Source organism: Vigna umbellata, chromosome 4 (genome assembly GCF_029865625.1).
Source record: "Vigna umbellata cultivar VRB3 chromosome 4, Vumbellata_1.0, whole genome shotgun sequence".
NCBI lineage: Eukaryota > Viridiplantae > Streptophyta > Magnoliopsida > Fabales > Fabaceae > Vigna > Vigna umbellata.
Window position 1 is genome coordinate 30,145,000 of NC_142168.1, and position 144,179 is coordinate 30,289,178.

At 30.8% G+C, this 144,179-nt stretch overlaps 11 protein-coding genes, 1 long non-coding RNA gene and 1 pseudogene across 16 annotated transcripts; 4 read left to right on the forward strand and 9 right to left on the reverse strand.

Annotated features, from left to right (window-relative positions):
• Positions 1-4,584: 4,584 nt before the first annotated feature.
• Positions 4,585-9,907, forward strand: LOC124831699 (uncharacterized). The gene is made up of 4 exons (XM_047306118.2): positions 4,585-4,798; positions 4,877-5,785; positions 9,078-9,146; positions 9,236-9,907. The coding sequence occupies exons 1-4, from the start codon at positions 4,670-4,672 to the stop codon at positions 9,632-9,634; spliced, it is 1,506 nt and encodes a 501-aa protein (XP_047162074.1). The 5' UTR covers positions 4,585-4,669; the 3' UTR covers positions 9,635-9,907.
• An 18,918-nt stretch (positions 9,908-28,825) lies between these two features.
• On the forward strand, positions 28,826-39,024 carry LOC124820311 (putative serine/threonine-protein kinase SIS8). Of its 2 annotated transcripts, none has more exons than XM_088112298.1 (13): positions 28,826-29,928; positions 31,442-31,882; positions 32,259-32,362; positions 32,577-33,811; positions 33,905-33,945; positions 34,262-34,330; positions 35,748-35,848; positions 36,112-36,190; positions 36,287-36,385; positions 36,473-36,541; positions 37,184-37,233; positions 37,924-38,100; positions 38,472-39,024. In XM_088112298.1, exons 1-13 carry the CDS (start codon positions 29,434-29,436, stop codon positions 38,623-38,625), a joined length of 3,114 nt encoding a protein of 1,037 aa, XP_087968424.1. In that variant the 5' UTR covers positions 28,826-29,433; the 3' UTR covers positions 38,626-39,024. The 2 variants fall into 2 exon arrangements, with proteins under 2 accessions (XP_087968424.1, XP_087968425.1); XM_088112299.1 differs by having other exon boundaries at positions 29,787-29,928; positions 31,423-31,882.
• A 522-nt stretch (positions 39,025-39,546) lies between these two features.
• Positions 39,547-43,204, reverse strand: LOC148199819 (ras-related protein RABA6b-like). The gene is made up of 2 exons (XM_088111292.1): positions 42,836-43,204; positions 39,547-40,028 (listed from the first exon to the last, which is right to left on the reverse strand). The coding sequence occupies exons 1-2, from the start codon at positions 43,060-43,062 to the stop codon at positions 39,596-39,598; spliced, it is 660 nt and encodes a 219-aa protein (XP_087967418.1). The 5' UTR covers positions 43,063-43,204; the 3' UTR covers positions 39,547-39,595.
• Positions 43,205-57,361: 14,157 nt separating this feature from the next.
• On the reverse strand, positions 57,362-60,960 carry LOC124831446 (uncharacterized). 2 transcript variants are annotated; one of them, XM_088114433.1, is made up of 2 exons: positions 60,314-60,960; positions 57,362-57,906 (listed from the first exon to the last, which is right to left on the reverse strand). In XM_088114433.1, exon 1 carries the CDS (start codon positions 60,898-60,900, stop codon positions 60,364-60,366), a length of 537 nt encoding a protein of 178 aa, XP_087970559.1. In that variant the 5' UTR covers positions 60,901-60,960; the 3' UTR covers positions 57,362-57,906; positions 60,314-60,363. The 2 variants fall into 2 exon arrangements, with proteins under 2 accessions (XP_087970559.1, XP_047161392.1); XM_047305436.2 differs by lacking the exon at positions 57,362-57,906 and adding an exon at positions 59,848-60,104.
• An 8,239-nt stretch (positions 60,961-69,199) lies between these two features.
• LOC148199820 (thaumatin-like protein) lies at positions 69,200-70,253 on the reverse strand. The gene is made up of 2 exons (XM_088113837.1): positions 70,119-70,253; positions 69,200-70,000 (listed from the first exon to the last, which is right to left on the reverse strand). Exons 1-2 carry the CDS (start codon positions 70,174-70,176, stop codon positions 69,294-69,296), a joined length of 765 nt encoding a protein of 254 aa, XP_087969963.1. The 5' UTR covers positions 70,177-70,253; the 3' UTR covers positions 69,200-69,293.
• A 2,323-nt stretch (positions 70,254-72,576) lies between these two features.
• On the reverse strand, positions 72,577-73,658 carry LOC124831449 (thaumatin-like protein). The gene is made up of 2 exons (XM_088111343.1): positions 73,538-73,658; positions 72,577-73,258 (listed from the first exon to the last, which is right to left on the reverse strand). The coding sequence occupies exons 1-2, from the start codon at positions 73,593-73,595 to the stop codon at positions 72,603-72,605; spliced, it is 714 nt and encodes a 237-aa protein (XP_087967469.1). The 5' UTR covers positions 73,596-73,658; the 3' UTR covers positions 72,577-72,602.
• A 6,575-nt stretch (positions 73,659-80,233) lies between these two features.
• Positions 80,234-81,276, reverse strand: LOC148199821 (thaumatin-like protein). Its single transcript, XM_088111391.1, has 2 exons — positions 81,160-81,276; positions 80,234-80,961 (listed from the first exon to the last, which is right to left on the reverse strand). The coding sequence occupies exons 1-2, from the start codon at positions 81,215-81,217 to the stop codon at positions 80,306-80,308; spliced, it is 714 nt and encodes a 237-aa protein (XP_087967517.1). The 5' UTR covers positions 81,218-81,276; the 3' UTR covers positions 80,234-80,305.
• A 9,900-nt stretch (positions 81,277-91,176) lies between these two features.
• LOC124831444 (WUSCHEL-related homeobox 1-like) lies at positions 91,177-93,637 on the reverse strand. Its single transcript, XM_088114086.1, has 4 exons — positions 93,370-93,637; positions 92,989-93,285; positions 92,747-92,823; positions 91,177-91,859 (listed from the first exon to the last, which is right to left on the reverse strand). Exons 1-4 carry the CDS (start codon positions 93,557-93,559, stop codon positions 91,338-91,340), a joined length of 1,086 nt encoding a protein of 361 aa, XP_087970212.1. The 5' UTR covers positions 93,560-93,637; the 3' UTR covers positions 91,177-91,337.
• Positions 93,638-116,919: 23,282 nt separating this feature from the next.
• LOC148199822 (uncharacterized) lies at positions 116,920-118,555 on the forward strand. The gene is made up of 2 exons (XR_015785795.1): positions 116,920-117,517; positions 117,617-118,555. It is a non-coding gene; the product is annotated as an uncharacterized LOC148199822 (long non-coding RNA).
• Positions 118,556-121,527: 2,972 nt separating this feature from the next.
• On the reverse strand, positions 121,528-121,941 carry LOC148199823 (small ribosomal subunit protein RACK1y-like). The gene has a single exon (XM_088112786.1). The coding sequence runs from the start codon at positions 121,939-121,941 to the stop codon at positions 121,528-121,530; it is 414 nt and encodes a 137-aa protein (XP_087968912.1).
• Positions 121,942-124,188: 2,247 nt separating this feature from the next.
• On the reverse strand, positions 124,189-132,254 carry LOC148199824 (uncharacterized). Of its 2 annotated transcripts, none has more exons than XM_088113230.1 (9): positions 131,772-132,254; positions 130,718-131,205; positions 128,372-128,574; positions 128,084-128,251; positions 127,255-127,569; positions 126,347-126,496; positions 126,105-126,254; positions 125,820-126,020; positions 124,189-125,331 (listed from the first exon to the last, which is right to left on the reverse strand). In XM_088113230.1, exons 1-9 carry the CDS (start codon positions 132,220-132,222, stop codon positions 124,482-124,484), a joined length of 2,976 nt encoding a protein of 991 aa, XP_087969356.1. In that variant the 5' UTR covers positions 132,223-132,254; the 3' UTR covers positions 124,189-124,481. The 2 variants fall into 2 exon arrangements, with proteins under 2 accessions (XP_087969356.1, XP_087969355.1); XM_088113229.1 differs by having other exon boundaries at positions 130,718-131,217.
• Positions 132,255-132,953: 699 nt separating this feature from the next.
• Positions 132,954-137,756, forward strand: LOC148199825 (exonuclease 1-like; annotated as a pseudogene). The gene is made up of 12 exons (XR_015785810.1): positions 132,954-133,367; positions 133,460-133,496; positions 133,586-133,760; positions 133,888-133,966; positions 134,474-134,518; positions 134,617-134,766; positions 134,898-135,012; positions 135,380-135,480; positions 136,266-136,363; positions 136,453-136,545; positions 136,673-136,890; positions 137,015-137,756. The product of XR_015785810.1 is annotated as an exonuclease 1-like (transcript).
• A 369-nt stretch (positions 137,757-138,125) lies between these two features.
• On the reverse strand, positions 138,126-142,000 carry LOC148199826 (beta-glucosidase 44-like). Its single transcript, XM_047307371.2, has 11 exons — positions 141,704-142,000; positions 141,180-141,238; positions 140,562-140,637; positions 140,390-140,461; positions 140,208-140,295; positions 139,782-140,034; positions 139,415-139,530; positions 139,066-139,283; positions 138,946-138,977; positions 138,748-138,850; positions 138,126-138,549 (listed from the first exon to the last, which is right to left on the reverse strand). Exons 1-11 carry the CDS (start codon positions 141,963-141,965, stop codon positions 138,272-138,274), a joined length of 1,557 nt encoding a protein of 518 aa, XP_047163327.2. The 5' UTR covers positions 141,966-142,000; the 3' UTR covers positions 138,126-138,271.
• Between the last annotated feature and the right edge of the window lie 2,179 nt (positions 142,001-144,179).

The window sequence follows — 144,179 nt, forward strand, 5'->3', positions numbered from 1 at the left end:
TGTTCTCTATGCTAAGATTGCACACTTTGATCTTCATGTTGACATGTATAAAATATAGAAAGATGATAACTTTTATAAAATGATAACTATTATAGAATCAAATTCAATTATGTAATTTTCTATTTATAGTTCAAACTTTTTAATACTAAAATAATCAAGTCTCGTTTATTAGAACTAATTCCACTCTAAAATATTTTCTATATCATTATAATAATCACATGTTAATATTTAGATGACATATGTTTACTATTTTTTAAGTTTGTGCTACAAAATATTTTAATAAATGATCAAAACAAATTTTCTTAATGTGAGCTTTTGTTAACAATCAATAATTTTTAATTAAAACAGTATAATGTAGAATAAAAAATTATATTTTTATCATGTGATTATAGTTCAATCTTATCTGATTCGAAAGGAACTTCATTATGAAGCAACTCAAACTTACATCTATTTAGATCATATTTCCATATTATAATTAAATCTCACTAGTTTAACATGTTGATTATTATTTATTATTATATTGTTATTACTAGATTGTTATTATACTCCCCATGTAAGTATTATTCTAATGGGAATATAGACCCACAACCCATGTTGATCCTATAAATATAACAGTAACTCTTAGGGGATATTCACTTCATACTTGATACTTGATAATTACTCTCACATAATAGACTTTAACTCTCTTACTGACTTGGGCATCAGAGAGTTTTTTGCAGGTGGATCTTCTCCTCTCATCAACGAGGAGACCCTATTCAAATATAAGAAACAATCAAAGCACCGTTAGGATCTTGTTATTTGTCTCTGAAGTCTACGCTTAAGATCCGAGTAAGAACATTGTGTAAAGATAGTCCATGATTACTAATAATCACTTTTGTTGGCATGAACATTTATGACCTAAGTTTTGTAATGGCTTTGAAGAATGCTATATTGATACTCATCTTTAATATTTTATTATGATATAATATTATATTGAATATTTGTGGAACAATAGAATGCATACAAATATTTTTCCCTACTTTTATATCACTCGCCTCAACATCTTAACAACAAAGATTAAATGGAGGACAAAAGAGTTTTGATGATGAAAATTGAAGATTAGAGAAATTATTATTTAATTAAAATTTTTGTTGAATAGCTATTTGTTATTGTATTTTATATTAGTTTTTGCATTTTAAACTTACATTTATTAAGAATACAACAAGACAAAAATAACTCGTATTAAAGCTTTTTTCTGAAAACGCACTGGAATAATCGATTATCGCTTGAGATAATCGATTATAATAGAGAAGTTTAAAGATGAAAATCGATTATCACTTGGGATAAACAATTGTCCAAGAAAAACAACCTTTTGAATAGCTCGCAGATAATATATTATCACTTGGGATGATCTATTATCTTAGGAAAAAACACTTTTATAAGCTTCACATATAATTGATCATCACTTGGAATAATTGATTATTCTTAGCAGTTGCAAGCAGACTCTTGAACTTCTGACTTATTTTCGAAATGCACCTATAAATAACCCATATTTGTGATCTTCTAAAGTCACAAAATCTTATAACCTTATTGAGAATTAAGTGCCTTGTTTGAATTCTTTGTGTTTTAAGTAAGTTTGAGAAACTTGGTGCTATATAGAAGGAAGTGTTAGTCTTAATGTGTCTAAGTATGGTAACACATCTGTTGAGCAAAGTTTCTAGCTTGTCTATCCTTGTGTTTGTCAAAGGTATTGTAAATCTTCTGTTAGTTAAGAGAGGTATATTTCTAAACTTCCATTCTACTTCACTTTATGAGTTGTTGGTTTACTTTTAGTTACAAGTTAATCCATCTTTTAAAGAGATTAACAACTGAACGTAAGATATAAACTCTTTTATTTACTTGCTATTACTTGTGTTGATTTTTTCCATTTTTATAAAGTTATTTTTTTTAAAAAAGGGAAGTTCATTTAAAAAAGAAGAAGCTTATTTTATCCAAAAACCAATTCATCCTCTTCTTGATTGTTGTTTATCTTCAAACATTTCGCTGCGTGTTTTCAATAAACAAATTTTGGGTCCTTATTTGCATTAATTAATGGGGCTTATGTGGCGACACCTTATGATACATTGATGAAATTTGCCAAACTTATTTTCATGCAAAAATTCAAAGGATGACACATATGTTTAAAACCCATGCAATTGATGTAACATGTTAAACTTTTATTGGTGGAAATTCTTTAAGATCCAACCAAAGTTAAATTATCACGTGACCTCAATGACCCAATGTCTTCCAGTCATGGCTATTGCAATTCATAAGAAGTAAATACATTGAAATATATAATTACAGGGTTCTCAGGCTACATCAAAATATGACTAAAGAGGATATCAAACTCGTTTGTAAGAAGAAACTAGAGTTTTCAATGCCACCGGGACAAGCATTCCCAATTGTCAAAGGCCATTAGGAAATATGCCACAAGTTCATTCAAGCATACATTTGCACCCTACTAGGTCCTCATAAATGACCTATACAGAGGTTGTAATTTTAAAATACACAAGTAAGTGGATCTAGAGTTATATCTCGTATAGTTCCATATCATGAAGAATGCATAAACTCAATTCTTGTAAGTAACGTACCCAAAGATATCCATAGAAATGACATAGTAAATATTTGTCATTGATTCTTGATCAACTATATTCAATTGAAATTTTATGTTTTGATAATTGTATTAATATTTAGTATGTTTTAATATTTATTTGTTGTGAATTATCAAATTTTATGATGTTTCATTTAGTAGTTTCTATACTATTAAATGAGACGTTACAAAAAATATCACTTGAATTTGAGTGTCTAGAAACTAATTTTAAGTAACTTTTCTAATTTTATAATATTGTTCAAAATTACAAATGTATTAAAAATATGTTTTACTAAAAATATACTATCAAGAAATTGTTAACATTTAACAATAATACTTAAAGTTGATATTTTGACTCTTTAAAAATTGAGTTTTTAAACATGAATGAATCTATTTGTTAACCTATATAGTTCAAGTGTTCAAGTTAAATTATAACCTTTTTTATTCTTTAAATTATGAATAAGGTTAAATTGACTCATTTTTGTTTTTTTCGGACCAAATATATTTTGTACTAGTCATTGTCTTTCTTATTACTCAATTCTCGTCCTCCGAAGCTCTATATACATCCAAAAAGGAATGATTTTTACAAAAAAAAATTTGAATGCTCAAGTCAAAATTTGATCAGAGTTTTTTAATCAAATTTTAATTAACGCAAAAATAACTCTTAAATTATCATTAATGTTATATTTATAGAGTTTTATCTCGTTCAGTGTGAGTTTAATTGGATGAGCTACAACTTGTAATTCCATCATTCCTAAAGCTTGTTTAAACATGCTTTATCTTTTGATCAAGTCCATCTATGGATCCTTAAATAGGAGACATCAGTTCTTAATTTTCAGATTGTGATATATAATTCATAGTACCCAATATTCTATTATTTAAAGCTATATATCTTACTTGGAAGAACCAATAGGACTATAGCCCTATAAAATAAAATTCATAACGTGTTTAGTTTATTGATTTTAATAATATATTTTATCTCAGGAACCATAATAAATGTATAATTAATAATTGAATTCATAACTTGTCTGTTTGTATTTAAAAACTTTACATTTTAGTTTTTATATATTTTTTGCATTGATGATTATGGAAAAGTATTAAAGTTGAGAGTTTGAGAATAAACTAAAAAAAAAGATAGTTAATTGTGTATTATTTCATTTGTGGTCCATAAATGCGTATAGGAACAGTAGTGACTAGACATCGTTTAATAAAACTCCAAAGCAAGGAAGCTGCAACTTACATGAATACACTCCCTCTTCTTTTTCAAAAGCGCGGGAAAATTTTATTTTCTTTAAAATTTGAATCATATTTCATTTTTATAAACCAAAACTTCCAATTTTCAATTTGTGAATGTTTTGTGCCTCACATTTTCTAATTAAATCCATTTATACAAATTAAATTTATTCATATTTAAATATTATCGTTAATGAGATGAAGAGAATCAAAATAACACGTAAAAAAAGAAATATATTAAAAAGGCACATAATTAATATATTTATTAAAAAGAAAACAGAGAAAAGATGTATTTATTAAATTTCTTTCATTTTCACACATATTTAATAATTAATTGTGTGTTAAAAAATATACATTGAAAAAGGAAAAAATGTATAAAAGAAAGTGTGAAAAATGTATAACATTAATTAGATTCCTTAAACTGAAAATTGGAAGTAATAAAAATTAAAGAAAAAAATTAAATTTAGTTTTAATGTTGAGGTATTTGGGGAAGAGTGCAGAATAGGGAAAAGCGAAGGGGCGAAATGCAAACCCCAAACGGCAAAGTGAGAAGAGAGTTATAGAGTGGACGTAAGCAAAAGGAAAGTGGGGAAATGAAGGGCGTGGATGAATCCATGAAAAACCTACGGTTAAATCATGACCGTCATGATGAACTCATCACCATTGATTGTTCCAATTTCCACCACACAGAGAGGACATTTTACAAAACTACCTAACACAGTTTCTCTCTCTAACTCAATTATATTAACACACTCTTTCTCTTCTTCAAGTGAAACCAATCCAATTCCCAATTTTCGAATCTACCCTTTCTCTCTCTCTCTCTCCACCATGGAGCCATCCTCGATCCCCCCACCGCAAGCTCCGCCAGCCACCGCCGTCCCGTTCCCGGCCGACACCAACGACCACCTCCCGGCGCCCATTGCAGAGCCGCCGTCAAATCACCCGCCCTACGCCGAGGTAAGCGAAGCAGTTTTTATATGGAAAAAAGAATTCGGTTCTTTCTGTGTTTTCAAACCTAATTGAATTCTTGTGAAGATGATATACACCGCAATCGAGGCGCTGAAGGAGAAAGACGGTTCGAGCAAGAAGGCGATAGGGAAGTACATGGAGCAAGTTTACAAGGACCAGCTTCCTCCGAATCACTCCACCTTGTTGACTCAGCACTTGACTCGGATGAAGACCAGTGGAATGCTCGTCATGGTGAAGAAGTCCTACGCGCTTCCTAGATCTGCTGCTGCAGCTGCCACTGCTGCTGCGGAGGAACCTGTGCCTGTGCCCTCTCCTTCAACCCTTCCCAGGCCCAGAGGTCGGCCCCGAAAGGCCCAAACCCCTGTCCACAACCTTCCCCAGCCTCTGGCTCAGGACCAGGACGCTGTAATCCCATCGGTTCAGCAGAATGCTGAACCAGTCTGGGCGGCGCTTGGGCTTGCTGACGAGCCTGTGCAAGCTGAGACCCCAAAGAAGCGTCCTGGCCGACCGAAGAAATTGGCCACTGGAGCCCCTGGAACGGGGCGGAGAGGCCGTCCTGTTGGCTCTGGCAAAGGCCCGGGTCGACCTCCTAAGCCCAAATCCATTGCTTCAGACACTTCTCTTTCTGCCTCTGCAGGGTCGAAGAGACGCCCGGGCCGCCCGCCTAAGAATCAGACCCAAGCAACTCAAATTCCATTTGCTCCATCTACACCTACTGCTGGTGCGGATGCCGGTGCCGGTGCCGAGGCTGGGGCTGTTTTGCCGGTCTCAGAGCCTGTGGAAGAACAGGCTCCTGCAGGTGATGGAATTATACTCGGGCCTAGAGTCCGTGGTCGACCGAAGAAGTTTGCTGATGAGATGATTTCCTCCGGCCGAGGCAGGGGAAGGGGTCGTGGACGAGGGCGTGGGCGTGGGCGTGGTGGTGGTTTGCAGTTCGCCAGACCTGGAGTTAGGTCCGTTGGCCGCCCGAGGAAGGTGATAAAGTTTCTTGCAATGTTGTTTTAATTTTGTTAAGACATGGTTTTTGAAATGTTTAATGGTTATGTTTTGGTGTGTGTTTTTCTGTTTGAGGGTGCATGTGGAAACTTCAAAATTTAAAATGTGGATGCTTTATTAATTCTGTACTAGATTGATTGCGTAAATAGTCTTTATTGCGTTTATTGATTATTATCCTCTGTGGCTTTATTATTTTGTTTTTGGGGGATATTACTTCTGAATTGAATTGTGATGCTTTGCATATATGTGTTAAAAATATATATTGGTTTTTATAAAATTATAAATTTCTTTTCTTCTGAATTATTGATTTAGTTTTTATTAGATCTTCTCTGTCTTTTGTTGTATTGGTTTTTTGCATTACTGTAGAGCGTGTCTTTAAAATTTCGTGGCTTCATTTGACGATAATTTATCCCCTACAGAAAATGGTTTTATTTTGTATCTGGGGATTCTATTTTGTTTGAGGTGATGATAATGGTTGAAAATATTATCTGGTGATTTCTGTGGAGAACGGTTGGTTTTTATGTTTAAACTGCGAGTTTAATTTATGGAACTATTTTGACTTGTGGAATTTTTTACGAGTGAATTATGCACTTTGTAAATTGGACTTTTGTCTGTAGTATTATTGCGTACTGAATATGCGTGAGTTTCTGTTTAAATTGTGGGTTAGTTTATAAGGATTTTTCTGATATGCAGAATTTATCAAAATTGTCCGAGAAAATATTTAAATCTGTTAGTGATTTAAAATTGTTTTTCCCTCAAGTATTTATGTGATTATTTTTTCTTGTTTGGAGGGTAAAATGTCTGGTTTATGAACTTGTTCGAAGTAAATTTTTATATTCTCTTGGCGTGGATTAATGAAAATCTTTTGTCTTTGGATACTTTGAAATCTGTACTAATTTGATAGTGAAAATAGTATTTATGTTGTCCTCTTTGACTTCAATAAATGCTGCTTCCCCTCGATGTAGTTGAGGGGTTTTATCTGGAATCTTAACTTGATGTTTTCAAAATAGTATAGTTTATAAATTATGTAAAAATACGTTGGGCTGTGTAAATTACAAATGTTTATTTTAGCTATTTTTAAAATCCCGTATTAGATCTTTTTTGCTTAATGCATTACTATGGACCATATGTTATAAAGCATTATAAGAGAGTAAGCAAAACTCTGGCATGACTTTGTTCCAGAGTTTTGTTTGCAAAGAGGTTTTATCTTAATTTTGAGGTATCTTTTGTGGGAATTTATGTTGAAATAAAGTGAGTTTTTTTTTGAACTGCAAGTTTAGACTGCGGAACTACTGTGATGTGATGTGTGGTATTAAACACGTGTAAATTATGCACTTCCATAACGGGAGTTTTTGTTGTCATCCACGTTGAAAACCTGAGTTTTTGTTTTATCTGCGAGTGTACTTTGAAGGAATTTTATTGAAAACCTGAGTTTGTGTTTTATCTGCGAGTGTACTTTGAAGGAATGTTCGTATATTTTAACGTGAGTGTCTGCCAAAAAAGTTAATAGAGGATATTTTAATTTTATTTTGTGACAAGGTTTATTTATTTAAATATCTTTTAATGTTTTTAAAATGTTTTTGCTCGTATGGGATAATTTCTGTGTTGTTTTTCTTATTGTGTGAGTGGATACCTTAAAATCTCTAGGATGATTAAGAAACTTGTATTTGTCAATAAATCCTTTTTCTTTTCCATTTTATTTTGGGCCTGGAAGATATTTAACAGGGATTGAATTATAATGCTTTGTTAAAAGGTTTTGGGTTAAAAACTTTTGTGATAATATTTATTTTAGGATATTTAAGCTACCACTCTTTAGTGACTTTTTTTAATCTGTTATTGGTGCCTCTTAATGATTATATGCTATTAAAAACAGTAGATGTGTGTTATACAAGTATTTTTTTTTATTAAAGGAAATTTTTTTTATCTTTTTAGATTTGGTTTTAGGTGATGATAAGTTATTAGACATGATTTATGATGTTTATTTTTTTTTGTAAATCTTATTGGCAGTGAAATTTTGGTGTTCTTTTCGTGAGTGCGAGATGCTTATACTTTAAATTTGAACTAGATTGATTGCAAAGATATTATATATCCTGTAATCCTGTTTACTAATTATTTTCATTTTTTTTTTAATAGTTGGGGGATTTTTACGTGGAAACCAATCATAATGCTTTGTAAAATATACTGGATTTATAAAGCATTATAAATATTTTGGACCATTGTAAACATTTTACTTTCCTTTTTTTTAACTCTTTTACACCCTCTGCTGCAATATTGCTGCTGCATCCCTGTGGACCATATGTGATTATAATATTGCGGCTTTATATGCGTTTGTTTTTTCTGAAGAAAATGGGTTTATTTCATTATTGGGTGGTTTGAGGTGTTTGTAAGTTAATAACTGAATATGTTTTAGTAATTTTCTGTTGAAAATGCGAGTTTTATCTTTAAACTGCAAGATTTTAATCTGTAGACCTGTTTCTATGTGTGGAATTTGACTTGACTTACACTTTAGAAATAGTATTATTTGTTGAAATTCCTGCTGAATAACAGAATGGTTATTTTTGAAGGACGGATAGACTATTATTACATGTCACAGTTTGACTTGATGATCTGAAAAAGGATGTTTGTGGATTATATGGAACTCTATATGCAAGTTCGATATTATTATTTTTTTATTCTTGTAATAATATTTTCAAGCAATCACGTAATGAGAGTAGGATTAATTTGACATGTAGAATTATTGGGTGAATTACGCATCCTGAAATATGAATTAAAAGAACTTTATGGATAATAAAAAGCCATCTACAAATTTATATCTGATTTTAATATATTTACGATTGCTTTTGTTCTCAACTGTGCATATACTTATTGAGTTCGCAACTGTGTTTAAATTTTAAATGTTTGAATTTCTTCATTATTTTTGGATGCCCTTCCTTATCTGGTTTGCTTCCTATGTTTTATAGAAAAAAGGAACATTATGTATCATAGAGAAATATGTTCGTGTTCTCTGCAGTTTTTGTTCGATTTATAGTTTTTTATGTTCCCTATACACGAATTATGCTACTACTTTTTGTTAACATGTTTGAATTTCTTTCGTATGAGTAGATTTTCTACTTTTTTTAGCTTACATTTATTCTGTCTCTTTATGAGTAACAATCATTTTAAAATTTGTCTTGTACATAAAACTGTTGTGTACAAGAACAAAAAAGTACATTTCATACCTTATTTTCCTTCCACATTTATTTACTCTACTTTTTACATTTTGGTGGGACAGGGGTCAACTTTTGCTGGATCTCCACCAAATGCTGCTCATGAAGAACTCAAAAGGAAGCTGGAACACTTTGTGAGTTGACGTAGTCTTTGTTGCATTGTCAATTATTCATTATATTTTTTGAATTTGTTATATCTGATCGTATATTCATTAATTTGCAGCAATCGAAAGTGAAGGAATCCCTGGCAGTGATTAAGCCTCATTTTAACCATCAAAGTCCTGCCACTGCAATTGCAGCTATTCAAGATTTGGAAGAGCTGGGAACTATGGACCTCAATGCACCACTAAGGGATGAAACAATTCCTCTGCAACAGGAGGAGCAGCCACCACAGGCGCCGCAGCCAGTACAGGCGGCTCCACCACAGCAGCAGCCACCTCTGCCACACCTGGCACCAGCACCACTGCAACCTCAGACACAGCTATTTCAGCAGCCATTTCCCTCATTTCAGCTGCAGCAGCCGCCATTCCATCTTCAGCAGCCACCGCTGCCGTTCCAGCAGCCACCGCAGCAGCACCAGCTATTCCAGGCACCCCCATCGCACCAACAGTTTCATCCATAGGAGTAAAAATGAGGGTAACAATTTGATTATGAAAGTAGGAAGTATATTTTATTGTCTTGAATTTGGTTATGAACAATCTGAACAAGTGTTTTAACAAGACACATGAGGGCAACAGATTTGTAAAGCGAGTAGGCAGTAGCAGAACTGAATTTTCTTCAGTGAACCGATTCGTCATTTAGTTTGTTGTTGTGCACTGGTCTAGATTGACACCTCAAGTAATGTTTAGATTATTAGTGTACTCATCATTTTGTAATTCAACTATTTTTTCTTTTACTCTCTCCGTTTCTAACTTATTCATTATCCTCTTTTTCATATACTTCTATCTCAGATATAAATATATTTCATTTTTAAACTACTTCAACTAATAAATAAATAATCTTTCTATCTACAATAATTATTTTTCAGGCTATTTATATTAATGTTTTATATCTATTAAAATGCTTTATAATCTATGGTTAGATACCAATTTTAAACATCAATGGTTTTAGAACGTATTTGTCAGAAGTTGCATTCTTAGAGTTTCTAGCCGCAGCAGGTAAAAAATGCATTTTTATTTTTAATTTTAAAAACCTAATATTTTTTTATCAATTACTTGAAATGTTTTGATTTCCTGAGTATCTATTTGACAACGTAATATTTTTAACTTTCGAACTGTTACGCAGAGCTTGTATTGTGTCTTCTTAGAGTATTTTTTTTTTAAATCTAATACATCAAATTCTTATAATATGGTTGGTATTATTTATTTGGTATCAAAAGTAAGATTTTTTTATTCTTTATTTCAACCCAAGTATTTTTGGAACAGTTTATATAAGCATTAAAGTTTTTTTAGTGAAGTACTCTTGTAAGTTACTTATCTAAAAGTATGTAAAATATGTTATATTGTAAATAAATGTAAATATCTGCGTTATTTTCATTATTATCATGTTAGTACCTTATTTGACGCATACTAGTATGTTTGGACAAAAACAGTAGATCATGTAGAAAATGCTGTCACTGAAGTTTATCACTCAAAATCTACGTAGCTAAAGCTGAAGATCGAATGCTAGTAACATAATTTTCCAACTCTCATTACTGAAAATCAAATTTATAAAGGAGTTTTTTTTTACACTAAATGTATTACTTTGATAAACTACTTTTAGAAATATTTTGGTCATTAGAAACAATTAATTTTTATATTTATAAAGAAAAAAAAATTAAAAGGTAAAATAGTAGTCATAAAATATGTGTAAAATTTTGTTGAATGTGAAAATAAGAATACCCTTTATAAAATTATCACTGAAATTTTGTATACTTTTTTATATAGATGAAAGAGTGAGACAGTTGCAAAGATGAAAATTCTATTTGGTCCTCTGTTTTTTTCCAAAACACACTGAAAAGACTACACTACAAAACCTCAATTTCTTTACCAACTTCTTTATTTTCTTTTCGCACCTCCCATTATAGTACAATGATGGAAGCAAACTTTTAAGCTAATATTCCAAACACATTACTGAAAATATATTTCGAATTGAGATGTATAATTTAAAAATGATTTTTAATAGTTTTAGATTAAGTCTAAATCTTATTTTGAATATAGATGAAAAAATTAAACATTTTTTTAAAACTATGTTAAAATAGGTCATAGAATACAAATATTGCACTAATGTCCTAAGATGATTACAACTAACAAATGTTATATTTTATATTTAAAAGAACTAAATATTGTGAAACCAAATTTAAAACTACTCATTAGGTTAAAATAGTTTTTCACACCAATTAATTTACTTGATATTAAATAGTGTTACGCGTTTAAATGGATTCTCATGACAACTTAGTTGTGTTATGGCGAAGATTGTGCTAATAGTAGAAAGAAAATAAATTTAGATTATATTTAGAATTTAGGATTTAGATTACATTTCAGGTGATAAAAAACTATTAAAATAATATTTAATATATTGTTTAATAAAATTTAATTCAACATGTAATTTATATGCACAAAATAATGTAAAAGAATATATTTATGTGCATACATAGCAAGCAACATTTTAATAGTGATATATAAAATCACAAATTTAGACGTGTGGATTACTCTCTTGATTCATATTATGTGGGTGATATGGCCCATGAGAAATGCCTATAGGTTTGGTTGCTAAATATTTTTTATCATCAACTAAAGCAAGAATTGTTGGATATATGGTAGATAATAGGTCTAAATGGGTGATGAATGTAAGATTGTGATTATAGTATTATGTTTGTAATTACATAGTATTGTATGTTATGAAGGATTAGATGTCTATGTTCCGAATGATTTATGAGTATTAAGGAATGAAGATTCTATTATATAGATATTTTTATGATAATTGTTGAATTGTTAATCTAAGAGTGAAGGATGAATATTATGTGTGAAATAACGTTAATTGTTCTATTAATTTTGTAAGTTATAAAGATGGTATAATATGTTGGATATTGGTTGAAATTGTTGAATATTTTATTCTTGAAATTATGAACAATATTTACTGTCTTATCCTTGCATTTTTGTGGATGCAGTTTTCACCTACAATAATCGTATAATTTTTATATGTGAGCAGATGATCAAATAGAAGTTCTTATAAAAAATCTTGAGGAGTAGTGGTGAGTAAAAATAATTTTGCATCGTATTGTAAACATATATTATATTGTGAAAATTGAAAATGTGTATTGAGTATTAAGACTAACTTATGTATTATATTATGAAAATTGAAAATGTGTATTGAGTATTAAGACTAACTTTGTTATACTAAATTAGGAATCTCATGTTAAAACAATCATATGTATTATAAATAAAATGTATATTAAAATTTATCAAAGTAATTAATAGTATATTATTTACTAAGTTGGATTGTTACAATGAATAATTATGTTCTTATTATTCTCATGTAATATTAACATTTTTAAAGTATTAATGATATAATAAATATAATATTGATTGGGTTGCTAGTGACAATCTTGATTTAACCTCTTAGGAAAGCATTTTCATATGAATCATCAATAAATAATATATGAAAAAGTAATCTTTTAGTTATAATATTTTTTCTTTCGGATAATGATACTTTGACAACATTTTTTTGACAATATTTTAACATCATCTAGTGTCATTCTATAATTGGTCCAAAATTACTCCTCAATCAATAATAATAATCATAAACACCAAGATGGACCAATCACAGAATGACACGTAGATGATGTTAAAATGTTGTCAAAATATCATTATTCTTTTCTTTAAGACCAAGATCATGGGAAATATATTATGAACATCTAATCATCCATTTGTTATAAATTAATTGGTGGTTGTTAAAAGTTTGAAGAAATTTATTATGGTTTCTTGGATTTTGTGATGAATGAAATTATTATTTAACTACATGTAATATTTAAAATTTTTCTATAGCTCATGTATACTAGTTGGAAATAAGTGTGTTAACAAACTATAAAATATATTGATTGATTTTTTTTATAGGTCATATTGATTGATTTAAATTTTTTAATAGTTAGATCCTAAATTGATTACTAATATTAATATCTAAATTGTTATCTAATTAATAAATAGTCTATACTAGAAACCAGGCAATCATCTATCAATAAGGGAGCTAACGGTCCAAGGTCCGAGTATCACGAAATTACCACTAACATTAATTAGTTTAGAATAACACAATTAGGTCGTTGTTAATCCAAAGTGCATTACGAAATTATGTTTGATACACATTAATTATTCGACCCAATTTTCACTGACTTTAGCATTATAATAGCTTTTGCAGGTAATCTCACTCAGAAAACTTGAACTTTTAAAACATACATTAAACAATTAACCTTAACCTCATAACCGAAAATACAATAGATAATATTTTAAATACCAATCATTTTAAGTTTATAAATTAATATCTAAATTAGTAATTAAATATATTTTATCACTAAAATTAGTTGTTATTTAATAAATTTTTTTAGTAAAATAATCTCATTATCTTAGTGAATTATTATTTTTTAAGTACAAACATTGGTATAATTTGTTTGAGAAATAAAATTAATACTTTATTGAAAATATGTCACTAGATTCAAATTACATATAGGTTCAAGTTCAAGTGTTGAAATGGGGGCAATTTCAACACCCCTTGTGGTTGTTATGCTATTTTGCTTCCTAGTTTCTGTTTCACAAGCAGAATTACTTGAAGTACAAAGACCCAACACACTGAATGTTAGAATCAAGGACTTGCTGCAGATTTATGCTAATTTAATTTATATATTTTGTGTGATTTTTCTTTATAATTTATGCTAAAACTCATCTTTTGTTTTTTTTTTCAATATTTTCGTCATCCCATCTAATCACATCCTAAAAGTGACAAATCACGATGTCCTCATTCATTTGTTTTCTTATAGTTAGTACGAAGACCAAAAGGATAAAGAAGCTAATAAAAAATACATAAATTCTATATTCTTTAAACTTCTTAATCATCGAAAACATATGCACTTGTTTAAGATTTGTAAGTATACATTTGGCTTTATCCAGATGATACAATCACTCAAATTTATAATTTTTTTAAACTTTCGTTGTCTCATACTCAATTTGATCAAATCAATATTTTAAACTGTTATGATTATTAAATATTTGAAACTGTGCTCTATACAAATAATGCTTTTAAATCTTTAAGGTAAAAATAATTTCAGTTAAGTCCAAGTCATGAGTAAGATAACTCTTCTTATAAATCTTTAGATCCTTTGAAGCATAAGTTATTACTTTCCTTTCTTGCGTTACTACACATCTCAACCTTTAATATCAAACGTCACAATAAACCTTAAAAGGGTTATTTGTATAATGAATTACCAAAACTGGTATATTTGTCAATCTTTTCTTGGATTCTTGAAAACTCTACTCAAATATGTCTATTTATGCAAATGATTGGTATTTACGGGTTAATTGTGTCAAAGATGCTAATATCTTGGAAAATTTTTCAATGAAATTTCTTTAGAAACCAACTAAGTCTATAAAACTTCTTATTTCATATACATTCTTATAACGTTCCCATTGAAGCATTGTCTCTATCTTTCAAATTAACTGATATTCTTGTATGCTTTAAGAATTGCACCTCTTTCATACAAAACTCACATTTGGATAGTGTGACATAATTATTTCTTCCTTAAAATGTTCAGGACTGTCCTAAAATATTTTGTATGTTTATACCAAGTCTTGGAATAAATAAGGATGTCATAAATTAATATCATAACATATTTAAAAAATATATGGAAATTTTATTGATGTACTCCATAAAAAATATAAGTATATTTGTCGCTCCAAACAACATCACATTATCACATTATACTCATAGTATTCGTAGTGTGACCTAAAATTTGTCTTGTGTATATTTTCATACTCACAAAAATTTAATAATAACCAAACCTTAAATCTATCTTAGAGACACCACTGTCTCATGTAATTAATTCATCAAATTATTTATTCTTAATAAATATATTTATTCTTAATATAAACTTATTTTTATTCAGTTGAGTATAATCCACCCATAACCTGTCATCCTTCTTTATTACTGGCAAGTGTTTCGATAACATTTGAATGATGAACTTCTTCTCCGACGACTTTTCTAGTTGCTTTTCCAATAAGCATACTGTGGCAGCAATGAAGTGTGTAAATAAAGCATAGCAATTTTGTATTGAAAATGACGAAATTGGTTCCATTATTTATCACTCATCAGTTGGTTCATATCAATGCCTCTGCCGACAAAAAAAAAAAATCATAGCTACGAAGACACGTTTTCTTTAATTATTTTTTCATGTTAACATGCTACTTTACCTTTATGTACGTGTTGACCTATACATGAGGAAAAAACTAGTAGATTTTTTTTTGTAAATGCTTGATGGAAATAGAGGAAAAAGAAAAAGAAGAAATAAGGAAAATTTATATAATAAAATATTTATTTATATTTCCTCATATTTAAAGATTTTTATTTATTTATTAATCTATTGAATGAGAAGATGTACAGAAAAATTATTGGATATATAAAGAAAGGAAGAATATCGGTGAGTGAGAGTATTAAAACAGCGAGGCCCAATCTCTATAAAAGAAAGAAGCCCAAAATAAGGAGGCCCACGACGCAATCAAGGGCACATGGGCAAAGGCTCCATGGCAGCGACGAAGGATGACGTCTGGAAAAGAGAAGCGGACACACCGAACGGGACGATGGGTTCATCAAAAGGTAAGAAAAGCTATTAATCTGAAATAGTTTGTATTATTTCATATTGATTTCAACATTACGTTTGAAAGAAGAGGAATCCCAAATATATATAGGTTCCTGTAAGGTGAGAAGAGGGAAACGGGATTCATAAATCCCTAACCAAAAATAGTTACAAAGCCTAAACCTAATAACCAGAAAACTGAAATAACTATCACTTTAATGAATTATTTAGGTTTGTAAATGTAAGGAGAAAAAGAAAGACAACTAGAAAATTTGTACCTGCCCTACTAACATAAAAGTATACACATTTATTATTTATATTCTTCTTTTATTTATTTATTTATTACCATATATTTATATATAAATAAAGAGAATTCTCTTTTTTTTATAATTTTTTTTTCAATTTTACCGTTTTATTTAAGATTCATTTTTAAAAATTTAACCATTATTTTAAATTTAAATATTTTTAAATTAAATAAATAAAAATTATCTACAAAATAAATAAAATTATTTATTATTAAATTGTAAAATTTATTTATATTTATTTTTATAAAATAATAATACACGTGGGCATAACACATGTTTTTACTATACAATATAAGAACTTTTTACGTTATTTATTTTTTATTTTGAGTCTAATTCTTTGTTATATTTTTAAAATACATTAATTTTAATATATTAATATTTAATATACTAAATTTTTACTAAAAACTTAGTAAAAAATTCTAGATTTATAATTCTGATTCATCACTTTTTTTTAATATCATTTTTGATGTAAGAGCTTGAAAATGTAAGGCTACTGGTCCTGCAGCCTGGCTCAAGAAGCTAAGGGCTCTAGGACCTCAGAAGATGCAATTCTCCTTTCTCTCTCTAAACTCATCTCCATTTTCTCCTTCTTGCTCTGCCTTCTCTCTATCCTTGCACTCATTTGAACCGTTAAAATTTCAAATAGGTGGTGTTCTTTCGCTCACGGAGTTGAGAGCTTCCCTTCTATCCGATTAGATTTCTATTTGGACGGGTAAGTCAGTTTCTCCATTTTTTCTTGAACTTAGGTCATGCACCTTTACGTGCCCTTTTGATTCTTTGTCTATTCTAGCTCTAAGAGCTGTTTTTATCATCATTTAGGTGGTTGTAGGACACGGTTTGAATTTTCTCTGTGAAGGCACGGTTAGGGCACTCTAGTTGACTATACTGCTCAATTTCAAGGTAAGGGAAACTAATTATTTTTGTATGAATTTATTTTATAAAATTATATGCATATGAATGTTGAACTGGTGTGCTCTTGTGAAACTGTTTTATGACTTTTATTGTATTGGGTGTTATAACTGAAAGTGTGAAATTGTGCATGTTGTGATGTGATGAATTTAATCTGTTTTGAATGAGTTTGTTGGCTGAAATTGATCTTGTTGGAAGGTCGGGAGTAAGGGTTCTGTAATAGCATGTGTATGAGTATTAAATAGATGTACAGGCACTCTTTGAGATTTAGAGCATAAGAGAACATGGTAGATAATTTAAATAAATTAATTGTTAATTATTGAGAGCCTTTCTTTGTTGGTAGGATAGAGGAACCTTAAAAACCTGACACTTCCCTGATCATAGAGCAGCCCTGGCCTGGTCCAGTCAGTTGTGACTAGTCATATGTGTTGGCGTCGAAGGTGAGTTTGATGCGTTCAGACATCTGGGTCCTCTCCGGTGACCAATTGGGGTAAAGAAAGATCTCTACTAGGATGAAAATAAAATAAAACAAGTTGATTGTAGATGCATAAAGTTATCATGTGTTAATTTCTAGTCAATTATAATTTTAGAAAATCAGTCACTGTGTGTTTGAAATTCAAAGTAAGGATCCATATATAAATATATACATATATATATATATATATATATGTATATGTACACACACACACACACACACACACACACACACACACACATATATATATATATATATATATATATATATATATATATATATATATATATATATATATATAATAAAGTAAGGATAGTTGTTTCTTATATTAAAACGTGAGTATTAATCAATAATTATATTACTTGTAGGTATGTATAAATTGATGCATTTTATGAGCTGTTATGGGTTAGTTGGAGTTGTTTGGTTCTTGGTATTGATTAACTTAGATTCAATTGTGGAGATGTTATTTTTATAATTTGTGAGTGGTGAGTAATGTATATTGTTGAGATTGTGTATATGTTGATTGTGGCAGAAAGTATATAATTACAAAGTGATGAAAATACGATCCAAGTTGTAAATCAAGTTCCATCTGTGTAGGATCTCTTGGTGAGATCCTTAGTGTAGAATGATTGCATGATAGCTCAGTCTTGGGGGTTTTCCTGACGCTCTAATGACCTTTCATTCTCAAGTAGAGAGGATTGATCCATGTGGTGAGGAGTAGCAGGAGGTCCTAGTCTTGGAGGCTTCCAGTATGCTCCAGGACGCGGAACGGATTAACCTCGTGAGTGTGGTAGGGTGGAACCCATTGGCAACGGCTTTGCAAAGCAATAGAGGCCACCACGAGTGCATAACCTGCCATAGCTCGGCAATCATTCTGGTCCGGACGAGTCAGTCTATAAAACAATGAGTCTTGTGAAGTCAATGTATCATGTTTGAGTGGCTTTTACATGTCGTGTGTGATTGAATAACATGATTTTTATATCTAGCTCACCCTTGCTTGTTTGTATTGCTTGTGTATGTTTCTTGCGATGATCATCCACTTGGATGAGAGCAGATGACGAGGAGGTTCCTTTGGAGACAGCTTTGAAAGTTGAGGACCATGCTGCTGTCTAGTCTCCTAGGATGCTATTAGTTGATTTTACATTCTAGAATATTGTTTTGCATTTTAGCTTATATTTTATATCTTTTTGGAGTTTAGGTTTATATTCTGAAGTTACTTAGAGGATGAATCTAATCCTATTTAGTTTCAACTGCTTTCCTATATTATGCATGTGGACGTCTTTATTATATATGCTGTCTATATAATTGGGATGTCACATTTGAAAAATATAGATTTATAATAATATTATCATTTAAATCATAATTAATTATTAATTAAGTTATAATTATATATTTTAATATGTAAAAGTAATCTTTTCAATTTATTTCATTAAAATATAAGAACCTGTTTTTTAAAATAGACGAGAGGGCTTAAAATAAGTGAATAATAAATATTTTAATTATTCTCTCTCTTTAAAGTAATTGATTTGAAAAATAAAAAAACAGATAAGAGAAGCTAAATTAACAAGCTATTTAAATGGATTGAATTAGGGAGAAATCTTATTAACAGTTACATCCAACTATAGGTAAGATACCATATGCACATATAAAGATTTGGAATTGAGCATTGAGAACATGTTTTTGATGTTTGGAACTATAATATTCATTGAGAACATGTTTTTTTAGTAAAAGATATTGAATGTTGATTTATCTATTGATGAACGGATCTAATATAGAATATCTGTGTGGTGTTGTAGTCTAATAAATTGTTTTCATTGGTTCCTATGGTTATTACATATTTATGAAATATAATATTGATATTAAATTTTGTTGGTGTTAAAAAGTTTGAATATATTGGATTAAAGTGGTGACATATATTATTAAAATATATATAAATTATTGAACAAATAATATTATGATTCATATAACTATTAGAAATTTGAATAAGAATTTTTAGTTTGCATTAAGTTTTTTTAAAAATTTCACATCGAATATGTCTATTAGTAACAAGGTTACTTTAGAATAAATAAATAGATATAAATTTTATTTTTTAAATTGATTTTGTGAAATTGATTATATTTAAAATTTACTTCTTAACCATATGTATGTACTTTTATGTAAATGAATGTATTAAAAATTTAATATTAAGTAATGATAATTATATTGATACAAACTTTATTTTATAAAATAGTTTATATTAATTGACTTAAACTTTAAGTCTATTTCTTAATATTTTTATATATAATAAAATGTATCATTTTGTAAAACTCATTATCTATATTAGAATTAAAATTATACTCATTAAATATAAAATGAAGTTGAACTTTAGTAGTTAATAAAATTATCTATATTAGAATTAAAATGTATTTTTATATATTTACCCAAAAGATAAAAGAAATAAAATATTAAAGACATATTGATTAGGATGAGTGAATACTCCTTCAACCTATTTTTGACATATTAAAGACAGGGAGAAAATAAAATATCTTAATTTTTTATTTTAATTATTTATTTTCTTGTTTTAATATAATAGCTTTTTACTTCTAATTATTTTAAGATACTATATTTTGTTGTTTTCATCTTTATAAAATATTAAAATATTTTCAATATGACTTATTTGTGACGTTATTTTTCCTTTTTATTAATGAGAAATAAAAGTGTGATCTCAATGAAAATTATGTTTGCATTTAGTTCTACAATACTTCAACATGTAGGGCTAAAATAAGATAAATATATAATTTATAAAATATTTTTGACTAACTTGTTCATATACCTTATTTTAACTTCATTAGGCTTTAACTAAGTAAGAAATTAAACGTTGAAGGAGAATAAATAAATAAATTGAGCAACATTTACAAGTATATTTAGTATATAAAACAAATTTCTTCCTAACTTTTGTATTAAGATTAGTCTCATATTTGATGAAATATTTAACATATATTCCACTTAACCTATCAATGAACCATTGAACTTAATATGATTATTTTTCTCTTTTTTACGTTTAATGCGAAAAGAATAATTAAATTGAATTTTCTTTTTATATATATATATATATATATATATATATATATATATATATATATATATATATATATATATATATATATGCTCTTTTTAATGGAAATCAACAAAATAACTAGTGGTTCACACTTAAAGTCAACTATTAGGAAAAAAATAGTAATATTTAAAAAAGTTCTAAGGAGATTCTTATAATATCTAATTCTCAATTAATAGAGTCAACCTCTTCAATTACTTATAATAAAAATTAACTTCTTTGTGTGACTTAGCGCTAAAGATAAATAAATAAATTTATTTTAATCATTTGTCAAAGTAGTTTAACACTCTGAATAAAAAATAAAAATAAAAACAATTAATGAAATCCCTTAGGTTTGCTAAATGAGGAAATTGAGATGTTTTATTGTACTTAAATTTGCATTTCATCTAAGAAAGCAACTTTATTGCTTTGAAAAAAAAAAGAACAAAATAAATAAATAAATAAATAAAGTTGTGATAGAAGTTGAAGAAAGTATAATATTGGGAAGAAGTTGATGTCACCGTTGAAAAAGTCATTGATATTTATAAAATATGAAAGCACGTGATTGATTGAATTTTGACTCAATTGTGGTTTTTTTTGGTAATAGGATTTGAAAGCTATAAAATTATGGATTACTAATTATGCTAAAAAGGAAAAATTAGAAGAAGGGAAGAAAATAATATTTCCACTTTTGAGAAAAGAAAACGATCAAAATAGCCTTATTTTTGCACTTTTTTGAAAAAAAAATTATTTCATTATACAGACATACATAAACTCTATTTTTAATTACTTTAACTATACAAGATATTTTTTTATGTTTTAAACTAATCAATTTATATGTCTCATTTTTCAATTAGTTTTTGTCTTTTCTTTATTATCTTATTTCATCTTATAAACATAATATTTCGTATCATATGATAAAAATAAAAAAAATAGGATAGTTTTGTAGAACAATCTCTTTAATATTTTTGTTAAAAGTTATTCTTAGATCCGAAGAAAAAGTTATGTACTTAGGTGGAGTTAAAAATAAATAATTCTTTTAAACAAAACAAAATTATTTTTATATTTACAATTTTCCGCATATTATAGTTGGGATAAAAATAACATGTGCAAATTGATATGATAAATTCTAGAATAAGAATTTTCACTAAAATTGAAACACGAAGGCAAATTTATGCTATATTACCTATTTAATTTATTTTTATTAATATATATATATATATATATATATATATATATATATATATATATATATATATATATATATATATATATCACTTTTGAATTATTTTCTGTCTTTTCCTTTATTTTATTTCACTCTATAAACCTAATATTTTGTAGCATATGATAAAAATAAGAAAATAGAATACTTTCTTAAAACAACCTCATATTATTCTTAAATCATAATATGAAGAAAAAGATATATATCATGATAGAGTTAAAAAAAAAGTTAAATAAAAGCAAAATTCTTTTGAAATTTACAATTGTCCACCCATGTATATCATGGTTGGCATGAAAATAACATGTCCAAATTAATATGATAAATTTTGGAATAAGAATTTCCACTAAAAGTGAAATATAAGACAAATTTTTGTTATATTACCTATTTAATTTATTTTTATTAAATAATATATATATATATATATATATATATATATATATATATATATATATATATATATATATGTCTCACTTTTTTTCAATTATGTTTTTTCTTTTTCTTTGTCTTATTTCACTCTATAAACATAATATTTCGTACTATGCTATAAAAACAAGAAAATAGGATACTTTTATAGAACAATCTCTTTGATATTTTTTTAAGTTATTTCTTAAGTCATAATACAAAGAAAAAATTATATATTTTGGTGGAGTTAAAGAAAAAGTAAATTTCTTAAAAAAAGCAAAATTCTTTTTAAATTTACAATTGTCAAACACATGCATATAATGGTTGGCATGAAAGTAACATTTGGAAATTGATATGATAAATTTTATAATAAGAATTTCCACTAAAGTTGAAACACCAAGGTCAATTTCTTCTATGTTACCTGTTTAATATATTTTTATTAAATAATATATATATATATATATATATATATATATATATATATATATTACTTTATTAATATTATTACATATAATATTATGACATGCTGTATTTAATAGTGTATATAAGCTAAACATTAGCAGCATTTAATATATTTATTAAATATAATAGGATGAAGGAATTTAAATTTTGATTCGTGTGAAGTACCTCTCCATTTTTATCTCTAAATTTTTTAAAATAATGATTTTAATTCTTCTAATATAAGTTAATTTTAATTTTATTGTGTGCACTGATTTTTTATTAACATACTCTGAAATTTGAAATAAATGTTAGAGATTTATAGATTATCTTTAGGTGTTATCAATGTTCTTAAAAAAAGGATATACAGTTGTTTCTTCTGTGATGTACTTTCTACTTTATTATTTACAGGATTTGATATACTTGTTAATATCACAATAACAATTTAAATAAAGTTTTATTAATTAATCTTATATCTAAATTTTTCATTACGCTAATTATCATTTATCTGATGTAATATTTTTACAAATATAATGTTACATTATGCTATTTAAGATATTACTTGAAATAGTTTCGAGAATATATGATACGACATCGTAACATATTATATTGTTGGAGATAATCTCAATTATATATAACTTTTAAACTTGAATTCACGAAATTAAGATCACATAATTTAGATTGACTTTTACTTTATTTTTTAATATATTTTATTTATAGTTTCGGATTTGTATTTTTAAATTACATTTTAATATCTGCAGTCTCACGGTAGTGACTAGTAACTAGTAACAGTCCTGGCGTATGTATCTGTTCTGTCATAGTTGTTTCGCGCAGATAATAGAGAGGGAAAAGATGATACTATTATTTAAATCCAATATTAATTAAATATGATTTTTTATTAAATTTAACAATTAACTATTCATATTTATATACAACTTTTTTATGGTAGCCTTCATATAAAAATTCTATTGTTGCACAAAAATAGCTAATACTAAGCTTATTTTATAAAGAAATAATACCAAAATATAAATTAACATTTTTTTCCTTAAAAAATTCTATATAACTTATTCTAAAACAGAAATATTTAAAGGTATACTAATGTATGTTTAATAATTTTCTTGTAGTTTATATACTTAACTATTAATTTTATACAATTAATTTATATATATATATATATATATATATATATATATATATATAAATATACGAATTTATAATTTTATATGCAATATTGTTTATTTTTAATTTAACATCGTATATAATTAACTTTCATATTATTACCACTTATTATATATATATATATATATATATATATATATATATACACACACACATACGAGCTTTAAAATATAAACTTATATACACATTAATAAAGCATTTGATAAATTAATTCAACGAATTACAACATTTGACATATTTTAATTTTTAGTCTTAAACTCAATAAATAAATAATAACTATTCTTAATGAAAAAACATATAACATCTAAATTTTTTTATTTACAATGATCTGTAAATATATTCATTTCTAACAAATATTTTTGACATTCAAATAAAAAGATGTGTTGCACGAGTATCATACCATACGTAGTAGAACATATAAACAAAAATAGTGAGATATATGCATTAATGTAGAATATATAAATCTATTACATTATAATTTTGAAGATAAACATGGAATGTAGATATGCATAGATATATATAGTTGAATATTTCGAAATTGAAGACTTGTGATGTGAACCCAAATCCTCCTTTCTCTCCATTATGCAATGTTTGGATGAATGGTCACGAAAAGTGTATTAGAAAGCAAAAAATCATCAAATTCGGCTCATTATATTTGATTGTTGAAGAGTCGAATCTTTATACTTGAAAAGAAAAATTCCTTCAACCTGTTCTTTCTGCTGAGATTGAAATGGAAAAAAGGAGAAAAAAAGGAGAAGGATCTCATTATTTGAACAATCAAAATGCTATAAAAACCAACCTAAAACATGGGAGTATTTGTGTATATATATTACATTGCTTCAAATTCCAAAAGAGTAGATGTTAGCATGTTGCTTGCTTTGACTTTTTCAAATTATTGATCATATTCCAAGGATAACTTAGAGAAGAAAAACAAAAACTCTTTCTTTAAATAAAATGAAAAGAAAAATATGTCCATCAACATGTCATCAATTTGTTCTTGATCTAGTAAATCAATTAGGTTACATTCCTTAATATGCTAACATTTTTAAATAAATTTTCTTAAACCTATTTTAAGTCTTTCAAATGTTATCAACACGCGTTTAATCACCCATTATTTGATGTATTATCGGTTTTCAAAACTAGAATTCCGTTACAATTTCATTTTTAAAACACGTTTTAGATGGTGGAAGGAGGAAAAAAAATTTAAATTACACATGACCTCGACTCTTAAGTGATGTGAGTCTATCAATTGTGTTGGAAACAAAATATATCCTTAATATATTAAAATTTTTAGATAAGTTTTTTAAACCTAAAACTATAATGTTGAAAGATCACACACTGATTATAGATAGACAAATTTACTATATAACCAAGCATATTTATTAGCATACCTATTTTTTCATATTGTAAAGTAAACCTTTTAAAAGATTCAATAAATCAGGTCATGAAACTAATATTGAATTAAATAGTTTTAGAAGATGAGAGGCTCCAAAACAAACCCTCTAAAGTAGGGCATAAAAAAGAAGAAGAAGAAAACACAAACATAAGAAGAAGAAGAAAACACAAACATACACATATACACCTTTTGATCCATCTCACTTTAATTTCTAGGTTAAAAAAAGAGAGAGATGAATCATCGAAAAACTATAATAAAAGTATGGGGTAAGGATTAGAAGAAGTTGAATGTAATGATTTGTAGCAATCGAGAAGCATGAAAGGTTGGAAAAGGTGTGTGTTGGGTCTCTATCATTTTTATATATAATAAAAGTATGGTGTAAGGATTAGAAGAAGTCATTTTCCTTCATGAGTATGAAGAGATCCCATGCCATAGCCAATAGAACCATTGGTCAACATTATAACTAAATCAACACATCACCACATATTATTTAATATCCTCACATCTACTCCTATGACTTTTTCTTTCAATCTCCTTCACTTGTTTTTTCTTTCTCTTTAATTTAATTCACTTTTTCTTTCCTGCAAATTAATATTCTTAATCCATTTCTTTTTCTATCTTTCTCCAATCATATAAATATATTATGTGCTCCAACTTTACAGATTTATTTATATATCTGTTTGCTAGAAAGAATGAAACCTTTATATTTATTTATTTATATATATAGACTTGAAGTGTCTTTAATCTCTTTTATATATAATTATTTAATGTTGAATTAAGGATAAAAAAAAAGGTGAAATTTTGTTGTTAGAGTATAAATTTGTAACCTGGCAAGGCATTAATTAGCATAGGAATTCTTCGTTTAGTTCGTCTGCATGAAATAAATTATTATTTGGTTCTGATAATAAATAAAATTGAACTCAATTGTTGAAAACTTTCAACAATGTACCAAATTCAACTTTTTTCAACAAAAGTATAAATAATTTGCATGTTTTTTTTTCTTTTTTTCATTTTATGGCTGCTTTATACTAATGCTAGATACTAAAATGTGGAAAAACTACTCATTCGTAGACTAACACGTAAATGTTTTATGTTGGATACTAACATATGCACGATGAAATAATTAATTACTTAAACCTTCAACTAATTAAGAAAAGTAAATATCTTTATGCTATGTTGTTTACTTTTTCTATAGTGAGTAAATAAACAAGAGAAATATATTGTAAAATTGAAAGTTTGATCATGAATAATTTTGGTAAATTTTTCTACTAACTATTATTGAACACGATGTACATAATTAATATAAATTTAAAATTCCTCAAAATAACAATTAAAAAAATACCGTGTTTCATATGTTAAAACCATTTTAGTATGTTTTTTAGCCCTAAGTATGTTTCGGGTTCCTTGCTACTTTTGTTTTGAGTGTCAATAATTATTTTCTTTAAATTGAATATTTAATAAAGTAAACTTTTTATTTAAATCTCCTTTGTTATCTCTGTCAATTCTATTGCTAATGTATCTTTAAGTTTTCATTATTGAGTAATTATTCGTATTAAATATCTTTCCATATTCATACTGACCTAACAAGTCACCATTATGAATAAAAAACTTGTAGAACTTGTTAATACACAAAATATTGAAGAATTAAAACTAAATATTTAAAACACTTTTAAAATTTAAACCAAAACAAATATAGATCAAATTTGCATTCTAAAACTTAAGCCAGATTTTTTAATTCACCATGCATTTAATTTAAAAAAAAATATATTAATAATTCAAAACAAAAATAGGTAATAGAAGAGCTTGAACATATCTAAGTTTATTGTTTAGTGAACTTTTTTACTTAAAAACTAAGTAGTAGTAAAATTCAATGACTTAGATGACAAAAGATACTCACTCTTTGAGTATTTGCAAATAAAATTTGCAGAGGGATAATTCGTATTATAAATATTTATTATTTATGAGATTTATAAATAAGTTGGATGTGAGTCATGCTATCCGTATTCGTAGATATATATTATTGATAAAATATTAAAATAAAAATTTAATTTATATTTTATTAGATTAGATTTAATTAAAATTAAGATTAATTTATTTTTTATTAGGTTAAATTTAATTAAAATTAAAATTTAATTTAATTTATATTTTTATAATTTTATTCAGATTTTATTTTAAAAATTTGTAAAATATATTTTTTAAATGAGTATTTAATGAATAACAAGATAGATAATTGATGAATTTTTTTATTATTTATCGAATAATGAGTATATAGTATTTGTGTCTCATCTAATCCGTTATTATTATTCTTAGTAGTGACTAACAAAATTGAGAATTATTATTATTATTATTATTATTATTTTTTAGTATTATTATTTTTTAGTATTATTATTTTTTAGTATTATTATAATAGTTGTTGAAGAATGGTGAATGGTGAATGGTGAAAATGGAAACTTCAGAGCATGAAAGTGAGTTTTTGCTACTTCCACTTCAAAACCATTTTGTCTTTTTGTTGGAAAAAAAAGTGGCAAATATGGCCAAACACAAAAAAATTGGTTTTGCTTCAAATAACCAAAGGGCGTGCAACTCTAAAGGGATGTTTTTTTTTTTAAATATTAAAAAGTGTAGTGTAGATGTTCGTACATTCTCCTCACAATAATAAATTATTGACTTTTTAACTACTTTTAACAAATGTATTTGAGGTGATTTTTGATTAATTTACAATGTGAAAATGTCCCTACACGTGACGAAATTAACTTCTTTATTTTTCAGTTCCATTGTCATGTTTGGTGCAAATTTTATACATTTAATTATGCTTTCATTATTTAAAATTTGAGGTGAATTTTGTTTCTTCCACTTAATTTTTCAAGAGAATATTTTTATTTCATTAAATTAACTTTTTAGTCTTAAATACTAAATACGTGAATTAAATTATTTTTCAAAACAATTTCTAGTTCCTAAAATGTAAATTTAAAGGCCTAAAATCATATTTTTAAATTTTGAGTTTTACAATGTTTTTTTTTTTAAATTTGAAGAATAACATATGGGTTCATCACAATTAAAAATATAAATGAGTTTTTTCTTTTTATATTATTAATCAGGTAAAGATAATCTGAAGTATAGCTTTTACCTACTTAGTAAAAAAATTAATTTTATTATATAATAATACGTCATTAACTAATATTGTAAAATTTCTTTGTACTGTTAATATATTTAAATTAAACTCATCAAATAAAAAACTTAGATGAATTGGGTCAGAAGAATTTACCAGCATTGAAAACATATGTCAAAACTTAATCTTTTCAGTTTGAATTCACATTTTTCTATGAACTCAATCCATTAGTAACAGAATTTTGATGAGCATCCTTAAAGAATTGTTTATTAGATTTGTGAAATGTTTAACAGAAACAAAAGCTGTGTTGAAACTGATGCCATGGCAGCACCATTGAGTTTGGAAACTAGAGGGTGAGAAGAAAGGAAGAAAGGAAGAAAGGAAGAACCAACAAGTGGTGTGTTTCATTGGTTGTTGTGTTTCCCACCAAGTTTACCTTTTTCTGGGTCCTTGAAATCCTTCTGCCTCTCTACACAAGTGGGTCATCCTTTGTGGTCCCCTACTACTACTCCTTCCACTTGTTCTCTCTCTCTCTCTCCTCTCTCTTTCTTTCTCTCTCTCTACTCTATTTGCAATTTACCCTTTAATGTTCTCTTCAACACTCACCTACGCTCCTTCTATTTTTGTGCTCCGCTTAGAAAGACCCATCTTTCTCAATCTGGGGTGCTCGGTGATTCTCGTTTTTTTCCCTCTTTCCGCCTTTTAAAGTTGACGGGATGATGACGATGTATGGATTGGTATAGCAGTGTTATAGAACAGAACATCTGAAGTTGGTGTAGTTGAGGCTGCACATGTTTATTTCCGTTGGTGTATTTTCTGTGTTGTCTCTCAACAGTGTCTATCTGTTGTTATCTGGGGTAAAGGAGTCTACTCCATTTCAATCCAAGTCATCTGGATCGCCTTGATTGGGCAAGCTTTGAAAAAGGGTACTATTGTTTGATTTGGTTTTTATTTGAGTTTTAACAGCCAAAAAAAAAGCTGTGTTTAATGGTTCTTCTTCTATGAGAAAGTGATTTGGATTTCATGCTTGGTCCAAGATCATTATGGATGTTTTTCCACTTCTCTAGCATTCAGTGCTGTTGCTTAGTGGAAAGATATGAAGAACCTTCTTAAGAAGCTTCATATCATGTCTAACCGATCAGAGAATGAACAAGGGTCTTCTTCAGCCAAGGGGAGCAAGTCCAATCTTAGTTCATCTTCATCTTCCAAGAAGATTTTGCGCTCAAAGTCCACTCAAAGTTCTGAGCAAAAGCCCTTATCTGGGTTCTCCAGTTGGCTGCATTCAGTTGCCAATAGGCAGAGTCCTAGTCCTCCTCCATCTTTGAGCCAGGCAAGGGGCGAGAGAATGGAGCCATCTGATGCAGTGAGCAGTGGTGGTTTGGATGTTGTGTCAGATTCAGCTAGGCTTGATTCAGCGTCTAGTGCTTCCAGGGATCCTGAAGTGGAGGAAGAGTATCAGATACAACTGGCTTTAGAGCTGAGTGCAAAGGAGGATCCTGAGGCTGTGCAGATTGAAGCTGTTAAGCAGATCAGTTTGGGATCTTGTGACCCTGGTTATACACCAGCTGAAGTTGTGGCCTACCGGTATTGGGTAAGTCACTTCATTCACATTCTTCTTGTTTCCATGCTGCTGGTGGAAGAAAAGACATTAGAAGTCGTAAGTTTGATAATCAGGTCAATTTTAGAGGAATATGAGACTTCTGGAATTTGGGAAGAATTTCAGATGTGCAGATTGGTACTTCATTCTTCATTGGCATTTTTTGGACCGTGGAGTTTTAATTAGGGGTATAGATCTTAGCATGAAGATGAATGGTGAGAAAAGAAAAATGGAAGGAAGGATATGGGAATTTATTTATATCACATGTGATTGAACTTATTCATGTGGGGTTTTTCCTTTGACCTTTCTTACCCTTGTGGAATGACAGGGATAGCAACTCAACTCGTGATAGTTGGTAGAATTTGGACATTGTTAAATATAATAGTAGCATTTTGAACTGTGCTTTTAGGGTGGAAATTCCAACATCATTCTGCATCGGCTGTATTTCTTCAGAAGTGATGTTTAAAAGGCAAGATGCTTTGCATCCTTGCAGTATGGACTAATCTGGCTTACAACCTGGATATTAATGATGGTTTAGAATATAACAAATTGATTTGCTTCTCGATACGAAGATAAGGGAAATTTTCACTCAGACTTTAGAGTTAAGGTTATGTTAAATACTGAGACCAAAATATGATTGTCTTGCAATGGAAGTTTAAGGTCTTTGTCCCTTGAATCAAGTAAAAATTATTTCTCTTAAGATTCTGAAATCACTCTGATAAACTGATGGGACATAATGTTATAATCTATTTTCCGGTCTTCTTCACTTAGCAACTTAAGCTTTCGGGATGTTTGGTTCATGACACAACAAGCTTATATTGTCTAGAGTTTGATTTGCCGCCTCAATACGATGAATTTCAGCAAATGTAGGTGGGCTTGTGCATTACAATGCATCAAGCTCAAAGGGTTTGGGTGAGGTGCTGCGGTAGATATGTAAGAAACCATTTGTGTCGTAACCTAATAACTTAAGCTTTTGGAATAATTGGTCCATGACACATTAATCAGAAAAATAATATTAATTCTTATTTACTTAACTTGTATATAGGTCTTTTGTTGTTCAAATGCCTCTTAAATTGTTTAGTGTCCAATCTTTAATCTTTTGGTCATACAAAATGTTAATATGGAATGTTGCTACCCTGGTATACTTTGCTGGGCTGGTTTTCATAGGGCTATGCATTTGGGATTATTATTGAAGTTTAATTGTAACCGTTTTATGAGATCTTTGGTAATAGACTTACAGTCACAGTTGTCCCTTTGTAGGGATGATTGCAGATCTTTCTTTTTTGTATGTTAGGCTTCGAATGCAGTTTTTGGTTCTATGGTTTAGGATTTAGTATCTACATAGATTGCTATATATGTTTGGATTGTTTTAGATGATGCATGCATTAAACGGTTTTGTTATACAAGGACCTTAGTCCTATGTGTCATCTGGTTAGTTGACCCTATTTGTCCTACTTATATTCTTTTCTAACTTATCTCATATCGTAGATTTATCCGTGCTTCACAGAATTACAATGCTCTTGGTTATGATGACAAGATCTTGGATGGTTTCTACGATCTGTACGGGAACTTAACTGAGTCAAACCCTACAAGAATGCCTTCCATTGTAGATTTGCAACTTCAAGGAACATCAATCTCAGGTAGTGGTTCGTGGGAAGCTGTCTTGGTTAATAGGGCTGCTGATTCAAACTTGTTGAAACTTGTGCAAAAGGCCCAGGAGTTGACTGGCAAATCAAGTTCAGATTTTGAAGTTATAGATAGCAATTTGGTTCGCAAGCTTGCAATATTTGTGGCTGACTATATGGGTGGACAAGTTGGAGATCCTGAAAGTATGACAAGAGCATGGAGGAGTCTTAGTTACAGTCTCAAAGCAACCCTTGGTAGCATGTTTTTGCCACTTGGTTCTCTAACTATTGGATTGTCTCGGCATCGTGCATTGTTATTTAAGGTATTTTTATCCTACCAGTTTTCCTTTTGTGGTTTGAATTTCAATTAGGAATGGTTCCACATATTAGTTGATAGAAGGCTCTAATGAAAAGTTGTTGTTAGGTTTACATCAAAAAAATTGTTAGAATATATCAAGATTCAAGGGAAAGATCAATTTCGGGTGAACTACACATTCTCTGATATTTTTATTGTATTCTCTTACTTCTTAGTACTTCAAAACTTTACTATACATTTATGATATAACAGCATAAGCTTTTTCCTGTTGGGTGGGGCTGCGTACATGGATCAAGCACATTATTACGTCTATTATAGCAGGGATTTTATGTTTGTCAACTTTTTCTATTCTCTGATTTATTTTCCATCGAGTCCTGGTATAGGTTCTAGCTGATAATTTGGGCATCCCATGTCGATTGGTGAAGGGGCTGCAATATACAAATTCCGATGATGTGGCAATAAACTTTGTCAAGATTGATGATGGAAGGTAACTTTCATTATTTTTTATTGTATTAGTGGGCAGAATTTCTTTGTCTATAATTTTCAGTACATTATCATTGGGATATTAATTGTATTACATGTTTTCTGTCATCAATTTTCTATTGGGTAGAAAACTCACAAAATGGCGTTTCTCAATGTTTTGTGTCATATTGTTCAAGGATAGAAGCTGTATTTGAACATGTGCTTGATTTGAATTTCAGGGAGTACATCGTTGATCTAATGGCGGATCCTGGAACTCTTATTCCATCTGATGCAACTGGATCACAGGTAGAGTGTGATGAATCGTCGTATGTGGCCAGTCCTTCATCTAGAGACCTTGATTCCTCACATGTAGCATCATCCAGCAGTGGTGTTGGAAGTTCATACGAAGAAACTTTGGATTTGGGGATGTTGGACAAAGCAAACAGATCAAAACATTTTACTCATACAGGTAAAGAATCTGATGTAAGCATGCCCTCCACGGTAAAGGAAGAATCAATGCAACCCTTGAATGAATTTAAAAGCCGTCACAATGCTGAGAAGATCACTGAGCAGGAAGCTCATGGCAGACCTAATCATCCACATGTACATGCAAGATCTCCATCTTGGACTGAAGGGATCAGTTCTCCCGCAGTACGTAAGATGAAAGTCAAAGATGTTTCTCTATACATGATCGATGCTGCAAAGGAGAATCCTCACTTAGCCCAGAGACTTCATGATGTTTTACTTGAAAGTGGTGTGGTTGCTCCTCCAAATCTATTTTCTGAAATTTGTGATGATGACTCAAGTTCCTCAACTGAGGCCAACTTTCCAATAGAAGAAAAATATGAACATAAGCTGGGAAGTGGACATAAAGAAGCCGAACTTGATGGTAATCTTTTTCAAGCTCGAATTTTGCCTCCTTTGGCTCAAAATAGAGTCCAGAACAAAACAAGTTCTAGTGGTCAGGTGGAGCATTCTAGACCTGTAGAAGGTTTAGGAATCAACCTTCCTCTTTATACAAGGGAACCAGCTGTACAGCACGTACAACCTCAGGTAAAATATGGTCAAAATGTACCTGTTGCTGCTGCTGCAGCAGCCGCCGCTGCTGTTGTTGCATCTTCTATGGTAGCTGCAGTGGCAAAATCTAGCATTGACTCAAACATAGATCTTCCTGTAGCAGCAGCTGCTACTGCTACTGCTGCAGCTGTAGTAGCAACCACTGCTGCTGTCAGTAAACAGTATGAGCAAGGCAGTCGAAGTGATGGAGATACAGACAGTGCTGGTTATGACCTGAAGGGTAGCGGTGATGGAGAACATATAGCTTTGGGAGCAAATTCAGAAGGCGAGCGAAGATCTGATAGATCAGTAGTAAGTAATGATAGCACAAAATCTGATTCTGCATTAGATGATCAAGATGTTGCTGAGGTTGACATTCCATGGGAGGAAATCTCAGTCGGGGAGCGTATTGGACTTGGTATTAACTGTACTTTGTTTTTATAAGAATTGATTACATTCTTTTCTTAGATGGTAAATGCTACTTATCTGGTTTTGCACGTTTGACATGCAGGATCATATGGGGAGGTGTATCGTGGTGAATGGCGTGGAACAGTGAGTTTCTTATATTCTTGAACTTGAATCTATTGATGGTGTTATTTCACTGGGGCCTGTGTTATGCAACTTTATTTTATATGCTTTTTTCAAAATGAAATGAACAGTGTTAATACTTATTACTGGTGCACTTGCACACCTGGGAATGTGCTACAAATTATAAAATGCATTTTTTTATGAATTGAATGTGTCTGTGCCAATGCCAAGAATTCTTTGGGCTTTAGTTGCATTCTGATCTGAAGAAAATCATTTTTTTTTGCTACATTTACTACTAGCTTACTTCCCATTTTATTATTTTCTGCTCTTTGGTTCGTAGGAAGTTGCTGTAAAGAGGTTTCTAGATCAAGATATATCTGGTGAATCACTTGAAGAGTTCAAAACTGAAGTACGGTCCATCTCTGCCCTACTTTATTTCTTTTTTATTGTTTACTCATTTTTGCAGTGTGATCTAGTGGTTTATTTTTCAGTTGCTTTCATCGATTTGATTTGTGTGCTTCACTTTCTTAACCACATATAATCTGCAAATGTTTTTGTTAAGACTACTAAACTATTCACTTTTCTAGTTTAATTTGAAAATTATAGTATACTTCGATTAGTATGGATTTTATCTTTTGCTTTAAAATGAGTATTTGCTCAATTTAATTTCTGTTTTCTTTACAGATTTGCTAATTTATTCCAATCCTAATTCCTTAGGCGAAACTTAAAAGTTTTCTGTGAAGAACTCCCTAAAGATATTGAGTTTCCGTGATAGCCTAAACCATTACAAAGTTTATGTTTCAAAGCAAATTTATATTTACCAAATAGATCAAAATTCATCCCAAGGTTGATAAAGTCTTGAGAGCATTAAGAATATGGGACATAAACACGAAGATAAAGAAATAAAATTTCATTATTAATCCAAATTAGAGATTCAGGAATTAGAATTATATTGAAATTCACCCAATCCTAACAAAAAGGGTAAAGCTAGACACAGGGAAAATAAAAGCAAAAATAAAGAGAAGGGATAAAGAAAAAACTCTATAGACCCTTGAAGAGACTTGAGTTTACACCGTTTTGGTCCTTCTCATACCCAAGCTTCTGGGGAGGTGATGAATGCTCTTAAAAGTGAGTGAAAAAGATCAAAATACTCCCTAATTCTTTCTTTAATCCTATTTATGTATGGTCTAGATGTCCAGGCTCAATGCTTTTAGATGCTTTAATCTTTTAAAACTCCAATTTCTCTTCTTTATTTCTTAACTTAAACTATAAAGAAAATATTCAAAATAAATCAAATTCCTAACTAAATTTTACAAATTATCTCTTTCACTCTAGTTTTCTAAAATTTATTTTGTTCAAAGCAAACTAATTTAAAATTCAACATTAGTAGCTTAAAACCCCTTTAAATATACAAGGAAAAATTAGATAATCCAAGATATTATCTATTTTCTAGCTTCTTTATTGACGAAAATATCTTTTCTTTCTCCTCTGTTAAAAGTGATGTCTTTTCTCTGATGAAATTTTTTCTTTTTTAAGGATAAAGCTTTATATGATACAGTCTATGTTGATAAACTCATGTTATTTGTAACGACGGGTATTATAGATGAGTAATACTTGTTCCTATCACTGGTTTATTTTGTAGGGTATCAAAAAAATATAAAAATTGTTGGGCTACTTTTTGTAGTGTATATTTAGATTCTTCACTATGTGTCAGATTAGAGCGACTTTCTGTTATTTTCATGAAGCTGATGTACATTTTTACTTTGATTGCCAACATCTATTATATAAATTAAATTCCAGAAAGCTTATGATGTTAATTTCAATAGGTCAAAATAATGAAAAGATTGAGGCATCCAAATGTTGTTCTCTTCATGGGAGCAGTAACTCGACCTCCAAATCTTTCAATTGTTACTGAATTTCTTCCCAGGTACTTCAATTTCTTGATTTCGCAGTGATTCATTAGTTATATGGGATTGTTTATTGTGAAATTTGAAATTTTTTTGATTTTGATTAATCCAATTACTTGTCATAGAGTGTTTGAAATTCTATATAAAAATAAATTACCGTCTTAAATTCCCTATCCAAGCACAGTTATGGTATTTATTTAATGTGATTAATTAATACTTTTTGAAGGCCTTATTTTTTTCTTTTTGGTTCTTCAAATACTGAGATCTAGATTATATTCTGCAGAGGAAGTTTGTATAGATTACTTCATAGACTAAACAGTCAGCTAGATGAGCGAAGGCGTTTGAAGATGGCTATTGATGCTGTAAGATTTATTGTCTTTCAATGATGCATCACTGATTCAGAAAGGAATTGATAATTTGCTATAACCAATCTGTAACTTGTTTCTTTTGAATCTCAGGCTCGAGGAATGAACTATTTGCACAACTGCACTCCAGTGATAGTGCATCGGGATTTGAAGTCCCCAAATCTTCTTGTTGACAAAAACTGGGTTGTGAAGGTGCAATCTATTTTCATGATAAAAATTATCAGTGGCATGGAGAATGCTTTGTGTTGACTTCAATTATGTTTTCTTTCTGTTGAATAGGTATGTGATTTTGGCTTATCACGAATGAAGCATAGTACGTTCCTTTCTTCTAGATCAACTGCTGGAACAGTAAGCTATCTTAAATCTCTATCCATTTCAGCTTATTTATTCTTTCATCTTTTTTCTTTCATGGTTGCTCGTGGTGTTAAATGTTTGATTGAAGTCATGCCATACATGCACATACAGTTTTGGAAGGCCTGGAACTTTTTGCCCTATAATTTAGTATATTCTTGGTATAGTATCTTGAGCCTGTGGGGTTGATGTTGCCTATCTTGATCTCAAGGATTATTTATTTCACATGATATATTGTCAATTTCAAACATGGTCCAAGGAAGTATGTGTAGAGATAATGATAAGTGAAAAGTGTACATAAATGCAATATCAGAATAAAACACATGTATAAAGATTTGCATGATGTTACTGTCAGTTGCAATCACATTATAAGGAAGGTAAATGCTAATTAGTATTTCAGGCATCAATATTCGTCCAACTATGTACATGTTTGTCTCTCTTTTCTCGTCTGTTATTTATCCTAGGCTGTTTGCTCAGCCATAGGTTTGTTATTTAATTGAGCATTTCCTGTGCACTCAATTGTTGCATTACCACTCTTTTTACATCTCCACTTATTTCTCATAATTTCATAAATAAAAGATTGTCCAGCTAACTGCAGCTAAATACATTAGTTAATCCATTTTTCATATCTTGTTTCAGGCCGAGTGGATGGCTCCTGAGGTGTTGAGAAATGAACCTTCAAATGAGAAGTAATTGTTTTACTCTTGATTTTGTCGTTGTTATTATTATTTTTATTGTTATCCGGAGGGGTACAAGGTGCAGATGCATCCTTTCTCTTCTTTCAACTCCTCCTTTACTTAAAATTACCATTAAAAGATGTGCTGCATTTTTTTAAACCACGTGAATATTTATCTGTTAAGTGTATGTGTAGGGCTTGTTTTAGAAACAACTAATCAGAAGCAAGTAGTAACTATCTCCTTTTGCATTGTTATATGGATATTTCTCATGTAGAAAGCTTGTTGAAGTCCATGGTATTCTTGGTGTGTCTTTCTGCCCTGTTCCCATTTTTCATAATTTTATTTAATGGTCTCCTAAGAAAAAAGGCTAAATGTTGTGGTAATGTGTAATGTCTGTTGCATTGCATACAGCTGAAGCAGAATGCCTGCACTTTAAAGGGTGTTTTTGTGTGTCCTTTGATATGTTATTGTACGTATTACTGTCATTTTCAAACTTGTTAGTCCCAAAATTTTCTCTTAGCTTCCTTTCTCCCTCTTCCCCAGGAAAGATTGTTGCAGTTACCTTTTCTGTCTATTTAATAAAATATTCTTTCATCAACAAGATAAATTTGAAGCTTGTATACTTGTTCATACTGGCTTTACATCTTTTTGAAAACCCTTTCATGGTTTTATGATGCTAATAAGGTGTGATCTAATATCTAGGTGTGATGTATATAGCTTTGGGGTCATATTATGGGAGCTCTCTACTCTGCAGCAACCCTGGGGTGGAATGAATCCAATGCAAGTTGTTGGTGCTGTGGGTTTCCAGCATCGCCGTCTTGACATTCCTGATAATGTGGACCCTACCATAGCAGATATTATCAGAAAATGCTGGCAAACGTGAGTAAACTTTTCATTCTAAAATGTCTGTAAACTTTGGTGCATTCTTTTTTGACAGCATTTGCTATATATGTGAGATTACCATTAGTTCTTTTTCTGAAATAAACTAATCTTGGAAAATATGTTCATCTATTATGAAATTGTACATGGTTTTTATGTTGACAAGTGACTGCAATCAGCTGGTGTGGGGAGGCATTAAAGATGGCTTTTTTTCATTATCATGGTTCATTTCTCTTACACAGTAAAAAAAAAAAAACAGCAGTAGGAGTGATAAGGTTCAAACGTTTGTGGCAATTGTTTCAGAACACAACCAAGTGATCTTACATAGTAAATTTTCTATTTTGCCTAATTGGAGTTTTTCTGTGTTATAGAGATCCAAAGTTGAGACCTTCATTTGTTGAAATATTGGCGGCTCTGAAGCCATTACAGAAGACAGTGATTGGTTCTCAAGTGCCTAGACCAAGTGCATCGGGGAAGCATGAGAAGGGTCAGTCATCGCGTGTTATAGAAGACCCAGCAAGATAGGAAACAATGATACAACTAACCAAATATTTGTTCATTTTGCTGCTGAAAGGTGGAGAACAAGTTGTCAAGTTGTATAGAATTTTTGCAATGATAAAAGTGAGTGGTTGAATTGAAGCCATCACCTTACATTATTGTCCAAGTTGTGATTCTTTCCACTCTTGTTTCTTTCCTTTTACTTTCTCTCTTTGTTTTCTCTTTTGTTGTTGGTTTTCTTTTTGCAATCTGCAAGTGCAGTCATTGTCAGGTTGTACCATTTGTTTGTACACAATTCTTTTGTAATTGTGGTAATATCAATTCTCAATTTTGATGTCCATAAATAGTTATGAAATTTTGCAGCTGTAACTTGACAGTCTAGAAAAATGCACAAGGAGTGAAAAATATTTTTTTTCTTTTACAGTATATAGTGTCTGCGTAGGTTGTTCAAATGGAGTCTAGATTATCTGTTGGGTTTTTTTGGTACTGTTCTTTGCTGAACATTAAATGCATTGATATTGCTATATTAAAATTGTTTTTAATATATTTTAAAACATCAAAATTAGTATCAATGAATGTATTTTAGAGGTACAACAGATGAATAACACAAGAAAACCCAGCAAAAACTAAATTCGTTTAAATTGTATCCAGTTTGAGTGTGCCAAAAGTTTAAACATTTCAACATTTTTCTTATGTAAAACTAGTGAACCTACTCCAAAATCTGTACAAATTTCCAAACATTTTAACATTTCTTGTCACATAACACTTGTTTCAGAGACATTTAAAACAAACATTTCAGAATTTGTTGTTAATAAAGTTCTCTAATTTTAATGTGATCTGATACGGAGAAACTGCAAACCTATTATCTGTACATAAACAGGAACACATATATCAAATAAGAACTAAAATGAATGTGGGGAAATTAAATGGGAAGAATCAACAGCTGAATGATCAAAGACAGTTGCAGTATATAAAAAATTCATCATGTAAGCTATAATCATGAACAGCAATAATTAGGTTGTTTAGTAGCAGTGACTTCATCAGCTATATGGATTTCCTTGCCACTGGGAAGATTTAATGATGTGCCATTGATTTTGGTTTCCAAACTTTTGTGACTTATGATGTCATGAATCTTGGTGATCATTTCTAAGAATGCTTCTTCAACATTCTGGTTCTGCAGAGCAGAGGTTTCCATGAAACACAACCTTTCTGTCTCTGCATACCCTTTTCCTTCTTCTTTCTCAACTTCCCTTGATTGCGCCAAATCAGATTTGTTTCCCACCAAAACAACCACCATGTCATCTCCTCCAAACTCTCTCAACTCATGAAGCCATTTTCTTACATTCACAAAAGTTGCTCGCTTGGTTATGTCATACACCAGCATTGCTCCCAAGGCTCCTCTGTAATATGAGCTTGTGATAGCCCTAAACCTACCACATAATTGTTCACATATCTTTCAGAATCAAATATAAGATCAAAATTATACAAGTACACTGCTATGTAAATTCAGATAGAATAGAACAGTGAAATGTAATACCATTTGCTGAGATTTATAGATAGAACACTTCTTTTAAACTGATGTTATCAATTGAAATTTTATGATTTTGAAAAGTCAAGACAGAAAATCATTAAGTAAGAAGTGATTCTCATAAGAAACTTGTGATTTTCCATGAGTTAGAACAAATGGAAAATGGAAAATCACTGTTGTTCTTAATTGAAATAAAAAGTATGGACTAAATACAATATAATGTGGTTGAATCATACTCTCTTGAATGAAAACTATTTACCATAAGAGTTTTCTCTATAGATGATGATGAATTTAGGTATTGTTGAATCAGGCAATTAGAAACAAAATAATGATCATAGATGATTAGGGTTGGTCACCAAAACCCTCATCACCATCTCACATGCATTTGTTCCACTTCAATTTTGTTCTTACTCACCATCATTTTCATCCTGCTCATTAAGTTTTGGCTCAACTTGTTCTATCCTTGTCATGGACCAACCAAACCCAATAGCCTTACCCTATTTTAAAATTACATTGCATTAGACAACAAAAGTTGGTTTCTACTTTTTACACTAGAGTGAGGGTACCCTACTTTTAAATTCATTGATTTTGTAATTGGGAAATGATGTTAGAACTTCTACACCTTTCTCAATCCCATCATTCAAATTGATCAATGAAGCAAAGTGCATTGCATTGGCAACTTTTCAATCATGCTAGATGGGAAATAAAACATTTTTTTGGCTAATATACCTAATTTTAAGTGTTTTAAGTAACTATAAAGTTTCATGAAATGACTTTTGAACCTTTTGTAGTGATTTTTCTTACCATGTAGTGTCTCCCTTTTTGTTTTCTAATTTCAACTCTGACCCAAATTTGACTTAAATGTATATTCCTAATATCATGAAGGTTTGGTAATAGTCAATTCAAATATTTATGTATTAGGTTATGTTAAGCGGACGAAAGAGCATCTCAACATATTCTAACACTTTTTTTAGAGCAGAAAATAAGGGAAGTTGGTAAGAATTATGTTAAAGATTTTTATGGAGTAATAATTATTGTTGTTTGCCATTTTAAATTATTCATAATAGTTGTTGCTCAATATAAAAAGTGAAAATATTATTAAATGATATTATCTTTATAGAGATGAGATTATATTTCAAATAAAGAAGATTAATTTATGGAAAAGAAACTTGGCATACTAAAATTTTATATAGTAGAAATGTAATTGGTCTTAAATTTTTTTTTAAAGTGAGAAACAATTTAAAACAAACTAAAACCTTTTAATTTCAAATCTTAGTTTTCTTAAAAGAGTATAAGAATTTTCCTACAAACTGCATCTACTTTTCTTTGACATTAAATTTGCTTAAACCTAATTACAATGTTTGTATTAAAATTTCCTACAAACCCTTTTTTCTTTCTTTCGTTTTCTTTTTGTGGTCTTAAAAAAGTAAAGACCAAAATTAATTTTTGAAGTGTTTGCTTCAGAAGGAAGCAACCAAATCTTTCACAATTTAATGATCTACAAGTGTTCATTTTATGGGCATTTCCTTTATGAACCCTAAAAGATACATATAAATAATTGTGCTTTGAATTCAATGCATGATTATCTCAGTGTATCAAATGTGTTTAGGCCCACATAAAAGATTTATAGATTTGCTTCCATCCACAAAACCTAATCTACATTCAATTAATCTATGACTCAGTAACCAAAAATTATGAGATATTAAATTCAAACTTCACTATCATTATTAATAACAATAAAACTATACCCAATTGGCACCCCTCATCCAAAAACATAATTTGAAAAAAAAAATTGAAACAATCCTATCCCTAAAAACCAAATCATTTTTTATTATTATTACTCCTAGAGAATTTTTAGAAGCTAGTAGTTATTTCCAATGAATAAGGAATATTTTCCCCAACTTACACAAATATAATTGAAAAAAAAATTGATGTGAAATTTTTGTTTCTTTATGTTTATCTTTACCTACTTAACACAAATATTTTGTCTCTTTCATGACCAAACAAATGGCTAAGAGTCATAGGAGGCAAACAAAAATGCAGCCAAAAGAAAAGGTGGTGGGACATGATACTATGACAAAGTTGATAAGGCAAAGGGATTGAAAAGTTGTAAAAAATTGAAATTATTACTTAGTCTAATACTAATAAAAGTCAAATTAAATTTAATTCATTAAATTCTTCTAGACTAAGCAACCTCAAAATACCGACTTTGAATTCGAAAATGCCATTTGGAAAACAAAAAGAGTTTAACTTTTCATTGAAAAGTAAAAGAAAAACTGATATGAAACCAACACCAAGAAGAAGACAAATTCTCAAAGTACCATGCAACTGAGTTCTGCATCTTCTGCTCTCTGCATTCTGCAGATTCAAAAGGGTTCTTTTCTTTTCTTGTATTTCTTGATCAAGCCAAGACTAAAATTTGACTCTGATAATCAAAACTAAAAATTCATTCTGATAATCCATAGAGCAAAGATATGCATTAAAGTTACATGGAATATTTAGAAAACTTCAATTCTGATTAAAAGAAAACAGCACAGTGTCTAAAGAACTGTATTGAAATTATGCAACCACTGAATATTTTCAAAGATCATGAAGAGAAATTGAAAGAATTAAGGAAGAAAGAGAGAGATGAAGTGATGAAGAATTAATTAAAGATAGTGTTTGATTGGAAGTGGTTGGAAAGAGATAAAAGTTGATGAGTATTGTTACCTCTCTTGGCCGGCAGTGTCCCATATCTGTGTTTTGATGAGTTTGTCGATGACTTTGATGTTTCTGTAAGCAAATTCAACACCTATGGTTGGCTTCGAATCTAACCTGAATTCATCTTTTGCAAACCTTGATATCAGATTCGTCTTCCCAACGCCTGAGTCTCCTACCAGAACAGCTTTGAAAAGGTAATCACACTGCTCATCAAAGGCATCATCAGCCACAGCCATGTTTATAACTTTTCTGTGAAAACTTCGATGACCCTTTGTTTCTCTCTCAACCCTTCTTCACAAAGAGAGAGAGCGAGAGAGCGAGAGAGAGAGTAAAATCAGAAGAAACGAAGCTATGGAGGATTGAAGCCTCGTGTGTGTGTGTGTGTGTGTATATATATATATATATATATATATATATATATATATATATATATATATATATATATATATATATATATATATATATATATATATATGGCAGTGACAAGGGAGAAGGTTGTTAATAAAAGGGGTGCAGAGTTATGTCATGATCATGTGTATGGTTAGAAAGCAGAAGAGAACACTGTCCAATTATATGGTATTAATAACTTACCATGCATATATACATATATATGGTAAACAGAATATTATAATAGAGATTCTCATAATGAATAAGAAATAGAGATGTGATTTATACGTTGTACAAGTGTTATGTTTTCATTTATTTTGTTTTTATTATTATAATATGTAATAATATAGAGCAAAGATATATATATATATATATATATATATATATATATATATATATATATATATATATATATATATATATATATATATATATATATATTGGTTTATATTTATTACATACTTAATTCTTTTTCTTATCATATTGTATAGCTTATACATTTATTACTTTTACTCTTTTAGGTGTATATTAGTTTATGCGTCTTTTTATAGTTCATGAATATTTTTGAATGATATAATGAGAAAAAAAAGATAGAAAATTTATGAATTATGGTATATTTTGAATATATTGAAAATTTATGTACGAGATTAATTTTTTTGTGTGTAAAAAATGCATACACGTACTTTATTTATAATTAAGAAAATTTATGAACAATAGTTTGATTGTCACATATAAGTGTCATTTGAGTGACATTTTTAAATTGTAACTCTGTAATCAATTGATTAAGCCAAGCAAGTGTGGTGTATGGACTACCAATGACTAGAAATGAAAAATGGGAGGGAGAAGAAATTGGTTTGAGTGAGAATTGCCTAAATTTAAGGAGTTTAGACAATTATTAAATCAAACATAAACATAAGAGAAAGAGATGACCTTTTATGGAAGGAGATGAAGAACAAAAATTCATAGTTAAAATATGGTTTAATACATCATTTGATTCCTCGTTTTAGAGTTTTTGTTCAAAGTCGTCCTATGTTTTAAAAAAGTTCAGTTATGTTCCATATTTCGTTAAAAAATGTTCAAAATGGTTCTTTTGGCTTACGACGTTAAAAACATAACGGTGTAGTTGTCTCCGTGGCCAAAACTGAATGACGTGTAAAGTTTTTGCAATATATGACATATATGATATATTTTAATGTGTAAATTAAAAAAAAAATATAATGACGTCAACTAGGTTTAACGAAATGGGTTAAATCAAATTATCCTTATCTAAGAATCCTATCGCGATTTCTGGGTTTAACAATCTGGTGAAACTGGTCTTGTAATCACTGTGCGTGGTGATTCCTTGAAGGTCAAATTTGAAGAGCGTACGTACGTGAGGTAAGTGTTGCTAACCCTAGCTTACTTACTTGATGTTCTTATTGTTGGATTTGGGGGTTAGGGTTTGAGGTGGAAATATAGGGTGGAAAGTAATGGTGGAGAGGAAGTAGATGGTGGAGTGGAGGTGGACAAAGATGGTGGAAAGTAATGGTGGAGAGGAGGCGGATGGTGGAGAGGAGGCGGATGGTGGAGTGGAGGTGGACAAAGATGGTGGACTGGAGGTGGAAACTAATGGTGGAAACTAAGTCAGATATCTTTCATGTGTTTTTCGTTGATATCCATTTGGGACCAAAGTACACCGTTTTAAATTGAAAAGGGGATCACATTGCACATTTTTTGACCAAAGGAGAAACTAAATTTAACATTACATATAAACACCTGAACGTAGACATTGAGCTTCACCTTCACATTACATGAACACCTACACTTGAACGTAAACATTGAGCTTCACCTTCACATTGTTTCTGCGTTTCTGGCTTGTGCAATTTGCAGGTTGGTGCCCATGGATGCTGCTTGCGAACTAGGGTTTCTGCGATTTGGGTAGCGATTATGTATGTCTATGGTTTACTGCAGGTGTGAATTGGGTTTCTAGGTGTCACGATTACGATTTTCTTGTTTATATTTGGGTTGGAATTTCTGGTTTGCAGGTTAGGGATTTCGATTCGGTTCTTTCTTAATGGTTGTGAGGCGCAACACATGGTGGAGATTTTGCCCTAATTACTGGTGACGCGGTTTAGGGTTTCATGGTGGCTAGGGTTTGATTTCTGGGTTTTCTTTCTCTGCTTCGAATTGTAGGTCTGTGTTGATGGTGGTGACAACGACATGGTGGCCTGAGGGTTAGGTGGTGGCACGTTTCGTTCTACGGCAGCGGCGACGGCTAGGGTTTCACGGTGTTGACACAAGGGTTTCTGGTCTTAGGGAAATTAGGGTTTCGGTGTCCTCCTATCCTTTTACATTAACATTACCACATCAATGGGTCACAGTTGCCATATCATAAAAAATTAGACAGATCACAGTTGTCACATCATTGCACCGTTATGTTTTTAACGCCGTAAGCCAAAAGGAGCAAATTGAACCATTTTTAAGGAAATATGGAAAAATAGTAAACTTTCTTAAAAAGTAGGACGACTTTGAACATAACGCCCTAAACTAGGGACCAAATAATGTATTAAACCTTAAAATATACGTACTTAAAACTGAAAACTCTATTTCTCGAGAAAAATTATAATATGTTTATATGATATGTTTAACTTATTTTGGAGTATAAAGGTAGCTCTATCACCAAAACATTTCGTTTTGAGGACAATGCTGAATAATATAGTAATAAAGAAAAATTTAAGGAGGAGAGAAATACAATCATCACAAACATCATGTCCTTTATACAGGTTGATGGAGGAAAACACAACCTGATTATTCTTAACGTGTAATACTGTAAACAAAGTGTGAGACTTGTGTAATAAATGGACATACAACATAATCGGTTAGATATGCATTTCCCAATTCTATTTATTGGCTTTGAACAATAAAGAAAATAAATTATGGAAGTGTTTATAGATTTCTATATGATTTGGAACATATGAAATACTTTTCTCTTATAATGATTGGAATATATGCCTCATTGAATACATCAAATCTATAACTTAGTATACTCAGAATCTAATGTGGAGGAAGTAAATGTTCTAACTCAATCAGACTTCACGATATTCAATTAATTTGAATGATAAAAAGTTTAATGTGTAACAATTTAAAAAATTAAACTGATATTTTTAAGAATGAAAAGTAGTGAAGCTTATGGGAAAAGATTAAGTAATGTGTACCCATCATCACCTAAATGAAAAACAATAAAAATATATAGGACCAAAGTTTCATCCACGATTATAGATAGATAAATTAATGTGACGTGCAATGAAAAGTAATCCATGATATATTATGCATCTAATTATTTTTTTAAAGTTAAATTAATCATACAAAAGTATTAGATTACTTATTTATTCGGTGAAGTTTAAATAGTGAATGACGCAAATGGATAATGAAGTTAATAACTTTGAGGATAAAGTTTTATTTAAAAAAATTAATGAATGTCTATCGTGTAGCATTAAAAAATAGAAAACAAAAAGAAAATATATTTTATTTAGTATTTTATGTCTATAAATTGTTTTGGGAGTTACATGTGAAAGCATTGATAAAGACAAGATGAATGGTCCATAACATTCGATATGATCAAGGTGGTGAAAGAGCCAACCATGTGGTTGCTGAAAAGGATTATGCCATTATTCAATCATTTTGTGTGTTATTGTGTTTTTCTAGCTGTTAATATGTTTAATTGTTTTGGGGATTTTATTTGGCTAACAAATTTATTTAATTAAAAAATATAAATATAAAATAGTTACCATATTACAAGTTTGTTGTGTTAAATTAAATTTAGGTGGAATATTAATTTTTAGGATGATATTAAATTGTGTTATTTTTAATATTTGTTGTTTGTATATTATGTTTTGTTAATCTTCATCTTTTTTTTGAACAAATAATGGCTAAAAACATAATGAAGAGGAGTTAATTGATTGAAGAATGTTCTTTTAAAATTTTACAATTTTGTTTGTTTAAAACTAGTTCTAGAATAAATGAAAATGACAAAAGATTAAGATAATAAGAAGAAAAGAACATAAGAACACATTTCTGAATATATTCAATTATAAACAACGTAAGTTCGATTTTTCATTAAAAATATTAAATTATCCAATTACGAAAAAAAAATGTTGTGTAACTATAGCAAGAAAAAACATCTTCAAAATTAAAATTTATAAAGATAATGAAAAAGACTCAATTACCTACAATAGACCAAACACTGCTACAAAAATATCAAAAAATCAAATTACAAGAAAAATAAAGAAATATATGACAGACAAATTTATCATGAAAATCTGATAACAAGATCATTACTTTCTTTCTAATGTTGAAAGCTTTTGTTTTTAAAGCAATTTGAAAGAGATTTATGATTTCAGACCTAAATATGAGATTGCTTTTAAATAAAATCAATCATTATAATTTTTATGTAATCCAAAAGTTATTTTGAATCAATGTAATTTATTCTTATTAAACATAATATATTATTTGCGAATGTGAGGTTATCTAAAAAAAAATTAATAAAACCGATTATTTTTAAAGCAAGTAATAATAATAAACATAATCTATTATTTTTTAACATAATTGATTAAATAGTTAATTGTTTTCTATCGTAATTATTATGGTAAAAATAAGAAAATATAAAGCTAGTTTTTCAAAATAAATTTACTCAAGCCATTTTTGGATATTCATTCTTGTTTTATATTTTAATCAACTAAGATAATGAGTTATGGATGGAGAAATTAACAAGATAGGTAAGTATTATCAAAATAACACATCATGGTTTACCAAGTTTAGCTACCAATATCTAGTTTATGTAAATTTTATATTTGGTTTTCTTATTTTATGTGTAAAAAGGGTACATGTTGAATTTTTTTTATCAAACTAAAATATATGATAAGTAGAAGATAACTTTTACTTTAGAATTAAATTTTGTAAAATGAAAACAAAATTCAAATTCAGATATTGTGCATATGTTTGCTATGTTTTTCTTTTAAAACTTTATTTACTATGCATTGTTATCATTTTAGCATTTTTTGTCTTTATAATTGTGGTTAAACATTTATAGTGAATGAATGATTTTATGAAAGAATTAAAAGGGTGATGATTCCTAAAATAATTCCCCCTTTTAAAATTATAGTTATTGTATGTAAAATCATATCTTCTAGACTAAACAAAAACTGTTCTTTTATTTGGGTGTTCCTATTTGTATACTTTACCAAGCAAAATTATTTAGTTATAATCAACAATAAGAATTTCCAACAAAAGTTTCTTTTGTACACACGGAAGATTTACAATTTATACTTTTTTAAATTATAAAATTGTCTATTTTTGTTTTAAAAATTCGTACTGGAAATATAGAAAACAAATGTTTAATTCTTTTTACACAGATTTGTAAATAAACAATAGACTGAAAACAAGGCACTGGTAAAAAAGTTTGAAATTAGAAGTGACAAATGAAAGAACAAAATCAGAAAATATTTTCTCAAAGTAAACAGAGATTAAACTTTCACTATTTATAATATTTGAAAGAAAAATATAAAAGAAAATGTTTTTGTGGGAACCACTAGACAGCATTTCGTGCAAATTAAGAAGGTGTTTTTTATTGAAAGTTGAGGAGTAATTAATGGGAATATTAAGATTCATTTAATATTTATTTTTTACTTGTCAAGTTTTTCTTCTTTTTGTTACATTAGGCATGATGGGCTTTGGACTAATCAAACTCATTATGGAAAATCTTGAGATTAGGCTATTTCTACCTGCACCCATTTTTTCTCTCCCTGTACCTAAATACTTTTCAAATACCCATATTACCCTGCGGGTGTTTATGGTGGTTCTCTCGTGTTGGGCAGTCTTCAATGCTGGAGGCATTTCATATTGTTCTGAAAAATATTTTTAAATTTAAAAGTATACTTAGATTATACAATTGAAAATGTATTTTTAAAATATATTTTGAATTTTATATTTCAAAGCATACTTTTAAATCTAAAATCATATTTCAAGTTTTATTTTATGCATATTATGCCATAACCAACATATGATTAATATGAAATGCTCAAATGTAATTTGTTTTCCAGGAAAGGACTAAAGGTAGAGATATCAAATAACGTGGACTAGACTAACCTACCACCAATTTTGTTTTTTAAAAATATCAAAATAGCTTATACTAGACCATGCTAACACCTTTTTAAAATATCAAGAAGCATTACATTATAAATAATATTTATAAATAATATTGATCTGAATAGCATGGTTTTTAAAAGGTCCAAATTCGATTTTTAAGATGCCCAATTCTGACTTGGTTAACAATGAGTTGGTTTAGAACATTTTTGTTGAGATGTAATTCAACAATTAGTTTTCGAGAAGCGAAGTTCTTAATTTTTAACCTTCATTATCGTGATTTTATATAAGTATATGAAATAAAAAAACAACTTGCATTAATTAATGTTAAGTTTAAACCTTTTAATTGTTCATATTTATGTGGATTTTTTCCAGTTTGATCCCCTTTTTATTAGAATTCCCAATTGAGTCCTTATAAGTCCTAATTTGAATCAATTGAACTCCTGCCGTTAAATTTAGTTAACGTGCGTTAAGTTTTTGCACAGGTGGAAGATTGATGTGTCAAATTTTTAAGACGTGACATGGTGAGAGTTGAAACGTGGCATGGTTTAGGCCTGCGTGGAATTTTGGTAAAATGTAATAATATAATATTAGGATTTCTGAAATGGGATTTAGGGTTCAATCAAATTGAATGGGATTAAAAATCTAAGAAGTGGTTGTAGATCAGACAAAGGTATGGAGATTAAGTGGTTGTAGATCTGAGAAGTGGTTGTTGATCAAATCCACCCCAATTGCATTTCAGCAAATTGGGGAAAATTGTTCCTGCTGATGGCGTGACATTGCTACTGGGTCGCACTAAGGAATCTATTTCTGGTTCATTGCTTTCGTTGTAGGTTTCGAAATCCCTGGAGGACGAAGAACAAGAAAGCGGTGGCGCGATTCTGAGAAGTGGTTTCTTGCAGGGTTTGCGTCACGATCTATGGAGAAGAAGTTCTTGATGGTTACGACGCTTCTGGCTTTTCTGGATCTGCAAGTGAAGGTGGCGCGATGTAAGCTGATGCGATTCTGGGTTGTGCAGCGGTGATGGAGGAGAAGACTCGCGATTTCAGGGAGAGTGGTTTCTTCTTTTTTTTTTTGCGTTTTCTAGATTTTGGGAATTACAGGTGAAGGAAGGAGATCGCGCGAGGAGATTCACGATGGTGCTCTGGATGCTGTTTGGGTTTTTCTGGGTTGGGTTTTTACTGGGAATATCAGCAAAGTCTAAGTCTATTAGATTCATCTCAGATATCAATCTCCTTTCTTCTTCTGGCAATAAGATTCTCCAACCGCATGTTCCTTTACAACTCTAAATTTCCCAGATCCATGAGGTTCTTTTGGTCATCCTCTGTCCATTTAATGACAGATTTACTTTCATCTTCTTTGCCACATGTAGCTTCTTCTTCCTCTTCTATGAACCCTAAATCCCATTTCAGAAATTCATATTATTAAAATTTAAAATGTTGCTAAATTCCACGTATTCAACTCTCAGTATGCCACGTTTTAAAAATTTGACACATCAATCTTCCACCTGTGCAAAAACTTAACCCCGTTAACTAAATTTAACGGCAGTAGCTCAATTGATTCAAATTAGCACTTATAAGGACTCAATTGGAGATTCTAATAAGAAGGGGATCAAACTGGGAAAAACCCACATAAATAAGGACAACTAAAGGGTTTAAACCTTAATATTACTTAAAACAAGGGTGAGTTAACACAAAAATACATAAAAAAAATTACATTGGTTTACTTAAATCGCATTCCACAAACTAACATAAGTGACTTCACCATCATCAGTGAATGATATATGTTACTATGGACTCATTTCCGACCGAAAGATAAAGGTGCAGGAGAGCCTCTACCTCACTTTGGGCTCATATATTACCGATCAGTTAGGACGACATACGATCCTAAGGAACCGAACGATCAATGTGCAGGAAAGAGCCTCTCAGCCGTTTGGTCCCGACAACCGTTGAGCAGAGTTAATGCACAAATAAATGTGATAACGGCTACCGTTAAACAGTTAGGGCTTGCCTTAATGACCATTAAGAGGTAAATTAATTGGTCAAATTCCTTTAAACTCTATAAATAAGGGTTTAGGTTCGAGGTAAACTCACGTTTTACTCACTACTAAATTATAAAAGGCCTACGGAGAAATTTTTTGACTTGACCGTCAGAGTGTATTTTGTAGGTCGCCCCTCATTCGGTGTTCGGTTGGCTGGAGATAGGAGCAGGACGCTCGACAACGACAACAAGACGCTAGGTAGAGACAGGAGGACGTTCGACGGAGATCCTCGTCCCATTTCAGCAGAAACATTTTGGCATCCACCGTGGGGCCTAAGATTTTTCAAAGACACCCTAGGAAGACCATAAGGATGGCTCAAGACCTAATGGGGTTTATGCAAGAGATGCGAAGGAGGATGGAAGCCATACAGGCTGAAATTGAAACTCTAAAGGCCGAGCGGGATGCAACACGTAGGGACCGTGAAGCGAGGCGGAGGGCCCTGCCCAGTTAAAGGTCGGCTGCACCCACTCGGACGCCCATAGAGGAATTCCTAAATTCTAATCAGGAAGGCATTGATCAAGGGGAAAACAGTTCCCGAAGGAGTTATGTCCTTCTGGTTCATGCCGCTCGGGCTAAGGCGCTTCATCCCTTTACAACTACGGTCATGGAATAGAAAATGCCGGAAAGGACGCTCCCAGTTCTGGAAAGGTATGATGGATCGGGGAATCTAGAGGAGCACATGATGTCATTTGCTGACGCCATGACAATTTATTCACCCAGTGAAAGGGTTTGGTGCAGGTTTTTTCCTGTCGATTAAAGGAGAAGCTTTGGAATGATTTCACTCTCTTTGTCCCAGAACCATTAATAGTTTTGCGACTTTGAGAAGCCTGTTTGAACGGCAGTTCGCTTCCGGTAAGACGTAAGACTTTAACTACATGAAGCTTACTAAAATCAAACAGGGAAAAGATGAAGACCTGAGAGACTTCATGGACCGGTTCAACCGGGCCGCACGACAAGTGAAGAGTGTTGGCAAGAAGTTCATCATCAGCACCTTGTCAATAGCCTTTAGGTCGTGCTCCTTTGCGGATAGCTTATTTGCTCGGCCACCCTCAACCATGGGAGAAGTACAGGAGAGGGTTGTTGAGTTCATTCAAATCAGGGAGATGCTGGCTGTCCAAAATAGGTAGCACAAAGAGAATGATTCACCCTCGGCAGGCCGGGAGCGAAAGGAGGGCAAGCGAGTGTGCACGCAGGACCAACGACATAGTTGTGGCAAGAATAGAGCTAAGCTTTCTATTTGCTTTTTTCCAGTTTAAAAATGTGATGTAATTTGCAAATATGATATTAGTATCAAATGATTTCCATCGAAATTTTGAGCAAGTTATGTCCACCATTCGACTAAAGGAAAACGTTCTAAAAAGAACTTCAATCAACCATCTGGCTCAAAGAAAAGGTTCTAAAAGAACTAAGTTCTATCTTATCAACCGCTCACATTGGAAGCTTCGACCTAGGGCACACTCCTAGTGAACTCCTAAGCTCTAAATCAAACTATGAGAAACGCTCCTCGTGAACTCTCACCTTGATCTTAGGACACACTTCTAGTGAACTCCTAAGATCTAAACTGAACGGTGAGAAACGCTCCTCATGAACTCTCACCTTGATCTTAGGAAACGCTCCAAGTAAACTCCTAAGATCTAAACCGAACAGTCAGGAACGCTTCTCGTGAACTCTCACCTTGATCTTAGGGCACGCTCCTAGTGAACTCCTAAGATCTAAATCGAACAGTGAGGAACGCTCCTCGTGAACTCTCACATTGATCTCAAGACACGCTTCTAGTGAACTTCTAAGATCTAAACCGAATGGTAAGGAACACTCCTCATGAACTCTCACCTTGATCTTAGGACATGCTCATAGTGAACTCCTAAGATCTAAACCGAACGGTGAGGAACACTCCTCGTGAAATCTAAACCTTGATCTTAGGGCACGCTCCTAGTGAACTCCTAGGATCTAAACCAAACAGTGAGGAACGCTCTTCATGAATTCTCACCTTGATCTTAGGGCACGCTTCTAGTGAACTCCTAAGATCTAAACCGAACAGTGGGAAACGCTCCTCGTCAACTCTCATCTTGATCTTAGGGCACGCTCCTAGTAAACTCCTAAGATCTAAATCGAACGGTGAGGAACACTCTTCGTGAACTCTCACCTTGATCTTAGGGAACGCTCCAAGTGAATTCCTAAGATCTAAACTGAATGATGAGGAACGCTCCAAGTGAACTCCTAAGATCTAAACTGAACGGTGAGGAGCGCTCTTCGTGAACTCTCACCTTGATCTTAGGGAACGATCCAAGTGAACTCCTAAGATCTAAACAACTCGGTTATGCGGCATTTATAGATAATTAGCATATTACATGGCACAATAACATAAAACATTAATATAAGATTAATAACCAAGTTAGACAGCTGAATCGATAGCAAATTTAGCCTGCATAGCGTAATCCTGACTTTAGCATCAGAGTGTTTTGTGCAGGTCAACCCTCGATCGATACCAAGCGAAAAGTAGCAAGTTCGAAACGAGAGAAGGAGGAGCGAAATAATGTTCTCGGCCTACTTTACCGAAATAGCTCTTAAATGTATAAGATGTAATTTATTATATTATTTATGAGTAAATACTCAATCTGGTCGATCAAAAATTAAAATACTCACTTACACTGTAAACTTGCGTTGATTATACGATTTACGGTAATTGGCGAGCGATGATTTTAAAAATTTACGTGTTCACTTGAAGTAATTAGCGCCGATGGAATTGTAGCGAAATGCGGGTTTCGTCTACTGTTCACTCACTCGTACATATGAAGAGATTTGGAGGGATGAAATACATTTTCTAATGTTGTGTTCACTTGGGGGAGATGATTTTGGGGAGAGTGATTGAATGGATTTTAAGGTAAATTTTTTTCTGTTTACTTGAGTGGATTTGGAGGTAATTGAGAGTAGATTTAGAGGTAAAGTTTGTGCGAATTAGTGTAGGATTTGATTGATGTGATAATTTTAAAAATTTGTTTAACTGATAGAAAATAAAGTTTACCAAAATGTCCCTAGTTATTAAAGTAATATAAAATGATAATGTTATTTTTAATTGTAAAAATGTTTATAAAGATTAAAAATATTGATTAAAATTAATTTTTAAAAATTAAAAAAATTATAATTTAGTAAAATGAATTTATTTTTAAATGTAGTATTTGTGTGTAATATAATTTAATTCCAAGACATATTAATTTATTTGTTATGGAAGTGAGATTTATTAATTTTGTATACAGCCGATAATTAAACGAAGTTATAATATTACATGACATAAAATAAAAAGTGCAAACATAAGTAATGTAAGTATGGATTACCATAAGTGAATTTAAGAAAAATAGTCATTTAATACATTCACAAACAAGTAAGCAATTTAATCATCTAAATGGTGAAGAATTAAGTTAACATTCTAATTAAGGTGAGCAAATTGTCGGTTCATGATGGATAAGTTTGCCAAGTTATCTTCAATACGTTGAACCCACACCTGTATTTGTTCCATACCTTGCATTCTGTGTTGCAAGTCTTGAACCCCCTCCCACATTTAATTCATCAAATTAGGATTTGATTGATGTAGAGGAGGTTGCACAAGGTTCTCATGATGGTGTGGTTGGTCTTCTTCTTCATCATCATCGACATTGTGTTGCCAAACACCGTTTACATTAACAATATTCAACTTCTTCAAAGAATTAATTGAAAAATGATGTCTGGTCCCAATATGAGTGTTGACATCGACATTAACATGTACGCCACAATATTGCAGGATTTGGGTGATAAGGACATCGTATGGTAGGGGTGTGTCACCACTCCCAGTAGCTCGATCCGCCGCCCATAACTCCACCATTAAATTGTAGTGTCTGACAGTGTTAACTCTCCACTTTGTTGCACTTGGCCTCGACTGAAACAACATACATTAAACAGATAGTGGTTGACCTTGTGTATTTTAACATCCACCAAATCTGAATATTTAAGAAATACCTTAATGAGGTTAGCCAAGCTTCGTCCTCAGCTTCAAATCTAATACATAGGGCGTTTCAAGCAAATCCACTCAATCCAGCAAAGAGGTCATGAACCTCACGTCGTCTGTCTTTCAACACCTTTTGACGACTCAAAATGTGTTTACCGCATGTGACTTTGAAATGAAATTCACATACGTTCTAGCTGGGTAGGAAGGCGGGAAGGCACACAATCTGATTCTAGAATCTTAAAAAATGTTCTTCATCGAGATGATTCGTTGGTGATCCCCCAAGGTAAGTGTCTTCATTGGGATGTTATGATTTGTTCTTTATTAGTGACAAAATACTGATGTGTATAACATTGTAGGAAAATACTATCTTGGCGATGCCGGATTTATGCTGAAAGGTACGGTTATGACACCATATAGAGGCGTCAAATATCACCTTAAAGAATTTACACACAGAGAACCACAAATATCACCTTAAAAATCGTCAAAAGATGTTGAAAGACAGATGGCGTGAAGTTCATGACATCTTTGCTGGATTTAGTGGATTTGCCTGGAACCTCGTATGAGATTTGAAGCTGAGGATGAAGTCTAGGCTGACCTCATTCAGGTATTTGTTAAATATTCAGATTTGGTGGATTGTTAAAATACATAAGTTCAACCATTATCTGTTTAATGTATGTTGTTTCAATCGAGGCCAAGTGCAACAAAGTGGAGAGTTAACATGATCAGACACTACGATTTAATGGTGGAGTTATGGGCGGCGGATCGAGCTACTGGGAGTGGTGTTCGGACCGCTCGTCAAGCACGTCGATAGCGGGTTGGGCCTCGTGTACAGGTTGATCTGAATCAGAATATGGAATACATTCCTGAAGAGCATATCTATCCCGGGTATAGAGACCCAACTCCACCATCACCTCCTCCATCTGTGGATGAGTATAGTCCAGGGCAAACTCAATTTGTGTCTTCTGTTCCATCCGGAGGAACTTCATCCTCACGAGGTTCCAAAAGGAAGACATATATGATCGATGTGATAGATGCTCAATTTGATAAGTTGACGATCAGCTTGGATGATTTTACAAATGTTCTTGGCTCTATAAATGTTCGTTTTGGTATAATTTCTGATGCGGCCGTATGTCAAGTCTCAGCAATGGAAGATAGAAATCAAATACTCCGTCGCACCTCGACGTACACATACACAGAGGGCGACATTTATGAAATGTTGAGTGTTATGAATATTGCTAATAAAAACTTGCTCGAGCAATGTTATTATTTCTTATGTGGAAACCCTACATGTACAAAGAAGTTGATGAGACTTTCACCAGACAAGAGGTGGAATAAGTTATGTAAAATGATCTCCGGTGATGACTGTTAGGGATGTCTTCAATGATTAGTTGTATTACAATTATACTATTATATGTTTAATGTACCTGTTTTGTAATTGTGACTTCTTGGTTTTGCATCAATGTTCAACTTTCAAGTTATGGTTATGGTTATGATCTAATGTTTTATCTTTGCTTATTGTTATTATTAGTATGTAATAATTTGTTATGACTTAACTTGTTATTGTTTTTATTTATGGTTTTATTGAAGAAATTGTTAAATGGCCTCATCATCAACCAAAAGACCTAGAAAAAGGTGTAAGGGAAATGAGACTCTAACTGAGGCAGAAGCTGCAACCTATGTCAGACCATCTGAAGAACAATTAAATCAACATCGTTTCTTCAGTTGCAGCCATCAGATAAAAAACTATGCAGCTGATTTCTACACAAGGAATATTGTTGTCCCCCAAAAAAGAATTTCGAATCATTTGTCGGTTCAACCTTATATTTTCAACATCATCTTCTATTTCAAGGAGTGGTTGAATTTCTGACATTGCAGACATCCTTCTATCCGGATTTGATAAAAGTTTTTTATTCAAATCTGAAGATTTCTAGTAATGGATATTTGCTTAGTGAAGTCAATAAGAAAATATTAGATTGAAACCTGCTGATTGGTTCAATGTTGCTAATATGAAGTATGAGGGTCAAAAATTGTGTTATTCAAATATCCCAGATGACTTTCCATATGATCGGGATATGACATTAGCAACTATGGTTAGACCATAAATGCATGGTCAATGACTTAAAACAGTTGGTTGTTTGAATATTAATGATAGACTTCTGTATTATGTTGTTGTGCACATGTTGACTCCATAACCTGAAAATTTTGCAAAGTTATTGCAGGAGGATATCTTCATGTTATGGGTGTTGAAAAATAATATAGCTATCAATTGACTTCATCACATCATGTGGCATATGCTTAAATGCAAGGCCGGTGACACACCCCTACCATATGGTGTTCTTATCACCAAAATCCTGCAATATTGTGAAGTACATGTTGATGTCGATGCCAGCACTCATATTGGGACCAAACATCAATTTTTAATTAATTCTTTGAAGAAGTTGAATATTGTTAATGTAAACGGTGTTTGGCAACACAATGTCGGTGATGATGAAAAAGAAGATCAACCACGCCATCATGAGAACCATGTGCAACCTCCTCCACATCAATCAAATCCTAATATGATCACTTAAATGTGAGAGGTGGTTCAAGACTTGCAACACAGAATGCAAGATATGAAACAAATACAAGTGCGGGTTCAGCGTATTGAAGATAACTTAACAAACATATCCATCGACATGAACCGACAATTTGCTCACCTAAATCAGAATGTTAACTTAATTCTTCACCATTTAGATGATTAAGTTACTTACTTATCCGTGAATGTATTAGATGATTATTTTGCTTAAATTCACTTATGGTTATTCATACTTACATTATGTTCGCACTTTTTATTTTATGTCATATAATATTATAACTTTGTTTAATTATCGGCTGTATACAAAATTAATAAATCTCATTTCCATAACAAATAAATTCATATGTCTTAAAACTAAATTATATTACAAACAAATACTACATTTAAAAATAAATTCATTTTACTAAATTATAATTTTTTTATTTTTTAAAAATTAATTTTAATTAATATTTTTAATTTTTTAATCTTTATAAACGTTTTTACAAATTAAAAATAACATTAACAATTATCATTTTATATTATTTTAATAACTAGGGACATTTGGATAATCTTTATTCTCTACCATTCAAACAAATTTTTTAAAATTGTCACATCAATCAAATCCTACACTAATTCTCACAAACTTTACCTCTAAATTCACTCTCAATTACCTCCAAATCTACTCAAGTAAACACAAAAAGATTTCCCCTCAAACTCATTCAATCACTCTCCCCAAATCATCTCCCCCAAGTGAACACAACATTATAGATTTCATGCACATTAGACTTTGAAAGTTTTTTGGTTTTCCATCTAAGTTCCTCCTTTACGAGACTTTGTATAAGTTCACATTACATTTAAATGTCACTATAACATGTTTTTTACTCCTACGTAACTCCTAGGTTGTGTTACTTGTTAAATGTCACTCTAACATGTTTTTCACTCCTACATAACTCCTAGGTGTTTTACTTTTTGAACAAACCCTTATTGTAAACTCAAACTCTTCATGACTTTGAACAAACCCTCTTGACTTTGAACAAACCCTCTTCCTCTGCTCAAAATGAGGAGAGAGGAGGTGAAGAAAGGAATGCTCAAAAGCTTTCCCTGTTTAAGAGTAGTATCTAGAATAATGTTGGAGGACTAGATTTCAAAGGAAAGAGAAAGAATTTCTAAGCCATTTGAAATCAGGTTGTTGTGACTTGGATTACAAGGTTCTTAGCTGCAACTTGAAATTAGGAATCAGGCAATTGGGCCCAGGGGGATTCCGTTATGAAAGTGGATAATCAACTTTGAAAGACTTGATGTAAATTCTCATTACTTTATCATCCTGACCATATATTAGCTTCAACTCATTCTAGCCCTTCCTTTTTCAAAACCTTTGGTATCGTCTAGGTCGATGTGCAATGCAGTGTCAGGAGCATCTCATTAGATCTATGTTAATTCAACAATATCGACAAGCCAAAGTGTAAGACTTTAAGGTCTTTATTGTCATCTAAGAGCAGATTCTCTGACTTTAAATGATATTGATGAGTCGTTGAAAGTACTTTTTAGTGATGTTTATCTTCATTTTTCCCTTCACCACCTTGGCGAAGGGTTCCCCTCCTTTAATAGATTCTATGAAGATTTTGGTTTTAATGGTGATCACCTCTATGAACTCCAAGATATGAAAGATGAGACATTAAGTGCATGAGACAAAGCTTTGCGTTTTATCAGAAAAGAGAACAATGTTGTTAATCTACATGTTATTCTTAAAAAGGGGGGAGAAGAATTGTCCAATTTGATTAGAGTTTTTACACGAGTGTTTCTTTGACAAAATTTTAAAAATAATATAAAACATATATGTAAGATAAATTATTTAATCACTAATTTACGTGCATAACTCCAATATTTGTGTCTCACACAGGAATAAAATAGAATTAACAGTCCTATGATTGAAGAAACTCTAATACAAGAAAACAAATTTCAATGACCCATTTGGATATAAATAAAGTTTATACATAGACCTATGGGTAGCACTTTTTTAAAGCACCAAGATATTTCCTCTAATAATATTGTCCTTACATTTTTATTTTCTCCGTTCAACGTCTCTCCCATCTTTCTACCCAAACTGACCCCATACACACCGATGGCGTCAACGTTTTTCACAACTCGTTGAAATCTAAGCAAAAAATCTTCCGCTACCTAGTTTGATTGAGCTTTTCTGGGGAATATAAATTTAAAATTAAGAATATTAAGCATGAACAACAAGAGCTTGTTTGCAAATTACGAATCACAAGAAAATTTCCATTTCCAATTTTCCACCATGATTCGGATTCGATCTATGTCTAATGTTTCACTGGAGCAATTCACCAGAACAATAATTATACAAAGAGAAGAAAAAGTAAAAGAGGAAAGAAAGAAAAATCGTACTCTGGAAGTAGGCACCGGAGACGCCTCGGATTTTGAATCGGCGGCTGAGACTAATGGACGGAGCCATTGGTGGCGCCGCGGTTCTTGGAGGTCGTCATCATCGTCTTGAACTCCTCAAAGTTGACGAATCCATCGCCGTCGGCGTCGACGGACTTGATCATGTCGCGGCATTCATCGACGGAGCACTTGAGGCCGAGGCGGTTGAGCGCGAGGTGGAGCTCCTCAGCTGAGATGAGTCCGTTTTTGTCGCGGTCGTAGAGGTCGAAGGCGTCGCGGAACTCTCCGACTCCGCCGTCCGCGGAGTCGGAGCGGCAGAAAGCGGCGAACTCGGTGAGGCTGATGAAGCCATCGCGGTCAGTGTCGAGGTCCTCCATGACGCGGCGGAGGTCTTCCGGCGAGACGCCGGATCCGAGCGTCCGGAGCACGCTGTCGAGCTCGTCCGCGGAGATCTTGCCATCGCCGTTGGTGTCGAAGCGGTTGAAGACTTTCTCCAGTTCGTTCATGTCTTCGAAGTAAGGAAATGAGTCGGGATCCGATTTAGGTTTCGGGTCGGATTCTGAAGGCACGGGTGGGTTCTTTGTTGCCATAGCTTCTTTCGTTCGGATTTAGCTTTTGGTTTGGATGAACGGTTTACGGTGCTCTTGATTGTGGGTTTGGTTTTATAGGGGTTTGGTTTGCGATTAGTGTCTGGTATGGGACCACAACAGATTCGAAAAGTAGAACGTTGTAGACTTGTCAAGGACAACGTGCTTCAAATAAAAATAATCTAAATGTAAAAATGGAAAGTGTACATTTAAAATATAATTAATACACTTTTCTTGGAAGGAAAAAAATATACCACTTGCCATACAATTTTTTCCATTCTAAGTAGAATATATTGAATAAAACTATATTTATAATAAATTTTAATGAATAAAACTTTTTCATTCATTTTTATGGTATATATATACACATAAGTTAAAATTAGTTTATTTATAAATAAATTATGAGATTATTGAATATGTCAAAACTTAATCGAAAGTTTGAAAAAATTTCCTTCAACTAATGAATTTGATATAGTGTCTATTTTAATGTTTGAATTTATATAATAATGTAAAATTGTATGTGATTTTATTATAATTTTGAACATAAATTTATAATAAAATGGTAAAATTTTAGTGGTAGTTTAATGTTTTGATGATCAAAATTAAATCTCTTATTATTCAAATGAAAAAGAATATATATGAACACTTACCTTATATATATAATACTAAAGTATATAATAATAATATATTGATATCTCATACGAATAATAATTATAATACTAAATTATTAAAATTAATTATGATACGTGAATATTATTTCAATATATAATTTGAGTTATTTTATAATTGAGAGAGTCTAATAAATTTTTCATTAGCCCATACTTTTTAGAATATCTAATGAATTAAGTAGGATCAATATAAAATAATAATAATAATGTTTAGTACTTATTATAAAAAATAATAGTATATTGACACAGTATATATTTCAAAGATAAGATGATTATAAAAAGATAAAAAAATTTATATTTAAAAACAAAAAAGAAAAAGAACATAAAAAATAAATATAAAAAAATTGTGCGACACAAAAGTATATTTTTTTTTATAGAAGAACATTGATGCGAGATATGGTTGTGTTGAGTAACCGTGTTTGTGAAGGGGAAGATTGCAAAAGGAGGAAGAATGACACATTCTGATGCCAAAAAAGTTAAATTAGTTGCTTGAAGGATGAAGATTGGAATTTAGTTTCCCCACTGAGTATTGAACAAAATGCGTGTACTTTAAGGGATGGTGTCTGCTATGAATCACAGCATGTGACTCTGCCAACCCTTCAATGCATGCCTTTGACTTTAACATGTGGAGACCACCTGCTATTAAATATATTTGGTATTCCATCTTATTTTAACTTGTATTATCTTTTTCGGGTAACCAGACAAAATCTCATTTAATTTTGCTTTTATCAAAAAGTTCAATGAGAATTTAGTATTTTAATCTAGAACCTTCAATATTATATTTATCTAAATGATAATCTAAGAGTATTTATAAATTTTAAAACACTCATGTACAGTTTCTTTTAGGGATAATAAGCTTTGGATAATAAGGTACTAGCTATTTTTAATAAAAATAAAGTTATATCATTAAGCATTTCCTATTTATGTAAGTTTTTTCTCGTTATCGATTTTCGTAATTTAGTCTTTGAAAGTGAAAAATTGATCCAATTGGGTCTTTACTGTTAAATTGGTTTAATAGAGTTAAGTTTTTTTATGACCTGTTACCTTAATATGGTAAGTTTTTTATATGTTTGAATTGGTTTAATAGAGTGTTATGTGGAATTTCCTAAGTTTGACACGAAAAATGTTTGATTAAAAAAAAAGGGTCACCTTCCATTACAATGAAGTACCACCCAGAAATTCTTTTCCCTGTCCATCAGCCATAAATCTTCTTCCCTATGCATCAAACCTATGAGAAGAAACCCAAAAATCAATTCCAAATTACATTTGAATCAGACCTCACAACAAACCTGTAGAGAAATCTCAAATTTCACAACCTGAAGAACCCTAAATGTGAAATCTAGACGCAAGCCATACTTTGCCGCCTCTTCTTCCAATCCCATACTCTGTATCTTCTTCAATAATCTTCTTCAATACCCTAGATAAGGAGTCCCAACAACTTTTGCATACTCCGAATACACCACGAATTGCAAAAACAAAGTATGGCACACCTCTGCCTAAACTTTAATTATCATTTGAAATGTTCGGAAATAGAAAACAAAATTGAAATGAGAAAAGGTTATCAAGATTGATTCACCTCGGAGGGAGAAAATTTCATGCCATTGAAATAACTGTAAAATTCATCGGCGGCGAAGTGATCGACAAACTTTATCAACACGTTATAGCGATCTTCCATCCTGTCGTTCCTGCATGAAACAAGAAAATGAATAGTTAGTTATGGTTTACACGAAAGGGGGGAGAGTGGAAATGAAGGGAACCTGATGAAGAGAAGGTGGTAAAAGTTGTCGAGGTGGGGCCGCAAAAGGGGATCAAGTCGTGGAAGGTAGTTGGGGACAGAGAGGATGAAAAGGAGAGTGGAGGGGGAGGTTTGGGTTGGGATGGAGGAGCGGGGAGAGGTTCGGAACAAGTGGAGTGTGCCTCTACATTTGCTAAATTTAGGGTTGTTGGATTGGGAATGGGATCGAAAGATGGTTTGGGGATCGATAACTCCAAGCACACTAGCCAAACCAAGCTTCACCCCCTTCAACGTTGTCGAGGCCTTGCAGGCCCAATCAAACCCTGATAGAGGAGGTCATTCCCGGCGCCTACCGTTAGATTGGACTCCACTCCAATCTCGAACCTAATTTGATTTTAATAAATCCTAATTTGGTGGTACTTAATTTCATATTTTACAAACTTATTGGGTTTCATGAAAACCAAATTTTGTGATGAACCTTGAGCATCAATCGTTAGGGTGATGAAAGGTAAGGTTGAAGATGATGAACCCTAAATTGGGTTTCAATTCTCATAATTTTTTTTAATTATATATTCCACATATAAAACTCTGTGAATGTCACGTTTAAAAAATTGTCCACATCAACGTCCAGGTCATCAAAAACTTAATTTCGTTAAGTCAATTTAACGGCATGGACTCAATTGAGTCGATTTTTCACTTTTAAGGACTAAATTGAGGAAACTGATAATACAAGGATCTAACTGGGAAGAACTCACATAAATAGGAACTGCGAAAGTGGTTTAGCCTAAAAATAATGTACCTTTTGGTCATTAATAGGATTCTTAAATATCAAGTACTTTGAATCAGAGTTAAATATCAAATATCATGCACCATTGTCACACCTCACCTTTTAAAGGACAATATGTCACTTTAGCCTTAAATGGGAATTTTGTCTCAATATTTCTCTTTAAGCATCAAACTATAATCACTTAAATGATATTTATGTATTAATTATACATTGCTTGAGTGTGCTGTATTAATTCAAGTATATATTTTTTTTATTTAGATTCTTGTATACTCTACAAATAAGATTAATTTATTTTGTTTTCAAAATAGAGAGTAAATAATATTTCTTACCATATATCCTTTCTTTGTGTGTGTGTGTGTTTCCTCTGTTCTCTTCCCCTCTATTTTTTCTCTTCCAAATCAACAGTGGTAGAGCAAGGTTCATTATGGGTCTGTGTAGTGAGAAAATGGCAAATGGAGATGAAAATTTTCTGGGTAATCTACCAGAAACTATGAGATACAAGATGTCTTAGAGGGCTGGTCTGGTTCTAACTGGTGTGGGGATAGTAATGACAGGAGAAGCACTACTGGTTTCTTGTTCAAGTTTATGGGTGCAGTAAAAAGCAACAAGTGGTGGCTTTGTCCACCTGTGAGGCAGAATACATAGCTAAATTTGTTATTGCATGTCAAGCTACATGACTTGCTGATGAGAGGGTCGCACCTCCCACAAAAGTTGTGCATAAAAGAATGCAGTATAGTACTAGGAAGTGACTCCTAGGTCGTCTCTCAAGGACCAAATTTGGTTCAAGTCTCAGGTCAAACACGTAGTGGGGGGGGTTTGTGAAAAGTTTGTGAATGCGGATGAACTAAATTAAAACTTGAAAATCGAACACAACCGAATATAATTGAAAACACTAAAATAATCGAACAAAGCATGAAGAACGAACGATCCTACAGATGACCGAACGGTTTTACATTGAGACCGAAAGGTTTCTAAACTTGGAAATGCAAGAAGATAAAGAAGTCGAACAAAACAGAATAGACAGCATAGTGAGTGGAAGCAATAAACCGAACATGATATTCAACATTAAAGTGAAAAGTGCTTGAACCAAATTAAAATGCAACATTGAGTTTAAAAGTGAAAAGCAAAAAAAAGCAAATCCATCACATATAATATAAAAATAACTTTTGTTCAAGTGTGAAGACAATAAAAATAAAACCTATTGGACTTTATCTTGACCGTGTGCCAGCTTCCAGCAAAATGAATCAGCCCTCCTTTTGAATCACCGTGCAACACTTCATCCAAACCGTGACACCAATTCCATTTTTCCAATTAAAAATGAAAACCGAGAGTTGCTGGACGGGACACCACTTAAAAGAAATGCAACTAATAAGCTAATAAATGAAAGAAACGTGAATCAATTGAAGCGGGAATAAAGCTTGGAAGAAAATTGCATTTCACTTTTTTTAATGCAATGAGTCAGCAAATTTAAGCACCGTGCAACTGGAATAAATTAGAAAAATGCTTGAGCTAAACAATTAATATAATAGAGAAATGATGCAGAAATTGCAAAGCTGAATACGGCAACTACAAAACAAAGTTGACTGCAAAGCATAAAATGTTGGACGTGGCCTCTCCCTAGGCTGGACATCACTCCACACATCTCCAAATAAAATCAGCGCTGGCTAAAATAAGAAATCACCTTCATTTCTAATAAAATAAAATGCATTCCAGGACTTAAACCTTGCTGAAATAAATTGTGTGCATCACCCAAAATCCATCACCGTGTGAGCCTTTTCTCCAAGCAAAAATAAGACAATAAACCAAAAGGGTGTAGCAGCGTTCAAAGCAAAAACAAGAAAAATGAGTGTCGGCTGTATTCCCCTAAACCAAAAATAAAAGCTTCCCCTTTATCCAAAATCCATCACCGCTGCTGCCTGCTACTGGACCCACGTGAGCTATGTGCTCTCTGTTTCTTTGCTGGCCTCAATCACCATGCGTCCTCTGCTCCTTGTCCTCCACGTGCTACTTGAATCTAATAAAGCTAAATAAAACCCTTGGAGCTAACCCCCCTATGTGCAGGAGTAAAGAAAAACAATGCAAGGTGCTCAATAAATTCAAAGCAGCGAGAGTGAACAATAATGTAACAGCGTAAGCAAAGCAAAATTCTAATTTATGGCATATATAAAGGAACGTGAAAATGAAAAGGCAATGAAAAATCAGCAAAAAGGAATAAACGTAAGCTCCCTATTCATCCCATTGAGAACAGCGTTCAAAAGCTAAAAGAAAAACCCCCGAGTAGCGGCTGGTTTGGTGTGCTTGCCGTAACATTTGAAATATTTGGCAGCTGCACTTCATTTCTTCAATCTTTTGGATGTGCAATTTTGTTCAACTCAAAACAATTTTGACCTCCTTGCAACCAATTAAGAGTCTAGAACCACATTTAATTTCTTTTTGTGGCCATGAGATGCATTGTCCAGTGATAAATTCCAGCCACCACAAGTACCCAACAGCAAGCAAATGCAAACAGATTAGAAATCACTCAAACAGTAAGCATTGGACTGACATGTGGGAGTAAAAAAAATACTGGGAACAGCACAGAACGAATTTGAACAAAATAAAAACTATACGTGAAAATAGACATCCATACGAAACTATGAAAAAAAATTGCATGGAAAACGGGTAAGAATTGAACTCAAACGAGGACACACAAGTTGACACAACATTCACGCAGCACTGTGCGAAAATTTAAATGACTGAGATGCATTGGGCTCAATTGCCATTTCTCATTTAACCTTCAAATGTCCCAAATTGTATCTCCAAATTTTCCTTGTAAAATAATTAGCTCAGATAATTCAAATTAGTTAAAATAAGAATTTCCGATCAAATTTAGCACAATTAGGAAAAATAGGATAATACTGTACATTCAAGCACAATTCCTTGATTAAATCCGGTACAATAAACTAAGTGAAATTGAGAAAATATTGACTCATCACTTGCCTCTATTTTGACAACAATAAGGGTGGAATTTAGGAGACACATTCAGTTGTTTGTGGATAACAAATCAGCAATCAATTTGATTAATAATCCAGTGTCACATGGAAGGAGCAAACACATAAAAATTAGATTTCATTTCTTGAGAGAACAAGTTAACAATGGAAGATTAAAACTAATCTATTGTCCCACTCAGTTACAGCTGACAGATGTTTTTACTAAACCTTTAAAGAAGGACAGATTTGGTAGCCTAAAATATGAGTTAGGCTCGATTAATTTAGTACTTAAATTAAGGAAAAATGTTGTATTAATTCAAGTATGTTTTTTTATTTAGACTCTTGTAAATTCTATAAATAAGAGTCATTTATTTCTTTTCAAAATAGAGATTAAATAATACTTCTTACTACATATTCTTTGTCTGTGGTGCGTGTGTTTCCTCTATTCTCTTCCTCTTTGTTTTTTCTCTTCCAAACCAGTGACACTTATAACACAAAAAATCATACTTCCAGATTTTGAATACTTGCTTTCCAGCTATATGTTACAATTACAATTTTAGCAAACATAATTTTCTTTTTGTTCAAAAACATACATTTGAGCATTCTGTAATTGTTGCAAATTACTCTACCTCCACATTCTATTTAGCAGGACTTAATTCAATAAACACCTCTTTTTTCTTTTTTTTTCAAATAAATATCATATACATAAAATTCCACCTCAATCCAACTAATAATACATTTCACGCATTTAATTTATATCAATTGAATAGATGAAAACTTAATTAGCTCTCCTTATTGAAATGCATCAGTGTCTATTAGTAGAAATATTTTTATATATCTTTAGGAGCCAAACGCAATTATATTTATATCTACGAAACTTTTAACTCTACACCATCCATGTATGTCTCTTCCTAAAAAGAATTCAATGAAAAGAAAAAAGGAAAAAAGATTTGAATCAACATTGAATCCCTTGAATCTTGCATGCAAGGGTATCAATGATTTATTACTTGGTCAAATGTTTCATCTGTTTCTCCATTATTGAATATGTAGTAAATTATATTGTTAATATATGAAAATGTCTTTCAATTAGTTAAGTAAGTGAAATATCTATTGATGTTAATCAACAAAATTGACTCAATGTCTATTAATACCATTTTTTAATAGTAAATCTTACTTTAACATTTTTTTAGTAAGCAATTTTTTTTTTGGATTTTACAGGAAATCCTTCAATTTTAATTTTTAGGTTATGAGAGTATAATAAAAATACCTTTTTAAAATCGTGATAGATTTTCTGTAAGAATCCTCGTTTATGATATAAATTCATCAAGATATTTTAGTGCAAGATCTTGTAAATTAAAATCATGTACATTTAAGAATTTAAGTAAAAATATTATATTTGAAAATCCCTTGTGAGAATCTTACAATAAACATGATGATATTAAGATATGCAAATGAAGAAATAATTGTACAATAAACCCACATTTACTTAAACTAACTCAAAAAGTAGTTCTCATTAAATAACACCATTTTTAATATTTTCAAACAATTTTTGTTTTTTTTTTTTCAGTTTCTTGTCATTGTTTATACGTTTCTTTGGTTTTAGTGATGGAAAATCCTGAAAATGAGTTTGTGGTTTTGATCGAAGTTTTGTTTTGTTTGCTAGTTTGATCGAAGTGGTACCATTTGATTTTGGTGTGGTGATGACTTAATAAACATAATTGATTAAACTAGTTCCTCAATGATTTATCTCACTATTTAAAGAAAATATACTTTTTAAGTTCTTACAATTAAAAGACAAGATATGGCATAAAAACATACATAAAAACATAAGTAAACTTTTCCTTGCACCTCCATATATTTTTTTTTTGCACTTTAATATAAGAAACTTTTCATTTTGTTTTTTTAATGGTGTAATCTAAACATGTTTATTCAAAAATAAGAATTTTGAATTGAACCATTTACATCAAACAAGAATTCAAATGATCCATGATGGTTTATTGTACTATTCTTTTCACCTTATATTTAAAATATACTAATTTTAATATATTAAAAATTAATATATTTTAAAATGTTTTAATTAAAATATATTTTGAAAAGACTAAAAGAAAAACAGTATAAAAAATAAACCGAAACTCAAGAAACATGCATAGAATATAAATTGGACATTAGCACTAAAATATCTCTAGTACAACACATTATTCCATAAATAAAAGTTATTGTTGAATTACCCAATACAATTAATTAGGGCAGAAAGTGATCAGATAATTAACATTGGAACAAGTAAAAAGACTAGAAGGGTCATCATAGGCATAGGAGTAAGCCTTAGGACACGCATTCTTGAAGATTCTAGAATATTTGGTGGGCCCACATGTCTGTGGGTTTGCGTAGGCGCCTGTGCAACAGTAGTTTGGCAAATGAAAGGCCATGCATGCACTCTTGCAGGCCACCACGCGCTTGTTGTCCTGTGACCTCACCTGCAGGCCCGCTGGACACACGGTATTGACATCCCTTATACAGCCTGCAGACTTGCACTTTCTCGGATCTGAGCCTGGACCCGAACCTTTGACTGGGATCATGGTCATGGGGAGGTTGAAACCATCCACCAAACTAATGTCATAGAAATCTAGGTCAGTGCTGCCAATGGAGAATTCAGCAATCGTGATAGGTCCGGTGCCGCCAAGCCCGTTGCAGTAGAGATTTCCACCGCAGTCTCCGGTGGCACATTGGCCACGGCCCGCTGCATCAAAGTTGCAGTCAAGACGGGCCCAAACTCTGCCTTTCCATTGTGCGGGGATTTGGAGGCTCTGGGACTGGTGAGGAGGGAGGAATAAACCACCCCGGGCCACAATGGGCTTTCCTGCATTGGGCTGGATCCCGGGCCAGACCGGATGAGGACAGTTGTTGGTGAGTGTTACTGTAGCTGCTGAAACCCACGGCTTGGACACTGTTGAAAACAAGTAACAAGAGTTTAAGTTCAGTTACAATGTTAGTTGACTGAAACAAAAACGGTAACTTTTTGTGTGGGTTTGAATCTGTAATGAAAAGTGTAGAAAAAAAAATACCTGAAATGTTGAAGAGAAAGATTAGGGTGAAGAAGAGACTGTGGATGATCCTCTGCATGATGAAGAGTACAAGGTGACTGCTAACCCTGCTTTTGGTGAAGAGTAAACTTCTGGCTTCGCATATATATATAAAAAAAAGATGATGAGACTCTCCAAAATAAAATTAAAAAAATTTCGGAACTCATTTTAATAATATAATTATGAAAATTAATAATATATAAGATTAATGTTTTTTTATAGATGCCAAAGTATCATCTGTTTTGAAAAGAATGGGTGTGGACATAGACAAGTTAATTGGAGAAATTATGAATAGAAAAGTCCTTTTTATCTAATGAGTACATTTCCTATCATTTATGATACTATATTATGTTTTATTCAAGTTTAACTGAAAATTATTTTCATTAATAAATAAATAAATGCTCTTATTTTTCTTACAATTTATCTCAACCTTATTGTTCTTATATTCTTACCATACTCTTACATATATTTAAATTTAATCAGTAGTATACTTTTTAAAGTTTTACAATTCTAGTTTTTTTATTTTAACATTATTTAGTTTGTATTTTATATATATTATTTTATTTTCTTTTAGTTTTATACACATAATTGTTTATCATTTTAATATATACAAACTAAATTAAATTAGTGCGTAACTGTACAAAATATTAAAATAAAAATAAATTAATTTAATGAATAAAAATTTAAATCTGAAATTTATTAAATATAGAAGCTAAAACAGTACCATAACGTTATACTTGTTAAAAGTCATACTAGTGTTTACATTTATTGTTATTTAATATTTATAGAAAGAAAAAGAATTAAATTTAATACTTTCTCACTCCAAAGTTATAATGTTTTTTGAAATTTGTAATCTCTTAATTCTACTCTTGTTTGTATTTGGTAAAACATTAAATTTTACAACCTGTTACTGATAAATGATTAAATAGGAACATTTTAATTGGTTTGACAATTAATTATATTTTTAGTGTCTGACGAAATTTATTATTATATAAAATGTGAATACATTTAATTTTCAAACTCTCATAATAATAGATATAATTTTTTAATTTTAAGTTAAGACTTCCTGTGTCAACGTTTGAGTTGTCTACAGCCTTTAACACTTCTTTCAATATCTATTAAAAACTATATTTAAAACTTTAAAAATATTTAATATAATTAAATTAAAAAAATCATATTTTTTAATTTAAAAAAAATTAAAATTTAAGATACGAATGCAAGACTAAATCATATTTATGTATATAATAAATACACTAAGCTTAAACCAGTTTGAAAAACCAATAGACGACTATGTAAAATTAACCCTGTGTGTCTTTTACCTGCATCCAACTTAAATGTTTATTTATTAGAAAAAATGTAAATATAATATATAGTTTAATATGATATAATAAAAAATAAAATTAAAATCTTTACTCGTATATATACCAGAATCTCAATTCAATCTCGATTTTAAATAGTTTCAATTGAATTATTTCTTTTAAATATGTAATAAATAAATTTTTATGTTAATTTCATTAAAACAGCGTGAAGAGTTGGTAAGTTGTAACATTTAATCAATTACTTGTTTTCTTGTTTAATAATGCACTATAGGTGATGTGTTCAATTACATGTTTATTTTACCTATTCACCTAGCGCAAGTATAAAAACAATGATGGTGACGACATGGTCAGTCGAGATGCTCAATTTAAACTGCTTCATTCAATTTGGCTATTTTAACAAATAATTATACTTCAAAATATTTCTATCAACCTCTTGGCATCACAAGACTTTTAAAAAAAAACTCAATCAAAAAAATACACGAAATTTGACGAAAAGAGATTCCAATTTTTACCACCTATAGTGGAATAAGCTCTTCAGATTCTTCATCTTGGTGGAAAATAATGGTTTATATATATATATATATATTGTGATAAACAAACAAACTCATATGAATGTAATTATTATGTAATGTAATTAATGACCATCTTTATTCATTCTCGTATAACAAGTAGTTGATAAACAGTAATAATTGCATTTAATCAAATACTTTACACCTTTCTTGTTTTATATATTAATTACAATTGTTGTCCTTTTTTTTATAGAAATTAAAAAATTCTATTCGAAATTCATTAAGTATTTAAGAATAACTTATGTAAAATACACAACACAAATGTACAATAAAATTTGGTTCATTTACTTATTGTAAGGACAATATATTGTTGTATCTAGATCTTGACTGACTCTATAAGTGATAAATATGGTTCAATGTTGGTTTTGTGTTGAAATTGTGTGATTATGTGCAAATTTAGTATTTAGGCAGAAACAAAAACAAAAATGATATTTAGATTTTTTTTTTAAAGTCTTATTTTAGATCTAATGATCTTGGAGTATTGTTTTTATAACTTTTTTTCCTTATTCTTTTTTTTTTTTGAATTTCTAAACTCATTGTGTCCAAAATGACTTATATGTTGATAACAAGGTTCACCTTCATTTATTTTTAGGACAGAAAGTGATCACATAACCAACATTGGCACAAGGAACAACACTAGAAGGGGTTTTATCAAAGGTATAAGTATAAGCTTTAGGACAATATTTCTTAAAGAGTCTAGAATATTTGTTGGGCCCACATGTTTTTGCATTTTCACATGGACTATTGCACGCCACCACACTCTTATTGTCCGCTGAGCGCACCTGCAGGGCGGCGGGGCACACGGTGTTGAGGTCTTTGGTACAGCCCACAATCCCACATTTAGAATCATCTGGGCCTGTGAATGATTTTATGGTGATGGGGACGTTATAACCGTTCACAAAACTCACATTGTAGTATTGTTGATCATCTTGTATAGAAAGACTGACAATGGTGACTGGCGGGACACAGCTAAGCTTGTTGCAGTAGAGGCCGCTGCCACAGTCTCCGGTTATACATTTGCCACGGCCTGCGGCATCAAAATTGCAGCCCAAGCGGCCCCAAATACGGCCTGACCACAGATCGGAAAAACCAATCCATTGTTCCGAGTTAGGAGGGAGGAAAAAGCCCCCGCGGGCCACAACGGGGTACTGTGGACTGGATTGAATCCCAGGCCAGACTGGGTAGGAACAATTGTTGGCAATTGTTAATCCTGCTGAAGCCCAAGGTTTGGGCACTGTTAAAAACAAGGAAAAGATTGTAAGCTCAGTCACAATGTGGTTTGTTGAAGGAAAATTATATGATTTTTCTGATAATTTTTTTTATAGGCTTTAAAATATGTAACAATAAACAAATAATAAATTAGTAAAAAATAAGATAACTGTTATATTAAAATATATTTTTTTGTTGAAAGTATATGATTTTCATTGGATGAGTGTGTGAGGAAAATCATAAAAATTGTGAAAAATTTTGTATGGGTTTTAATCTGTAATGAAAAATATTAGAGAGGAAATACCTGAAATTTGGAAGAGAATAAAGAGGGCTAAGAAATTAGTGAAAAAGGATCTCAACATAATGAAGAGTTAATGTGATTGTTTTGTATTTTCTAACTCTTCTTTGGGAGAAAAATAAATTTGTTGTTTTGGGTACATATAAAAAAACAAAATTGATGAGAATGAAAGAAAAAATTAAAATTCATTCTACAAGTCATTTTAATAAAGGTATATCAACAGTTTAAATTAAAATATTAATATATTAAATTATTGAATGTTTTTTTGCTTTTTTCTTTATAATCATCTCTTTGAAATAACAGGTGTGCCAGTAAACAATTTGACATTGAAAAATCAAGAATGAAAAAATGTCCATTGCTATTTCATGAGTATATTTCCTATCATATAACACACTATTTTTTATATTTAACTCTAACTAATCACTTTGTTTCATAAATAAATAAATAAGTATTTCTTTTTATCCTACAGCTACTTTTGTCCGTGTGCATTTTTTTAATGTTTTTTTATATTATTTTATTAAATTAAAAATATTTGATTTATAATTATAACATGTTCAATATATTATCTGTATAATTTTTCTTTTATTTCTTTATTAATTTTTTTACTTGATATGCATATAATATAAGAAATTGTTTTAAAGTGTATATATATATATATATATATATATATATATATATATATATATATATATTATGATTTTATACATCATAGGAATAATTAATGTACAATTTTATATATTTTATGATTAATTATACATTAACTAATGTATATAATTTATTTATTGATATACATTAAAGATATATAATGGTACACTAATGGTATATGTTAATAATAGGAATAGTCAATATATATTAATTATACAATTAATTACGCATTGAAAATTTATCATATATATAATTAATATAAAAACTTAATTACAAATATTAATTGTACATTTAATAAACGTACATTTTATCGTCAGTTAGTCATAGGTATAATTATATAAAATTTAATTATACATTTAAGAAAGATAATTAACAATTTGATTAAAAAAATAATTTTAAATGTTATTCATAAATAACATAGGATTACAGTTACATGTTTTAGAAATTTTTAATTACCTTTTATATTTCAGTATTTTATTTAATAAATAAGTATGTGTATTGTTTATTTATTGATAATTGAAATTTTTGTATCGGTATATGTTATGTGTTTGATTAAATTCATGTCAAAATTTTAATATAATTGTTCATTTATAGTTGTTACTGACTCTGTTAATTACTCATTAATCATTGTCGTTACTGTTTTAATGACTATCGTTTTATGACTCTAATGTATGTCTCTTGTTCAGTTCTTTTATGACTAGTCATCCGGACACAATTTGTTATACTTTTTAATTATATTGTATTTTTCACTTACTTTTATATGTACTTTAAAAATATATATAATTTGTTCAAATGTTTATAAATATAACTTAAAATTACCAATTTGAATAAATAACATGTGAGTATTTAAAATGGTCAAAATAGTTATTTTAACAAATACATGACGAAATAAGTTGTTACTTATCATATTTTATTTATTTCACTTTTAAAAGTAAGATGTCAAATATTGAATTAGTTTTGCATAAACAAATTATGATATTATTTTTGTTTTAAAAAATCTTATCACAATCCAAATAATTCAAATTAAATTAAATTCAAATCCATTTCAAGCCATCTAACAGTTGAATTGAAATAACATGATTTATATTTTGTTAGAATTTGAATTTGATTGATTTAAAATCAAATAATTGAATTGTAGTTTACTCTATTTTAAATCCATATTTTGTAAATTAAATTTTACATGATATTTATAATTTGTTTTTTTTTTAAATTAAAACTAGATATTGAAGTGTAAGAAGAAGAGAATTGTAAAAAAAAAATTAATATGGAGGGTGATTCAATGATAAAGGAAAAGATACGAGAGATTGTAGGTTTAATCTCCACTATACAAGTTAGAACAGTGACTAATTGTTGTATTTATTTTAAAAATAATGTTTATATTTTCTATTGAATATTTATTAACACAATATTTTTATTTTAAAAAATCTTATCACAATTTAAATAATTGAAATTAAATTAAATTTAAATCCCGTCCAAAAAATCTAAAACTTGAATTGAAATAACATATTATTTATGTTGTGTAAAAAAAATTGAATTTTATTAATTTAAAATCAAATAATAGAATTGTATTACAATCATTTTAAATTAAAGTTTAATAAATGTTTATAACTTGGTTTATTTAAGTTTAAAATTAGATATTGAATTGTAGGAGGAAGAAAATTTTGCTATAACAAAGTTAAATGTTTACATTTATTGCTATTTAATATGGTTTAACTTTCTTCAAATTAGCAACTGAGCAGTTACATTTATTAAAAGTCAAATGAATGTTTACATTTATTGCTATTTAATATGGTTTAACTTTCTTCAAAATACCAACTGAACCGTTACAAAGTCAAATGAATGTTTACATTTAATGCTATTTAATATTTAAAGAAAGAAAAAAATTAAATATAATACTTTTGTTTTGAAAAGCCTTATCACTTTATAAATTATAATTTGAATGTATAGGTATAGATAAGAGAAGTATGTTAATGAATTTTAATTCAATAAACTTATTATTATTATTATTATTATTATTATTGTTGTTGTTTTCTTCTATAATAATTTTTAGAAAATACAATTTCTTAAAAAAATTGAAAACAATAAATAATTTTCGTATTAATTTCACATGCTAAATTAAGACTAATTTGATATAATAACAATATCAAATAAAACAAAATAAATCAATATATTTAGTTATATAACTAATCACATGTCTAAATATAAAAATTAAATTTCTCCATTACAAAAATTAGTTATAGACTCATAAGCAACAAAATAACACAACATTTTCTAGGGAATATGTATTGATTTTTTATTATATTTTTGTTATTAGAAATGCTAAATTTATTTTATTTATTATGTTAAATTTTTTAATATAAATAAAGTATTTTTGATTTAAGAAAAACACATAATTTCATTTTAATGTTATCTTCTTATGTTTGATATTTAAAGATAGATTTGAGAAAAAAAAAGAAAAAAGATGAAAGTGAAGTAATTTGGATTTACGAAAAAAGGGTGAAAATTTAAGACATATGAGATAAAAGTTTATGAAAATGGGTTAGTGATGAGGTATATTTGATATATTAATGTTTTAATTGAAGGGAAAGAAAGATGAAAATGAAGTAATATGGATATAGAAAAAGATGATGAAAAAATGGATATATTTGAAATAAAAGTTTATAAAAATGGGTTAGTGATGAAATACATTTGATAGATTAAAAAAATATATTAATTGATAAAATTAAAAGATTACTATTTTATTTTTAATCATTAAAGTATTTTAAAATAAAATATAATTTATATAAAATATATTATAATAAAATGTATATTATTATTTAAAATAAAAGTTAGAATGAATGAAATTTGTAAATTCTCAATGTTTTAAAAGTGAAAATAGTTGAACCATAGTAAGACTTAGTTATTTTAATATTAAATTGTTCAGTTATAAATGATTTTATTATAAATGAGTTTTATTATTTTAAAACGTTCTAGACTTCTCTACATTCTCTCAAAGAGTTTTAATTCTTGAGTCATCTCTTCGACGATCAGGAGGTATCTAATCGATCACGACGACAAGGTGTACATTTCAAGCCGATCAATTTATGTCATAGAGCAAGTAATTTTTGACTCATTTTTCCTTTCTCGTTCTTAATATATTTTTGGAAGAAGCAAGTGTTGTTACATGTGTAATCTTGATTCTTCTACTAATTATTGGTTAATCTAAAGTCCTAAGGACTTTGTCCGCTTTTAATATGGTGTTTCGTACGTTCATCTAGAAATTTCTTGCGTTTCAAAGCCAGTGATAGGACATTCTTTAGAGTTGGGCAGTTCTTTATGAGGTAAGTGAAGCTAAAACTTGTTTCAATTATGTTTGTCGTGCTAAAATAGTATCTATGAGAATAATATGATGAATTAAATGCAATAGTGTAGTATTTTCTATGTTTAAATAATGATATTTGGTAGTTTGATGTGTGTATAATTGGAATTGTGTGAAATTGAGGTTCTATGTTGTCATGAATGTGTGTGATGAAATTGTATTGTTGTTTGAAACTAAATTTAAAGTGTTTGGGATGAGTAGTGGTCAAATTCTTGAGTTTTAAGTCTAAAAAGGGGGTTTGGATGAGTGAGGTTGAGAAAAAAAGGCTAGTTGAGAAAAAAAGGCTAGGTGAGAAAGTAACTCTTTAGGTGCTATGATGAGATAATTTGAGACTTGTTAGAGGTGTTGTTAGATTGAAACCTGTTAGGGAAACAAAGGGATAGTGCTATGTTGAAGTCATAGGGTGTTTTAGTATAAAAATGGGGGTTTTGAGTAGTGGAATTTGGTATGAGTGGTATAAACTCTTTCGGGACATTTGTGGTATGTTAATAGGCCAATTATGACTTGTTTAAGCATCTAAATCAGTAAAATTGGGGTAGGAAGTGATAGAAGTGAGTTTAGGTAGTTTAGAAAGGATCAATTTGGGTTTGGAGTGGTCAATTCAAGTTAGAGGTCTGTTTTTAGATGTTTCTCAGCGCCTTAGAGTGTTTAGGAATCGTTTAAACTTGGGTAGAGGGTCACCAAATTCAAAATAGGAGAGTTTTAGAACCTGGTACAACGTTGGGTGCCCTTTTTGCGAGAGGAATTCGCCTGAGCACCCTTTTAATGGGCATTGAGCGCTACTACACTAGTTTCGGGATTTTTAGGTTTTGAAAATCTCAAATTCAAGGCTCTGAATATAATTTTGGACATTCTTTAGGTGGTTTTGGACCCTTCCGGAGCTGTTGGTGAGGGTTTCAAAGTCATTCTCTTTGCCTAATGTGGGTATCAAGATGCTATGGAAAACATTGTGTTGTTTTTGTGATTTCTGATGACTTGTAAGTGTGTTTCTAGGTCTTCAACGTATTATCAGCAATCTCATGTATTGGTATACTATGTGAATGAAAATGATGCATATGAATATTCTGATGAGTAGTTTGTGAATGAAATGAATGATGTTGATGGACGTAATTCCATAATCCTCGTGGAGGGGTTACATGGTGGTACCATGTATTGTTGTTGTTGTATCAATGTATGAAGTTAATTCGGGGTTTATCCTGAAGCTCTCAATAACCTCAATCTCAAGTAGAGATGGATTGTTATGTGGTAGAGAGTAGCAGGAGATTGATGGAGAGATTGTTGGGAATCCAAGTGTGAGTCCAAGTCCCACATTGCATATAAATGAGAAAGTAGAGCAATGTATAAAGGTGAAAGACCCATTAACCCATTGCCTTAAGGTTTTGGATAAATAGTGGTGTCGATCTCTTATATAGATGGCTCAGATGTTATTGGTGTTTGTGTAACCCACAGGAAACCTTCTCCTTGATAGACCCAACAGTGGTATCAAAGTCGTATGTTTGTTTCGGTGATCGGCTTAGACGAGTATAATGATCCCTATACCGAAAGTCTTCTTGGCAAAGGGTATTCAGGTAAGCGAGTTCCGTTAAGATGAACGGTGGTTGGAAAGAGCTACTCGTGGTTGTGGTTGGTTGGGAATGCTTCCGCTGGAAGGGGAGTGTACCTATGTAGAAGGGACTCACCCTTGAAGGAGGAGATTGTTGAGAATTCAAGTGTGAGTTCAAGTCCCACATTGCATATAAAAGAGAAAGTAGAGCAATATATAAAGGTGAAAGAACCATTAACCCATTGCCTTAACGTTTTGGGTAAAGAGTGGTGTCGATGTAATATAATATAATGTATGATGAAATTTTCTTTGATTAAGATGAATTGTTTATCCACTAGCTTAGCTTACCCTTGCATTTGTGTTGTCTCTCTTTGTGTATGTTTTTTTCTTTTGGGATGATCACCTAAATGGTGTGAGCTTAGGGATGACATCTTTAAGGAGATTCAACGTTTAACTGAGAGAGAAAAATAATAAGATAAATAGTCTTTGGTTCGTCAAAGATAAAATCTCTTCTTCTAGTATTCTCAAATTCCTTGTAAGTTCTCGTCTATATATGTTTTATTTTAATAGTTTTATAATACTAAATTGAAATGTTACATAATTATATTAAGTTAAATCAAAATTAGTAAACTTTAAATTAAAATAGATTATTATTATATATATATATATATAATAAATTATATTTTAGTTTTTTTAGATCTCTCTTTTATGGGTAGAAAGAAAAGAAAAGTATAAATGTACATTGTTTTTCATTTTCTTTCGCCCTTGTTTTTTTGTGCTTTCAACTCTTTTTTTCATTTGTCATGTTTCATTGCAAGTTCGTGTGGTGAAACAAATATAGTTCCAGTTTAGTATGATATTTTTAATTTTTTTTAAATTATATTGGTCTTATTTATAGATACGATGATTGAGAATTTTGTTGTCAACTTCATTTTTCTTATTCATTTTTCTTTAAATATTATATTTTTGTTATTAGAGATATTAAATTTATTTTATTTATTATATTAATTTTTTAAATATAAATAAAGTACTTATTTCATATGAAAAACACATAATTTAATTTTAATGTTCTCTTTTCTTTATAGTTTAATATGATATTTATATTTTTTTAAGTCTTTTTTATAGATCTTGGAGAATTGTTTTTGTAATTTTTTTTCCTTATTTTTTTTCTGAATTTCTAAACTCATTGTGTCTAAAATGACTTATATGTTAATAACAAGGTTCACTTTCATTTTTTTTTAGGACAGAAAGTGACCACATAACCAACATTGGCACAAGGAACAACACTAGAAGGGGTTTTATCAAAGGTATAGGTATAAGCTTTAGGACAATATTTCTTAAAGATTTTAGAATATTGGTTGGGCCCACATGTCTTTGCATTTCCACATGGACTCTTGCACGCGACTACACTCTTATTGTCCCTTGAGCGCACCTGCAGGGCAGCAGGGCACACAGTGTTGAGGTCTTTGGTACAGCCCACAATCCCACACTTAGAATCATCTGGGCCTGTGAATGATTTTATGGTGATGGGGACGTTATAGCCGTTCACAAAACTCACATTGTAGTATTGTTGATCATCTTGTATAGCAAGACTGACAATGGTGGCTGGCGGAGCACCGCTGAGCCCGTTGCAGTAGAGGCCGTTGCCACAGTCTCCGGTGACACATTTGCCACGGCCCGCGACATCAAAATTACAGCCCAAGCGGCCCCAAATACTGCCTGACCAGATCGCGGGAAAATCAACCCACTGCTCCGTGTTAGGAGGGAGGAAAAAGCCCCCGCGGGCCACGACAGGGTATTTTGGACTGGACTGAATTCCTGGCCAGACTGGATAGGAACAATTGTTGGCTATTGTTATCCCTGCTGAAGCCCAAGGCTTGGGCACTGTTAAAAGCAAGAGACAAGATTGTAAGTTCAGTTACAATGTTAGTATAATAATAAATAAATAATAAAGTAGTAAAAATATTTTTTTATTGAAAGTATACTATTTTCATTGGATGAGTGTGTGAGGAAAATAATGAAAATTGTGAAAACTTTTGTGTGTGTTTGAATCTGTAATGAAAAATATTAAAAAGAAAATACCTGAAATTTGAAAGAGAAGAAAGAGGGCTAAGAAAACAGTGAAGAAGGATCTCAACATAATGAAGAGTTAATGTGATTGTTTTGTGTTTGCTAACTCTTCTTTGGGTGAAGAATAAATTTGTTGCTTTGGGTATATATAAAAAAAAGAAAAAAAATCAAAACTGATGAGAATGAAAGATAATTTTAATAAATGTATATCAACAGTTTAAATTAAAATATTAAAATATTAATATATTAAATTATTAAATGTTTGTTTGTTTTTTTTCTTTATGATCACCCCTTTGAAATAACAGGTGTGTCAGTAAACAATTTGACACTGAAAAATCATGAATGAAAAAAAGTCCATTGCTATTTCATGAGTATATTTCCTATTATATAGCACACTATTTTTTATATTAATTATACAATTAATTACATATTAAAAATTTATCATATTTACAATTAATATAAAAAATTTAATTACAAATATTAACTGTACATTTAATAAATGTACATTTTATCTTCAATTAGTCATAGGTGTAATTTTATAAAATTTCATTGTACATTTAAGAAAGATAATTAGATATTGAGTTGTAAGAGGAATAAAATTGTATAATAATAAAAAATAATAATATGGAGAGTGGTTTAGTGATAAAGATTATAAAAGAGGTTTCAAGAGTGTGTTCAATGCTCTTACTATAGCAATTAAAATAGTAACTGAAAAAAAGTATTAATTAAAAATTAAATGAAAAATAGTAAGTGAACAAATGTATTTATTAAATGTCAAATGAATGTTTACATTTATTGCTATTTAATATTTAAATATAATATAACAAAAAAATTAGTATGGAAAGTGACTTAGTCATAAAAGTTTGAAAGAAGCATATATTGAGAGATTATGGATTTAACTCTCGCACTGTATAAATTATAAATTAAAAGAGTTTATTGCAATTTAATATTTAAATAAAGAAAAATAAAAAATATTTAAATATATTATTTTTAAAAAAAAAATCTTATCACAATCCAAATAATTAAAATTAAATTAACTTGAAATTAAGAGCCATCTAAAAGTTGAATTGAAATAACATAATTTATATTTTATTAGAAAAACTAATTTGAATTTGATTGATTTAAAATCAAATAATTGAATTGTATTACTCTATTTTAAATCCATATTTTGTAAATTAAAGTTTAGATGATGCTTATAATTTGTTTTTTTAATTAAAATTAGATATTGAGTTGTAAGAGGAAGAAAATTATACAAAAAAAAAAGAATAAAAATATACAGGGTGATGCAATGATAAAAGGTAAAAAGAAAAATGTGAGAGATTGCGGGTTTAATCTCCACTGGACAAGTTAAAATAGTAACTAATTATTGTACTTATTTTAAAAATAATGTTTATATTTATTTCTATTGAATATTTAAACATAATATTTTTTTTTTAAAATCTTATCACAATTTAAATAATTGCAATAACATATTATTTATGTTGTGTAAAACAAAGCTAATTTGAATTTTATTAATTTAAAATCAAATAATAGAATTGTATTACAATCTTTTCAAATTAAAGTTTAAATGTTTATGACTTGGTTTATTTAAACTTAAAATTAAATATTGAATTGTAAGAGGAAGAAAATTGTACAATAAGAAAAAACTATCAAGGAGAATGACTTAATAATAAATGTTAGGAAAGATACTGTGAAAGATTATGGGTTTAACTTTCTTTAACTGAACCGTTATATTTATTAAAAGTCAAATGAATGTTAACATTTATTGCTATTTAATATTAAAAAAGAGAAAAAAAATTAAATATCAATACTTTTGTTTTATAAGAAGGTTTAAAGAATAATTTTTATTTATTATTTTAGACAATAAAGTAATATATATATATATATATATATATATATATATATATATATATATATATATATATATATATATATAAATAAGGGTCTCAATTCCTCATATGTTAAAAAGAATACAATTTGCATATAATATAATAATGTCAAAATTATAGTCAATACAATATTTGATTACTTGATATTTACTAATAGAATATTTGTTATATTTTAACATTTTCAATTTGAATACAAATTTATTAAACAATCTTTTTTTATGAAAACACTAGTCAACTCCAATTATGATCTTATAGAAGAAAAAGAAATTATTCTAGCTTCATGCTTCTCTTTGATGAAATGTCTATCAATCTCCACATACTTTGTTCTAACATCTTGCATAGGATTCTGAGCAATTGTTATAGCCGACGTATTGTCATAGTACAAATTCATAGCTTTATTTGGTTTAAAGCCCAATTCTAATAGCACATTTTTAATCCACAAAAGTTCACATACACCTACCTAGTGTCATGCTTCTAATTTCTGCTTCAGCATTAGATCTTGCTACTGCAGACTGTTGTTACTCCTCCAAGTTACAAGATCTCCTCCTACAAAAGTAGAGCTATCAAAATGGGTCACAACCTGCAGGCCAACCCAACCCACCACGGGTTCAAGCCGGATTGGTTTTGAAAAAATTGTATTTTTTTTATGCGGGTTGGATTTTAATCCGGCTCATTTAAACCCGGCTCATGCGGGTTGAACCCGTGGTGGGCCGGGTTGGCCCACCAATCCACCTACCTAATTTTATTTTATTAAAATTTAATTTTAATTTTATAAAAATATATATTTTTTTGCTTGAAAAAAATATTTAAATTCCTTATTTTCAAAATTAATTAAACACCCATGTTAGAGTGAAATTTGGGAGTGAAATTTGTTTAGATTTGAATTATAGAAAGTTTGTAAATTTTTTTATTTAAAAATATTCTAGTTAAGTGAGTCAGTGAGCTAACCCGTTTACCCACCAACCCATGGTTGGTCGGGCCGGGTTCGAATTTTTCTGACTCGCTAATAAATGAGTCGGGTTGGGTTGGCTCACTAAGTGACCAACTCGTGGTGAGCCGGAGTGAGTGACCCGTTTAGATAGCTCTATACAAAAGTAAAGTATCTAGAGGTAGATCTTCTATCATCTTTTGAACCTGCCTAATCTGCATCAGTGTACCCTTCTACCTTTAAGTTTCCATGATTTGAGAACAAAATTCTTTTTACAGGAGCAGACTTCAAATCTCAAAATCCTCTCAACAACATCCATATGAAGTTTTCGTGGGTCATGCATAAATTGACTAACAACATTCACTGCATAGGTAATATCTGAACATGTATGGGACAAATAAATTATATTTCCTAGCCTTTGGTATCTCCCTCTGTCTATGCTTGCTGAATTTGAACAATGAAAGAGTTTATGATTTTGTTCAATTGGTGTCAATTAGTTTACTCCCAAGAAACTCAGTTTCTGATAGTAAGTCAATAGTAGATTTTCTTTGGCCTAGGAAAATATCATGTTTTGTTCTAGCTACTTCAATACCCAAAAAATATTTGAGGGTTTTGCATCATCTTAAATTCAGAAGATATTGTTGTAAACTAGAAATCTCATCTTGTTCATTTCTTGTAACAATTATGTCATCTACATATAAAATAAAAACTTTAATTTTTTTCTTTCCTCTCTTCAAAAATAAGGTGTGATCAAAGTTACTTTCTTTATAGCCAAAAACCTTCATAGACTTGGTAAACCTTCCAAACCTTGTTCTTAGAGATTGTTTTAAAGATATTTGTTTCTCTTTTTTTATTTTTTGTTTTAAACTATATAGACTTATTATGTCAAAAATGATTTATTTTTTGGTGCACTTTTTCCCAAATCTCATTGTTTTGATATCCTTTCTAAAGATTCCCTATCCTTTAACTCTTAAGGAAAAAAATGTCTCTTAACACATCATCAACCTTCATAGTAGATTTTTTTTCCTATTTTTTAACCATATTGCTAATATTGAGAAAACATATGGGACCAACTATTATATTGATACTATTGAGTTACTTAGTGTTCCTATATTAGTGATTGATCCATCTCTTGCGATACTTGGAGGCTTTATCAAATGGTGTGTGACACACCAATCAATTAATATTATTACTTTAGTTACATGTTGATCATTTATATATTTATCTTCTTGGTCCCTGTATTATTGACTAAAGTTATTACCTGTGGTGCAATTAGTCACATATATTTGGTAATTATTTTATTCTTTCTCTCTTCACTAAAGCTTTCAATTTTTCTTTTATAGTTGTTATCAATGGTTCACAAACACATGCTTGCAACATTGGTATTAGCCAATCCATTCCATCTCTTATTGTTGATTCAATTCTTTATGACCATAAATGCTCTTTTAATTTATTACTTGTTACTCAGATTGACATATCCGATGATATTACCCTCACTTTCACTAAAAATAATATTTTGTACCAAATATTAGATCCGACAATTGACATTATGAGTCACGTAACCTTTACTATCTTTATACATTACCACAAGTATAAGTATGTGCATGAAGGATCTATTCAATGATGATTCATGCTCAATTATGACATATCTCATTTTAACGAAATTGTAGATGGTGTCAATTTTAAAATATTTGTCTACTTTGAATTATGAGTCATGTCAATTAGGAAAACATATTTAATACTATTTACCTAATATTCTTAATAAATTATCTCTTTTTTTTAGTTTACTTTGATATTTGAGGCTTTTTTAGTATTGTTACTCTTATTGGTTTTAAAATATTTTGAGGTATATTTAGATTTAGTTAATAAAGATCTTATCATAAATGTTTTTTTATATTTTAAACATTTTTTAATGAAATGAAAACACGATTTGATTTATCAATAAGTGTTTATCATAATATTTGTCTAATCAATTTTAGCAATTCATGAAATAGTATGGTATCCTTCGTTAAACTTTAAGTTCTCATCCTCGTCAACAAAACAAAGTGGTTGAAGGCAAAAACAAACATTTTATTGAAACTACTTGCATTTCTTCTTCACTTCATCTTCCTTTCCATTTTTGGGGAATGTTCTTACAACATGTTGTTTCATTACTTAGTTATGATGTCAATTTTTACCTATTTTTGTGTGTCTATTATCATGAATAAATAAAAAATTTCCTAGATTTTATCCTCAAGTTTAGTGTGTCTTGTATTATTTTTTGTTTTAGTTTTTTTATGCTTGTTTTACCTCTTTGTTTAAGTATGTGAAATAAATTAATAAGAATCAATTCTGGTGGAGCAAAACACGCAAAAGCTCAATGGAACATGATAAGAAAAGATCAATTTAAAGCAAATACCTGCGTTGGGCATCACTAGGATCACACATAATACTTCAATTACAGAATATTGTCAAACTGTCTAGGGTTTAGCGACACCAGCCTATGCACAGGCATAGTTGAGCTGTGGAAAAAGGGCACTGAGCACCAGTTAAGACTAAAGAACTTGCACTGAGATGTAGAAAATGGAAATGAGTGGTGGAAAGTGGCGTTGAGTGCTAGTTAATATGAAAGAAATTGCACTGAGCGGTGGAAACTAGTTTGCATTTTTACTGATAATGCTTAGCAGTGTTGAGCGGTGGTATCATTTACATGTAAAAATTGAGTATTTATTCATATTTTACTAGGTTTTGGAGAATTCTCTTCCTTCCACACTTTCTCTCCACTTTGAGCGACCATGAGAGGTCCTTGGAGACTATTTAGGTTGTTGGGAAGGTCTCCCATTTCCCTTTGGGGTTTCAATTTTCATTTATGTGTTTTCCCACTTTTGTGGTTGATGAGGGAGAGAATTTATGAATGAGAGATGTGGATGCGAATAGGGAGCGCAAATGAAGCTTAGAGTAACTGCTTAGTTTTTTGGAAAAGGGCTTTCTCTTCTTTTTGGTTCAAATTTCTTCCTTATTTATGTTATTTGTAAAGCCTAAGTTTTCCACCATGAAGAGCTAACCTTGTTGTTATGATTATATGTAATAAATTGAATCTTTTGTATTTTGTTATGTATGGATATGTTTTTTCACTTAAATGTTAATATTTGATTTTTATGCTTAATGCTTAGTTTGGTTTGGCCAATCATAGTTTGACACTTGGTTCTTGAGGTATTAGAAAATGTCTTTTGAACCTAGAATTGAAATTATTTTCCTAATAGAGCTTCTATCTAGGGATAGAATATGATTCATTCTTTAAGACTCTTGAACTTAATGCATGGTTGCTTATGATTCAAGGGATTGGACTTTAATGAGTTATCATAGGCTCAAGGTCTAGAAATAATATTTGAGTAATCTTATGAGTTGATTTTGACTTGAATATGAAATTGAGATGATTGTGTATCCATGAGAATGAAGTTGATGAAATCTAGTCTTAACAATTGTAAATATCTTATGTTAAATTTCCTCTTGCACACCAACTGTTCGATAAAAATAAAAAAGAAAATTCGGTGTTTTTGTGAGATTTGTTGTTTATTTGAGTTGTGTTGTGAAAGTTGTCATGTGTTGCACAAGTCCTTATGGAGAGAAAAATATTTATTACTTGCTATGTGCAATCAGTGCACTTATCACAATCAATGCACTTGTCGTTTTCCACTAACAATACAATTATCTTTCCTTTTTGGCTCTACATACTTTGTACATAACCTCACACTTGGTCAAGATAAACATTATCCCTAGTCATTCAAATGTGTCTTTGTAGGATATCATTGCTCTAAAAAAGGGTATCAATGTCTATCTTTTAATCTTTATAGGTATTTTATGTTTGTTGATGTATCTTTCTTTGAGTTTGTTTCATATTATACAACTTTTCATTTGAATGAAGATGCATGTACTCACCTTCCCACCATTTTCATTTTTCTTCATCAACACCATATGACTTTGTCATAACTTAGGATGTTTCTCCTACATCACTTTAAGTAATTCAATATCATTCATGCCGTATTGATATTTCAGTAATCCAATTTTGCAAATAATAGTATAGTGAAGTCTATACACGATAAACCACCTCCATATCAGATTTGTTCGCGTTTGAAAATAATTTGCCTACCCCACTATACAAACCTCAATTATCATAGACTTTTCTCCATACACTATACTTGTTTGTCTTTATTATCTTTTATTCTTATGTCTAAGTGTTCAGGTGAAACTTTATCTCACCAGAGTGACAACAAACAATGATTAATGAGATGTATGTCTTTCAAAGTAGTGATATTTTGGAATTTCCTCTTTTAGCTAACAAATCAATTATATTGGATGTCTATAGTTGTATATTCTTAAAACAAGACTAGATAGTACATTGATATCAATATAAAATTGGACTAGCTGTCAAATGATACACCCAAATCTATGGCTAAAATTATACTGACACTTTCTCTCTTGTTGCCTTGGCAATATAATCAAATGTATACCGTTCGAGTGACACCACCTTTTCAAATAGAAGAAATCTTCATCACTTAAGTAACTTTACATTGATTGACTGACAATTCAGAGGTGTGAAAATTGGTTCAACTTGTCCCTTACGTCCAATATTCGTTTAAACAACCACCACCCTTTCTTGTTGGTCAAACATCACATAATTAAGCAATAAGCAAGAAGGCTTGTTATATAATCCAATAAGTTATAGAAACATCAAACACTCATTAAAGTTTAAGCAATCACATTGTTATTTGAGTGACTATATATTTATTTAACAACAACTATATCTCAAACTAGCTATAAATTTCACATATTTAATTAATCTAACATTAATCCACTAAACGAATCTTGATTTACTCTCCTTACCCCAATACCTATTGTCTATTTCCAAAAACACAAACTATGTTGCTATATCTCAATGTTTTAATTCTATACAACAAATATCTCTTTACAATAAATTTAAAGAAATAAAAATGTTAAATCAATAGTAAGAAATTAAATACTTACTCTATATCTAATAAAATTAGACTATTGATCTAATTGCTACCTTTCAAGAGACATAAATATATTTGAAAAATAAATACCTTTAGAAAACAAAAAAGCTTAAAAAGATACAAATTCTAATAAACAATATATTACATATACTTTTTTTATTCTTTTATCCATTAAAACTTATTTTTTTTAAATTATAGTCTTATAAAATTTGTCTGATGAATGACTTAGAATGGTATTACCTGTCTGCTCGTATAATCTTAAAAGAATATATAAGAAAAACTCATGCATTTTATGTAATAATGCTCAACCGTGTCTCCAAAAACTTACAAGCTTCATATTATACCTGGTGCTTGTTAGAATTTATTTATAATTTCTCATAAATTTAAATTTGTAAATATATATATATATATATATATATATATATATATATATATATATATATATATATATAATGTTTGGTGTACATTTTAAAAAATAACATCAACAGAAAATTGCGTTTTTAAATGTTTTTTTGCCAATTTTCTTACCAAAGAATCAAATAACTATTTGATTTAAAAAAAGTATATTTTCAATAATATTTTTTCAGTGAAGCAAAATTCAACATTCTTAGAAATTGTAATCTTCAAAATTCAGTGAATCCTAAATTTCCAGACATAAAAAAAATGTTTTGATTCATTAAAAGGAAAAACAAACAGTATAATAACATATAGAAAACTATAAAATATATACACACATTTCTTTTTCTCATTTTAGTTTCTCTAGCATAGTTTTAGTTTGCCAGTAGACATAATAATTTTTTTTTCTGCAAAAGGATGCAGGATTCAAGTTTGAAGATGTATTCTTCTCATGAGCCTTGGTGGCAAGTAAAAAAGTGAAAAACTTTTTGCCCTAAGTTTCCAAAAGCAGAACGTGATTCTCTTGCTCATTGTTTTGCTTTGTTCAGTTCAGTTACCTTTAAAAGCTATCAGTTCCTGCTACACTGCACTGGTTATGTATGAATATATATATATATATATATATATATATGGAATCAATGGATGCTGTGAGAAAGGACCAGGAACTGAACTTGTACGGATTAATAGTTAAGTGAGGAAGAGGAAGCCATCAATATATGAGATCAATCATTTTCACAAAATCTTGAATTGCATGCTCGTTATTCACCCGTGATCATTTTCTAAAGATACTTAAATTAGATAACCAATGTTACATATATAATTATTTTCATTGGGTAAATCTCACATTAAATGATTTTAAAGTATAACAAAATTAAATTAAATTTAAAGTTTATTTTTTAATATAATATTAAAAGTATGATGTAAAATTTATTCTAACAAAATTGGATGTTTATCTGATTTATTTTTCAACTTGGATTACTGTTGTATCAATCGTTTATGTATATGTAAGTCTAAATCTCAATGAGTGTGAAATTGAGTTTAAAATTTATTTTTTAATCTATTCAATAAATGTAATATGATCTAAAATATATGCAGAAATTATATTTCTCTACTGTTTTTCCATCCATTGGTCTCCTTCAACATAATCTTTATGAGTTTATATTATCATGCATTTTGTTTCGTTATAGCTGATATAGATGTCATAATATGTACTTAGAGAAACATCATGTGTTCTTTTTCAATCACAGTTACAGACCTAATACCTTTCACTTTGTGTAATGATATATTGTGGTCCCTGGTAATTTTTGTTGAGGATTCTTTGTTATACTGCAACCTATGACCCTGTACAATTAGTTTTGCTTTCATTTTTTCTACTTTCACTGTACAAATACACAAGAATCTAAAAACACGTTTAAAATGATTCTTTCTTTGTTCATAGAACTTGTCTACAGAAACAATAAAACAGATTTTTTCAAACAAAAACTGTAAAACCAGTTTAAATTTTTAGATAGCTCTTGAAACAAGTTTATGAAAAGGGTTTTCACTTGATATTGCATATATTCATGTCTTTGTTTGAACAGCCATTATCAAACGCAAATAACTTTGAATTGAATACAAGATTTTCACTCTCTTTCATTGATGTGATTTCTTAATTTGTCGTAAACGCACTATAAAGTTTACTTACTCCACCAGAATTAAATTAATGCAAGAAAAGAAGAAAAATCATAATTGTTCTGTCACATCTTATTCCCATTTTCATGTCTTAAAATCAAATACTAAGTTTTGATTCAACCAACATAGTCCAAATGCAGTTTAAGGTAAAATGCATTACCTTCATTCAAAGTCAGTGTCATATTACAGCACCAATTCCTTGAAACATAACATCATCTAACAACTAACAATAAAAGCAGTGCCATTTTTCAACAAAACAACAACATCAAAACACATTCCCATCATTTTACAAACATAGCATATGTGTCTCTGATATTACTCCTTCATAGGAAGGAACTCAAAAAACTGGCTTGGGGTCAAGTTATTGCAATTCATTGCTGAAGCTGATATCTCTGTCTCTTTATCCCTCATGTTGTCACTGCTAACATCACCACCACTCCTTAATGGGAAAAACTGAAGGGTTTGAGACTCCACACAGTTATCATCTTCGCTAGTACTACTGCTACTGCTTAAGTATATAACACTGTTTTCCCTCTGGGGTGAAATGAAAAAGCTGAGATCATGTGTCTTTATGAGGTTAGGGTCCATTTTTGTTGTTGTTACTGTAGTTGTTGTAGTAGCCATACTAATAGCTGAAGAGGTGTTAGGAGGGCTGTTTATGAGGTCTGTGACAGCTGCAGCAGGAGAAGGACAAGGTAACTGCATCACATGCCACGTGGCATTCCTCTCCAAAAGGTTTCTTCTTTCTTGTAATTCCCCTTCCTCGAATTGGAACCATCCAACTGTTCTACTCTCTACGGCCACTGCTTTTGCAGTCCTCTGTGTTGAAACAGATTCCTGTGGATTTGAATTGCAGCCATGCAAACGCATCAAATTGAAAACCACAGTATCTATCTCTATGTCCAAAATCAAAACCAGAAAACAAAAAGGAGAAAAAGGTATTGGCTAGCACATATTTTAATTGAGCACTCCAAGTTCCTAGAAAAATATACTTGTTAATATACACAACACAACCAATAGAAGTTTATATATACGTAGATAATGTTAAAGTGAATTCTGCACGGTTTTTGATATGAACTTTATCATAAACAATTATTGTGATTCAAATTTATATTCATTCAATTAAAGGGTGCATGCATGGTCTAAAAGAGAAGTCAAATAAAAGTAGGGCTAAGGTTGTCTTTTCCATCACAAAAGTTGGTCAGTCGGATAGAATATTATATCGGGATGCCCTTAAAACTACTGACCTAAATGACATGAATGAGCACAAGACCGAAAAGCAAAGCTAAATTGCATAACAGCAGAGCCGACAGAAGGGAAGGAATTCAGCTTTTAGGCCCTTTTCATTTCCCAACAAACGAAGCTTTTGTTGGGTCCTTTCCCTATACCTAGTGCAGATGTTTCCATAATATACATATTTCCAACATCAACTTCATCTCTAGTAATCATATGCTAATAATCACCACTTAATGGATATGATTATAAACTTTTTACCATTAAGCAAATCCCAAGTTAAAAAACAAACAAACAAAAAGGCTAAGGTAAGGTAGATAGATACTATAAATTAGTCCATGAACAAGACAAATCTACACATATATATATAAATATATATATATATATATATATATATATATATATATATATATATATATATATATATATATATATATATATATATATATATATAGCAGAATCAGGATATTAGACATGGAATATTATTAGACCTCTGCAACAGTACTGCAGTTTGTTGAGGGTGTCCAATTCTTGGTCTGTTTAACTTCAAAAACTGCCCTACTTGCAGCTGTGGACAAAGGGAAAAACAAAACAACACATGACATGAGCAACAATCAGAACAAGAAAAAGAAAAAGAAAATCTACACACATAATACCGATCTGTAACAAATTAATTATGACTAAATGATTATGGATTGATTGCGAATGGCATGAGGGTGTCATGCTAAGTTACCTGACTCTTTCTTCTCAGGAGTTTCAGCCTCTGATTCCATTTGGCGGCGACGTTTTTGCCTTTCCCTGGCTTTGTGATTCTGAAACCAATAGAACACATTCTTGCCTTCGATGTTACCAAACCTTCTAAGCTGTGAAGTGATATGTTGGATTTGCTCAGCAGACGGTGTCCTTGTTCCTCTTCTATACAACTCTTCAAGGGCTCTCAGTTGCTCTCGGGTTGGATTCCACCTTGAGCTCACCACAACAGGTGCTGCACCATTGAACTGCTCTCTCTTGTTTTGTTCTGTCACTGAGGCTAACGAAAACAACGCATTAGAAAAGGAAAAACAACAAATGCATATTAACAGCAACTGGGGAAAGAGAGAAGTTATAAAAATACCAAGATGGTGATAATCATATTGTGAAGGGAAATCATTGCCATGGTGGTGAGTTAAGCTAAGAGTGGTTGTTGGTGGTGCAGTGTTAGAAGAAATCATTGGCCTTGGCATGAGGGGCCTGAGTTTCCTTCCATTGTAAGAATGATCAACCATACTGAAGTCACCACCTTCGTTGTCACCAACCATCCACATTCTGGTAGAGGCAATGAGAGCAAAAAGGCTAGGGTTTTTGGTCTCTCCCTTTTGAGTGGTCACAAGGGTGATGGTAGAAAAAGGTTATAAATAGCACAGAATGAAGCTACTAGGTACCATAGCTTTATGAGCTTATATACATACAAGATTAGAAGTAATGAAAGAGAATATATGCTAAAACAATGAAAGGGGTGTGTTATATCTGTATAAAGTGGGAGTGCTTTAAATAGATTTATTTATCTGTCTCCATCACCCCTTGTCACTTGGCAATGGGAATTGAAACGATGGAGCATAGTAGAATAGTGTTGAAGTTGAAAAAAGCAAAAACAAAGAAAATGAAGTGAGAATGTGTAGAGGTAGCATGCAAGGAGGTTTTTGTGATGAAGAGAAGACAGAAAAATGGTAAGTCGTAGCTACTTGAAATGAAAAGTAGAGAAAGTTGATGCATATAGTATATATGGATGGTAATAAAGCAGAAAACGTTGTTGTTGGAAAATGAGTTGGTTGATATGGAGAGATTGGTGTGGTGTTGGTGTAACATGGGACAAAAGTGAAGGTGTCTAGGGAGAGAAATTATGAAATGAGAAGGAAAGTAGAAAGAAGAAGAGAAGAAAACGTGGAATTCTGGTATATTTTTGGGAGTAGAGAATGAAAAACGACGTAACGATCATGAGGGTTATGAACCCTTGACCCTTTTTTTCTACTCTTCTCATTCATTTATTGGTCTCCTTTTGTCTCGTGCCTTTCACACTAATTCTCAATCCAAACTGCCCCTCTCCATCTCTCAGCTTATCCTTACCCTTTTCTCTGTCCATTATGCTGTCCAACCACACCTTCTCTCTCTCTCTCTCTTGCATATCACTGTACGGATTTTTGTCTCTTCTCTCATTTTCACCTTCACACTCACACATGCATCTTCACCCTTTTCTTTTCTATATTAAAAAACTGTAAGTTCTGGGAATTTCTTAATGCAGACTACAGTATATACTTTATACATATATGTAACAGTTTAACCAAGTTCAAGTGCAAGGTTTTGAAGATAAACTTACAAAATCATTGAATGATTACTTTTTTTCATTGACAGCAAGATTTGAACTGATATATACAAGGTTAACTATGGTTTAAGTGCTAGATTATGAGTTAAGAAAATGGTTAAGCATATTAGGATGAGTTAATTATGCAGTATATACTGCATACAAAATCAATGGTCATTGAGTTAGGAAAAGCACAAGAAAGTATGAAAGAAAATCAGAGCATCAGAGAATCATTAATTATGCAGAAAAGATTAGCAAAGTAATAAAGAAACTTTTGCAGAACATTAATTAGCAAATTTCTTTTGCATGGATAGCAGTTTTCAATCAACTTCCATATAATTAATTCTATCTTTACTAAATGAACACAACTTTAAGTACAATTACTTCGAATAATATATAGTACTGTATGTTTTTTTTTTTTTAATTATGTTTTGTAAAGTAGAGTTTGAAACGGGGCACGCAGTCAAATGTGTTTTTGCTTGCACACAAAATATGTCTGGTTTTTCATTTTATCTACTAGAACGTGTTTATTTCGTTGTAGATCCCGTTGCATAATATTTTTTTAATATTTTTTAAAATTTATCAAAATGGACAATTTTTAAAATGTTATTAACAAAGTTGTGTTGTTTAGAATTCAACTTTAAAAATCTTTTGAAATAAGTTATCCATATCATAATTTATATTAAAGTTGCACATTATAATAAATTAAAATAAATTACATTACTTTGGTAAAAAGACATGCATAATCATCCTTTTAATAAATCTTAAATATATCCTAGGACAAAAAAATTTAAACTATTATATATATATAAAAGGGATGATAAAAGAATTTAATGATGAAAGTTAAATGGATATTTTTAATGAATATTTACATATAATGAGTATTGTAAAGATTTAGAAAATGATATTTTAGAAGTGGTAGTGGTTTAAAAATACTAAAACTTAATTATTTTAATATTAAATGGTTTTAATATAAATAGTTTCGTGGTGAACGAGTTTCATTATTTTAAAACACATAATCTCTCTAGAAATCATTTTTCTAGAATTCTTTGACTTTTCTCTAAGGGTTCTTGCTGAAATCTGAGATGTAAGTATGCTAAGTTGGTAGTTGGACTATGGTAAGTGTGAGCTTAATCTAATGGGTTGAGTCATTGATTCGTGTTTAATCATATGATTGGTTGTTTTGGACATCTAGGGTTAGTGTTAGACTATTTTATAGGGTTGGAATAACATAAATCTACATAATTCTATTATGCAGAATTATGCAGACTTGTTGGACGAGCATATACTCATCGAGCGAAGTCAAAATCAGAGAGTTATTGACTTGGTGATAGCTAGACGAGCAAAATCTCACTAGATAAGACCAAAATCAGAGAGTTCACTAGCTTAATAGTCATTAGGCAAGAATAGGGAGAATTTAAGTTTGTAAGTTCCAGTGGTTTCTTGTTGAGCGAGAAGACTTAGTTGATAAGCGAGTGTGTTGTCAAGCACTATTAGCTGAGCAAGTAGATCTGGTGGCTACACAAGAGGGCTTTAATTGAGCAAGTAAATCCTATGGCTGAGCGAGAAGGCTTTAGCTGAGCAAGTAGACCTGGTGGATGGGTTAGAGTCCTTTCACTAAGCAAGTAAACTTGGTGGCTAAGCAAAAATATCATGATTTTAACAAAATTTTCATATACTTCTTATGATGTGTTTTATGTGTAGTTATGTGAATGTTAAAAACAATGATTGATTTATAATATGATTGTGAGCATATATAGTGGTTATGCATGTATGATTGATGTGATGACGAGTATGTTATTGATTATATGCATAATATTAATGTTTGATGTAATTTCATGGACTTCATGGTGAGACTTTATAGTGTCGTTTAGTAGTATGTTGTATTGATATATGGACTCAATCTTGAAGTTATTTTGACGCTTTAATAATCATTCTATCTCAAATAGAGAATGAGAATTATGTGGTGAGAAGTAGTAGGAGGTCCTAGTCTATTGTTTGATTCGTTGGCAATAGGTGGTAGATGAATTAACCTTGTGTGCAACTTGGGTAGGCAAACAGTTTTACCACTACAAGTGCAAAACTTGTCATAGTTTGACATCAATACACATATCCAGATGATAAAGTCTAGATGTTATAATCTGTTTAAGTTCTTGTTTGAATTAAGAATGAAATTATTATGTATACTTGATTTAATTGTTTGATTGTTTCTTTGTAAAAGCTAGCTTACTGTTATGTTTTGTTTGTACGTTTTTTTTGTGGTTCTTTTTTGGAATGATAACCTAATTGGTGTGAGCAAAAGAGAATGTTTCTAGTGAGTAGGTGCTAAGAAGAGATGGAGTTTAGGCATAAAGATAAAAAATTTGTTTTAGTTTCATCTGTTGGTAAAAAACCCTATTGCACTTTTAGTTCAGTGTAATATCTCATAGTAGTATAGGATCTTATATATATTTTTTGCTATTATAAGTTATATTTGGATATCTGTATAGCATCTTATATATTTTTTGATTTAACTGTTTTGTATTAATGAAGGTATGATGAATTTCATGCTACTTGAATGTTGTGAAAATTTGTATTAATGAAGGTATGATGAATCTCATGCTACTTGAATGTTATGAAAATTTGGAATGTTACAAGTACAAGGTATATGGTATCATGATATCATACTAATAATTATTATTGAATTTTATTTAAGTATGTTATTTTTAAATTGACCAAAAAAAATTATCAGTGAAAAAAGTATTAACCATTGAAAAATTGTTTAAATTTTAATTTCATGTATTTCTATTTTTTTTATTTAGACATATGAAGTTATCTTTTAAAAGTTTATTTTTTTTTAAATTTATATGTTGGCGCAAATTATTTAAATATATTTTTAGAAAAACCAATTTTTTTTTGCATTAATATTTTAGTGAGTAATTTGTTTTAAATTATACTTCAAAATAAATTTTTTTATCTAAATTTATATTTTAAATATTTGTTAATAATTTTATTTCAAATTAAAAATAATAAAATATAAAAGTATTTACAAATATCTATAGATAGTTGTATGTATAAAAAAAAATAACAAATATTTTTTTATGAGTGTTGTAATGGAACGATGTTTTTTTTAAATGGACCAGACGCTACTCTTAGCCTACTTATTCTCTTGTCATAAATGCAATAATTTTGCGTTGTACTTTCTTTGTATTAAAAATTTTACAAGAAAAAATTATATAAAATAGTAAACGACATTAAAAAATTATAAAGTATATACGGTCGGAAATTTTATTAAATCTTGTCTTATAATCTTGAATTAGATTTAAAGTCAATTTTCGCCGTATATATTTAATTCGTTGAAATTAGGTGACATGGTCTAAACTTTTAGCACAGAATATCAACTTCTAAGACTTATAATTCCTTGATTTTGAAAATTCTTTAGTATTTCAAGAATCTATTTTTTAATATTATTTAGTCTAATAAAGAAAAAAAAATATAACCTTTTCGGAACTACCTCATGCCTTTTATTCTTCAAAAGCATTAGATTCATCTAAATTGCTCATCATATATAAAAAATTACTATTCCAAATCTTTGCAAAGTGAAAAAAAAAGAGTGGTAAAAGAAAAAAAAAATAGAAGAATGAAGCGACACCAACATGTGATTCTGTAGTACCAACATGTGATTCTGGAGTGATTGAATGAAACAACATACAAATATAAAAACACCTAGAATGATGTCTTTGGCAAGTGAAAATATTTACAATTGTACCCAAATGAAAATTATATAATAGATTTGTTTCAATCTTACTTTTTGAAAAGATTGTGAACTTCCTTGAAAACCAGACAACCTAATTCCTTGAAAACCTACGTATAATTCCAGGAACCTAATTTTCATGGTCCAGACCTATAAGGGCTTGTTGGGGTCCTGATTGTGCAGCTGGGTTTGCATATCCCTATTTCCTTGCTTCTGCTTCTGTCTCTGTACATGATCTCTCTCACACAATGGTCCTTCTGTCATTAAAGAAACTGTATTCAATTATTCATACAGAAATTTTACTCAAAAAAAAGTTATACTACAGAGAGATAGACAGATAGAAAACAGAAGAAAGAAAGATATAACTTTTTCTCATCAGAGACATTGAATTGATACAAAAATTTGTGTAATTAAAAAATATTACTATAAGAAATATTGTATGAATAAGTGGCTTCTCTTGTCATCATCATCATCGTTATGAAAAGACTCAGTTGTGTTGTTGAGGTGGAATATTTGGAAAAGGAAAAAGGAGTTATACAGTGCAATTATTGGTTAATTATTTGGTAGGTTTTCTGATGTGCTGAGGGCCTACCATACTGCAAAATTCAGCAGGTTCTGCGATTTTGTGTGTTATTTGCGAGATGTGAGTGCAGAAATTTTGAAGTGGTTTTTCATGCAAAACAAAAGAGAATGCCTCCACCAAGAATCTGTTATCTAGTAGTACTGTGATCATCATAGCTGTAGTAGTGAGATTTTCCTCCTTCTTCTGCAGCTGCAGTACCAATAAAAGCTCTAATCAGTTGCCATTTCTGACTAGAAGAAAACAATTACTTGATGGAAGGCTTATTCTTTAGTAACACCTTTATTATCATTGTCAAAATTTTGGAGATTTTCCTGCTATGTTCAAAGACAGAACTGAACTGTTGGATAACTGAGTTTAAGTTTTACTTTCAGTTAAAATAAACCTTCTTTTTTATGAACTTAACAAGTGAACATTATTTTACATTAAACCTTCAAAATTTAGCTTATACTATCCAAACAAGAGCAAACATCACTGGCATACCAAAATGGCACATATCACCATTTTTTTTTTCTATCTAACATTTGAACTGTGTACATTATTGACTTAATACTCGTATTTATTAAGACGATGAAGATGTCTTGGATAAAAAATAAAATGTGCTATACCTAACAACCGACCGGCTGACAGATAAACTAATCAGGAAAGGTAAATATCATCAAATGACCAATTAATACGTTTAATAGCCACATTAAGGACGAATATACGGTATTTATGAGTGATTGACAAGTTATATCCAGCTAAACAAATATAGACCTCCTTATGAAATATGCCTGACTTGAATGTCGGAATGTCTTCTCCATATCAACAACCCATTAGAGTGGATAGTGTTGTCGGAGATGATGAAAGATCAAAAGAGAGTAGAGAAAAAAAGACGACCGACCATCATACCAATCCAACCAAAACATAAAATTAATTTAAAATATATAAATGGACGTAAATTTTATTGTTTAAATTGATTTTAAAATATTGAATTATACAGTAAAAAAAATTTGTAACCTTAATTAAATTCATTTATATATTATTCATTGGTCCTTAAAAAGTTCAATTAAAAAGTTGTCACTAGTGTGATTCATCTATTAAGATTGTCTTATAAGGTGGATGAAAGTTAGTTAACGAACTTAATTTTTTTGGTGTCATATTAAATGATAACTCATCTTTTATATAAATTCCTAAGTAGATGTTAGTTCATAACAGAGCAATATAAATGGTTAATTCTTTAAGGTGTATATATATATATATATATATATATTGTTTCATGTTATTTCCTCTTCTGTTTCTTTTTCATATTCTGTTTCTTTTTTATTCATCCTCCATTATGTTAATTTTATTGGAGAAAAGTGAACTTTTTTTTTGTTAATTTGAGTTTAGTTTTCATGTGTACTCATTGTAATGCAACTTAATTCTTCAAGTTTCTCCATACTTTTAATCGAAGTAATAAATGTAACGAAGAAGAAAATGGAAAGAAAGTGAAAGAAGAATAAGGAAGAATAGAGAAGAACTGGAAGAAAAAGATATGGGGTATCAAGAAGAAGATGAAAAAAAAAACACAAAAAATAGAAAAATAAATGAAAAAGAAAAATAAATTATACAAAACAGTTTGCATTTTTCCATTTGCAAAGTAACAACTTAGAATGAATGGCTAGAACAGAACATGTGGTCGGCTATTACTCCACACAATACTACCAGGGGGTAGAACAGTCATTTTGTTTTTATTTTATTTTATTATATGTATATATTACCATTTGTTGCCCTATAAATTTTTCTACTTATTTTTTATATTTAATATTTCTCTCATTTAGCAATTTTGTTATTACTTATTAACTATTTTATCATGATTTTGCAACACGATTTTGCAGGGAATTATATCTTATTATCGTATATTTACAATTTAAATTTAAAAAGTTTCATAATTATGACGATTTCCGTACTAATCAACGACAATGGATCATTCAACAAACCCAGTAATTACAACGGGATAGCATTGGCTAGAAGCATTCAGGAGTACAAAAACAAATAAATAACTACATAAAATTTACTGTAGCTTTTTCCTTTATAAAAAAGTTTTGACTTAAATCTAAAAAATTTCACGTTATTGCACTCTATTTTTATTGAGTTTATATCTCACTTTTTGACATTCTTTAGTTGACGTACTCTTCACCAACTAATTATGATTTGACAGTTAATCACAAATTTGATATAGTTTGTCATATTCTACAATGAGTTTGATGTCACATTGCTTTGATCAAGAATGATGGAATATTGTTATTAGTATTGATATGGTGTTGTTGTTGGAAGTCTAATGAAAAATATACTTGTGAATTGGTTTAATTGTTAGTCTAATAAAAATAAATTATATCTAAATCTTTGTATTTAAATTTAAAATTTATTTCATAATTTGTACGATGAAGTGAATCTCATTCAAATACAACTTATTAATGTCAATATAGAAAAGTTCAATATATACATATCTCTACATTTATAAAATATTATCCGTTTTGGATCAAACTTTTCTAAATTTGTTTTGATCCTATTCTAAAAGGTCTTTTACCAATAAAGAAATTTATGTGTATATAAATTCATATTCAATTTTTCTTTTATCTGATATAAAACTTTGTTTGTATAAAAAAAATAAGTCAATAATCATGATAATGAGTGTCAATTCTCTTGTTCATTCTAACATAACTTTGCAAGGATATGTGCTTTTCTTCTTCCTTGCCCAATTCTGTCTGCCAGATTTGTACTGCAAAATCAATTTGGCTTTTTGAAAGCCCAGAATCATGATTTGAGAAAGTTATAAAACAAGTTCAAAAAACACTGTGGTAGTTCACTTATCTGAAAGTGTTTTTTTTTTCACTTCTTGTATTTTTTTTACATTTATTTGTAAATATATATCCAGTTAAAACAAGTCATCAGTATTATTAACTGATAATGATCAATAATATAAACAATTTAATTTATAAAAACGAAAAAAGGCTTTTGTTGATATGGTTTTTCAGAAAATTTGTACATTCACTCGTTTAATAATGAAAACATTTATTATCAAATATATTATCCTGAAAATTTTCAACCAATTTTTTATAAAATATTAGTTTAGTACTAATTTAATAAAATAAAAAAAAACCTACGTTCGATATTTTAAAAGTTGAAAAATAAATTTAATTTATAAAATAATGTTTGAATAATAGTTTAAAAATGTATTATTATTATATAAAAGAAAAATGATATATTTTTTTAACTAAATTTACATTTAAATTTAGAATTTTAAATAATCGATTTGTATCAAATTTTGGGTTTTACAAAATATGTTATAAGTGTAGCATTGAATTTGTATAAAAAAAATATAATATTACCAGTGATTTTTCTTTCTCGCATATCAAGTAGTTTTGTTTTAAAAAAAATTAAATAATAAACGTTAAATTTTAATTTTTAACTTATTTTTTTATGACGAAAATAGTTTTATATGCCTAAACGAAATGAATATGTTAACCATTGATTTGTTGGAAATAGCAACATGTGAATACTAAATGACGTCATGTTTCTAACTTTCAAGATTTGTAGCTTTCATTATTGAAAACATGTATTCTAATTGGAAAATGACACTTGAACAACCATTCTTGACAACATTTAGACACGCGCACACGTGTCAAAATCTGAGTGGTCCAGTTGGAAAAATTAAATGAAAATGGACCACTCAGATTTTGACACGTGTGCGCGTGTCTAAATGTTGTCAAAAATGGTTGTTCAAGTATCATTTTCCATTCTAATTTTGTGCAACAATGCAAAAAAAATTGAGGATTTCTTATAGTTTATTATTGTGATTATATATCAAGAATTGAGATGATTGTCAAGTTAATAACTATGTTTTACGTAATTGAATCTAGGTATTCCATTAAGAAAATTCTTTGAATATAAAATTAATATTAATGGTAAAAATATTTTTTTAGTTGTTGAAAACTTAATTCTAATATTTTTAAATGATTTTAGGTCAAAAGAAAGGAAATACTTGAGTTTAGATTGAATTGACTGGTTAAATATTGGAATTGATTATAAGTGAATTTCTCAATTTTTTTAAAACACCTCATGACATCAAATAAAAAATTAAAACAGCCATAATATTATCAAGAAGTATTTTGATTGTCACTATGTTAGCAAATTATGTGATTGAAGTAAGAATTATGTCCCAAAAAGTTTAATAATATAATCTACATTTTAAGATTTTTAATTTTTTTCTTAATCCCATGATTATATTTTCATTGATGAAAGGATATACCTTTGGAATCATTGCAGCAAAATCTACCTATCAAACCCTTAAGTAGAGTAAATTTCCCTTCATCCCCGATCTAAAGAAATCCAATCTTTTAGGATGTGTTTGTTTGAATATAATTTACTATTTGAAAGAAACGAAGGAGACAGATTAATGATTAAAACCATGTTTGTTTGTGTGAGATGAAAAGAATGGAAAGTGTTGAATTACGGAATTCATTGTTTTAATTTAAAAAATATTATTACTATAAAAAAAATTCTCATATATTTATTTTAAACACAATAATTTGACTTTATTTTAATAAATTTTTGTTTTAATTTTTTAATTAATTTTAATTTTATTTTATTATTTAACATTTTTTTACGATAAACATGTTATGAATAAATATAATTTTATATTATATTTATTATTAAAAATATTTTAATAATCTTTCATTTTTACTATTTAAAATATTTTTTATTTATCATGTCAACTTCTATATAAACTTTCACAAACTTTATTTTCAAATTCATTTTCAATCACCGTTAAATCTTTAAAAATTAACACATAATTTACTCTCAAATTCATTTAATCTCCCTCAAATCCTCTCCCTACAAAATAATGAAAAACGAAAAACAAACATAATTACCAAACCAAAGCAAAGTGTTATAACTTTTACATGTATTATTTTATTTTTAAAAAATAGGTTATAACTATATTTTTATAACAAGCACAAACACCAACGTACCAACCCCTTAAGAAAAAATTTATTATATTATTTAACATTAATAAAAAACCAAACAAATATATATATATATATATATATATATATATATATATATATATATATATATCTACAGTTACATCGTATTGACTTTAACTTTATAAAAAAACACTATTCACCAACATGTATTATTATTCCATACGCATAAAAAATGTTCGGTTATCATACTTAATATATATAGCATACATACATACTATAATACATATTATATACAAATCCATATTAACATTGTACTTTGTGTTACATTAATAATCATGTACCATAAGTCGTGTAATATTATGATATCATAATAAAATATTATTATCTACCGTGTTTATAATATTTTAAACAATATTTTTGTGTCATTTCATATAATAACAAAAATCAAAGCATAAATCTCAAAATCACTATTACTTTGTTAATAAAAATCTAAAGTCACTAAATTACTAAAGTATTATACTTTTACTAAAACATAATACCTTTAAAACTAACCATACAAAATAAAATATTGCAATTTCATATGTTTTACTACATAAAAATACCAAACTCGTAATTTTGTTTGTAAAAAATACTAAATAATCAAATTTCATTCTTGTCAACTTTTTTAAACGAAGTTTAGGCTTTATACTTAAATTTATACCTAACAAAAAGGTTAAATTTATACCTAAATCAACAATCTAAACATACCATCTATTATGAACTAACATTTATTCATTTTAAAAAAAAAAATACATGCAAAGCCCTATCACTTAGTATACAACCATTTTCATTCAATCAACCTAAGAAAAAGAGACACATAAAAATTTACTAAGAATGATTTCTTATCATGTAGAAATATTCTAATCTATACAATGATTTGTGAGGTGAACTTGGATCTAAAAAAATAACAACTAATTCAAAAATTTGAAAAAATAAATAAAGAACAAGTGTTTGGTCCCAAGAGTCATGAGAATTGAACTTATGGAATTGTGTTTATATGTGGTATCACAAAAATATGTTTTGTTTATATATTTTATTCTTGTTGAATATGAGTTGATAAATTGTTTTAATCAATTTGATTGAGTCATACATGTTGATAAATTATTTGAGTTGTGTATTGTTGAGTCGTGTTATTAACTTAATTATTATTAATGTACTAAATGGTTTGTGATGATGATATATGAATAAGAGAAGTTGAATGAAAAATTTGTGTAACACAGTGACACAAGTTATTTGTAAATTTTTTTAAATTACTTATTTTAGTAAATAAGAAAAACATTATTTTGATAAAAAAAAAAAACAGACACTCAGTGTCTCCATTGTAATTCATATTTGTCGTGTAAAGAATAAAAGACTGATTAAAAAAAAACAACAAAAAGTGAAGTTCAATTAATAAAAGTGATGACACAAAAACCTTAGTTAGATAGATTTAATTAATTTTATAAGCTATTCAAATTTCTTATTCAATCCAAATTCGTTTTTATCTTTTTTAAGACCGAAAGTCAGAGTTAGTTCTTTTATTATTTCTTTAACTATTATTAGAAAGTGAGTTTAAACCTAACTCAACCCCACAAAACCGGCTTTTAGGGTGAGGTTTGCACCTCACTTATATATTATAATTTGGCCTTATCTCTAGTAGAAATTGGGTGGTCCGATAACAGAACCTCACCCTACAAGCCGGTTTTGTGGGGTTGAGTTAGGCTTAAAACCCACCTTCTAATATGGTATCAGAGCCATGGTTAGTGCCTATCCTAGCGAGTTCTAAGTGGGCATTCTATTCTTCTATTCCACCCGCTATCGGACCGTTATCGGACCACCCAATTTCTACTATCACGCACGAGATGTCTATACCTCGGCGTGAAGGGGGTGTGTTGGAAGTCCCACATCGACTAGAGATAAGGCCAAATTATAATATATAAGTGAGGTACAAACCTCACCCTACAAGCCGATTTTGTGGGGTTGAGTTAGGCTTAAAAACCCACTTTCTAATAACTATGGAGAGAAAAATTATTTGTGAATCACATTGCATCATGTTTTATATACTGTTTCTAACCATCCATTCTCAAGTATTTCACGCATCTAGCTTAATAATTTTACTAATACTTCTTAAATAAAATATTTTATATTAAACTATTTATTATTTTTATTTATTTCTAAAAATTTATATGTTTTTTATTTAAACATGTAATTTTATTTAAATTAATGAATACTATTTAAATTTAAGTATTTTTATTTACTTTATGAAATTTAAATCTGTTGTCTTTGAAAAGTTAAAAATAAATAGTTTTAGTAGTTATTAGCTTATAAATTACAAATTATTTGAGCTGACTTTTCACTTGTAACCTAGTAATTATTTTTTACTAATAATCCGTATATTTAATAAATTTTCTTATTACCTTTAAATTTTCTTTACTTATTTTTATCAGTTTTCAATTTTCTATAGATAAAAGGTATAATGAAATAAATAAAATAAATAAATAAAGAGACTTTTACAAACGGCCCAACACTGTACACTTAAACCAGTGTGTGGCCCAGTCCAATGCGCGGCTTGGTATTTCCCAAGCATTCTGACTTCCAGCGTGGCAAAAACATACCACGAGAGACCTGAGAGAGAAGAGAGAGCGGGGGGTCGAGAAGCTTCGCCTCGGGTGCTGTCCAGGAGCAATCCGGCGACGATGGAGGCCGCTGTTCAAGGTGATGATGAAGACAAAAATGGAGGCGACAGTGAGAGAGGTAAGAAAAACTCTTCCTTGTATTATTTTAATGTGTCTGAAAATATTACATTCTCTGTGTATTGTATATGTGAAACTGAAACAGAGAAGCTCTACTTATAGAGCTTCTGTAAACCCAAAACTGTAAACTAAACGTAACAAACTAATAACTGTAAAATACAAGACTACTGTCTTTTGTTGACAGTAATGAAAATTCATTCCCAATAGCCTCCCCTCAAGCTGGACGATGTATTGTCATCAGTCCAAGCTTGGGAACAATAGTCTTGAATCTGACGCGGTGAGGAAACTTGGTGAAGATATCGGCCAGTTGCTCGTCAGATCGCACGGGAAGAAGATTTAGAAGGTGCTCCTGGATTTTCTCACGGACGACATGGCAGTCAAGTTCAATATGTTTAGTCCGTTCGTGAAAGCTCTGGTTATGAGCTATGTGCCTGGCAGACTTGTTGTCGCAGTACAAGGCTGGGATTCCTGTCTCTTCAATCTGAAGGTCCTTTAGGAGATAGCTCAGCCACTGTATCTCACATACAGTGGCTGCAAGGGCTCTATATTCAGCTTCAGTGGAGGATCTAGAAACGGTCCTCTGCTTCTTAGACTTCCAGGAGATAAGGGAAGATCCAAGGAAGATACAGAAACCAGTTGTGGATCTTCTTGTGTCAGGGCACGTTGCCCAGTCTGAATCGCTAAAAGCTTTTAGCTGCATAGGAGAATCAGCAACAAAAAACAATCCCTCAGATGGTTTGGACTTTATATACCTGAGAATGTGCTGTATAGCACGATAGTGGTGATCAGTAGGTGAATGTACAAATTGACTAAGCAGATTAATTGAAAAACATAAATCGGGTCTGGTATTTGTGAGATACAGCAACTTCCCTATTAGCCTTCTGTAAGGTCCTGGGTCATCCAGGTAGTTGTTGGGCTTGTATAGTGAACTTGTATCACTTAGGAAGGGAGTAGATGAAGGTTTGCACCCCAACATTCCTGTTTCCTCCAGTATGTCCAAAGCATATTTTCTTTGACATAGGTGGATACCCTTTTTAGATCTGGCCACTTCCATTCCTAGGAAGTATTTGAGCTCTCCAAGATTCTTTATCCGAAACTTGTTGTGTAGAAGCCTCTTTATGTGATTGATTTCCACCATGGAGTTTCCTGCTAGCACAATATCATCAACATATACAAGTAGAGCAGTGAAACTTGTAGGTGTTTTTCTAATGAATAATGAATGATCCGATTTAGATTGGGTGTAATTAGCATCTATAAGGAAAGTAGAAAGTTTTTCAAACCATTGTCTGCTGGCCTGCTTTAAACCGTATAATGACTTAATTAATTTGCAAACCTGTCCCTTATTTGAGACATTCAAACCTGGGGGTGTCTCCATATAGACTTCCTCATTAAGATCTCCATGTAGAAAAGCATTGTCAACGTCTAGTTGGTGTAGGAACCAGTTGTTTGAGGCAGCTAGAGCAATAAGTAGCCGAACTGTGGTAAGTTTAGCCACAGGGGAGAAAGTGTCAAGGTAGTCTATGCCCTCCTGCTGCGTGTATCCTTTTGCCACCAAACGGGCTTTATACCTTTCAATGCTTCCATCACTTTTGTATTTTGTTTTGTACACCCATTTACATCCTATAGCAGTTTTTCCTGGAGGTAGTGAAGTCAAAACCCAAGTGTCATTGTCTTGCAAGGCTTTGATTTCTCTTTGCATTGCCTCTACCCATTCATTCATGCCTTTGGCCTCACTGTAGGATTTGGGCTCCTTATTTCCAGTGACAGCCATAGTGTATCTTAAATGTTTGTCTGAAAAATTGTCACAACATAAGAGATCAGAAATTGGATATGGAGTTTTAAAAGAATTCTTTTCAGTCAAGGAATGGTTAACCTGATGAACATAATCCTTCAAATACGCAGGGGTCTTTCTGGATCTGTTAGATCTTCTACATCTCTGATTTTCTTGGCTGTTTTCTGTATTGTTGCTGCTGCCTTCATCATCAGAGGGCAGTTGGACCTCTTCTAGGTCAGTGACATCTTACCCTGTGTGTCTGTCAGCATCAGTGGTATAGGGATCCTTTAGAAGATCAATGAGATTATTAGCCCTGTCCTTTTCAGCATGACAGTCTTCCCTGCTCACCTGCAGATTTCTGTAGGGAAAAACATCTTCATGGAAGATAACATTTCTGCTTATGATGAGTTCCTTTGTATTGATGTCAAGCACAATATAGCCTTTAACACCATTTTTGTACCCTAGGAAGACTCCTTTTCTAGCTCTGGGGTCAAGTTTGCTTCTGTTGTTGGTAAGAGTAGAGGCAAAACACAAACAGCCAAAAGTTTTGAGGTTTAAATATGTGGGGGGCAGATTGTAGAGAAGGTCATGGGGAGTTTTGTTGTTAAGAGTGATGGTAGGCAGCCTATTTATGAGATAAACAGCATGACCAATAGCATAAGACCAGTAGGCATTAGGGATATTAGCTTGAAAAATGAGACCACGGGTGACATTTAGTATGTGTTGATGCTTTCTTTCAACAACAGAATTTTGTTCAGGTGTTTCAACACAACTCGTCTGATGGTTGATTCCATGCAAGTTATAAAAATCTACACAACTAAATTCAGGACCATTATCTGATCTGATGGTTTTGATTGTCTTGTTAAACTGATTTTTAATCTTAACAACAAAATTTTGTAATAAATCTCTAGTTTGCCCTTTATTGTTCATTAGGAAAACCCATGTGTGCCTACTATAATCATCTACTATGGTAAGAAAATACCTATGACCATGAACCGAAATGGTACTAAGAGGGCCCCATATATCACAGTGCACAATTTCAAAAGATTCAACAGTGGCAGTAACACTCTTAGAAAAGGGTAATTTTCGTTGTTTAGCAAAGTGGCAAGTATCACAAACAATGTTAGTGTCAATTTTAACATAAGGAAAATTCTCACAAATATGTTTGGTAACCCTGTCTCCAGGGTGACCTAGCCTACAATGCCACAAATTTACATCAGTGTTCTTAAAAGAGAAAGCAGTATTAGCAATGTATCTCTGGTCAGGTTTAGGAAAAGCTTGTAGGTAATAGAGTCCCTTCCAAGAGTTAGCATATCCAATCATCTTCAAAGTATGGTTCTCCTTTATCTGACAAGTCTTAGAAGTAAAGGTTAGGCTGCAGTCCAAATCTTTAATAAGACTTTGGACAGAAATCAAGTTGAAACAGAATTCAGGAATATAAAGAACATTAAAAATGATAAAGTCTTTTGAGAACTGTACAGTTCCTGCATGCTCAGCAGTGAGAGCAATATTATTTGGTAATTTAACAGAGATAGGTTTAATTTTAAAGAAAGTGACAAAGTTTGTCCTATCATGGGTCACATGGTCTGTGGCCCCAGTGTCTATTATCCAGGAAAGATTACCTTCTCTATTTTCAGTGTCATTCCTTTGAACTTGATTGACTTTGTGGATAGGCTCATCAATTTTATCCATCATTCGGAGAAGTTTCTGCATCTGCTCTGCTGTAAAAGAGTTGAAAATATTGCTATTAGCAGTACCATTGACAGTCTGTTGTGTGCTTGGAGTCCCCTCTGTTTCAGTGTTGTTTTGGCATGCATTTAGAGAATTCCAGTCAGCCTTTTTATCTTGATTGTTGTCACCCTTTTTGTACCAAGGAGGGTACCCGTGCTTAGAGTAGCACTCATCTATAGTGTGGTTCATTTTGTTACAGTATGAGCACTGTTTACCATAGTTAGGATTTCTACCTCTTCCCCTTCCTTGGCCACGAAATCCAGAACCCCTTCCTTGGCTTTTCCACTGACTGTTTTTGTCAGTCACATTTGCCAGGATTTTTGTATCTGCAGAGTTGTGTTTTTTCTTGTCTCTCTTGTTGCATAATGAGTGAGAAAACCCGGTTAATATTTGGGAGGGGTTCCATGAGAAGGATCTGTGTTTTAACAGTATTGTAAGAATCATTTAACCCTTTTAAAAAGCACATCACATGCTCCATTTCTCTATATTTCAAGGAGACTCGTGACAGATCACAGCTGCATGGAACTTTGCATGTACAAGTGGGTATGGGTCTTAAAGACTCCAACTCTTCCCATAGAATCTTTAGATCAGTAAAGAACTGGCTAACTCCTCTCTCTCCTTGCCTAATGGAATGTATTTCTTGAAGTAAATCAGAAATCTTGAAGTAGTCACCCTTGGAAAATCGTTCTTTCAGTTCATCCCACAATTCTTTGGCTTCTTCAATGTATATGACACTTTCTGCAATCTGTGGTGATAGAGTCTTTGTTATCCAAGACAGAATCATCACATTGCATCTCTCCCATACGTCAAACAATGGGTCATTCTTCTGGGGTTTCTTTATAGACCCATCAATGAATTTTATCTTATTTTTAGAGAGCAAGGCTCTCCTCATACTTCTGCTCCAAGAAGAGTAGTTGCTGTCATTCAAAGTCTGAGTAACCAGTGTGAGGCCAGGATTCTCACCTGGATGTAGATAATAGGGGCTGGATGGATTGGAAAATTGATCCATCTGATCCATGGTGGAAAAACCAGTCCAAGAAGATACCAAGAAGATACCAAGAAGATACCAAGAAGAGTAAGAATGCCAAGATCAGAGCCAACGGAAGCAGAGCAGGTACTAGACCTGCTCTGATACCATTTTACAAATGGCCCAACACTGTACACTTAAACCAGTGTGTGGCCCAGTCCAATGCGCGGCTTGGTATTTCCCAAGCATTCTGACTTCCAGCGTGGCAAAAACATACCACGAGAAACCTGAGGGAGAAGAGAGAGCAGGGCGTCGAGAAGCTTCGCCTCGGGTGCTGTCCAGGAGCAATCCGGCGACGATGGAGGCCGCTGTTCAAGGTGATGATGAAGACAAAAATGGAGGCGACAGTGAGAGAGGTAAGAAAAACTCTTCCTTGTATTATTTTAATGTGTCTGAAAATATTACATTCTCTGTGTATTGTATATGTGAAACTGAAACAGAGAAGCTCTACTTATAGAGCTTCTGTAAACCCAAAACTGTAAACTAAACGTAACAAACTAATAACTGTAAAATACAAGACTACTGTCTTTTGTTGACAGTAATGAAAATTCATTCCCAATAGAGACTTATCCAAATAACATAATATAAAAATTAAAAAACTAAATATAAACATTATAAAACCTCATAAATGATATTTTAGAAGTCATAATGGTTTAAAAAAAATAGTAAGATTTAGTTATTCTAATATTAAATGGTTTATTTATAAATAGTTTTTGTTATAAACGAGTTTCATTATTTTAAAACGTATCTAGAAACCACTTTTCTAAAGTTTTCTACCTTCCCTCTAAGATATCTGACTCCTGATTAATCTATTTGACGATCAGGAGATACCTAATTGAACACGGTAACAAAATCTACGTTTCTACCCAATCAATTTTTTCAATAGAGCAAGTAAATTTCAAATCTTTTTTCTCTTATCGTTCTTAATTAAGATCATGCTTAATGATCTCTTGTCGCATGTGCGTTGTAATGTTCTTTCCTAGTTTCATGTTGATGAGAGGTCTTAAGGACTTTTGATGATCTTTATTAGGTGTTTTTAGGCGTTTCTAAAGTTCCTTGAGCTCTAAGCAAGGGTTTGGTGTTTATAGAGCTCTCTTGCTTCGGTGTAAGGTAAGAGAAGCTAGTGTTTTTCTTTTAATTTGAGTTACAAAGTATGTTTTGGTATTTAATAGTATGGAAGTTCAATGTATGTTAATTTTGATGTTTGACTTGTGTGTTTTGTTTTAATATGCATGTGTGATTGAATGAAAATGGTTGTATGAATCTGATTAAATGTGATTATTGTCTTGTGTTTGGTTATTGTTGTGAAGGTTGATGGTATGAAATTAATATAGCATAGAGGAAACAAAATATATGTTGAGATGTTAGTCATTTTGACCTTAAAAAGGGGGTTTTCGGTGTGGGAGTTTTTGAGCTAAGGGTTACATATAGTAAACTTAGTTTTAGAGTTTGTTTATATGTGAATTGTGATTGGTTAAGGTTGTTAATTAGTTGAAATTTGTTTTGGACAGAGGTATTAGTTTTTTGGTGATGTTTTTTTGATGGTTTTTAGGTGCAAATTGGGGCTCTTTAGTAGTGAAATTTTGATGTGCATGTTCTAAGATAGTTTGGAGTGGTTGGGGTCTGTCTTTGAGTCGTTTGTGACTTGTTTAAATCCCGAAGTTGCTCAAATATGAGCTTGAACTTGTGAAATTAAAGTTTAGTCTCTAAGGTGAGGTTTTGGTAGTTTTTGGATTGAAATATTGTGGTAAAACAATTTAAAATGAGTTTAGGTTAGTTTATATACTTTTGGTTAGGTCCATTTTAGTTTAAAATACAATCTAGGAGTGTTAGAAGTTGGGAAAGATGCATAGGATATGTCATGAGTGGTTGAAGGGTGCAAATTCTACAATTTTAGTGTTGTAGAATTATGCAATCTAGTTGAGTGAGTATAACACTTTTGGTTGAGCGGGTGTAGTCACTCAGCGAGTAAAACTCACTCTTTTTGTATTCGCAGAGTGAGTCATGGAGGCTGAGCAAGTGGGTTGGCATACACTTTTAGCTGAGCAATCATACTTGGTGGTTGAGCGAAAATATCATATTTTCAAAGTTTTTATATACTTCTTAAGGTGTATTCAATGTATGTGATTCTTTGAATGATTGATTTATAATATGAACTAGAAACAATATATATATATATATATATATATATATATATATATATATATATATATGTGTGTGTGTGTGTGTGTGTGTGTGTGTGTGTGTGTGTGTGTGTGTGTGTGTGTGTGTGTGTGTTTCAAATGGTTTCAAAGTTGTGAAAGTGAGTTTCTAGGTTGTATAGGTTTCAAGTATTATTAGTATGAATATAAGATGCTCAGTTCTGATGGGTTATCCTGACACTCTAATGACCTTTCATGCTTAAGCAAAGAGTGATGAGTCATGTGGTGAGAGTAACAAGAGGTTTTAGTCTAGGTGTTTCCAGTATGACCTAAGACGCGATAGGGACTAATCTTGTGTGGTAGCTTTGATGGTTATCAGCTATTCTACCACACAAATGCATAACCTAATATGGTCCTAGCCTGTGAGCCTTTCTCCATCTGGCGAATGACAATGTTAAAGGACTAACCTTGTGTGGTTGCTTTGATGGTTATTAGTTGTTCCACCACACAAAGAGCATAACATGTTATAGCTCAACCTTCATTGTGTATTCGGATGGTCAAGTTTAAGTTTGTTGCATGTTTAGGATAAATGTTTATATTATTTGAAGCGTAAAACATGTTGTAATCTATTTTATTATGATAAATTGTTTTACCACTAGCTTACTTTTGCTTTTTGTGCTGTTTGTCTAAGTGTTGTTTGTCTAAGTGTTGTTTTATCTTTTGCTGCGATCACTTAAATGGTGTGAGTTTAGAAAAACGTTCTTTTTCAATCGTTTCAAGAGGTGGAGTGAAGGAAACAAATTGTTATGTGGATTTAAAAAATAAATCTATTGTATTTTTATAAGTTTGTTCTCATCCAAATAACTATATATATTATTATATATATATATATATATATATATATATATATATATATATTTAACGTAATATTTTAATAATTTTATATTATTAAAATGAAATATTACAAATTCACACTTAAGTTAAAATTAAAATTGAAGTTGAATAATAATGTATTTATATTTAAAAGCAAATAATTGTATGTATATAATAACTATATATATATATATTTATGTTTATGAAGTAAGTTATCAACTTATTATATTACATATTTATAATTTAATAAATTTATTTATAAGCTCACAATTTATAACCTAAAAAATAATCAACCAGCAATTTATAAATTAAAAAAGCTACGTTATCGAATAATTTTTATTCAGCAATATTTGTTTAAAATAATGAGAAGTGGGAGACCACTAACACAGACAAAAAGTCACGGCAAAGTACACAGGTAGAGCACGCGCTAGCGACTAAGGCTTATGATATCATCACCTGCGGTATCGCCACCAACACACAAAAGGCTCTCAGCATTTCAAAATTAACTCTTTGCCCATGGGGTAATTCTATCACTCTATCCCGCTATTTCAGATCTAGCGTTAGATTTTGGGAGACGTTATTATGACCAGCGAAAAGACGGAGAGCTTGTTTTTTCAGATTTCTTAATTTTTTATATTTTGAAAATTATTATTTAAAATAAATATGTGAAAGTTTAAGTATAAGCAAATGTATATGAGAAAAAGAAGAATGTGAAAGTATAATCAAATTAATTATTTTCTATGAATCACGTTTTATAATATATATATATATATATATATATATATATATATATATATATATATATAATATACGGTATTAAAAAGCATTTATATGGAGATTTAGATTTTGAGTTTTAATTTGTGCTCATTTTCAACCCATGTTTAAGGTTTACTTTTATTCTCTTTGATATTAATTTTTAGTTTTCTTTGTGAAGTAATTATGTCAATAAGAGAAAAGAAATGGTTCCATTAATAGTGATACTTATAAAATGATGATGATTGTCATCAGAAATATAAGAACGAAGTTAATCGCAATGGTAGTAATTATTTTATTTGTTGTTTTCTAATGAAATATTTTTCTCAAAATGCATAAAAGGATGGTTTAGTGGACATATCATTATAAAGATATAGCTTTTGATCATCTTACTAATTTAAATATTTTTAATTAAAATAAAAGGTTTTGTTAAATATTCAAATTCTTTATACTTTTAACCGATATAATTTCTTTATATTCAAACCCTTTACATAGAAATAAAAAAAAGACTTTAATTAATTTTTGACTTTCTTATAAATTTAGATGCTTTTATGTAAATTTTTATTTTATTGAGTAATTTATCTTTTTTACATTTTTAATTAATTTTTAATTATATAATTATATTTTAAATTTGATCAATTTGACGTGACTTAATTTTGTAATCTACAACATAACAATACAAATTTGGATAATTATATAAACGAAGCTTTAATCCTAATTATTTAAAAAGAACATTATTTTGTGTCTTTACACAATTGATTTAATTCATTAAAAAAAACTTAATTACAAAATGTTAAGATTTAAAACATTTTAAATCAAATATTTTTTAATAAAAAATTAATTAAAATACTTATATGTATTAAAGACTGCAATTTTACGTAAGTTATTGTTTTATGTAAATATAAGGTAAAAACCATTTAATTAAGAAAATAAAGATTTTAAATACTCTATAAAATTTTTTGTAATAAGATTAATTAAAAAGTTTAAATTAATGACAAATTTAGAATTTAAATATATCAAAATAAAGTACAATATCATTAATATTCATTATATATAACATAAGAAATTAAATGAAAATAAATATTTAAATAATATTTTTATTAGAACGAGTGAAACATATACGGGGTTATTTTTTATTATATCAAGAATTTATTAAACAATAAAATATTTTTTATTAAAAATAATTATAAAATAAATAATTTGTATAATGTTTTATTGTTAAATAAATTTTTATTGTAAATAATTATTTAAATTTAAGAAAAAATAGTTATTAAAAAGATAAAACGACAAATTTCAACCTATAAAATAATTAAATTTAGATTAACAGTCATTTAAAGAATAAAATTGAAAATATAATTAATTTAGTTAAAAATAACTGTTACTTAAATGGTAAATTTGAATTTATATAATAATAATAATAGTAATAATAATAATTCTTTTTATATATAGCTATAGATTACATATAATCTAATACAAGATTAGATGAAAAATCAGAATGTAAAAAAACAAAATTGCAACTTTATTTTTATAAAACTTAAAACTACACAAAGAAAGTAAGTCCCATCCTCTTAATATGACAAATAATTAATCATGACAAAAGATAATTATTCCATCTAAATAATAAAAAGAATGTTTGAAAAACAAATGCAAAAGAAAAGGAATATCATTTGACAAAATTAATAATATATTAATTATCTTCTTGAATTGCCCTTTACCAACACTGTAAACATTAATAATAAATTATTAATAAACTAAAACCTACAGGAATAATAAATGAATAATTGATTAAAACACACATCGGTAATAAGTGAATAATTAATTAAAAGGATCATTGAAATTTCTTGAAAACGTTATCTTCATGAACACATTAATTACATATATGAACATTTCACGAAAACATTGAGTGTATATATATATATATATATATATATATATGATGCTAGAAAGAAAGAAAGCAATATGAGAAAGAGTGAGAGAGGAAAAGCAGTAAGAGTGAAAAAGTGTAATAAATTAGGGTAGAAATCGAGGGTTTTGCAGAAGGGCACGTGATGAGTTTGCAGAGGGAATCTAAGGAAGGTGATTCCCGAGACATATGGCGTTAAAGCATCCAACAAAAGCAAAAGAAAGAAAACAGCTAGCACCTCTGCGTCTGGTCCACCACGTTACCATCATATCTTCATTTACCACACATTTTTTTATGATTTTCGAGATAAAAAAGCTGAGCTGTGGTGGTGAAATTTGCATGCGTTCCCTTTCATCTGCCTTATTTATGGAAGTGAATGAGAGTAGCTTCCAGTAGGGTTCAGTAGGTAGGGTTTTCATTATGGTCAAGGGTTCTCTATTGACCCTTTACCCTTAACCTTTTTCAATACCATTAGGGTTGTTGAGCCTAGATTTATCACTGCCTTTTCCATTTCGAGTACCTCTCCCATGCCCACTCACTTCATCTATATAAATATTGACTCTTTTCTCACAAACAATCTTGTGGAGGATCCTAGATCTCAGATCTAAGCCTTTTGTTTTGCTGTTCTTTCTCAGAAATCTTGAAAGAAAGAAAGGCTCCTGCTGTGTTTTTCTGCCTTCAGGTCTCAGGTCTTTATCCCTCTGAGTTTCAGATCCGGTTTATGTTTATGTTTATGGTTCTTTGCGCATGTTCTTGTTCTTGATCTTGATTCTTGGTGTTTAATGAAGTGGGAAAGCTTTTAGGTTATGGCTGAAGGAAGAACAGAAAAGGGGTTATGGAGTGGAGCTCCTTGAAGTCCAATCGAGGATGTTACTGGGTGGGTTGAGCTGCTTAGCTATGGATCCCACAGTTCTACCCATCAACGTGTTTTGTGGTAGTCTTGTGGCTTCCATATCTGGGGAGCTTCATCTGCCTCTGTCGTTTTATCCTTCTTTGGATTGAAGGGAGCTCTACACCTTTCTCTCCTTCCATCTGTCATAGTGTGTTTTTGCTGTTGAATAACCTTTCTCCAGTGATGAACATGTGTTTGGAATAGTTCTTTTTAATCTTCAATCCATTGAGATTCTGCTATGAGGTACTGATATTTTTTTACTGGTTCTTTTGGATCTGGTTTTGTGTGCTTCGAAAAGCATGGTTAGACATTTGATTTATACATGTTTTTGGATATTTTTTTCTGCCTAACTCTTTCTGCAGATTCGTGTCCTCGACCTTCGTTTAGGGTTGAGTTTTCTGAATCATCGTTGTCTACTGAATGATGATACATATTACAAGATTTTGGAGAAGTAGCGATCTGGATCTGTGTTGAAGATAATTGGACGGTGATGTGACATACGCAGCATGAAGCATTCCATTGGTGTTGGATCCGTTCTTTGTTCAAGATTGTTTTATTTTCGAATGTAACACTTAAATTTTTTAGGGATCACTTTATTAGTTGTAAATTGTAATAGAAGCATATGAAAAATTTGTTAAAGAAGATTGTTTTAAATGTTGTCTTGTTTCTTAATAAATATCTCTAGATTATTTTAGGAGACTATATTAATCTATAAATTTTAGGAATGAATGAGAATGTTTCTATGGCACTTTGTGGTTGATATGTTTTTAGGGAAATTGTTTCATATGTTCAGTTATGTTCTATAAGCATGTTATGGAATAAATTATAAGTTCAATTTTGAAGAGAAGTTTTTGATTTTTTTTTTCTTGGGGTCAAGACATATTGTTGTGCTTGATGTGTTTTTATGAAGTATACAGTTCTATCTTCATTTCCCATTTCTGTAAGAACTATTTATTATTTGTCTAATTCTGTGGGTTTCGTCAAATTTTGTTAATAAATTTATCAGTAAATTCTGTTGGAAATTGTTCGTGTTAGATGTATAACGTTTCTATTTATATAACCTGCATCATGCAAATAGTTAAACTTGTTTATAACTTTTTTTATCTTAGAAACGTAGTTTTAGATATGTGCAATGATTTTTGAACATGAAGAATCTATGCTATGTTTTAAATAAAAAGATCTCTGTAATGGAAGAACTGCTAAAGCTTGGTTGTTTGTATTTTTCAAAAATTAGTCAACGTTAGAACAAAAATTACTGAAGTTGAATTCTGAATGAGTATAATATTTAACTAAACATTTTTTATTGTGTGTAAGAAACTAATGTGTACTATATAATCAAGTACTTTATAAATTAACATCAAAAGTTTATGTTATATATAAAAGAATGAAAAAAATATTAGTTTCTGAAACCTGTTTCTCCTTTCTCATCTCTAAACTCTTCTTATTTTCAATTTTTAAATAATGTTCTTTCACATTTGTTTATTCTTCTCATCGTTTTAGATTGAATTATACCTTCTAGAAGGTAAAATAAGAATGAGAGTCTTTCTTTGAATATCTTAAATTTGTTTTTCTACCTAATTGACCGAAATCTTGGTTTTGATATTTGAGATAAAAAATTAATATTTGAAGTATTTGGGATTTTTAAAATACGGGAGTTCACCTTTCTTCGAGTTTCTTAAATAAAGTTTTCACTTAAAAGAAGTTTATTTTTAATGATATTTTGTTAGTGAAAATAAATTAGAGATATCGTTTATTTTGACGGAATTAGGGAGGATAATAAGAATTTTAAGTAAATATGTATATATATGAAATTTTAGTATTGAGAGGATAATGGAAATTCTAGTAAGAGGATTATAAACCCGTTTTCAACTCTACGATGTTTTGTTTATTTTTAGACAAAAACAGAGTGAAAGAAATAAAAAGAGGTGAAGAGATAACTTTTTAATTCAATTTGGGAGGAAGGAAGTATGAAAGTTTTATTTAATTGTATATAAGGTAAAGGAAAAAACCTACAATATGATAAACATATAATTAATAAACTAAAAATTATAAATAATGAGACTTTATTCTATTAATAGTAATTTCACCCTTCTCTTTCTTTTTCTTGAAATACGGTTAAATAATTTTCATTTTCAGTCTCATAAGATTGAATTTTGTTTTCATTTTCAAATTGTATTAAATAATCGAAAGAAAAAAAAAACTGAATCCTTTAAGTGCAGTTAAGTTAAATTTGTGCAAAATTGAGTTTAAGAAAAGAAACCGTTTTATAACAATAATTCGAGTGCTAGATGTCAGGTAGTTGTCACCGGTTGCCTAGTGGGATGCTAAGCACTAATTCTTTACCGTTGAGCGTGAACTAGAACTTAAGTTCTAGGAAGCCTCTATGTTACTTTCACTTTCTATAAATTTCCCGAATTAATATGTTTTAGATTTTATATTTGTGTCTCATGATTAATTATTAAGATTTTGTAATGCATGAATTCTATGGATGATGATAGTGTACGGACTTCTATGGGAAGTGTTGTAATGAGTTTTTAGTTTAGAGTTTATTGAATTGTGATTTGATCAGATTATCCTAACTTTTACTTTCCAACTCATAGAGAAATATATCTACTTGTGAGAGTCAAATGATGTTCGTACATAATTTATGAGTCTACTGAATATACTTATCTTTCGAAAATAGAGTCAAATGTCTAACTCTTAAAAGCGGTAAGAGTTGAGCATATGAGATTGTGTTTATATGTGATGCCAATGAGAGAATGTGTTGTTAAGATATTTGATTCTTGTTAAATATGGATTGATAAATTATTTGAGTCAATTGGATTGAGTCACACAATATGATAAATTGTTTGAGCGATATATCATTGAACATGTGGACTTATTAATAATATGTTAAATGAACTATGATGATAATATATGAATAAGAGAAATTGAACGATGAAAGTAAAAGAAAAAGCTTAGTTGAAGTTGAAATTTTTATATTTGACTTATTAAAAATGTACATTATGCAAAATGAGGATACAACATGATATTAGATCATTTGTATAGAAAATGATGTGATTAAATATAAAGATTACAAAGTTTATATATTAGATTGTTTATCAAAAGAACCAGTCTAAAATCCACATGTTAAATCGATTATAAAAGAAATCAATATAATATCTTAATTTAAAAAATGAAAATAAAAATTAAGAACCCGTATATAGATCGATTATGAATCGATCTAATAATTATCAAATTTTTTAATCCCACGTTATTAGTGAAGGATTTTTTTTCACTTCAATGTCATATTAGATTAATTATTTTACCATCCATCTAACTTATTATATTAGTAATTTCTAAATCGAGCCTAAAACCGATGTAATATGTTCTAAACAACTAATATATAAAAAAAAGTAATTTTTGTACTACAGACACTAACTTACCTTTTGTTTATTATTATTGTTTGTTTATATATTATGATTATATGTTATATGTAAACGTATGATAATATAAGTAGAAATGATGTACAATAGTAAAACTGTTGATGGTCTTTTTAGGAAGAGTAGTTATGGCTTAAATAAATAATTTTTTGTATTGCATAAATCCTTCTAGTTGATGAAGTTTGATACGTGTTTTTTAAATTTACATGAATTAGGTGATACATTTTAAATCTTCTTTACAAAAGTTGAAAAATGCTAAAAAAATAAAAAAATGACACTTTAAAATACATGAATTTTTAGACACTATCTTTTTTTTTCTTCTTTATACTATAAATAAAATAAATGTAAAATTGTATATCCCTATCATCATTCTATAAAAAAAATCCTAAATTGTTTCCGGAAAATCGAGAGTGAAGAATTCCCATACCCTGATTCCACCGTCTGTGCAACCACAGAACAATGTTCTTCCATCGCCACTCCAATTCAAGCTCGAGCAGTAAGTATTATGGAAGCTAAATTCTTCAACAATCTTCTTCAGCTCCAAACTCCAAACAATCACAACTTTTTCTGTGGCAATGCTCAACAAGAACTTCGAAGGACAAAAGCTCAAGCTATGAACGAAGGAACCACCGTCAATCTCATGAAGCATAACGCCTTGTTCCAGGTCCCACAGTTTCACCAATCCATCCGTTCCGCCACTCGCCATCACCGTGCCGTCCGGTGAAACCGCCACCGTCTTCACAAAACCATCGTGTCCGGAGGTCGCAAAGCTCTCAACCAACGCGCCTCGATTATTCATGTCCAAGTCCCAAACCTTAACGCTGCCGTCCCACGCCCCCGTCACCAGCCTCGGCGACGCCGTCGCCGGGACGAAGCGTACGCACGAGAGCCAATCGGAGTGGCTGTCCGAGTTCGACTTGCACATCCCTAACACGTTCCACACCTTGACGGTATTGTCGTGACTGCCGGAGGCGATGACGGAGTCGTTGAAGAGCGCGACGGACACGGCACGATCGGTGTGACCGACGAAACGGTGCGTGCTGATGCCTGTGGCGATGTTCCAATAGCGGAGGTCGCCGTTCCATGAGGCGGAGATGGCGTGTTTGCTGTTGGAGGACAAAACGACGTCGCTGACGATGTGAGTGCCGGTTAGGCAGCGTTGCGGAACAGCGTAAGAATTAGAGTCGTTGATGATGCGCCACACGATGATGCATCTGTCGAAGGAGGAACTAATCATGATGGTTGGATCGTTGTTGGTGCTTATTGAGGTCACTCTGCCCACGTGGCCATTTAGTCTTGCAAGGTACACAAAAACCTCTTCCTTTTTCATATTTCTTCTCTTTCTAACTTTGCTTTTCTGAATTCTTTCTCAGTTTTTCCAATCACTTCTATAATGTATATATAAATAACTTATTTATTTATCTATTCTATCTACTTATCATTCTATATTTTCTAAACAGATATTTTATCTTTTAGATTTTGAAGATTATATGTGGATGTTATGCAATAATTATCTCATACAATAATGATTATAATTAAATCAATCTATTTATCTATAGATATAGATATATATATATATATATATATATATATATATATATATATATATATATATATATATATAAATATAAATGTTTGATAGAAATGTATTAAATATCACTTATTCTTTTAAACTATATCATCATGTAATTTTTTATTTTATAAATAGATCACGTTTTTAAATTTTTGGTTTTTTCTATTCATGTGTGTGGATTTTGAATATTGATGAATTATTACCAAATCATAACTATTAGACCGACAGTTGTATCCCATTTACCTGCATTAGTATTATTATTAATATAAATTATTGTAATTCTGTATTATTATATCGTTTTCTATAACCAATACTAAATTGTTGTTGTAATCGCAACAACTAAAATAATATGATTTTTTTTCTCATACAAATAAAAAAATCTTAAAATAAGCTCAAGTTGGTTGAGTTTCATTGAACTTTTTGAAGGGGGCTTAAATATATACGTGAATAAAGTGGTATTAGCAAGCTCATTGATATGACAATATTGATTTGGCAATGTGTAGAAAAATTAAGTAAAGAAAATATTAAATAAGATATAACTTATTTTAGTTATTGTATTATTTATAAGATCTATTTTACTGTTTAAGAATTATAGTTCAGTTCATTAATATTAATAGATTGTACAATATATCTAATAATATATCTAATGATATGGATAAAATAAAATAAAACATAAAGATCAAATAAAACATACAGATAAAATAAAGATAAAGATAATATATTAAGCTATAAAAGTAAAAAATAGAGATAAAATAAAGATAAAACTAATATATCAAGTGATAAAAATAAAAGATAAAAGTAATATATTAAATAACAAAGATAAAAATAATATATATAGGATGGAAATTTTCGATAATCATTTTAGAAGATAAATAAGGACAAACTAAGCTAGTTTCTTTTTTAATTAAAATTAACTATGAATAAGTTAGAAATAAAATTTTTGATGAATTAATTTATACAGATATATTTTAATCTTATAAATAAACTACTTTTTTTTCTTATTTTAATTTTATAGAAGTGTTTACAAACATGCATAAGTTGTTAAGCAGATTATAGATAATAAACCCAATACGTTTTGTTTAATCCACAATACGCAGACTGAAAATTAGAGATGCAAAATGATGATAATAATGTTACCGTATTAAAGAAAGTTTAAATTCGTTTGGACCCTAACTATTTATTAGAATTTTATTACTTCGTCAACTAAACTAAATAAGTCTGAAATGAAATCTTGATAATTTCAATGACAAGACAATGAAGAGAAGATTGTTTTGCATGGTGATGTTAATTATCCCGTTTGTTATGTACGTGAGGTGTTTTCTCATTCCTGATTATGAATAGATGACAATTGATAAAGAACATCTGTAAAACTAACGAAGGTCTTTTAAATAATAAAGTTAGCCACATAAATTTTAAAATTAGAACAATAAAATTTCATAGCCATATCAGTTTTTAAACAAACTACACAAAATCAATAATAAATTCACCGGTTTTTCCATACTTTTGACTTTTACAACAGATCAAAACGTATCCAAAATCGAATCATGTTACAGTTGAATCTAGGGAGAATAAAAAAAATATGAAATGGAAAAAGAGTCTGGCATTCAGACAATTTACAAAATATGCCAGGACGAAAATATGTATACACGCCCAAATTCGTGATTATGAAAGTGGGTTCCAAGTAATCAAACTTTTGTATGTAGATTAGCCACTGCCTAATGTCTTCTATTCATAACTAGTAATGGGAAACAAAAAAGTTTACCTGCCTACAAATATCTACAGGGACGTTTTCGCTCCCTCCGTGGCCTGTATTGCGTTAGGGGAGGAAAAAGCTCGTCATCCTTTTCTTCCACAATGATATGGGTTGGTTTAGCAACAGAACCATGTACAAAAGTCTCCATATCTTCAACATGCTTTGACATTGACGGTCCACTGTCATCAGATATGATGGTTGCCTTGCTTGCACTATGTTCTTCATTTAATAATACAGATCCTGTTTTTAATTTGGCAGGGTGACCCTTTCTTGGGATTTTTTTCAGAATGCATGCAAGGGTCATCTGGTCGTCGTCATCATCATCATCACTTGTCCAAGTATTTGTATCCTCCTGGTTTCTCACTCGTCTATCAGAAGCAATATTCGGCTGCACGAACAAATTTTTAGTTCCAACTGTCTCGCGTGAATGAGACAAACCGTCTTGATCATCAGATGGGTTTTGACTTTCCGCCTGCTCAGGAACATCAGTAATCCTAGCGAAGGAAGTCTGACTTAAATTTTTGGTAAATCTAGATAATGTCTCATTTGATTTGTTGCGTAAAAAACATGAAAGGGTTATGCTGTCTGAATCTTGATTTTCAAAATTGGTAACACAGGTAGACTGGTTTTCTGAACCCTCAATGCAAGTCACCTTGTCACTACAAGAGACATCCACTAATTCCTGGGGAGAATTTCGACTACTTTTTGTGCGTCTTTTGGACTTCATCTTTTTCTGGGGATGATTGCTGCGTGCAGAGATAGAGTAGAACTCATCATCGTGATATACCTCTGTATCTCGTACTTCTTTAGTGCGTTTAGTTCTTTTTGCACCTTTCTTGGAGCTCTTTTTCTTGGGAACATTACTGCAAGCAAGGTACGACAATTAGAATACAAAGGTATACCGGAACCAATTTTCAATTTCAAACATTATATGGCCAGCATATATTTACTGAAACAAATATATAAATTGGATCAGAAACTTAAGAAACATAAGGTTTACAGGGATTATAAAGACAAACCAAGTACAGTTCCTTACAGAAACAATAACTCTGGTTCTTGGAGGCACTAGTATAGTCCCAACATATAGTTTTTACCTCCTTTTCTCTAAACCCAAAATGTATCTAAATACAAACATCTCTTATTCTTAACTAACTCTTTGGACATGGTAACTAGCTCCTAACTACTTGTATCTACATCAATTAGCTTATTCACATTTCCCTTGTTTCTTCTCGGATAAACCTCTGTAACAGGGGTCGTATCCTATCAAACAATAATCCTAACAATCCTGGCATCACATGTGTAAGATGTTGAGAAACAAAGGCAAAATGAAAGGGAGATTAAAGGGCAGTACCTTGACTTGTGCTTCTTCCTGATGTTTGAAGAACCAACATCAGATTTTGGAGCTAACGCAAGTAAAGGTAGAAAGTCATTAAGTGTAATGGTTGGGCGTTCAGATTCTCGATCAACGAAGTTACTACCAATAATAGACCTTTGCTTCTTTCTTGCTTCTTGAAGCAAAGGAACTTGTTCAGGACATAACACCTTCCATCTCCTGTTCAATGAGAAGAATACACGTAAGATTACAGAGATTGAAGGATTTGAGATTTTCATCATTGAAGTTAATTTGAGCTCATACTTTCGGCATTGAGAATCAGTACGGGGAGGCACTTCTTCAGCAATTTTAGACCAGCAATATCCATGCTTGGCAATTGCATCTTCCAATTTTAAATCCTCTTCCTCAGTCCATCCACCCCATTTCAAAGAAGGATCCAGACTATTGAGGTATCTGTCATAAGAATTTTCAAGAATTTTAACAAGAACCTAAGACCGTAAGGAAATTATGTCACCAAAAATTTTAAACAAAACACAGCAAAGTACCTGTCCCTACACTGAGATTGGATCCGGCCAGGAACATAATTAGCTATTTGATTCCATTTCCGCCCAAAAAGCATGACTGCTACTGTTAAGCGTATATCTTCCTCTCGTGTAAAGCTCCCTTTCTTCTCCGGACAGAGGGATTTTTTCCATCTGCATCAGCAGACAAAATGAAGCTACAAATAAACTTCACTTCTCCAATAAACTTTAACTCTGTTAATTTATTGAACCAGACATAATTGAATTGCAGATATTTAACCTTTTAATATCAGCGATCATATAGTCATTTCATTTTCAATAATGTTTCTTTTTGTTTTTAACATAAAGCAACCTCGTAAGTGTAACAAAGGAGATAAAGAAAGAGCCTTGGACCATTCTTAATGGATACTTCTTTTCATGTCATGAAGATATCAAAGCAAATCACTTTTCAAATTTGGCCAGGTTCATGATGCATTGAGAGAAACAAGGTATGGAAGTAATGCATCTCTTCAAAAGGTTATACATAGAAGGACACGATCATTTGCATTTCTATATAGTTCAACCTCCAGAAATACATAAAATACCACCATCCTAAAGAAGTAACCAGATATTCTCTTCCAGTTGAAACTGGGTTATACAAACTTCCTTTCCCAACCTGCCACTTTTCAACAATACTGTATAAACAAATAAACAAGCAATAATAGTTCAAACAATACTGAGCTGAAATCAAATTATTGAATAGGACAATCACCACAAATCATCAAAGCCACATAATAACAGCCTAAAAGAAGATTATTCCAAGGCATCCGTATCATCAAACTGTGAACTACACATAAATATACCTTGTTATCTTAAGTAAGATGAAAAGCTGCTGTCAAATATTATTTGATTTCAAATAATGGGCTACAAACATGAAAAATTAAATTACCAACCTATTTGAGCACTGGGTTCCTGTCCGCCGTTCTAGAACAGAAGCCACACACTGCCAATTGCTATCACCAAAATATGTCACCGCAGAACATAGTTGACCATCTTCTTCCTCAGTCCATTCACTATTTAGCATGGAAGGATTTAAGCTCCTTTGGAATCGTGACAAGCATTGAAATGGAGTCCTGCTTGTGCCCAATGCTGAAGCAATACTGAACCAGTTCCTGATGCCCATATCTTGGACAATAAGTAAAAGGGACTTGTCCTCTTCCTTAGTCCATGCACCTTGGTTGACCAAAGGATCTTCATAATTCAACCACCTGCGGTAGCAAACATTTAAAATATAGTGCGTCAAAGGTATGGAATCCAACCATTCATACATAGACACTATTCTATGGTCTACATAACAGACATCTATGATGATGACAACCACCACAGACTTATTAAGCACGACTATATTAAAAATCATGTCATGTACAACCCCACCTGCATGATGTGTTGATCTTGAACTCTTACTGAAACCCAAATTTGGTAAACTGTATGTGATGGTGATCGTCATAGATGTCTGCAATGTAGGGGAAAAATATTCTTCATAGAAAGGCAATAAACACGAAACAATAGTCAAAGAACTGTATGGACAGGACTAAGAACCAATAATAGCAACATAAACATTTTATCATAACCAAGAACCATATTCATGCATACAAACACGCAAAAGAAAACTTCACCAATTAGTATATACATACCCTCATTAAAAACATAAAATACTTATCATAGCAAAGATCAATTTTTTCACGCACAAAAAGAAAAGATCACAGATTAAAAAACATATACCTTGATTCACATTCAGAACCAGTATGGCAACCAACATACATAGAAGCTATGAGATCCCAATTAACTTTAGGCAAAAAATTTCTAATCCTCTCTGGTGTGACTTCGAGACCCTCAACAGATGCAATTATATTATCCATGTCATCAGCACTTCCAAGCAAGCCCTCTGAACTGTAAAAGGAGGTACGGTACGTCAAGGGTAAAATTTAAAAACACAACCGGGGAATGATGACATTGGTCAAGCAGCAGTTAGTAATTTAGTAACATAGGACAAAACAGAATTGATATTACCTTGTTCTATCAAGTGAAAGTGAGAGTTCAAGCACCATTTCTTGGAATTGTTGCTTAATTCCCTTAAAAAGATTTCCCCTGTCTGCCTTAGACCATTTTTTCCTTTCCAAGGAAAGTGGAAATCTTTCCAATACCATCCTATAATTAGCAACACGAGAATTTTCTTCTGGGCCATAACATATTGAAGTTACCTTTCTACGCTTCTGCCAGGAAAAAGTTGGATCAAGGATTTCCAATATAATCAGTGACAATTGACACTTCGACAAAACTAAGAAGGTGACAAATGCCATGTTGCCAGCCAGTAACTAGATAACGACAAAATTACCTAAATATTTGCACTCAGTAACTGTGCAAGACTGCTAAGCAATAGATTCAAACCCCTTAATCATACCCCCAAATCAGGCATAATACCCAAATCCAATAACAAAGACTGTAAATTTAACCTTCTAATCAAAGGCTGTAAAGAGAAAAGTTACAAATCTCAAACAAAAATGGTAAAGTATCAATGCCGTACTCATCTCCAATACATGTATATAAGAAGTATCCTTCAAATCTTTTATATTTTTTAAAATTTATTAACTGACATATTTGAGATATGGCTCCGATAACTTGAAAAGTTCCACATCAACTCCATGAATCACATGTCTAGGAAAGTGAACTTTAAGTTTAACTCAAACTTATAAAATTGACTTGTAAGATCAAATTTCCAGCTACTTATATACAATAAATTAGTCAATGCAAGATTTCTAACACATCCTTCACACAAAAACTAAATATCTCAAGCGTGGGAATAGATCTTATAAACCTTATTGGAATACACTCTAATATCATCTAAGAAAATGGACTTTAAACCTAACTCGACTTTACAAGAAATTAACTTGTAAAATGAGATTTGCATCTATTTATATATATTGTAATTTAGTAATATCTACGGCTGACGTAAGATCTCTAACATCATAGTTCAAGAGCCATTAATGGAGATGCATTGAAAAAGCTCTGCATTGTGCATGTAATTGCTAGATGATCCATATACTTGCAGGGAGACTTCAGTTAATGCCAATTAGCTTTAACTTGAAGAGCTATTGTAAATAATGTCAAAATTACGTATGAGTAGGACCAATGATGCTTTTCATGACATACTAACCTAAGTGGGGGCAAATATGTAAATTTATAACATGTTTACGAGGATTTATATATTTTGATGCAGTCAATGGGAGGATATGTAGCCATGTTTTAGCTATGATCACAAGTAACTTTTTTTTTGTATAACAATCATCATCCACTGTTACAGTAAAACAATAATATTACTTTACAAACAGTACATTTATGAAAAGCATGGTAGACAAAAGTGCACGCCAGCAGAGAAGTAGAACAGAATATCACTGGGCCTCTATAATCAAAAAGTGGAGCGGTTGCCAATAGCTTTTTTTGGTTGCTGTAATATTATTATCAGGGAAACCAAGTTTTACACTGAAACTTTTGTTTAGGGTTTTGGGGGTAAAATTGTGATTTCTCCCTAATTTTCTAAAGCCTTTTTCTTCAGAAACGCTAGGATTTTAAACCATTCATCTCAACCATTCCATTGAAAAAAAAAAACTACCTCTGTTTAACCTACATTTCCTTCATATGCTACAGCCTACAGGACTATATTTTTCCTGCACTTCATTCTTCCGTTGGACTTCCCAGTTCACATTTCGTTAACTTTTATTAAATTTTTAGTGCTCTTTTCTATAAATTTCACTACCAGCTTTCACTTTTTGAAGGACCCCATGTATTTCGTGACTGCAATTTGGCTTATTGTTTATCATGAATTTCTTTTCTTTTTGTATTTTTCATAGTACTTAAACGTACTATAGATATTTAGTCTGTGTTATAACATTTACAATAACAGTCACCCTGTTTCCCACTATAGCATCTTCAAAGAGGACTGTCACATGCCACTATTTGAGATCGGTAACTATGATGTAAAGTTTTTTCTTCTTTTTTTTTTTAATTCATGCTAGTATTAATAGGCCGTAACATATCTTGAACTTTTAAGAACCTTTCCTCGCCATTCCAGTTTTATATTAAGCATGTTTCCTGTATCCAGGCTTTCATAGGAGAGAACCCTTTCTCTCCATAACTTTCATATTACCAATCAAACCCACTAAGCTGTATTAAACGGATAGCATCTATAGTTTTCATAATTAAAAGATTAAGTTTCAACTGAATGAGAATCTTAAATATTATCCACTAATCTACCCAGAGATAAATATATCTATATATGACCAGTACCATCATTCATGATGAAATAGTACAAACGATAACTCAGACTTCAGTAAACAATAAAAGCATCACACAACTAACCTTAGACTTCTTTGGAGACCGTTTTGCTGATATTAATTGAACACGTGGATCTTTTTTCAGTGATAACACGTTCCCTGTTCTTCTAGTGCATGAAGCCTGGAAGTCCTTAAGAATTTTAATTTTATTCCTTATCTTTTTGTTTTCCTCAATTTTAGCCTCAAGCTCAATCAACTTACCTCTAAGAAATCTCTGTAAATCCCTATTTTTCTTAATGGCGTCAATAAAACACTGAACAACAGGAGGACAGCTCAATCTTTTCTGTTGTAATCTAGATGACTCCCAGGCATCAGGTTCAGAACTCTCAACAAAATCGCTAAGCTGCATTTCAATGTTTTCAATCAACTCCTCTGTGGCAGCCTCCATAGAATTTTGAGAAAAAGGACATAATTCACCACCATCTGGTTCGTAATGGGTTGAGCCATTAGCGATGTCACCCTCACAGCCCATGCTGGAGATCTGATCCTCCGCAACCAACTTTTTTATCCCACCTTCATGCAAACCTAATATTGTCATCATTCCAAGTTTTTGTTACAAAATAAATAAATAAATAACAAAGTCCTAAAACAGAACTGCCAACAAGACAACTTGGGGAATATATAAACATAGGTAAAAACCAAGTCCCACCACTTTGACTTTGACAAGAGATAATTAGGGAAGACTGAGATCCTGCATTGACTAGAAACTACAAAAAGCACCTGATAAGAGCTTATAAAGCTTAATACAATAGTTTTGTACGATGAATTCAGTTAGGTGCCCATAATCAAACAAACATACTACCAAATTCAGCTACACAAGAGACATCTAAAACTCATTTCAAGGCATCGTTTCAAAAGTCAAATACAGTTCAGTTAAGACATGCATATATCCAATGTTAATTTTAGATACACGAACATGCAGTCTTTCCTTCTCTTTTAGTTACCGCCAACCAATATCTATATTTTATTCTCTACTTATAGCTCACCTAGCATTATTATTTCCCTTGGATTCACATCCCAAATTCAAAAATTAGAAGTGAAAATTCAACAGCGAGAACGCACATAGGAAACCCAAATACCTTCGCTGTAGTCGCCAAACCTTTTCATGATGGCGCGCACGGTCTCGAGGTCATCCACGCCATCGTCGTCGTCAGACACGACCACCGCCGGCTCAAGTGGCGGAAGAACGGACAGAGGCTGGTATAGACTCTGCACTCTCTTAAGACATTCGAGGTCGTCCTGGTCGTCGGAGTCCGAGTCGGTGGCGACGGGAACAATGGCAGTGCCGGCGTCAGTGAGAGGTTCCAAAGATGGAACATCGTCTTCAGCTGCGAAATTATCATCGGCGCCAGGGACGACGATCATGCAGGCTCGGGAGAGCGCGGCCATATCCTCCTTGAAGCCGTCGTCATCATCGTCGTCGGTGGAGGAGAGATTGTCGTTTTCGAAATCGTCGACGCGAGGAGTCATCGCATTGAGAGTGTTAGGGCTTCTTAGGAGTGAAAGAGTGAGTGTAAAGGTTTGGTGCATTGAAAGGGTTTAAGCGGCGGCTTGTTTATGTTGGAACACGAATGCTCCAATTATAATATTATTTTATATATATATATATATATATATATATATATATATATATATATATATATATATATATATATATATCAAAGTATCTAAAATTAAAATTACTTATTATTCAGAATTTGAAAATATATATTTTATTTTAATATAAGGGTGCTAAAAGTATGACTTCTTTTTCACAACATATATTTCTTACATGTATTAAAACACGAAAAGCAGGTCTTTTGTAAAAAGTTAAAAGTAAGATTTCACGCTCTACAAAGAATAAATTAATTTTATGAATTTTACCTATAAATTTAATGATTTTAAAATCAATCCGTATTAAAATTTTCAATAAATAAAAAATTATACCCATAGAGCACTTATCATAACAATCAAATTTATGTAAATTCAAATATTATATTATAATTCCAGACAAAAAATAGCTTTTAAAATTTAAGATAGAAACTTTATTATGGATTAGGTTGAATGCGCTCCATATATTTCAAACCTAATATTTAACTACTATCAAATATTAAAATAATCATTTTAGTATATATATATATATATATATATATAAGCTACAAATATAATATATAGTTATCGAAAATAAAAAAAATAGAATTACTAAATTATATTAATATATTTTAGTTTCAATTACAAAAATACTACATTTTGATAATTTTTCAAGTAGAAAAAAACAAAAAGAGCGGGAAGCAAGTCTTTCTCGTTTCAAACTGGCGGTAAATGTTTTAACTGAAATACGAGTTCTCTCTCAACAACCAATCAGAATCGTTTTTACCTTACTAAGTGAACACTTTTCATTGGACTGTACAAAAATTTCTGTCACCTACATATAAGAATAACACAATTTTTGCCGTCCCTCGTTTCTCTTTCGCCACTCGCGTTCTTCCCGCCATTTTCTGTGTTCCTATTTATATGCACGAGAATTAAAATTTTCGGACCAATAAACGTAAACAAAGAAAATTCGAATAAGCCCAAAACAAAACCCAGAAAGCAACAGAAGACCTAGGGCATTGCAAATGGGCATCAAGGATCTCCTGAGGTTCATGAAACCTTACATCGAAACTTTCCACATCCATAAGTATGCCGGAAAACGCGTAAGAATCAACTTCATTGTTCTAAGTTTCAATTTTTCCGCATGATTTTATCTGGGGCGTGTACATGTTCACTCACTTTGCAAAATCTGTAGGTGGGTATTGATGCGTATTCGTGGCTTCATAAAGGGGGTGAGTGTTGGGAATTGAACTGTGTGAATGGTTTTCAATTTTGGGGTAATTAGTGATGAGAAGTTGAAGTTGACGTTTTCATTTTTCAGCTTATTCGTGTAGTATGGATCTTTGTCTTGATTCCGACAGTGTAAGGAAGTTTCGATACATTGAATACTTTATGCATAGAGTGAACTTGCTTCGCTTCTATAAAATAACTCCGGTTGTTGTTTTTGATGGTGGCAATGCTCCTTGCAAGGCAGCAACTGAGGAAGAAAGGAACAGGCATGTTTTTTTTTTTTCCTTTTCTGAAGTCTTAGGTTTTGGATGAACATTTTACTCTTTTGGTTTTCTTTCTCCTATCAATTTTATCCTTTCACTGAGGTGAATCTTGGCGTTTGATTACTTGTAGAAAAAGAAGGGCTAATCGAGAATTGGCAATGACGAAGCTCAAAGAAGGGAATGTTGCTGCAGCTTCAGAGCTCTTCCAGGTAGAAGGATATGAAAAAACAAGTAAAAAACATTGGTTGTTTTTTTTTTTTTGAGGAAATTGCTGATACTACATAGATTTGTCTTTAGCATGTAATAGCATGCTGTCTTAATATGATGAATGTAGAGTTCTATTAAAGTAGTCATGGGTAGTTTGAAGTGGGAAAAAATGAAAATTGAGCAATGTACAATGTAGCAATTAATCTAAGGACAAAACTTAGTTGTAATTCTCATGTGTTTTTGGAGCTGTTATCTAATCAAAGTTAACGTTTTATATCAGGATGATATACCGACCTTTATTGTAAACATTTATTATGCATATTATTTAGGCAAAACTTTCATTTTAACTGTAGAACAATACCAAAAACCCTTAAGGAACTGCATCTATATTTTGTTCTGTATCTAATTGTTATCGTCATGGTAATTAATGATTTTGCCTCTCATTTTCCTTTATGTACTGTTTGTGCCAAAGAGTCAACACAATACAAGGATCTTTGTTTTGTGTGCAGAGAGCAGTGAATATTACTCCGGTTATGGCACATAAGCTAATTCAGGTATGCTGCAAACATTTTTCTGTTGTACAGACTTCGGACTGGTTCATCATTAATTAATCTACATTCTAGGGTAATTTCATTATATAATTACCTTGCAGACCCTGAAATCAGAGAAAATTGAGTTCGTTGTTGCTCCATATGAAGCGGATGCTCAGTTAGCGTACATGTCTCACCTTGGGATAGAAAATGGTGGGGTTGCAGCAGTGATCACTGAAGATAGTGATCTTATAGCTTATGGCTGTCCAGATGTAAGAATTTCAATAACATGAACTTGTGCGTGGAGGTTTACAGCTTTATTATATCTTGAGTTATTACTACTATTTCTCTATCCAGTTTCATATAACTGTATTTTGGATTGTGCTCCGGTGGTTTTGAACAGATTATTTTTAAGATGGACCGAAATGGGAATGGTGAAAGAATAGAGTTAGAGAAGGTATTTTCGGCTGAGTTTGGTAGACCTTCGTTTCGGAGTTTCAACATGGAACTGTTCACAGGTAAATTTTGTTGTTCAATATGGATTCCGATAATGTGTTCATGCATGAAATCATCAAGGCTTCTCTCTAACCTACGATGAACATATGTAGATGCTTGATATAACAGATCTAGGGCTTGATGCATAAATGTCTTATCATCAGTCAGTAAAAAAGAGAAAATAAACTTGGAACTAGCGTAAAAGTCCTTGTTCTGGATCTGTGTGCTTTGAAATGTTGGATACATTAACTTGAGGTGACTGGAAATTGAGGATTTTGTCAAGAGATTTTATTATTTCTGAAGAGTTCTTTGTTGTTTGGGTCATAGAAAAGAAGTCTCATGCTTTCAGGTTTATGACAATCTACCAAGTGCTTTTTTTCACCTCTCCAGGTATGTGTGTCTTAGCTGGCTGTGATTTTCTTCCATCTGTTCCTGGAATTGGTATTGCTCGAGCTCATGCTTTGGTTTCCAAGTATCGGAACCTAGATCGTGTAAGTATGTTCTCATCTCCTAAAAAACATCAGGGTTGATTGCTTGTCGAAGGGAATTTTAACAGAAATCTAGATAGGGTTAGAATTAAGAAGCTCTCATGTCCCCTATTATCATTGGCGTGACGTGACCATGAGGACTTTAAAATGGACTGCTCGTATGAAGTGTTGACATTATTCCTTATACTTCTGTCATGTTTCATAGAAGGATATATCCTTTCTCTTTATGCTAAATAACCAATCCAATTTCACTTATCTATCATGAATTCATCATTAAACCAAAGAGATTATAGAACTGCAGAAAAAGTATAGTGCCTATTTCCATAGGTTTTCAACCTGATTTACACAGATACAAGTAAGAAGTAGGCGACACATGGAAAAAAGCTGAACTTTCAAACTATTTTTGCTATACAATTAATTGGTTCTATTGTTTTATGCTTTGCTGCCGAATGTAGTTTATGGTAGAGAGCTCAGTGGTCATTTTTAAGCTTAGAATTTTGCACTTAGTTTTGCAATAGTACAATTCTCATTGGCATCACTTGTCTGTCTGGATTTCCAGTTTGTAGTTAATGAGTTCACATATCTAGTAAGAAAGGGAAATTTGAAATATATAGAATTTATATTCCACACGAGTCACAACCACATCCATATATATCAGAAACCAATACGTTTGTCTTTTTGCTTCTACTGTTACAAGTATAGATAACGTGGTAGCTACACCCTCGGAGATATCATACTTAAGGTTCATATTCAGTTTCGTTATGACTAATATATCAATTCTTTAACAGATATTGTCTGTTCTTAAGCTCGAGAAAGGCGACCAAATGCCTGAAGATTATGCCAAAACCTTTCAAGAGTCTGTTGCAGTTTTTCAGTATGCTCGAATGTACGACTACTAAAACACTTTCCTAATTCTAGAATGATCATTTGTTAACTTTATCAATGACTGCATTTGCTTCTGGAATATCGATGTAGATATGATACCAATGCCAAAGAACTGAAACACATGAAGCCTCTTCCACAAAATTTTATTGAGTCACATGATGGGAATCTCGATTTCTTGGGGCCGTATCCTTTATTGTTTCTTCTAAATAGTTTTTTATTTTATTTTAGCATTTCCAAGAGAATATATGGTCAATTTTAACATTTATGCTTGTTCAACGTATATCATTGTTTCTTTGACAAATGCAATTAGAGAAATTCCCCCATCTATAGTCAAAGCAATTGCTGAAGGAAACTTGAATCCATCAACTAAGAAAGCCTTTGATAAGTCTGAATCTTCTAGATTTCCTCTGCACCCCAATGATCTCCAAAGCCTTGATCAAGTTCAGAAAGCTGAAGTTCCTACACCATCTAGGCCAAAGAATAGCTTTTCAATCATTGCTTCCCAGTACACCAGAGAAAATAGTACAGGCAAGCGAAAACTTTGGATATGTTCACAACTTCTGTAACTACATTGCTTAAGTTTATGCATGTTTTTGCTAGCATGTCGTATATGTTTAACTATGGCATGTCATAACACTTTCTCTCTCTACAGTGACAAGGCTCTTAGATGAAGAGAAGTATTCCAATGAATTCTTGGACCTTAGAAAACTAATCATGCCTTTGGGAACAATTAGAACAGAAGAAAAGACAACTGTATCTGATAACACTCCTTTGAAGGTTCCTGATAACAATCCATTTAGGATAAGAAGAAATGATGAAAGATATCAGACAAAGGACAATGTTGAAAACATTTCTTTGCAAGCAGCTTGGAATATACTGACTTGTGCATGTCTCCAGATAACTTTCAAGAAGAGGGGTCTGACGGGAATCTCTTAAAGAAAAGAAAAATTCAGAACACTTTATCAGATAAAGCTGAAGCCACCTGTGAACCGGTTTCAGTAGTGACTGAAGCTGAAAAATCTGATGTTGTATGTTTGACAGTGGAATCCCAAGAAAGTGTAACTTCTGAGACTAAGATAATTGCTGATTTGAAAGGGAGAAGTGAAAGTAAAAAGAAATCCAATAGAAGAAGCAACAGCAAGAAAACGGGGAGTAATAACAACAGAACGCTTTTGCATTTCTTTTCTAGAGTGTAATCATTCTAAATGTGTCCATGTCCATGTTTTTTGCTGCGGCAAGTTTGACTTTATTTCTCAGAGCTTAATAGTGAGAACTATCAATTAATTATAACTTAATTAAATTATTCTTAGATTAACTATTGCAATCAGAAAACATCAAAACGGACGCTTGCATTGAGATTAATGGCATTGTCATTGGGGTTTGTATCATATATGCTTTGTGAAGTAGTATTTACAGCAATAGAATTTTCCACCCGAGGTTAGTAAAATATTTAAAAGCGCTTACATTTCTGCTTCAAAGTACTTTACGTTCAGCTTTAAAATATCATTTATGTAAACTTGACCGTAAAGTCTGAAATGAAACTGACCATTCATCAATTGTGTCGGCCACTAAGGTGATGCGGTTTATCGGCTGAATATTGCCAAGTATGGATAGGCACCCAATGAATAGAGTTGCAAAATATAAAAATCTATTGTTTTCATCATGTTATTTAAATTTTCTAATCGGCACGTGAAGGCATATTTTAAAGAATTTATATAAACAAACAAAACATTGAACAATATGATGCCAAGACAAAAAGCAAGTTATAAAAGATAATTTTATTCTAAGACTTGTATTAATCAAGTCGCATGATTACAGTTACAGAGGCACTTTTTAACTCGGCCAAAACCATTAAAACATGATTCATGAAGCAACTAGAAGCTTAGAAAGTAGGTACAGAGCTCAGCTATTAATGCTTCTTTCTTGCATTGAGCTGCTTGAACCAGTATGCTGACATCTTGGGGTATCTCTTGAGGGTTTTGAAATCAACATAAACAATTCCAAACCTTGATGTGTAACCTAACCTCCATTCAAAGTTATCTAGCAAAGACCATGCAAAATAGCCGACCACATTTGCTCCATCATCAACAGCCTTCTTTAGGTTAGTCAAATAGCCTTTGTAATAGTTTATTCTTGTGGTGTCATGCAAACCCTTGGGAAGAGTCACATTACCCGGATCATCCATGCCTACATACATGACAATGAAAAAGCAGAATACTATGTCACACCAGGCCAAAAATAGAAAGAAAGACTATTTTTGTTTTCAATTTAAATACAAAATGGACAAACTCCAGTCAGTGGTTCCTTTATACTTTTTTGTAAACAGTTCAAAACAAAAGTCATTTCATAAATAAAAGTGAAAACAGAAATATTATATAATTTTACCATTTTCAGATAAGATCACTGTTGGGTTTCCATAACGTTGCTTTACGTACATCAATGATTTGTAAATGCCCCATGGTACGTTGTAAAGCCAATAAGAATTAGCCTGTTAAATTGAACTTATAAAAATTAGTCAATGCATAGTCGGGGCACTTTTTTCTCTTGAAAGTAATGAATATAATTCACTAAGTTCTAACTTACTCTTGGACCAATTGGCACTCCATTCTTTGCATCTTCAATGTTCAACAAAACAAAAAAACTGGTCATATGCAAATGCACAGAAAATATTGTAATCTATGGCTAAAGGAAGCATTGACTTACAAGCAAACCCTGCATTCCAATCCATTTGATAGCCTGGGACTTTAGGTTTTGCTTGATGAGGATCGTACATGTAGTAGGTAGTATATTGGTTGATTCCGACAAAATCAATCGAACCCTTCACCGTTTTAACTTCTTCACTAGTGAATTTGGGGAGTCTCTCCCCAACAATTTCTTGAACTGTCCTTGGATACTCTCCATAAACAAGGGGGTGAAGGAACCTGGTGAATTTAAGCACTATAATTGGTATCGAGTGTGTGAAAGTTTCCACAGGAGATAGAGTTGCATTCAAAAGAAAATACTTGAACATGTAACGTAGGATCGACAATAAACAGATGCTAAATAATTTTACCATCCCAAATGAAAGTCTCTGGCTCTTTGAGCAGCATAATTGTCGGCCTTTGATCTTGTAAGAGGCTCATACCAAACAAAATCCAAGAGGATTCCAATTCTTCCCTTTTGCTTTTCCTAAAACAAGAACATTTTAGCGTCCTCATTAAGATTTTATTCGGATAAACTTAACTACAAACACGGTAAGAAAAGAACGAATTGAATTTTTCCTCAAGTTAAAATCAACTTATGCCCTTCTGTTTAAATGCATAAGTTTATTTTAATTCATGGAAGAGAAGCAATTCATTTTAATTTCCTACTCTTTTTTCTTTAATATATCATTATGGAGAACTTTACTTAAACCAAAGGATTAGATATATTAAGATTACTTGATACTTCTCTCGGTATCTTTGAGCAGCAGCTGCATGTGACAATATCAAGTTGTGCGCAACAATATAAGGCTCAGTGCCTGAGTTACCAGCTGTACAATTCCCATATTCTTTTGAGCACCTTCCAGGGGCAAAGAAACCATTATCATAGCCAAGAGCAGCCACCACACGAGGTTCATTAAACGTCATCCAATTCTTAACTCTGTCTCCAAAAGTCTTGAAACAAAATTCTGCATAGTCTGCGAAATCTTTGCTGTGTAATTTGAGCATTCTTGTTAGTTATACTTCTTTGTATTTATTAACATGTCACCATATACTTTTTAATCAGACTTACTACAAGTATTACGCTACGAGAAATTTGCAAAAGCATGCATTTAAAAGATCAATTATTCAATTTTATTCTTGTGTGTATATATTGGTACTTACACAACTTGGTGACCCAATAATCCGTTGTACCTCTCCTCAAGTGCCAAAGGAAGATCATAGTGGTAGAGGTTTGCATATGGGGTAATACCTGGATTGTTGCAGACAATCAATGAGGAAACAAATGATCAATAACAATAAGTTGAACACTACATTTCAAATACTAAGTATGCTATAAAAGTTACCTTTTTCTAGTAAGTAATTGATCAACCTATTGTAGTATGCCACACCTTTCCAATTTACTTTGCCGGTTCCATCTGCAGTAGTGGTGAAATTGAAACTCAGTTAATGATTGAGCGAGTTTAACAATTTAATTCAGCTATGGCCAAATAAGTAAAACAAATATGGCTAAATTACTTGGAAAAATTCTGGACCACGAGATTGAGAACCGATAAGCATCAAAATTCAGTCTGGACATGAGATTTATATCATCCTGTGAAATTAAACATACTTTTTAGCTCACATTGTTCCTTATAGCAGAGAAAAACAAAACTAAATGTTAAACTTTAAAGAAAGCCCAAGCATGTCAACTTGGGCCGGCAGAGTTTGAGGCAAGGGTCCAACTGGAAAACAAATTTTATTTTTTGGAATATTGAAAAAGGAAAGAAGGGTAAATTAACCACTTAGTTTATAAAAAAGTCCTGATATTAAATTCTGTGGGATCATTTTATTCTAAAACTGTAATTTTGAAGATCAGTTCATTATTAAACTTATCAACAATTCATATTTTTTACAAAATTAAATCAGAATTTCCATTCTTTCAAATATTAAATTGACATTATCTCACATATTTTATACCTAATTGGCCATTTTTCCACAAAAAAGCTAAACATTCATAGATACATTTTACTGCTAGGTTTTAAGTTGTAATATACTATATAAGTCCATGCAGTTATAGTAAAGAAATCAGCACACTAAAATCAACAAATAACAAATAGTAAGCCTTCATAGTTAAAAAAATAAAAAGCCGCTTACTTTGTAGCGATGGTACTGATCAACAGAAACTTCTCCCGTCCCATTATTTGCGACAATACCTGTTTTGTATTTCATGTAAGAAAAAAATATTTATTAGTTTAAATTTGTTTATGAAGATGTGTTGTTTATTATTATTATTATTTTTAAATCTCTGTTTTTATTATTAAGAATTTTATTTTGAATATTAATTACCATTATCATATTTTAAGCTAGCATCTCAACCAAACCAATTTTCTCACGTTGTTCTTGTTCGTAACATTCGCATCTTGCTTTTCACCAGAAAATGCAACGCATAACACACCGTCACAGTGAAATTAACGGTCATTTTTCTGACCGCAAAAGAAAAACAGTATTTTGTACTGTGTGTCGCATTGTGCAGTAGATTATTAAAATAAGAAAAAATCGAAAAAGCAAGTGAAGAGATTTGACATTTGGATTCAGTATATATAATTGAGAGGTAAAGAATATATAATTAAAATTTTAAAAAAATAATTAATTAATTAAAATAGAGAATATTGACGAACCGGGCTTTTGGATAAAAACGTCCCAAATGCTTGGGCCGCGACCGTCTTTGTGGGCCATACCCTCCACCTGATACGCAGACGTCGCCGTTCCGAATATGAAGCCCTTGGGAAAAACCTCTCTGCTCAAACCTCCGGTGTCGAAATGCACCGTTTCGGGTTCCACGGTGGCATCTTCAGCCGCGACGCAGCGTATAACCGCTGCCGCAGCGATGAAGAGCGAAAAGAGGAACCACGAACGGTGAAATGGAGCGAGCGAGAGCATATCGGAGCCCTCACAGCACAGCAGAAAAGAGTGTTTGAGTGAAGAAGATAATGGCAGTGATGAGATGAGTGAGATCGATTTATAGGCCACATTTGTAGTGGTTTTGATGGCATGACACATGAAAAGTAAATTTGAAAATTAATTCTTCTTGTTTTTTTTGCATTGTGTCAAAATCTGTGGACCAATTGGTGGGGCATGTTCTTCCTTCTTTCCATTTTTGCCAACAAGAACTAAATTATTATTTATCTACATCATTCATTTTACTTTCTATTTTAATATTTTTCAAAGAAAATTAATTTGATATTTTTCCATTTCAAAGGGATTACATTTAAAGTTATAAATTTAATAACTAAATTATTAATTATACTTAACATTTACATATCTTTTTATCCCTATTTTGTTTAGTGTATTGATTTCAAATTTGTTAAAATATTTAGAAAACCCTTGATTATCAATGATAGGATTTCATGATATGGCTAACTATCCTGAGTTATCCATGTTTTATCCACTGAATCTGTAATAATAATTAAAGATTATTTTTAGGTAACTTCTATTACAATTATTTCAACTTAAATTATTCAATTAAGAAGAAGAGAGAGAGAGTCTTTTAATAATATATTTTCGTGATAGGACAGATCTGCTGTCCATGTTTAATCACTTAATTTAAAAAAAATTAAATATATTTTAGTCTTAAATTATTGGTCGTCTTCGTCTTTCTTTCAAAATAAGGTGTAATTTGGTACTTATTTTTCTCGAAACTTTGGTTTTAGTCTTCGAAAACTAACACCGCTAAAAATTTGATAGTTTTCGAGGTTAATTTTCGAGGACTATAACTAAAGTTTCGAAAAAATGAGAAACAAATTGTACCTTATTTTGAAAGAGGGACGAAAACCAACCACCAACAGTTTAGGGACTAAAAACATATTTAACTCTAAAAAAATGTTTAATGTTGATTATAATTAGTTTTCTTATATAAAGTTTTAAAGAATAATAACACTAATACTATAAAAAAATAAAATTGTTAATAAGTTTATTGCCAAAAGTTATATTAAAGATATAATGTGTTTATAAAAAATAATAACAAAAAATACTTTTATTAGTTTTTATAATTTGATTGTGAGTAGTTTGATTATGAGTACAGATCATTGTACAAAAACAGTTACAACATATAAAGAATAAAATTGTAATAATTTATGTATAGAAAAATAATTATAAAGAGAATTAATATCCATTAATAAAGTAGACATGATAACTAATATGTGAACAGATTTTGCCACCATTAATATTACACCAACCTTGTAAGTAAGCTTTTTAAGCAATATACTACCACCTCTTTTAAATATCAAATTGCATATATTTGATATTTTCCTATAAAAGGTTCATTTAGTCATATGCTTATTAGTTAAATCATATGTATGCAAAATTAGTCATCAATAAAGTTAGTGTTGATCGTGATTCTTGAAAATTTATATTGTTTTTAGAATGCAGTTTATTTATATTATTTACTTTAGAAGAAAGTGTGTGTATGTTTTTGTTTTTATATATGAAAATATGTGAATCGTATATTGAGTATAAGTTTTTTTTTTTTAGTTTGTACATATCATGTTTAGAACCTTAATTCTTTTCAAAACTCATTATGCTATGTTAAAAGATAATTCAATATTTTGTGACGTGAAACATTATTTAAATATATATTTATTACTTAATATCATATTTAATTATCGCATGTAAAATAATAAATTAATTAATTATCTTAAATAATGACTGATTATCTAAATTTTGATTAAATACAAGTTTCCATAACAATAAATTACATACATTGTTTTAGGAAAGAGATAGATAATACCATATATAGATTTTAGAATATGATTTTCTATTATTTTAATATAAAAAATATTAAATTATAAATAATTTTTTAATAATCGAATTTCAATTTATAAAAAGAATTCATCTTTTAAAAAAAAATCTTTTAAAACATTCTTTATCTTATTTTTATATTTTTTACCCAATCATTCATTCGTTTTACAATCATTCATTTTTTTTACAACTAACTACAAATAACTCTTCATATTTGTAGGATACATTCACTTTTCTATTTTTAGAGGTATTTTAGTTTTTTGAGTACAACTCTATAATGACCATGCATGCATGTTTCTCAAGTATGCTTGTAACGTTCCGGGCATGTGACACCCGGGCACTGACGAGGACGGAGAG

Bases quoted from the DNA above. Each gene is read 5' to 3' on its own strand.
- LOC124831699 (XM_047306118.2), top strand. From the start codon at position 4,670: ATGGAGCCATCCTCGATCCCCCCACCGCAAGCTCCGCCAGCCACCGCC. The intron at 5,786-9,077 runs GTGATAAAGTTT...TTGGTGGGACAG, and splicing joins CCGTTGGCCGCCCGAGGAAG to GGGTCAACTTTTGCTGGATC. The intron at 9,147-9,235 runs GTGAGTTGACGT...ATTAATTTGCAG, and splicing joins AAAGGAAGCTGGAACACTTT to CAATCGAAAGTGAAGGAATC.
- LOC124820311 (XM_088112298.1), top strand. From the start codon at position 29,434: ATGAAGAACCTTCTTAAGAAGCTTCATATCATGTCTAACCGATCAGAG. The intron at 36,191-36,286 runs GTAAGATTTATT...TTTGAATCTCAG, and splicing joins TGAAGATGGCTATTGATGCT to GCTCGAGGAATGAACTATTT. The intron at 37,234-37,923 runs GTAATTGTTTTA...TCTAATATCTAG, and splicing joins AATGAACCTTCAAATGAGAA to GTGTGATGTATATAGCTTTG.
- LOC148199819 (XM_088111292.1), bottom strand. From the start codon at position 43,062: ATGGCTGTGGCTGATGATGCCTTTGATGAGCAGTGTGATTACCTTTTC. The intron at 40,029-42,835 runs GTAACAATACTC...ATTATGTGGTAG, and splicing joins GACACTGCCGGCCAAGAGAG to GTTTAGGGCTATCACAAGCT.
- LOC124831446 (XM_088114433.1), bottom strand. From the start codon at position 60,900: ATGGCAACAAAGAACCCACCCGTGCCTTCAGAATCCGACCCGAAACCT.
- LOC148199820 (XM_088113837.1), bottom strand. From the start codon at position 70,176: ATGCAGAGGATCATCCACAGTCTCTTCTTCACCCTAATCTTTCTCTTC. The intron at 70,001-70,118 runs GTATTTTTTTTT...TGTTTTCAACAG, and splicing joins CTTTCTCTTCAACATTTCAG to TGTCCAAGCCGTGGGTTTCA.
- LOC124831449 (XM_088111343.1), bottom strand. From the start codon at position 73,595: ATGTTGAGATCCTTTTTCACTAATTTCTTAGCCCTCTTTATTCTCTTC. The intron at 73,259-73,537 runs GTATTTCCTCTC...TGTTTTTAACAG, and splicing joins TATTCTCTTCCAAATTTCAG to TGCCCAAACCTTGGGCTTCA.
- LOC148199821 (XM_088111391.1), bottom strand. From the start codon at position 81,217: ATGTTGAGATCCTTCTTCACTGTTTTCTTAGCCCTCTTTCTTCTCTTT. The intron at 80,962-81,159 runs GTATTTTCTTTT...TGCTTTTAACAG, and splicing joins TCTTCTCTTTCAAATTTCAG to TGCCCAAGCCTTGGGCTTCA.
- LOC124831444 (XM_088114086.1), bottom strand. From the start codon at position 93,559: ATGTGGATGGTTGGTGACAACGAAGGTGGTGACTTCAGTATGGTTGAT. The intron at 93,286-93,369 runs GTATTTTTATAA...TGTTTTCGTTAG, and splicing joins ATATGATTATCACCATCTTG to CCTCAGTGACAGAACAAAAC. The intron at 91,860-92,746 runs GTCTAATAATAT...TCAAATCCACAG, and splicing joins ACTGCAGTACTGTTGCAGAG to GAATCTGTTTCAACACAGAG.
- LOC148199823 (XM_088112786.1), bottom strand. From the start codon at position 121,941: ATGAATAATCGAGGCGCGTTGGTTGAGAGCTTTGCGACCTCCGGACAC.
- LOC148199824 (XM_088113229.1), bottom strand. From the start codon at position 132,222: ATGCACCAAACCTTTACACTCACTCTTTCACTCCTAAGAAGCCCTAAC. The intron at 127,570-128,083 runs GTATATGTTTTT...TTGCTACCGCAG, and splicing joins GGTTCTGAATGTGAATCAAG to GTGGTTGAATTATGAAGATC. The intron at 126,021-126,104 runs GTATGAGCTCAA...CTCATTGAACAG, and splicing joins ACTGATTCTCAATGCCGAAA to GAGATGGAAGGTGTTATGTC.
- LOC148199826 (XM_047307371.2), bottom strand. From the start codon at position 141,965: ATGCTCTCGCTCGCTCCATTTCACCGTTCGTGGTTCCTCTTTTCGCTC. The intron at 140,035-140,207 runs GTAAGTACCAAT...CAAATTACACAG, and splicing joins TTATTGGGTCACCAAGTTGT to CAAAGATTTCGCAGACTATG. The intron at 138,978-139,065 runs GTAAGTCAATGC...TGAACATTGAAG, and splicing joins TTGGAATGCAGGGTTTGCTT to ATGCAAAGAATGGAGTGCCA.